This window comes from Trichosurus vulpecula, chromosome 1 (genome assembly GCF_011100635.1).
Source record: "Trichosurus vulpecula isolate mTriVul1 chromosome 1, mTriVul1.pri, whole genome shotgun sequence".
In the NCBI taxonomy this organism is placed as follows: Eukaryota; Metazoa; Chordata; class Mammalia; order Diprotodontia; family Phalangeridae; genus Trichosurus; species Trichosurus vulpecula.
The window spans coordinates 137,929,651-138,073,829 of NC_050573.1; the positions used below are offsets into that span (position 1 = coordinate 137,929,651).

Genomic DNA, 144,179 nt, shown 5'->3' on the forward strand with positions numbered 1-144,179 from the left:
TCAAACTTAAGAAGATAGTAGAATGGATCAGAAACCAGAATCCAATAATACATTGTTTACAAATAACATATTTGAAACAAAAGGATGCCTACAGAATTAAAATAAGGGGCTGTAGCAAAATCTGTTATGCTTCAGCTGGGAAAAAAAGGCAAGGGATAGCAATCATGATCTCAGACCAAAAAAAAAATAGACCTAGAAAAAATTGACCAAGGTAAAGATAGAGAAACTACATTTTGCAGAAAGGTACAGTAAATAAAGAGTTAATGTAAATACTAAACATGTACCAAATGGCATAGCATCCATATTCTTAAAGGAAAAGTTAAATGAGTTTAGGGGAAAAAATAAAATCATAATAGTGGTGTACCTCAATTTAACTTTCTTAGACTTAGATAAATTTAACTAAAAAGGAAGCAAAAAAGAAATTAGGGACCTGGATAGAATTTTAGAAAAGTTAGATATGACAGGCCTCTGAAGATTACTTATTGAATGAGAAAACTCCAAATGGATACATCATTTAGACATGAAGAGTAACACCATAAATTAATTAGAGGAAGTTTTCCTTTCACCTCATCTGTATATTTGTATAGACTTCTCAAGCATATCAATTTTGTGAAATTAATTTTATCCATTTGTCCTTTACCTTTCCCCACTCAAGTATGTACCTATCCCCCTCCCTTTCCATTCTTTTTTTAAAAATCGTCAAAACATAAAACCACTCCCTGGACCTATTTTGAAGGGTACATGTACCATCTCCTTCTACTAGAATGAAAACAATTTTATCCTTGTTTATATGTTTACCTTTTTGTGCTTCTCTTGATTCCTGGGTTTCTATGCCAAATTTTCGATTCAGTTCTGGTCTTTTCATTGTAAAATTTTGGAAGTTCTCTTCTTGATTGATACTCCATTTTCCCCCTACAGGATTATACTCAGTTTTCCTAGGTATGTTTTCTTGGTTGTAAACCAATATCTTTTGCATTCTGGACAACCTACTCCAAGCCAGGGATAGGGAATTTGTGGCCTTCTAGGTCCTCAAGTTTGTCCCTTTGACTCAATCCAAACTTCACAGAACAAATCCCCTTAATAAAAGGATTTGTTCCGTAAATCTTGGACTGTCAAAAGGCTGCATCCGAGGACCTAGAAGGCCTCATGTGGTGTTGAGGCTGCAGGTTCCCCATCCCTGCTCCAAGCTCTCTGCTCCTTCGTAGTAGTGTCTGTTAAACTATTTATGATCCTGACTGTGGTTCTTTAATACTTGAATTCTTTCTTTCTGACTACTTGCAATATTTGTTCTTTGACCTGGAAGACAGAGATTTTGGCTACAGTATTCCTGGAGATTTTCATTTTGGGGTTCTTTCAGGATATTTTAAGGTGAATTTTTTTCTATTTCCATTTTGCCCTCTGATCCTGAGAGATCTGGGCAGTTTCCTTTTATTTCTTGAAATATGATGTCCAGGATCTGTATTTCTTTTGGTCATCCTTTTCAAGTACTCCAAAAGTTCTTAAATGATATTTCCTTGATCTGTTTTTAGGGTCAGTTATTTTTTACTATGAAATACCTTACATTTTCTTCCAATTTTTCCAACCTTTTGACATAATTTTACTAGTCCTTCTTGTCCCATGAAGTCATTAGCTTTCAGTTGGTCAATCCTGATTTTCAGGAAGATTTTTTTCTTCTTGATTCAGGTTTTGTACATCTTCTTTTAAGTTGTCAATTTTCCTTCAAAAATTTCTTCCATGACTGTCACCTTTCCCCATTTTTTTCTCCAGTGCTCTCACTTAGTTTTTAAAATAATTTTGAATCTTTATTTAAAAAAGAAAAATCCTTGTTTCATTTCTTCTAGGAATTCTAATTGGACTTGTGACCAAGCTATGTTTTGATTTGAGGCTTTACCTGTAATTTAGTCACTCTCTTCTTTTAGGTTTTTATCTTGGACCTTCCTGCCACCGTAATGGCTCTTTACGGTGGGATTCTGTTTTGGTTTGCTCATTCTTCCAGCCTACCTCTTGATATTAGACTTACAGTAAGGTTGGGCTCTGTATGCTTCTGCAGGGAAAGTTTAGGCTGAGCTTTTGCCCTTTTGCCTATCTTTTTGTATTATTCCAGGATATCAGAAACAGTTCAAGCTGGGCAGCTAAAAGATACCAAGGCTCTGAAAGTGGTCTGATCTAAGGCAGTCTGATCACTAGTCTCCTGATGTGAGCTCTGCAAGTTACAGACCTGGGTTAGAGCTTGAACAACAGTGCTGTGGAACTGTTCCTGGTTATAAACTTCCATGAGAATGCTGCTGGACTCAGCCATCATCAGCTGGCAAAGCTCTGCAGTTTTAAAGTGATTAAAGTGAAGGCTCCTTATTGGTCTGGGTTTCCTGTCCTGTTTTTCCCTCTGCAGACTTCAGACTTGACTGGAGACTAACTTAGACCCTGTTCTGTTGCTGGTGTTATAAGCTACACAGCTGCTATTACTTCTAAATTCAGTATATAGACTAACCCATGACACCTCCTCTCTCTAGACCACCACACTAAGGCACAGGTGCCTCATTCAGTCATCCCTGCATCTGTGACTTGGAAACAGGTAGTGAGAAGCAGAGCAGTGGGTTGGCACCTGTTTCTGAACCCCAAACCCTGCATGAGGTCTCAGTGCTGCAGTAAGGTTCTGGGACCTCATCTTGCTTTTTTCCCCAGTCTCTGGGATTTGGACTCCAGTTGGCTTGTTCCTAGCCTGATCATTTCCAATGTTTATGGACTTCTCTGTAAATCTCCGTATGCCAATCCAGGCTGGAAAAAATGATTCACTGTGATTTTTTTTTTCTTGGATTTCCTGATCAGAACTTGATCAGGTACATTTTCCAGATCTTTGTGAAGGAGCTGTATTGGAAGAGCTGGGCAAAACCTTTGTTTTCCTGTCATTTCATCTTTCACTTGTCACCTTGACTCTGCAAATATCTCCCTTAACAAATCTAGGCTTATATGTAAATATATAGTTGTAAACTTGAATTAAAATTAACAACTAATCACATCTTCCTGAAATTGTGACTCCCAAACTAAATTTTTGACTTCTAAAAACAGTTTAGGGCTAAGCAAACTTTTTTTTTTTCTGTAAAGGGCTGAATAGTAATTATTTTACGATTTGCAGGTCAAGAGACAAAATCAAGAATATTATATAGTTACTTATATAGCAAGAGAAAAAAATACATTTCCACAAATGTTTTATTGGTTGAGAATACAATAATAATAATAATAATAATAATAATACAATTTTCTGTAATACAGGTCTACTGATGAGAACAGAATAGTTTTCTGGGAAGTTCAAAGTTAGTGTTTTCTATCACCAAAATCACTCACAAATATTCATGCTAATGCTGATCTGTAATGGGATTTGTATACTTCATCTTTGAAAATGCTGTTTCATAGATAGGCTCTACCAAATACTGATACCAGTCTATGACATCTAATTTTAATTGAGCATATTCAATCATTTGGAAAGTATTTGAAAGCTAGGTAGAAGCTCCTCAATGGCATAGTTAAATGGGTTTTGAAATAAGAAAAACTTGCACAGATGCCTAAAAAACAATGCTGGAACTCTAGTTTGAGCTCAGAAAATATATCCCCTGTAAATCTGTGTGGGAAATAAGAGATATTGCTTGTTTTAACTTTTGATAGCACAGGAAATATATTAAAGCAGTTTTACATTATTTGTGATTCACAGTTGTTATTGACTTTATCACAGTATGTTTTGCATATGATACTGTTTTGTCTTGTAATTTGAGGTTGAATTCACTATGAAACATTATCAAATCTGCAGCAAAAGCTAATTTCCAAAGTCATTTAGTGTTCGATAATAGTGGTTGAAGGCAATTCTCATTTAGAAAAAAAATCAATCTTAGCCCCAAGGTCCAAAAAATCATACTAAAAACTTTTTACTCTTCTTTTATTTTGATATCCTGGCTTTGCACTGGTAATAAAAAATGATAAAATGCTGCAGTACAATGATATATGTAGCACTAGAAATGCTGCTGTTAGAGCTGTCACTGCAACCTGCAGTCCACTGAGCAAATGTGAAGTGATGAGAATGCCACCAATCATTTGTCACAACTGCCTGACTGCCATTGTGGTGCAAAAGCAGCCACAGACAATACATAAATAAAAATAGCTGTGTTACAATAAAATTTTGCTTATGGACACTGAAATTCAAATTTCATATAATGTTAATGTGTCAAAATATTCTTCTTTTGATGTTTTACAAAGACTTAAGAAAGTAAAAACCATTATTACCTCATGGTCTGTAACAAAACAGGCAGAGGGCCAGATCTGGCCTTGGGCCAGTTTGCCTATTCCCGCTGGAGATCATTTGTGGCATCATTATAGGCCAGAGATAACATTATGATTAATGAAAAACATACAAAAATAAACAATAAATTATTCAGTTTGCTCCCTCTATGCTTCTCCTCACCTGGCCCGACTGCAGGGATAGGACAGCAATTTTGTTCCATCAGCTACATCCACTGGTCCTCTTCTCTCAGCTGCCTAACACCCTAAGAGGATACAATCCTGAGGCTGAACTCCCAGTGATTAGTAAGTTTCCTGAATTTATTGAGCAACGATTAATTAACAAACTCCTACCCCATTCCAGTCACTCTGAAACCATTTATGCTAACCCCATTCTTTATTTTTTTAATGGTTTTTCAATTAGTAAAAATCTGCCTTCTCATCCTCCCACCTCATCACCTCTCCCACCACCCCCAATTGAGGATGAAAGAAAACCAAACCTATTACAAATGTTATCACCAAGCAAAACAAAATTTTGCATCGAGCTTGTCCAAAAAATTTACCTTATTCTGCATTCTGAGTATTTCACCTATCAGGAAGGAGATGACATCAGTCCTCTGGAATCTTAGCTGGGTCATTATGGTGATCAGAGTCTCTAATTCTTTCAAAGTGGTTTGTCTCTACCATAATGTCATTGCATAAACTGTTGCCCTAGTTCTGTTCACTTCACTCCCAATCAGTTCATATAAGTATTCCCAGGTTATTCTTAATTTTTAATCATTTCTTACAGAACAATAATGCTGTTTTCATCATTTCTTATAGAAAAATTGTATTGCATCACACTTATACGTCATCATTTGTTCAGCCATTCTCCAATGGATGGGCACCTTTTCAGATTCTCATTCTTTTTACTTGGGGAGGGGGATATAACGTTGGAGGTTGTTTTGCTTAAGAAAAATTTCTCCCTTACTCCACCTGCCCCACTCTCCCTTCTCCCACCTCTTTCCCTCACTTCCCTATTCAGTGAAATGTATTTCTGTACTGAACTGTGTGTCAATCATTCTCCCCACCCCCTTCCCTCCTTGTTTGTATAGATGTTTACTTGCACACATTGATTACATGGGATAATTTTCTCTAACTTTCCTTTCCCTTCTCTGTAGCATATTCCTCTTCCTCTCTTTCAATTCTTAAGATCATCAGGATGTAATAATATCACTCCCAGATCTCCCATGACCCCTACTGAAGAGTTAATAGAGGACTGTATTTGATACAAGCAATTATACTTTAGTCTCTTAAAATTGTTTATTCATGTTTATTGTTTATGTTTCTCTTAACTCCTGTGTTTGCGCTTTAAAGTTTCTACTCAGTTCTGGTTTTTTCATCAGGAATGGTTTTAAGTCCTCTATTTAATGAAAGTTCATTTCCCCCTATAGAATAATAGTTTTGTTACCTGTTTTCTCAGGTGTAAATTTGTATCTTTGGAACATTAAATTCCAAGCTCTCTGTTCCTTCATCCTGGTGAAGGCTAAATCATGTGACCCAGACTGTGGCTCCTCAGTACCTGAATTCTTTCTTTTCTGGCATTTGATCTACAAGATACAGATTTCACTACAATTTGTAGGAGTTTTCATTGAGGGCGTCTTTTAAAGGGTGAACACTAGATCCTTTCTCTTTCCACTTTGCCCTCTGGTCCTGAGAAATCTGGGCATTTTTTTTTAATGATTTCTTAAAGGATTATGTAGACTCTGGGTCATGGTGGTTGGGCAGACCAATGACTTAACTTTTTTTCTTAGATCTATATTACACATCAGTTGTTTTTGCTATGAAATACCTTACATTTTCATCATTTTTATTTGTCTTTTGACTTACTTTTAATATTTCTTCTTGTTTCATGAAGCCATTAGCTTCTATTTGGTCCATTCAGGTATTTTGTTGCTTGAGTCAGGTTTTGTACCTCTTGTGATATGCTTCTTAATTTCCTTCCCAAATCTTTTTTCCATGGTTCTAATTTCTTTTCCATTTTTTCTTCTATTACTTATTTCATCTATAAAATGTTTTAAAACTCTTGTTTCATCTCTTCCAGCAATTCTCATTGAATCTGTGCCTAAGCTATGTATTTTCTTCTGGTTTTTTTTTTTCTGTCTGTGTAGATATTTGGGAGTCATTCTCTTCTATGTTTGGGTCTTAAGCATCCCTATAATCATGAGTGTTTTATGATGATTTTTTTTGTTTGTTTTCAGGCTACCTCCTACTTCCTGACTTCGGACTTCACTTGATGTTAGGGGGCAAGTTTTGTGCACTTCTGGAGGGAAGTTCTGGGCTGGTCCCATTGCTGTTTCCTTGAGTTTTTTATTTTAGGAACTTGGGGACGGCTCAGGCTGGGGGATCTGCAAGTTTTCAGTAATCCAAAAGCAGTCTTACACACTGGAAAGTCAGACCTATTGGTCTGAACTCCGCAAGTTCCTGACCTAGGTTTGGGTCTGAGCAATAGTGGATTGCTGCTAGATTCACCTGTTATCAGCCAGCTGAGAAACTGCTTATTCAATGACAGAAATGCAGAGTCCTTTTTGGTCTGGGATTCCTACTCTAGTCATTGCTCTCCATGTTTCAGAATTTGCTTCTTTCTTAGTACACTGCCTAGGGTCTGTGGCCATTCAGAATGCTACCCATGAGTGCATATCTGCCTGGGTCTGTGACCCAGAACTAGCCCATCAAGCTGCCAAATGGCAGCCATCCTTATTGTAATTGTTTTACTCCTTCCCCACTGGTATGAGTCTGAGACCTCTTGCCCTAGTGTACAGCTTCTCCCTGAGTGCCAGTGTGCTCTCCTAGGCATGCTCCTGGCCAAACCTGGTCTCCCTATGCAGACCTAGGTAATATCAATTGGGCCCTCACTGCAGAAAGGCAATCTTTCAACATCCTCCTAATCTGACTCACTGTCCCACTCATTAGTTTTCCCAAAGCTTTAATATTCCTCTTTAAACCTCCTATATCTCCCCCTCTATCTAAACTGAAAACCTGACTTCACATTTCATTGAAAAAAATTGTGGCAGATGACTTCTGCCATGATCTCAACTTTAACCTCTCACGTAAGGAATGAGGTGGTATAATTGTCAAGACAAACCTCTCAGAAGGACAAAGGGAGAGATAGAATAGGGTAAATTATCTCACAATAGGCAAGAAAAAGCTGTTACAATGGAGGGGAAGAGGGGGGGGGTGAAAGGGAATGAATCAACCTTACTCACATCATATTCGGCTTAAGGAGGGAATAACATACATACTCAATTGGGTATCGTACCTTACAGGAAAGTAGTGGGGAAGGGGATGGAGTAGGGGGATAACAAAAGAGAGGGAAGATTTGGGGAGGAGGTAGTCAGAAGCAAACACTTTTGAAAAGTAACAGGGTCAAAGGAGAAAACAGAATAAATGGGGGGGGCCAGATAGGATGGAGGGAAATAAAGTCTTTCACAATATGAGTATTACGGAAATGTTTTGCATAACTACACATGTATAACCAATATTGCCTCTCAATGAGGGTAGGTGGAGAGAGAACAAGGGAGAGAATATGGAACTCAAAGTTTTACAAACAAGTGTTAAAAATCGTTTTTACATGCAACTGGGTAAAAAGATATACAGGCAATGGGTATAGAAATCTATCTTACCCTACAAGAAAGTAAGAGGGACGGGCAGGGGGTGCAAACTGGGGGAAGGGATAATCAGAATGCATGCCATCTTGGGGTGAGAGGTAGAGGAGAGATGGGGAGAAAATTTGGAACTCAAAAATCTTGCGGAAATGAATGTTGAAAACTAAAAATAAATAAATTAATGAGTTTGGAAAAGGAAAAAAAAAAGACAAACCCCTTTACATATACAAATGATACTATTCTATTGCATCTTCTCCCAGCAAATTGCCTCCTCTATCATCCCCACCCCCCCCCACCCCTCACTCTTTAGTCTTCATCTATTGGCTGTTTTCCTACTGCCTACATGTCTCCCTTTCATCTCTAAAAAAACCCTTTACTTGATTCATGCATTCCCACTGTCATCTCCTATTTCTTCTCCCTTTTGTAGCTAAATTCCTTGAGAAGGCCATCTACAATAAACACTTCCATTTATCTCTTACTCACTTCTTAACTTCACAATTTCACTCAAGACACATCAATCTCCTGACTCCAGACATTTTCATGGCTATCTCCCACGTATGGAATATTCTACACCTCCTCATCTCCGCCACCTTGCTTCCCTCAAGCCTCAGCTAAAACCCCACTTTCTACAAGAAGCCTTTCCTGATGCCTCTTAATTCTAGTCCCTTTCTTGTGTTCATTTCCCATTTATCCTGTAGTTTGTACATAGTTGTTTGAATACTGTCTCCCCCATTGGACTGTGAGCTGAGTGTTTTTTGCCTTTTTTTTTTAACCTCCAATACGTTAGTACAGTGCCTGGCACAGAGTAGGCACTTAGTAAATGATTATTGACTGACTTCAATAAACTACAACTCAAATTTTTATACATGTATTTTAGTTTTATTTGCTATACATCACTATGACCTTATTGTAATTGAAATCCATTACAGGATTATTTAGTCTTAACTCCACAAAGACAATAATACTGCTGTGGAAGACCAAAGGAGAAAAATGTGATATTTATTTACAGTTCCTTATATTGTAAACATTTAATCTATATACTGTTACTAACTTCTAATAAGAATTAAGAGATTTACATAGACAATTAAGGAAATGATGTCCTCTATTTCCATTCATATTCAGCAATAGCATATTATAACAGAGCATCTGCTCTTATTAATTACCCTAGCAGTAAGTTTTCTTCAGCTAAGTATTTAACTTTCAAAAGAACTAAATATACTGAAGTGCTATACAACTACATCTACTTAAGCCCATACAGCTGGCTTTTATTCCATTTTAAGAATAATTTAAAGTGCTATAAGCAACCTGTCAATCAACACTTTCTATAAGAACAAAACTACCTTTAAACATTAATTTACAAGAAAATATACAATGTTCATCTGGAATAGCTGAAGTTTCAGCACAAAGTCACTGTCACACGTATAACAGCAGTTTGTGTTTGTTTGTTTTTGCATAACATAGAATAGAAGCTTTGAAATGAACTGTTCTGATGAGTTATTATTGCCACAATGGTTTATTACTGATTTTCCTACAAAAGAGGACAAGAACTACTGGTATATTCTAGCCTGCCATTTTTTTTTTTCTTGAGGTCACGACAGTAAATTTGCATATTCCACGAATCTACTGAGTTACAATATTGTCTACTATAGTACATGACCCATTTTATTAGCGCTGGTGCTAACTGAATTTACAACATATATCCACTCAATTTTTTAAAAGTCACATTTTTTTCTTTTTTGGACAAGAATAAACTATATTTGTGGATCTGAAGTGCAACAAGGCTAAAACAACAAAACCATGAAATAGTATATCTGACATTTTATGCATGTGTTTCGTAGTCTTTGTACTTCTGATAATGCCCTGCTAAGATACAAATAAGTTAATACTATATTTTCTTGCTTAATATATTAAACCAAATAGAATCATTAAGTTCTCGTACTCCTTTGCAGTTTTGCAAATCTTTTAACAGACTCCAACAGTGCTGTTTCCCCAAACCTGCAAGTGTAATATGGTCTAATATAATCAGCATTCGTCCTTCATTTCACTTTTTCGAAAATGGAACTGAGAATGCCTTACAAATAAATGATGCTGTTATACTCAAGTGAACTCAAAACTAGACAGTATCCTTTAATTTGGCATATAGTTTTTTATGTGTTGGTTCTACAATGCAAGTTGGTCACTCTCAACCTCAGCAGTACTGTAGTCTACCATTACTTATAATCTCAATCTATGCCCCACACGTTATTCCTTTAAAGGAATCATATAATTTTGATTTTAAAAATTAACTAGGTGGAAGTTCAACATAGCAGCACTAACATCAAAGAGATTGTGATGATACCAATTTTTAGATGTGAGTGGCCACTCCTTTGTTAAACTGCAGTCAAACTGCAAGTTACTTATACTACATGGCACTAGGTAAGTATTACACTTTAAGAACTCAGGGGTAGGAATATGATTTTAAAAAACCATCCAAAATTATACCTAAATAAAGTGACACAGACTCATCTAAAATAGTTAGTGACATGCTACATTATATTGCTTCATGAACTTTCCAAACTATGCTTGTCCATGTCAGGTTTGGGGCATTATCCTGGTAAGAACAGTAGTTATTCAAAAGCCCATATTTCAATGTCCTGAATAAAGAAATCTTCTTTTTTAGAAAGTGTATGGTTCCCAAATGTTTTACAGGAATGACTTCTACCGTGGTAGAGATCCCCATCAAGCCAAAGCGCAAATTCTCCCCTGCAAAAAAAAAAAATAATAATAATTAGAAGCATTCTAAAAATAGTTAAAAACGAAGTTACACACTTGAACTGTCAACAATTTCCAAAATCTTCATTGGCTATTTTCAGTTTATTGTCATCCCTACTTCCATTATTCTATACCTTCTTGCTGTTTCTGTATCATGAGGCATTATATCTTTAAGAGTCTGATATGTGTACGAGTGCTGTGACAGATGGTGGGAACAGATACAAAAGGATATGGTCCCTGCCCTGACAGAACGTACATATAACATACATTATAACATACAACATATGTGTATTAGTACAATTTGATGTAGGTCCTGAAAGACTGGTATTTCCAAAGGTGGAGATATGGGATGGAGGTGGGGAATGAGAAAAGCATTGAAGGCAGAGGAAATGGCATTAAAAAAAAGCCCAGTGGTTGGAAGCATTGGGCACGTACAAGATCAAGCAGCTAAGTTTGGCTAAACTCTAGCTGCTAGGGAGTACACTATGAGGATACAATAGTATGGAGGCATGAGATAGTGAAAGGTCTTAAAATGCCAAACTAAAGAGTTTGTATTTTATTTGGTAGGAAAAAGGGAACCTACTAAAGGGTTTTAAGCAAAGAAATTATCTATGATGAATGAAGATTAATTTGCAAGTAGTATTAAGGACAGACCGCAGTATAAAGAGAGTAGCGAGGAAAACTAGTTAGGGACCTATTGTAACAATCTTGTATAGTATCATTATGCAAAACAAACCAAAACTACTAATCACCATATCATTTCAAAGTTGCTATGCCAAGAAATATCTATAAAAAATGTAAGTAGATAACAAAGGATGGACATTTTTGTGACACCTTTTTCCCCCCACTTTTTATCCACTGACTTTTTTTTAGTCTGATTTAGTTTCATCTAGTTGGTCTACAATCAACATTTAGTCAATCTTCATTAAATGCTTACTATGTGCCAGGCGCTGTGCTAAACACTGGAGATACAAAGGAAGGTAAAAACCAGCCTCTGCCCTTAAAGAACACACATTCTAATGGAGGAGATAACATGTAAATACATGAAGTACAGGAAGGTAATATGAAATGGAAGATATTTGGATTTAGGAACTGAATGTGTTAATCAGAATAATGGATTTATTCAGATACAATGAACATATGTATATTTAACACAATAAAGGTGTTCTATGTTACATGTCATGCCATTATTACACATTCTGACAGAAGAACGAAATCATGTGAAACAACTACATACAGAAGTAGTCTATTATATAACCCAATTAGCCTCTGAGGTAGATGCAGCTAGGTGGTATTGTGTTCAGTGTTGGACCTAGAGTCAGGAAGATTTGAGTTCTAATCTAGACCTTTTCACTCATTAGCTGTGGGACCATGGGCAAATTAGTTCACCTGTGTGCCTCAGTTTCTTCATTTGTAAAATGGAGATAATACCTTCCCAGGATTGTTGTGAGGATCAAAAGAAATATTATTTATATAGCACTCTGCAAATTTTAAAGCACTATATAAATGCTTATCATCATCATCACGTTTTGTCCCACATTTGTGTTAAGATCTTCCACTGCATTAAAGAATATGAACTGGGTTCATTTAATGATAAAGATGGAATTTACTTGTAGATTTGGAAGGCCCAAATCATCTAAGGTAAGAAAATGTGAGTATATCTCAAAAGACCTAGGTCAAAAAGATTCATATAGATTAAAATTCAAGAGCATGTAGTTTTCTGACACATCTGGCAAAAGCAACTGCTTTTATTTTGGCACCTGAGTTTTGAGGGAATGGCATTATCATCTCAAGCCCTTTAGCAGAAGGTTTAGCTTGAGAAGGCTCTTCATACATGGATCTGATTAGAAGTTTCTTGGTCAAAAATAGCTATAGGATAGGGAATGCTGAGATGGCAACTAAGTAAAAAAAAAAAAAGTCCTCCAAAGTAAGTAAACTATAATAACAATGTGTCCATGTTGAAGCCTGACATAGAGGTAATCCAGGACAGAAAGGGTCTTAAAAAGAGTTCTTACACCATTATATGGAAAATCTCTTTCATTTGATAGTACAGGTAGCCCCAAATTTATGAGGTTCATCTTGTTCCAAAAACTGCTTTTTTAGGAAAAGGAGTGTTTAGAAAATGGTTATGTTAAATAGACTGGTCAGGGTATACGGCAGCCTACAAAAATCTATTTAACCCATAATGTGCTCTTCTGCAGTACTGCAGTGACCCTACAGCTCCTACAAAGTATTAAAGGATTTAAATACAGGCATTGTGATGTATGTCTCTCAACAAAAGATTGGTCTAAAATTGGTCCAAATTGAATCAGATCATCACTAAATTTTTGACTACTAGCGAAAGAATTTTTAGAGTCCAGAAATTTAAATCTACATGGGTAGGAATAGTGCTACTGAATGGAGCTGAAGGAAGTCATAACTGTACATGCCAACTGGCTCCCTCACAAATTTATGTTATTTAATCTTAACTGGACCCTCACTGAAGCTAGGCAATCCATTTAATTTTTCCCTAATTTATTCTCTATACCATAAGCAACAGTGGCCTTTCCAAGCTTTCTTTTCTCTCATTAAAGCCTCTGAAAGAACCCTTTTTCCCAAACTTCTTACCTGAGGACCTTACCTCATGTTTTACTGAAAAAATGGAGGCTATTCACCATAAATTCTCTCTTCTTCCCTTCATCATCCCCACACTATCTCTTCCGTTATCTAGTCATTGAAGAAGTAGTAGCCCTTTCTCCTAATCAAAGCCAACCTCCCTACATGTATTCTTGATCTCATCATCTCCCACCTTCTCCAGGAGAATGTCTCTACTATCATTCCTCACTCCCTTCTAATCTTTAATTTCTCCCTAGCTTTTCTCCTGATGCCTATAAATATGCTCAAGACTCTCTCATCCTTAAAAAATGCCCACTATAATCCTATCTCTCACCTTCCTTTCTGAGCCAAACTCCTTGAAAAAACACTATCACATAATTTCTACAATATTGCTTTCACTTATTCTCTTCTGAGGGGAAAAAAGAGCTGCTTTATATTTCTACGGAAAGCTGAAAGTATGTGTGTTTAGAGGGGGGAAGGGAGGAAAGGGAGGAAGAAATGGGAATGGAACGGCCTAGAATCTATTTTTCAGTCTTTCTTAATATTGGTTTATAAGTGAAACAGGATTCATACCATAATGTTCAAAAATCGAGTGTAAAAGATAAAATATCTAGGTTATTTTCATACAGGCAACAACTTAAGAGCCTGGGAAAAGATTCCCTATTCCCTTCTTCTAAAGGGCCAGTGAGGGAACAAAGTCAGGGAGGACACACTGAGCAGATACTGGAGCACTGGCCAAAGAAGAAAGAAAAGAGAAAGCTAAGATGATAATCAGGTTAAGGTAGGGAGGTGGGGGGAGGGGAGCAGTAGGAAAGAAAGCTGCATTTAAATTCAGGAAAATTGAATAGATGGCAGGAAAAAAAGAGAAAATGCTGAAAATGAAACTCGGGAATAATGAAAATCAGCTCATTAACGGGCTCCTACAATGATTAAATCAACATCATTTGGCCCTTGAATGCCACTGAAATGTTCACTTTATATGTGAAGAAAATCAAGATTTCAAGTAATTTGCGGAAAATTTCAAGAAAAGTAAGCTTCTGTGTTCTAAAATTTGTTGGTCAAGCCCTTAGAGATAATATAAAAACAACTCTTTGTCTACAAAATAAGTTTCAACCTTAATGAAATATATTTGAAATTGCAGTGAGAACTGCATTATACATATACACATATCAAGATACTGAACTGTTTAAACAAATTACGTAGTATAGAAGCACCTTTATTTTGTACGCATTTTTATTTTAATAGGCCAAACTGTCTCACCCTCCAAGGTCTTTGGACAAAAACAATAAAATTCTGATCCACAAGCTCAATCTAGTTGCCTAAGCATAATGCTCAGTTCTATACTTTGTTCATTCATCCATGAGTGTACCTCTATTGGTACATCACAGAAATTAATCTTAACAGGTTCAAATCTTCTAGCTAAGTATAATTTTAAATTTGAAAAAAAAACCTTATTTTTAAAAAAGCTGAAATAAAAATCTATAAATTTTATAAAAAATTCCTAAAGTGACAACAATTTGGTAACCTATAGGTGAACTTTTTTTTAAAGGACTTTTATGGTAAATACTTCCAAGTAACTTACCCTCCTCCACCAAAAGCTAGGGCATCCATATCTCCTTTGATAAAAAACATATTATCTCCAGTCCATTTAAAGACCTAACAGAAAGAAAATCATGAGTTTAAGGTAAACTTTATTTTCTGGAATCAAGAATGTATAAGCAAATGCAGAATGGATGAAAATAATAATGGAATTTATGCAGTTACCTAGAATTTTTTAAAAATTCAAACTCTGATACTAATTATCGGACAAATTATAGTTATTGAACTTGGCTAAGAAGAGGTGTGGGGTTAGAAACAGAGGAGGGACAAGTGGTTTTATCTTTCTGAACCTCCCAGAAAGTAATTCTCTCTCTCCATCTGAATGAGGTCATTCATTCAATAACTATTCCTTAAATGCATTACAGTTGCCAAGCACTATGAACAGAGAACAGCCCAGACTTCAGTATCTCTCATATTTTGATTTGTGTTATGTACAATTTAACAACTCTAGACTCTTCTAGGCAGGAAGTATTATCTTTTTTCTAGGAAAGCATTTAGTACAAGGCATTGAACAAATTATGAAGAAGCCATTGATCTGGTACACTTTTATAGTTTGAACCATAACTGTGTTTATGGTGTACATACAATAAAATCAATTAATAATCATTTATTAAGCACCTACTATGTGCCAGATACTAGGGATACAAAAAGAGAAGTGAGATAGTCCCTGCCTTCTATCTCTTGGTTCTCTTCTAGTTTGACCACTAGTTCTCTGTCACTTTTGCTGGATTTTCATTCATAACCATGATCATTCCCCAAAGTTGTCCTGGGTCATTTTGTCTTTTCTTTATCTCACTAACATGAGATGATTTAATTAGCTCCCATTGGTTCAATTATCATTTTTATACAGATGATTCTTAATATATAGATACACATACACACACACACACACATATATATATACGTATGTATGTATGTATGTATATATAGTGCTAGTTTGAGCTCTATGTCCATATCACCAATTGCCTAATAAACATTTTGAAATGGATGTTCACAGGCACCTCAAACTCAACATTTCCAAAACAGAACTTTATTATCTATTCTCCCAAACTTTTCAATCACTGTTAAAGGCACCATCATTCTTATGACTTCAGGTCTCAACCTCACCCCATTATGTAAAAAGATATATTTAGAGTATTAAGAATATCACTATCATCATTAAAATACTAACTTATGTTCCTTGAGGCTTTTCAACTAGTTATTTTCAATTAATTTGGAAAAAATAGAATCTGGGGAGATTATTCTAAATAAGTAGTAGTTATATTGTACAATTATCCCTAAAAAAAGTTTTAAAACACGAAAAGTATATACTGCCATAAACTCACTACACAGGGACACTTTGATACTATTTAGTATTTAATTCAACGTAAACTGTTAGCTTTGAATAAGGTTATCCTTTAATCTACAAATAGTAAAAATACTATAATCACCTAACAAATAAAAATTCTGTTGTCAGTTCAAGACATAATAAATTAATATTTTGCCATGAAATAAAGTTTGTAATAGTATTTAATAAACAAAATTTTAACACGTGTCTTTACCTCAAATTCTGGAGAAAAAGTAAAAACAAAGGTCTCTCCAGTACCATAAAAGCCATCACTCACTTTAAATGGTTCCGATGCCAATGCACCAAAAACCTATAAAGAAAAAGCCAAAGCTAAATTAGCATGGACCTATATACATGTCAAGTAAACTTATAAATTGTAAAATAATTTATATTTCTCAGCTCTTCTTTATGACACCTCATCACAGCAAACATGGTCAGAATGTAAGAAACTACACATACATTTTAGTAGAGGGAAAAGAATGTCCCATGTTAAAAAAATTAGAATAATAATAACAAACATTTATGTACCAGGCACTGCACTAAATGCTTCACAAATATTAGTAAATTTGATCCTCACAACAACCCTGGGAGACAGGTATGGTTATTATCCTCATTTTACAGATGAGGAAACTGAGACTAACAGGTTAAGTGACCTGCCTACGGTCACATAGCTAAAATATTTCTGAGGTTATATCTGAACTGAAATCTTCCTGACTCTAGGCCTGGCATTCTACCTACTTGTCTCCTATTAATAAAAATAAAATATAAGGAATAAAAACTAGTTATCTAAATGTAAATAATAAAAACTAATTATTCAATTCTGGCCCTAAAATTCTAAGCTTAACCATAAAAATTATTAAATGAAATGTGACATCAGTATGCATAATCAATATATATTAACAAAATATATGTGTCTGGATACCTTCAAATATAACCACGAAGAACACAGAAATTGTGTTGTGTTATGTGTATTCTTTCTATGGGGCCTAATGCCACAGATATTCAAATCTCAAAACTACAACAAAAGGAAAAAAAGAATGCCACCACTTCAATAAAGAAATGCTTGACACTTTACTGGACAATAAATCTATCTGGGGCAAAAACACCTGAAGGAATCTAAGAATGTAATTATTATCATTAGATATACAAAACACAATTACTATTTTATTGAGTTATAAATTATCATGGTATTTCACACTAACTGAAGACATAGGAAATAGAATAATAAAGAGTATTTAGGTATCCTTATAGTATAACCTTAAAATTTGTGTGCTAAAAGCATCAGGAAAAAATCTCCTAACCATTAATTCCAAAACCTCAATTTGTACATTTAAGTGCAAGAAAATTTCTATAAGGTTTTACTTATTCTGACAAGTAAAACAGAACTGTGGAACTAGAATAGGTAAAGTTTATCGAAATGAAGCAAATCATAGTAAAATAAAACTAAGTTAGATAAGGGGATTTGCATCTGGGTGAAGCATCTGTTCCCCTCACAAGGATTTTTTGCATGCATTTTTTCCTACCAAATACTTGGATAGTCAAGGAACTAAATATCAGGTCAATTATTCATCTGTTTATGACCTTTTTCTCTTGTTTAGAAAAAAAAATAGCTATGGCTTTAGTCACCTCTGCAATTTCTTTTAAAAGATTATTGTAATAAGTTTGATTTTTTTAAAAAATTACTTTAAATGATTTTTTGACTATCTTTGCCTTTTCCCTTTCATTATATAATGCAACCAAACTTAAGTAGTTCATTTTAATTCATACATATACCTAACATATATACCTAAATCTGATGCCCTGAAATAAATGTTCATGTATAAATTTGTTATACTGATGTATATTAAGTCTTTTTAAATAATAACAACAACAATGATTTACATAGCACCCATATGCCAGGCATAGTACTAAATGCTTTACAATTTTAATCACGTTTGATCTTCACAACAATTACGGGAGACAGATGCTATTACTATCCACTATCATCTTTTTCATACCTGGCCATCACTGTCTTTAATCACCATCAGCACTGGTGTGTCCAAACCTAACATTGTTCGATATAGAGTCTTCAAACTTGTACCATGTTTCCCAGTACCATAGACAAGAGTCCAAGGATAGCCAATGGTGCGTGGTGGAAGGTGTTTAGTGAGCTATGGAAAACAAAGTATGAGCATTATTTAAATAGCTACCACCTTTTGTTATGGTCCTGCTACATATGCCACATGGAAACCATCACCACCAGCAGACTGTCTCCATTATCCCCACTTTCTCACTTATTTTCAATCTCTCCCTGACTAGTGGCTCCTTCCATACTGCCTACTAACAGCAGGAAACAGTATGTCTCCCCCAACCTAAAAAATACCCTCACTTTCCTTCCATCTCTGCTATCATTCTATATCTCTTTACACTTTCTGGCTAAACTCCTTGAGAAGGTAATCTATAATAGGTTCCTCCCACTCTCTTTATTCTACAATCTGGCCACCAATCTTATTCATTTGAAGCTGCTCTCTCTAAAGTTACCAATGATCTCTTAATTGCTAAATCCAATAGTCTATATTCAATCTTCATCCTTATTGACTCTCTGAAGCCTTCAACACTGCCAATCACTTCTTTCTCCTTTACAGCCTTTTTTTCCCCTAGGTTTTCAGGACTACTCTCTCCTGAAATTCTTACAAATCTGACTGCTCCTTCTTCCCTGGATCATCGCTGAGGTCACGCCCACTAACTGTGGATGTCCCACAGAACTCTGTCCTAGGCCCTCTTCTCTTTTCCTTAGTACTTCACTTGGTAAGTTCATCAACTCCCAAGGAATTAAAATATGCTGTCGACACTCAATTTTACTTAACCAGTCCTAACCTCTCTCCTGACTCCCAACTCCAACTGCTACTCAGACATCTCAACCTGGATTGTCCTGTAGACTTAAATTTAACATGTCCAAAACTTGAACTCATCATCTTTTCCCCAAAACCTATCCCTTTCCAAACCTTCCTGTCAACATCAAGGGCACCACCATCTTCGCAGTCCCCCACATTCACAATCTAGATGTCATTCACGCCCTCCATACCCAATCTGTTTCCACAGCCTGATGATTTCGCCTTTCCAACATCTTTCCAATAATCCCCTTTCTCTCCTGTGATATGACCACCACCCTAGTGCAGGTGCTCATCTCCTCACAGTTAAGAGAACTGTGGGAATTGTGTGAATCAAACTGATTCCATTTTGAGATTTAAGTTTCATTTTCCTGTAAATTCTACGTCATCATAGGAATTGAGTGACATTCTGTTTCATGTCCAGGTAAGTCCACCTGTTTATTCTCCCCACCCAACTCCAGAAACTCAGGCTCATCCCCCTTCCAACTTAGAAAGTCCCTAATCTTTCCTCCAATGAGAAATCAAATTACCTAATCTTGTGCTCTGATTTATATCTTGTTGTTTGTTTTTAATGCATAAAAATCTGACTCCTGCTATATTCAGGTTCCAGAGCCAAGCAGAATTGCTTAATAAATCAATATTCTCAGAAGCTTGAACCTTTGTTTCCTTAATTTTTTCAGATTTTTACCCACCACACACCTAAACTATTGCAATAGCCTGCTGGCTGGTCTACCTGGCACAAGTCTCTCCCTATTGCAGTCCATCCTCCTCCATTCAACTGCTAAACTGATTTCCTTAAAACACAGGTTGTTCCCTTCCTACTCTCGCCAACCCCCAATCAATAAACTCCAGTGGCTCCCCATCACCTCCATGATCAAATACAAAATCCTCTGATATTCAAGTTCCCTTCTTAACATGTCCCCCCTTCCACTTTTCCAGTCTTCTTACACCTTCCCCCTAAATACTCTTTAATCCGGTGACACTGATCTCCTTGCTTTTCCATGATTAAGACATTCCATCTCCTGGTTGCAGGCACTTCCTCTTGTTGTCTGCCAAGCCTGGAATGTTCTCCTGCCTCACACCTCCACCTGCTGACTTCTCTGGCTTCTTCTAATAACCATGTAAAATCCTATCCTCTACAGGAAGCTTTTCCCAACCCCTCTGAATTCTAGTGCCTTGTGTCCTTTAATTATTTCCTGTATATAGTTTTGTACATTTGTGTTTGCTTGTTTCTTCTTCCATTAGAATGTAAGTTCCTCAAGGGAAAAGACTGTCTTTTGCCTCTCTCTTTATCCTCAACATTTAACAAAACGCCTGGTACATAGCAGGCACTTAATAAATAATTGCTGACTGACCAAAGTGAATGAGAAGCATCATGAAGTTATGGAAAGAGCACTGAACTAGTAAGAAAAGCTCAATTCTCATCCTAATTCCCCACTTGGACTAATCTGAGTCTGTTTCCTTATTTGTAAAATGAGATGAAATTTCTAAGTTATAAAGTGCTATAGTGAAGCAAAGTAATGAACATAGGGACTACACAGAAAATAGGTTAAGAAGCAAAATACTTCCTGATTAATATATTTATAAGAACACTGAAACACTTGGCCAAAAATGTCACGTTTCTCATAATCGATCATGAGTGATCCTGTAAGTGGGGTAGCTTTGTATATATCATACAAGTCATAAAATATGTATTCTTTTATCATCAGTGTGACACTTCTATAAATGCCAGAGGTACAGGTTTACTATTTTTTATTATTAGGGTTATTCTAATGTCTAAGGCTCTAATCACCTACTTAAATTTCCATGTTGCCTCGGGGAACATCCTATCAATCCCTTTCGGAAGGCTTCTCCATCGCTGATTGAATTATGCAAACTTCTCCCTACAGCTTAAGAAACATGATTTCTCTCTTTCCTATTTAACAAGAAAAGAGGTAAGCTTCTAGAGAAGAAGACATTAAGGTAGAATTTCAAAGCCCTTTGTGAAATAATACATTCTATGTGGATATATTCTCTGTGAATATATTCAACCTCACGATGACTTGGGGATGATAATAAGTGCCAGGGGAAAAAAAAAAGACTGTCTTATATGGGATATATAGGAAATAAGAGAAAGATGAAAGGAATGAGAGAATAGACAATTTAAAAGAAGCAAGAAATAGTAAAATACATAGCATTATTGAGCACAGGGCCAGGAACGTATCAGCTCGTTGGCTGAAATACTGTTTTACTTCAATTGCTCTCAACCAAAGGCAATGATCCTAAGACTTGGTTATCTTAGATTTCAACTCTTCTAGACATTTCTGTTAAAAGAACATCAAACTGCCCTAAGATTGAAGTGATTGGCCTAGGAGAACTGCATGCTGGGGTCCTGGGTATGGAGTCAATGATTTTGGAGAAATCCAAGAAAGCAGGAGAAGGGGACTGCAGAGAAGTAGAAACAAGAATGTCTTGATTTTGAAAAAAGGGTCCTTTAACCATCAGGCTCCTGATCTTGACTTTATTTATTTAGGTTCACGGCAAAATTCTAGAATATACCGATTAAGGGATAAATTGTGAGCATTTAGAAAAGCAAGTGGTAGTGACCAAGAGCCAGCATGTCTTCATCAAAAACAGCAGACTAGGCAGTTTTCTATTTCTCACGATAACCAGATTGGTCAATACAGAAAACACTTAAGATATCAGCAACATCCTTACACAGTTTCTCATCCTACCATGGGAGCTGAATCACAGTAGCTAGGTGGATTTGTAATTGGATCTAGAAGTAGTAATGCACTGATGTCAACCTGGAAAAGGTCTCTAGTAAAGCATCTAACAGATTTGCTTTTGGCCTCTATATTTTTATATATATATACATACATATATATATACACACACACACATATATATGAATAAAAAAAAACTCTGATAAAGGCATACTTGACATGCTTATCAATTCTGAAGATGAAACAAAAACTAAGAGGTATAGCTAACAAGGTGGATGACAAAGTCAGGTTCCAAAAAAATCTCTACAGCCTGGAATAGTTGCCTAAATCTAATAGGATGAAATTTAATAGATATAGTTGTAAATTGTCCTATCTAGACTTGGACTCAAAAAATAATTAATGAAAAAATCTCCTGGGATTTTAGAGTGTACTGAAAACCAAAACTGAGTCAATAAGATAATATGGAAGTAAAAAAGCTAAAATAATCTCAGTATTAAAAGAGAAATAGTGACCAGAAAAAGAAATTTTATTGCAATAAACTGTTTATGGGTACACATATTGGAAAAGCATCAACAAACCTAAAGATGGAACAATAGGATTGCTGAAGGAACCAGGGGATGTCTAATTTGGAGAAGATTAGACGTCAGGTATTGCTTTGAAATATATGAATGGGTGTAAAATGGCAGAGAATTAAGACTTACTCTGTTTGATCCCAGAACGCACAATGAGTGGAACTGCAGAGGCTGATTTCAACTCAATATGAGGAAAAACTTCCTAAAAATTAGACCTATACAAAAGTGGAAGAGGCTACTTTGGGAAGTAGTGGGTTACCTATCAATGAAAGTCAAGCAGAAGCTCATCTGTAGTAATATTGCTGCCTACAGTGTGCATTTAGACTTAATGATGGCTGACAACCTTGCTAACTCTGGGATTATTTGACATTACTAAAACTGTAACTCACTCTTGTGTGTGAGTATGAATGTGTGTGTGTGTGTGTGTGTGTAGACACAAATGATCCAGTTCACCATTCCCTGAATTATTTGTAGTAGTAATAACAAATTGCTTTAACTTTCGGGTCAACTAAAGAAAAGCAGTATCATGGACATATATTCTCAGATCAAGAATGAAAAAATTAAGTTCAGCGGTCTATAGTTTAGCTAATAGCATTTTAGGCTAATTTCTTACCTTTTCAATTTGATCTGGTAGTAACAATTCACTTGGATCACTGAGATTTGGTCTAAATGCTTCAGACTCCAGGTCTGCTTTCATAGGAGTAGCTTGCTTTGAATTTACATCTTCCCTTGTGGTAATCTAAAAAGTAAATAGCAAAAGCATATTAACATAAAATAATAACATGTTCTTAAAAGACTTTTCAGGCTTCTGGAAAAAAAAATCTTCAAATTTTTATACTCTAGAAAATTCACTGATGCTTTAGGATCTTATGTGACAAAACTATTTAAACCTAGCCACATTACTAAAAACAGTGGACTACTCAACCTAATTTTAAATATTACTTATACCATTCTTCAACATGGGAGATTTTAAAAAATCATTTAGGCAAATTGTTTATATATTCCTAATCCTCCAAGAAATAAAGGTAGGCTAGGTACTTTAAAGTAATGAATTTTAACAACAGTTAATATTGTGGTGCTTCTACACAGAGTGGAGAATGTTTACTGACTTAAGTGAAAAGAAACCTTTATTCAGGATAAACATTACCTTAACTATGTGGGTGTTTCAATTCAAAGCTATATAAGTATGTAGCTTTCATTTTTATCTCACCTTTATTTTCAGCATAAATGTTTACAAAGTATATAAATCTCTTTCCTTTAAAAGTTAAAATATACTAAAAGATATGTCAGAAAAAATCGGTTTTAACTGAATTTTAAAATTTTAATTTGACCACAATATGTTTAACTTTTTGAAAACTCTTCTATACTTACTATTTAAATTAAATGGAAACTAAATTAAAAAGAAACTAAACCAGTTTTTAAAATGCAATAAGGACTTTTTTTCCTGAAAATATCTTACATATATTCTTTAAAAATGTATTTCAAAAGATATTTCATATAGTTTAATCCTTGCTTAAGGTCCAAGAGGACTTTACCAATGAAACATCATTACTTTAGAGTATCAAAACGCACTAACATTAGAAACTAAAGTACACTGTTAAAAAGCTGCTTGAGCATACTCTTGTTGACAATAATTTGGGAAATATACAGCATCCTATTTGGAGCAGATGACTAAAATGTAGCAACGCTCGGCGACTATAATTGTAAAAAAAAAATGCTGTTCAACAAAACTACATTGGGATTAAAGTTGCTAAATTATGTTGTTAATTAAATACCCAATATTTACATTTTAAAATGACTTTATAACCAATAAATTTTCCAAAACTGTACTGTTTCCTTAGTGAGAAACAATAACATTATGCCTTTCACACCATCATCTTAACACTTCACCCTAATTTTGATGATGTGATTTTAAAAACTAACACAAAACAACCAAAATCCCAAAAGAGCATTATAAGCATTAAGAGAAAAAGGAAAAAAAATCAGCACAGGTAGCAAAGCCAGGAAAGCATTCTTCTATATAAAAAGGAAAAGATACTATTTGTAAGATAAAAAAGTGAATATTAGAAGTTTCATCATGTCACTTCCTAGTTCTTAGAATCACAAAGACCATTTCATATAGTTTCAAATCATTTTTCTAATTCTGGTGCATTTATCTAATAAAACTCTAAAATGTACCTACTGTCAACCAGGTGTATACCTCAAGAAATTTGCCAAAGACAATGAGAAGAGGGGTCCAGGAACACTTAATATCTTCCCCTTTGGATTTCTGGGAATTAGACTGATATTATTTTATTGAGTAAACTGAAAAACAATAAATTTAAAAGGCAAATTGTATAAACTTGGTTGCTGTAGAGCATAAGCCTTAAATGAAAATTTTCTAATTGTTTTGCAAAGAACCACATCTTTCAATTTTTTCCCAGTCTCATTCCCAAAAGTCCAAAAGTATGATGCCAGTATTAAACTACAACTAAAAAAAAAATCAACAAGTCTTCATCACTCTGAGAGTAATGAAAACATTTCTTGACTGACAGAAAATTCCTCTGACATCATGTTTAAATATTTTCAAAGTGAAAAGATGATGGAAAAAGTAATTCCACATCTCTTCAATACAATATTGTATTGTTGAACAAAAAAAAAAAAAGGAATTTTCTGCTTTATTTATTTTAGTGCTATAGCCAAAACAAATCCACCAAATATGGGACTTGTCCTGATGAAGGACACTAAAAACAGAGAGTGTTTCAGTCTCTGAAAAATGGGTTTAAACTACTGAAGGGGGCACCTGGAGACGTCTGCAGAGTGTGCGCAGTTCTTCAGTATTTAGAGCATCGATCCTGCGGTGATACTCAGCCACTGACACTACCTGAATATGGAGACAGGAAGACAATAATTCCACTGACAATTGAAGAAAAGAGGTGCCAGAAAAAATGGAGAAATCATAATGGGGAGAAAGAGAAAGCTTTGCAATATAAACAAAAACGTTAGTACTATCAATAATAAGTATTAATATATTTTCTAAACTGGGGCTCCATGAGCACATAGGATAGTTAAACTCATGGTGAAAATATATATAAAATTCAGGATTTCCCCCATCTACATACTAAAAGCCCCAAAGACCTACAGGAGAATAGAATGAAACTATACATAATTAGGTATAAGGCCTATACCTAATTAATACAAATTAAATATAATGAAGATTTATTGTATGGACTATCTCATATACAGACTGCATTCAATAAATGGTATTTCAGCATTTTAAAAAATGGAAACACTAAACAACACATCACAGGTTTTGATGTTGACATTTTTAGGACCAAATATACAAATAAAATGTATTTTAAATTCTTCCTTTGAAACCAATGCATCTCATACTCTGCATTCACTATGACAACAGGTAAAATAATTTCTTTCACAGCAAGATGCCAAATATACACATAATCATACAAAAGATACTGGAGGAAAAAAGAGATAGCAAAAAAAGAGCCATATGAAAAGTTAATTTTAAGCCCAAACTGAGAATGAAGATAAAGAAAAAAATTTAAGCACCAGAACGAAGAACTAAATTTCAGAGACAATAATCTAACAAACAGTCTATTCCTTAAAGAGGGGAATGGCTTTTTTCAGATTAAGTTGGGATAACAATAGGCACTGATATTCCTAAACTGTCACCCCAAATAAAACAAAAATATGTGAAAATAATTCCTTCAAATTAGCACAAAGAGCTACATAGGTTTCAGAAAGGAATATCCTAGGGATGGCCATAACAAGGTCGTAGCATTCAGCCTTCCTTTTCACTTTTCACTATACATGCCTGGATTGTTTTCCTTACTTATACTTTTTTGGTGTATGTTGTCCCAGTATCAATCAAGGTTGTCGACATGCCAGACACTGTGCTCAGTGCCTGGGATACAAAAAAAGAAGGAAAGAAAACAGTCCTTGCTCTTAAGAAGTGTACAGTTTAATGGAGGAGACAACATATAAACAACTATCTACAAATAAGCTAAATATAGGATAAACTGGGGGACAGACTCGGAGAGGAGTAATGGGAAAGGCTTCTTCCATTAAGTGGGGCTTTTTAATTGAGATATGAGAGAGGCCAGAGAACCCAGAAGGCAGAGATGAGGCAGAAAATCATTCCAGGTATGGAAAACAAACAGTGAAAATGCTGGAGTCAGGAAATAGGAGTACTGTGCGTGAGGAACAGCAAATGGATCAGTGGCATGAGATCAAAGAGTGTGTGGAGGGGAATAAGGTTTACATTTGGGGCTAATATTTTTTCATATTTATTAACTTAATCTAAACTATGATCACAGCTGTCACTAGTGACTGAGCAAACCTCCATCCCAAGTCCAAAACATTCACTCATTATAATCTTATCTTCTCTACTGGACTAAACTCCTTGGCAGTGCTCTGATTGTCCTCTTAGTACACAGTACTAATTAGTACTTAACACTTCTTAAATCTGAACCTACATAAATTATACTATTAAAAAGGTATAAAGGTAAGAAATACTAGTACAAACCTATATACCTTTCTAAAACAGGAATGATTTGTTATCAGTTTGGGAGTTAGGCTTCTTTAATTGATCATTTAAAAAATATTATCAAACACCAAGCACTGACCTATGGGTTAGGAAGATAAATGCAAAGAAAATAAATACAAATACAAGTTGATTAAATATAAAGTAGTTAGGGATTGGGGAGGAGGGGAAGAAGAGGTGGTGCAGGGCTCAGAAAAGGTTACATGTATTAGCATGGTGGTGGTGAAGAGGTGGTGCATTACAGGTAAGGGGAGACAGCAGAGACTGGAGATGGAATGCTGTGTGTGAAGAAAAGAGAAAATGCCTATTTGGATGGATTAGATAGTATGAGAGGTGAATAATGTCCTAAGTGCTGGAAAGAATGGCTGTGTCAGTTAAGAAGGGATTTAAAAGCTAAACAAAGGAATGTATACTTTATCCTTGGGCAATAGGGAGCTACTAGAATTGAGTAGAGCAGTACCCTAGTCAGATCTGAACTTAAAAGAAAATTACTTTGGCAGCAGTGTGAGTTATTGAGACGAGTGGTGAGAAATTTGAGGAATTAGAAGGTATTAAAATGTTTCAAGCAAGAAGTGGTAAGAAACTCAACTAACGTAAGTGCGTGACTAGAGAAAAGGGATTGGACAGAAGAGACCAAAAAGTAGCAATCCAACAGGTAAGAGGAGAAACAAAGAGAAAGAGAGTCACAAAATCCCTGAGAAGAGAGAATACCAGAAAGAAAAGGCAGTCTTTTAGTGCCTTTAAGCCACAGATTAGAATTTGGGATTTTCAGAGAAATTATCAGAAAAGGCCAAAGGCTTATAAAATTTCCTAACGCAGTGCTTGTTCTCTTTGGTCTATTCCTTTAAAAAAAAATTTTGTTTTACTTTTTAAAAACTGACTAGGTTTCCCTACTCATCTAGGATGGAAGTATAGGGGCTATTCAGAGGCCTGGTCTGCAACTGATCCAAACCTGGTCCAGTTGGCCCTTCCTTAGTAAGCAGTCTGGTGGCATACCATATTGCTGCTGAACTTAGTGCAGACATCAGACTGGCTTTAGCCCTACTATATAGCTCAGATGATCCACCCAACTCAGCTTCCTTAGCAGCGGAGATTACAAATCCATGCCAGTTTTTAGTCTACTCTCGAATGACATTTTATCTATTATGCACCCTGATGGCAGGGACTATTTCAGGGAGAGGTAAGACTTTTAAGTTTTAAGTACCTGACAGTTCTGCTCTGAACAAAGCTGGCAGGAGAAATTATAGTGGGCAGGACTAGCACCCAGTGATCTGTGTAATGGGTCTCTGAGAAACAATGGCAGATGAGAAGGTAGATCAACACTACGATTTATCAATTTAATTCATCTTTCTCCTCCATAAGGATAAATAGGAGAACTGACTATACCAAACCTGATGGACTCTTATTAAAATCCTACCACTCCTCAACTTCAAAGTGCTATAGAAATACGAGTTATTATTAGTACCATTTGTACAATCCATACAGACAAGCACAGTGTTTTGCATGGGGAAAGGAGCTAATGACTGCTGAATAAATAAATATAGAAGCAAAGGAAACAAATCCCATACCACAAAAACACCAACTCAATGAAAATAGAACCTTCAACTGGAAACTGTTTATATGACATGTGCAATAATTAAGATAATAAAGCAATATCAAGAAAGTATTTTTTTAAAATCCTGTTTAGAATCAGTCCTACATAGATTTCATTCAGTTTTCTCTTAAATACCTTCTATGTTAATAGTACTATGAAAATGAGTAACATGTTTATGATACCTTTTAGTTTACAAGACGTTTATAAAAACTATAAGATCCCAAATCAAAGCAAGACTGAACTATTTGCTAAAAAAGTATAACAATGCCAATAAAGTAAAAGTGTTTTTAACAAAGGCTAAAACTAGAAAAGAACTTTTTCCAACCATTCAGATTTATTAGCTTTAACTATTCTAAGTACTTATTTCAGCTCTATTAGTATATAATTTCTGATGATGGACTTTTGAATAAAACCAAAACCAAAAAAGACATATTCCCCATGTTATTAAAATTCTATCACAAAATAATTATTTAAAATTTTTCTGGTTTGAATATTTATAAAAGACTTTTAAAAAAACTGCACAACTACAAGATTTTGGAACAATTTCTTGTTACTAAGAATTCTAACTTTACATATTCTACTCATAATTTCTCTAAACATTAGCTAAATATATGAATTATACTGTAGTCCATTAGTCTAATGATAATCCTGGGCTATGATGATATATAAAGTAATTATCTTTAAAAGATGCTATGATTCCAAAATATGAATAATCAGATTTATGCATTCTTTTAAAAAATAAAATTCTTAACATTTTAAAGAGGGTAACTGAAAATTTTTGAAAAGGTTTTTAAAGTGCCACTAAAATCAATCAAAGCAAAAATTCAGATATAGTTTTTTTTTCCTATTTGTAGACTGGCTCAACAATTATGTTTACAAAATAAAAATTTTTGGCTGTGAATCATTACATTTTGGTACATATAACAAAGTAACAAGATTATTTGATAGCACATTTTAAGTTATGAAATTTAACAATTTCTAAACATTATGCTCAAACTTTCTGAAAACGTGCCTCATTCTGTACCATATTTCCCCAAGAAAGCAAGCTAGTATAAAAATCAAAATGCTTGACTGAAATTTACCAGACTGTATTTATGATTAATTGATTGGTGTCTTCTTCCCTTCTTTCCATACCAGAGGCGAGACATTTCCCTTTAAAGGCAAACTAAGTTAAATTACATGGCAGCTGTTTTTAAAAGCATTCTCTCTATCCAAGAAAAATCCCCAACAGAAGAACACCACTACAGTGACAAAATAGTCTGCTACACACAAAGGCTTGACTGACAAGACAAAGAGCTAATCAGTAAGTCATATCCCAGCCAAGCTAGTCCTGAGTGGTGATTGTAGAACTAGGGGAGGGAGGTAATGACCATACTTAAGTTTGGTTGCACAGTAACATATGTTAAAAGAAAGGGCTAAAAAGTTTAAAGAGACAGAGCATTTATTTCCAAATGGAGTATATGATAAACTTTCTAAAGGTATCCATTTAGGACTTTCAACATTCTTAAAAGAATTTTAAAGAAAACCTGAAAAGTATACACAAAGAAATGTTATATTTCACATGTTATTTTTAAGCATACCAGTAAATCTGTTATATTTACATTTGAAATAGGAAACCACACACATTTTGTTTGTTTTACAGACCATACAGTTCTCCCCATGAGGAACTCCCTTAACTGATGCAAATCAGCACCTGCTCTGCAATTTTTAGTCTTAAATAGTTGCCTGGAACATTGGGAGGTTATGCAATTATCCCAGTTCATACAGTATGTGTCAGACACAGAACATGAAGTGATTCATAGACAGCTCTCCCTATTCATCATGCCAGGTTATTTCTCTCTCATATTAAGATATTAAAATGCCTTAAAAACCTACTCTATACCAACTTACACATAAATTCAGTTTCACAATTCCTAAGAATGTGAAGTTTTTTTTTTTGCCAACTTGGCCCTCTCGAAATATTTTTATTTTTCAAAAGGCATTTTCTAATCTTATTTAGATCACATGAAGTGCACACAGAAATGAGAAAGCTCTGACACTATTCTACTTACTCATAATCCAGCTGCAGAAAATGTTAGGCTTTTACCAAATCTTATGGCTAATCAAGTAGGCCTCAGAGTCAATATTTTCCAGCAGAGAAAGCAAAATATTTGTTTTGAGTTTCCTAAGGGTTATTACAAACAATTTATGAACTGTCATGGCACTGTGAATAAAACTTACCATTGATCAAAATAAACCAGACCTATGAAAAACTATCGATGCCAGGCATTAAAAATTTTCCAAAGAGTACCCCTCCTTAATATTTTGATATAGAATTTATAATTTTTAACAATATTTAATATTGATTCAGATCAAACTGAACATAATATAATAAAGCTAGCCAAGAGAGAAAAACAGGGCAAAATAAAATAAAGAGAATCCCTAATAATACATAGTTACTTTTCTCATAATCTAACTATATCAAGGTTATTTTTCTCATGTTCCTTGAATTAGAAAAGCTCAGGAACAAAACCTATTAAGTAAAAAAAAACAAAAAAACCTAAAAGCAAAATGAGTAAATATGATTAAGATTTTATTATAGGATAGTCATATAAACAAAGTTTTAAGCTACACCCAAAAACTCTAATCAGTAAAAGCAACTAGCCAAAGATCCCCCTTACCCTGCCCTGGCTTGTAACTTATTTTTTTTTTAATTTTAGATATTTACTTTAACTAATTCCCAATTACATATAAACAATTCATATTCATTTAAAAAATTTTAGTTCTCTTTCCTCTACCCTCTCCTCAAGAAGGCAAGCAATATGCTATTGATTGCACTTGATTATACACATGAAGTCATGCAAAACATATTTCCATATTAGCCATGTTACAAAAGAAAATATAGACACAAAAACCACAAGAAAAATAAAGTAAAAAAAAGTATGCTTCTCTCTCTGGAGACGGATTAGCATTTTTCATCACAAGTTCTCTGGAATTGTCTTAGTCAAGGTTTTAAATCAACAGGAAACATATAAAGATCCACAGCCCTAGTGAATCTATTCAAAGGTATGAAGCATATATATTTAAGCTTTAAACTCCAATTTGATTTGCAGTGAACCTGAATTTGTTAAAATCAACTTTCTTTCATAATTTTGCAAAAAGTAAACTACATAAGAAACAAACTACCATTTTATTATATCTATGTGTCAGGTACTAATGTTACAAAGAAAAAAATGCCAAACAGTACTGGCATCTGAGCTGGGAGCGGCTGCTGTAATTCTAATCTGAAACAAAGAGCAAGAAATAAGAAAAAGATGAGGAAAAAAAGAGTAGTGTCAAAAAAATATAGAAATGACAAAGTATACAGGAGGAATGGGTGGTCCACTGTATTAAATACTGCAGAGAGATCAAGATGAATGAAGATTAAGCCACAGCCTTTACACTGGTATCTCTGGAGAGCAGTTTCCAGTTGAATAAAGTCAGAAGCCACACAACAAAGGATTGGAAAGACTAAGAAAAAGTGGAAGCGACTGAGTAAAGATAGTTTTTTTAAGGAGCACAGAGGAGAAAGGGAGAATATAAGGTGATAGCTAGCAGTTGTCTAAGTGGGTGTGTTTCAAGGATTCACAACATTTTGAGGGTAGCAGGGAAGGCAACAGAAGATAGGGAAAGATCAAAGACTATAAAGATGAAATGATTGAGTGGAAAATCTGCTGGAGAAGACTGGAAAGGTTAGAACCAAAGATACAGGTCAACCAGTCAGCCTTAGTGAGGAAAAGGAGTATCTCACCATCAGACCAGAAGAGAGGATGAAGTAGTGGTGTTGTGAGAGGAGGAAAAGAAACTCAGGGTGAAGAGCCTTGATATTCTTGGCAAAGAATCAGGTAAGGTCCTGAGATGATAAAGCATAGGAAAAGGGTGCTTTAGCAAGTCTGAAGAGAGAAAAATTTTAGAACAACTGTGGTGAATAGGATAGTTAGTTACGGAGGAGAACAAGGATTAGTTTAAGTATTTAAGTGCCTACTATGTGCCAGGCACTGTGCATAGTGGTTTAGAAATATTATTTCATTTAAACTAGGATGTAGGTACTATTATTATTCACATTTTATACTTAGGAAACTGCTGCAGAAGTTAAGTGACTTGTCCGGGGTTACAGGCCTACTAAGTATCTGAGGCCACATTTGAACTCAGGTCTTCAATATGAAACAAGATGAATTTTTCCTTGTTTATATTTAGGTATACTAATTTACATGATAATTTATAGCAACACAAACCAAAACAAAAACAATGCTCAGAAAAGAAATTAAAAATGCAAGTAAAACAATATATATTATTTTAAGGTACAAACTAGTGATATTGGATTATATATTTGTATTTGAGAGTGGGAACAGGAACACAGGGAAGACAGCCCAAAAGAAAGATCATTATAAAAGATTAAACAGGAAGGACTAATTAATAATTTTAACTACATGAATCAGAATCAAGAGAAGTTTAGAAATATATGTGGTAATAGAAGAAATATTCCTATCAATTTTTAAGGGCTAGGTTAAAGAGTAATATCCAATACATAACAAAATCCAGGGAAGTTAACATTATTATTTATAAGCAACTAATTGCCCAATGAATCATATTTTCTTTTTCTTTTAAAATCTCTCAATTACACATAAAAACTTTTTAAACATTTGTCTTCTAAAATTTTGAGTTCCAATTTCTCTCCTTCCCTCCCTCCCTTCCTCCCTCCTTATACATGTACAATCATGCAAAACATTTCCATATTAGTCAAGTTGCAAAAGAAAGCAAAAAACAAGAATAATAAAGAAAGTAAAAAACAAATTATGCCTCAATTTGTATTCAGACTCAATCAGTTCTTTCTCTGGAGGTAGAGAGTATTTTTTATCACAATTCCTTCAGAATTGTTTTGGATCACTATTGCTGATAATAGCTACATCACACACAGTTGATCACTGTACAAAATTGCTGCTGCTATGAACAATGTTCTCCTGGTTCTGCTCATTTCACTTTGCGTTAGTTCATCTAAGTTTTCCTGAAAGCATCCTGCCAGTCACTTCTTATATCACAACAGTTTTCCACCACAATTATATATCACAATGTTCAGCTACTCCTCAACTGGATATTTCAATTTCAAATTGTTTGCCACCACAAAGAGATGCTAAAAATATTTTTGTAAATATAGGTCCTTTTCTTTTTCCTTTGAACTCTTTAGGATACAGACCTAGTAGTGGTATTGCTGGTTAAAGGGCATAGTTCCAAAATGCTCCCCAGAATGATTGGATCAGTTCACAACTCCACCAACAATACATAGTATCCCAATTTTTCCACATCCCTTCAAACATTTTTCTGTCATATTAGCCAATTTGACAGATAGGAGCCGGTACCTCAGAGTTCTTTCAATGTGCACTTCTCTAATCAATAGTGATTGAGAGCATTTTTTCATATGACTATAGCTTTCTTTATCTGAAAACTGTCATGTGCTTTGACCATTTATCAATTAGAGAATTTGACTCAGTTCTCAATATATTTGAGAAATGAGGCCTTTATCAGAGAAACTTATTGTAATTTTTTTTTACCCAGTTTTCTGCTTTCCTTCTAATCTTGGGTACATTGGTATTATTTCTTCAAGAAGTTTTTAACTTAATGCAATCAAAATTATCCATTTTATATGCTTTAATGTTCTCTCCTATTTAGTCATAAATTCTTTCCTTATTCATAGATCTAACAGGTGAACATTATAAGCTCCCCTAATTTGTTTATACCACCATTTACATCTAAATCATGTATTCATTTTGACCTTATTTGGTATACAGTATGAGATGTTGGTCTATATCAAGTTCCTGTCAAACAGCTTGCCTATTTTCCCAGCAATTTTTGTCAAGTACTAAATTCTTGTCCCAAAAGCTTGACTCTTTGGGTTAATCAAAAACTAGATTATTGGGGGGCAGCTAGGTGGCACAGTGAGTAGAGCACCGGCCCTGGAGTCGACACATTTACTAGCTGTGTGACCTTGGGCAAGTCACTGAACCCCAAATGACCTTCCTTCTCCCCTCCAAAAAAGTTTTTTTTAAAAAAACTATTTTACTTTGCTCATTTATTACTGTATATTATATAGTGAATCTATTCCACTCATCCACCACACTATTTCTTAGCCAGTACCAGATTGTTTTGATGATTATCACTTTATAATACATTTTGAGATCTGGTACTGCTGGGCCACCTTCCTTCACATTTTTTTTCATTGATTCCCGATATTCTTAACCTTTTGTTCATCCAGATGGATTCTGTTATTGTTCTTTTCTAGGTCTACAAAACAATTTTTCGATAGTTTGATTGGTATGGGAGTGAAGAAGTAAATTAAGTTAGGTAGAATTGTCATACTTATTATACTGGCTTGGCCAACTAATATTTCTTCAACTGTTTAGACTTGACTTTATTTGTGTGAAAAGTCTTTTGTAACTGTGTTCATGTAGGTTTGTTCTGGCAGGTAGATGGCCAAGTATTTTATACTGTTAGCAGTTATTTTAAATGGAATTTTTCTATCTCTTCCTGCTGGACTTTGTTGGTAATATATAGAAATACTAATGATTTTTGTAGGTTTATTTTACATTCTGTAATTTTGCTGAAGTTAACTGTTTCAACTAGTTTTTTAGTTGATTCTCTAAGTATATTATCCTGTCTACAAAAGACAGTTTTGTTTATTCACTGACTACTGTAACAATTTATTTTTCTTGTCTTCCTGTAATGGCTAGCATTTCTGGGATAATAACTGAATAATAATGTTGATAATGGCCATCCTTCCATTTCTACTTTACCCTCTGGTTCTAGGATATCAGGGTAGTTTTCTTTTATAATTTCTTGAAATATGACGTCTAGGCTGGGTTTTTTTTTTGATTATAGCTTTCAGGTAATCCAATGATTCTTAAATTTTCTCTTCCTGATCTGTTTTTCAGGTCAGTTGTGTTTTGTTTTGTTTTGTTTTTCCAGTAAGAAAATTCACATTTTCCTCTTTTTTTCCATTCTTTTGACTTTTATTGTTTCTTGAGGTCTTGTGGAGTCATTAGCTTCCACTTGTCGAATTCTAATTTTTAAGTTATTATTTTTCTTGGTCAGCTTTTATACCTCTTTTTTCCATTTGGCCATTTCTACCTTTTAAGGAGCTCTTTTCTTCAGTGGATTTTTATATATCTTTTTCCAGTTAGCCAATTTTGTTTTGTAAGTAATTATTTCCTCTAGTACTTATTTTAATCTTTTACCAAACTGTTGACTCTCTTTCCATAATTTTTTTTTTTGTTTCACTTTCATTTCTTTTCCCAATTTTTCCTCTGCCTCTCTTATTTGAGTTTGAAAATTCTTTTTGAACTCTTCTAGGAATTCTTGTTGGGCTCGTATCCAATTTACATTTTCTTCCCCTTTTGAGGCTCTGCTTGTAGCTGTTTTGATATCATTTTCTTTGGAGCTTATGTCTTGATCTTCCCTGTCACGACAGTAACTTTTTATGGTCAGGTTCTTTTTGTGTGTTTCCTCATTTCCCTAGCCTTTTTTTTTTAACTTTTAACTTTGTGTTAAAGTAGGACTCTGCACCTGAAGTGGAGGGGGCACTGTCTCAGGCATAAGGTTTTTTGTGCTATTTTCAGAGTTAATTCTGCGAGTCTGTATATTTCTGGTCCTTCCAAGGTAGCATTATCTAAGAAATGTGTTTACTGCTTTCCTGAATTGTGCTCTGGTCTTTACCCAGGAAGGGACCTTGTTCTCCTGCAGCCACAAGCACTAGTGTTCCTTTCTGTGTTGGACCAAGGCTTCTACACCCTTGTGAGAAACCACAGACTCTCTTCTCCACTCTGGAACTGTGACCAGGCCTACTGTTCCTGTTCACCTCTAAGTTCTAGTGCTAGGCCCTGGAACTATAACCCAGACATGCGTATGGGCAACCCAGAACCAGGAAAGGGTCACAGAATCACAAAATCTCAATTGTTAGAAACCTCAGAGAACAATGAAGCTACCCCATTCCTGAACAGGAATCCTATCCACAACACATATGACAAGTGGCTCTAGATACCACCTGAAGCCCTCCATGACGTATAATCTACCACCTTCTGAGGTCGTCCATTCTACTACTGAACAGTTCTTATTGTTAGGAAGTTTTCCCTCATAATAAGCCAGAATATATCCCTTTGCAAATTCTATCCTCACCCCCTCACTTTCAGGACCAAGAAAAACTAGTCTAATCCCTCTTCCATATACAGACACTTCAGACACTTGCATACAGCTATTGGGTCTTTGTCCATTCCCCCAGACCCTCCAATCTTCTTCACGCTAAGGAGATAAAAAAACTGAGGCTTGCGAGTTTAACTGACTTGCCTAACATCACACAGGTAGAAAGTGGCAGGGTATCGGGTGTTCAGGAGGCCTAGCACCTGGTGTGAAGGCTTGCAGGGCCCTTTTCAGTGCTGCTCATCCACCTTTGGTGTCCACCTGATTCACGCAACCAGTATGCACAGCAGCTACATCATCTCAGCAAACAGGCTAAACCTGGTTGAGGGTAAGCAATAGGCCTCAAACTCATCAGTGAGTTAGGCAAATATCTTTCCCAACCATGTGAAGACTTTCCCCGGCAAAATGGGAGGATGAGAACAATCTGTTCCAAAAGCCATAAAGACAGGTGAAACAAGCACGACAGCATGCTTAGAGCTTGGCTGGACATTAAACACACCAAGGTCATCCACTGCATCCAGGGCCATTGCCAGTTGTCTTGACTTTTGTCCTGACACTGGACTCTGATGACTCAAGAAGAAAGAGTGAGGCTGATGACTTTGTGCAATTCTGTCTCACTTAAATCCAATTCACATTCAAGTCCAGACATCACCCCATCAAGTCATTAGTGCTCTTCAAAAACAAAGGACAAATAACAAGTGGCAGCCATGACTAAGGTCAATAGGGCAAGGAAGTATACATTTCAGTTAGATTTTTATCGCAAATGCTTAAAATAATGATGATTTTATCACTTGAAGGAGAAGTAAACTTCAATTAATCTAAAAAAAAAATCATTCTAGGAATACAATTCCATTCCCCTGTCAGGCCAGAGAAGTATACTGATCATAGCTTTAAGTTGATCAGGAAGCCGTCTGAAATGGACACACCGGAATCCTTTGGATCAGAGAAAATTTGGAAGAAAAAAGCTCCACACAGGTTTTACATCCATCTTAAAAATGACAACGTTCATTATTGACATGTAACTATTGTAAACATTTTTCTCTCAAAGTACTTAGAGTCTACTGGGAGAGGCAGACGTAAGCTAAACAGAAAATACACAATATACATTATAGAGTTACAAAACAAAATGCACTATGGGAGGTCCAAGGGTGAAGGGTATTACTGACTGGCAGATCAAGGCAGATTTAGTGAAGGAAGTACTATCTGATTTGGGTTCTAAAGGAGGAGGATTTCGACAGTCAAAGAAAAGAATGAGGTCACACCAGGTACAGAGGAGAGTGCAGTGTGTGTTCTGGATAAAGGCTGTCCATTTTGGCCTGAAGGTTGCATGTGTGGATAGGAACAAAAGAAAGCTGAAAAGTGGAGCATAGTGAAGGCCTGGGAGGCCAGTAAGAGGAAGTTGAACTTTACCCAGGAGGCAACAGGGAATTGTTGGGAGATTTCTGAGCAAGGGAGTTACATGACCAGATGGATGAACAATGCAAAAGGTGAGGCTAAAGAGCGAAGGCTCTTACAATCCAGTAAGTGGGAAAGTAGGAATAGTGAAGCAGCTAGGGATCAAAGTGACAGTTTGATGGTGGAAGACAGGGCTTGTTAACAGCCCAGACATTAAATATAAGAGAGGCAGAAAAGTCCAAAAGAAACCAACAGACATGATGTGGAGAGAAAGGCATAATGGTACAGTGGAAAAAACATGGTTCATGGTCATTAACAAGAACAAGGCATTCTTTATGACTTTATGATTCTAGAATTGCTACCACTTCTTGTCATTTTGGTATAAAGTCAAATAGTACTCTTGCTATAGCATGGAAATTCAACAAAATATTTATTATATTTAGCTGACTTTAGTTTACTCTTGCTAGTGGCAGAGAATACAAGGAGACAAAACTGGAGGGTGCTACACAACTTCTCCCCTCCAAACATGTAATTGTTCTGAAAGTGAAACAAAATACCAAATGATCTCAAAAGCTTGAGGCCTAAATATTGACAAATGCACTGAAAATGAATCATAATTCTAAATCATCTGAAATCTCTCTGCCACTCACTTCCTCTACATGTACATTCAAAACAACATCTTTGTCCCTTCTCCACTCAAACACATGCCTTCTTTACATTCATATTTCTGCATGAACAAAACAAAAAAAAACTGCATCGAAATGAATATAATTAATCAGAAAGCTAAGCTCCATGACACCCAAAGACAATCAGTTCCATTTTTGGTGGAAAAGAACCTTTAAAAAAATTTTAACTAATTACAAATACGATGAACATTTATGATGTAGTTTCTTACTTGATATTTATGGTGCATATAATAAACAGAATGGAATTAAATATTCTCATAATTAGTGATTTCAAATGAAGGAACAAGTATAAATACATATGCATATACAGTGATTAGACTAAGTATGTAAAATACAAATAATGCCAACACACACAAATACAGGCACTAACATACATGAGAGAGATAAATGGTTTTTGACCACACATTTATTATCACATTTTAGTATCTGCTGTATATTTTCTAATGCAGCAAGCAATGAGACATTAGTCCAGGCAACAAAACAATTAAAAACTGTCATCCAATAAAAGTAAAAAGGTTTCTATTAGTCCAAAAAGAGTCAATAATAATAAATTTACATTTTCAAATTAGTAATGCTTATTCTTAAGATTAACTGTGTATAATAAATTTCCTTAATGATCAGGAACATAGGAATCTCATTTCTCACAGGTGGGTCAGGTGTTTAGTATATGTGATGTTGCTTAATGATGTTAGCTTGCATACAGTCAATATTCTTCAACCAACAAAATCTTTACTCCATATAAACTACTTTGTAAACAAATTTTTTGATGTTGTAGCAAAAATTTTGCCTGTTTCTTTCTTCCATATTAGCATTTTAAGTTTAGCTGACTTAAAAGAAAGGTTGATAAACTGAATGGCTGTTATATATTAGCCATTCTCTCTATATCCTTAACACCTAACATACTGCTAGAGTAAGTACTTAATAAAGGCTTGCTGAGTGAGTGACTAGAATCCATCATTACTAGAAATCTAGTTCATTAAAAGAGATAAAATGACAATTGGTACAAAAAAGTGGTTGATATTATTCTCATTTTCTTCCCTGAAATGTGGAATATCCTCAAATTCAGGAGGCAATTTAAGTGCTACACTGTTGTCCAATTATAGTTTAGAGAAAAGGAAGAATAAGGGGGAAAAAACTAAACCAAAACAAAGTGTATTAAATTAATTTACTCATTAAGCATCTACACAATAGTAAATAATAACTTTTTAAAAGATAAAATTATCTGCTAAATTCATTTGGACTTCCTTGTTTCATAACCATGGAAAGTAAAACAATTAAAGTATCTTGAAATTTTTCCTTACCTCCCACTCTCTGGCTGCAGCTTCAGAATCATCAGTAGTTTCAGGTTCTTCAATTTTCTTTACCACTATAAATCCTGGTTCTCTAGTAAATTCACCAGTATCTTCTGCATATGTTTCTGGACTCCACTGAATGAAGAATGCATATAAGTGATCTGTCCTATTAAATTAAGCACAATAGATACTGGTGTCATTAGAATTACTCACATCAACCTCTACTAAAGTCTAAAGTGAAATTCTCTCAAAAGACAAAATCTGACATGAAAATACTCTAGGTGCAGAATACACACTGAAATACAGTCTGCAGCAGCAGCTAGGCAGCTCTGGAGTTAGGAGGACCAGAGTTCAACTCTGACCTCAGATAATTAATAGATGTGTGATTCTGGGCAAGTCACTTAACCTCAACTGCCCAGAGAAACCTCCCAAATACTGCCTGCATAGATGAAAGTTAAAAATAATTGAAACAAAGCTTTACATGTTTTAAGGTGCTGTTTAAAGAGTGCTAGATAATGTCAGAAGACTTTAGGTTCAAGTCACACCTCTGTCACTTACCTTAGCATGTCACTTCACCTTTTTAGGCTTCAGTTTCTTCATATGTTAAAATAAAAAAGGGGGCAAAGACAACTTGAAATAACTATCCAATGTCCCTTCCAACATTCTACAATGTAAGGCACTGAAATAAATCTAACTCTCAGACACTGAATTAACTGCCAACAGCATGTGAAGTTCCCTCTACAGAATTTCCTGACAGTTTGGCCCCAGAATTGCAAGTATCAAGCAGAGTACGATACCGATAAAGTTTTGTGCTTGCCTCTGTACAAGCTGCTCACTTCCTCATTCTAGGGGTGCAGGTGAGGAAGTATGACCTATACAGAAGGATACTCTCATATGATTCATTAAGGCAATCTTTATGCCTAACCTATCATACAATCAAGGAAGTATATGAGTTAACTTGCCAAAGTAAATGTCCTAAAATGACAAATGCTGGAGCAGATATGGGAAGACAAGTACATCAATGCACTATTGGTGGAACTGTGAACTGGTCCAGCCCTGTGAAAAGCAATTTGGAAGTACGCCCAAAAAAGCATTTAAGCTGTGCATGCCCTTTGACCCAGAGATTGTACCATTAGGTTGATATCCCAAAGAGATTAAAGAAAAAGGACCCTCAAATGTACAGAAAATAGTTATAGCAACTCTTTTTAGGATGGCAAGGAATTGGAAATTGAGGAGAAAACCATCAATTGCGGAATGGCTGAACAAGGTATGGTATATGAAAGCGATGGAAGATTCTTACACTTTAAAAAATGATGAAGGGGATGGTTTCAGAAACCCAGGAAGACCTGAATAAACTGATACAAAGTGAAGTGAACAGAACCACTAGAAAAATTTATATGGTAACAGTACTATTGTAAAGAAAAACAATTGTGAAAAACTTTGGAACCCTGATCAACACAAAGACCAACCACAATTCCAAAGGATTCATAGCAAAACATACTATTGACATCCAAATAGAGAGGGGAAGGATTTGGAGTACAGATGAAGACTTATGTTTGTTTGCTTTGGGTATATGGTGGGTAGACATGGCCAATACAGAAATGTTTTTAAATTTCCTATATATGTTTGAAATGGGTTTTATTTTCCCTACTTTCACAATGGAGGGAAGAGAGGAGGTGAAAGGGGGATAGAAAATTCTGACCTTAAAACTAAATTGGAAAATTTTTAAGTCATTGACCTGGGAATTTAAACTCATTTTAACACTGACCACATGAAATAAAGTAAAGAAGATAAATTTCTGCAAAAATTCCTGATTATGAGTTCTTTTTATTTTTTACTACTGTGAATTAGTAAACCTATTAGCATTCAATAAATGAGAGATAACTGAAAATGTTAGTTACAATAACATTACTATTTAGAAAATATACAATTAAATCTTTTAAAGATATATGTTTGCATATGCTATACCTTCTTTGTGGAAAACATAACCTAACACTAGCAGCATGTTAATTTTAAAATTAGTTTCAATAGTGTTTTGATGGGTTGAATAAATGAGATGTGTTGAATCACTTTATGAATTCTTCCTTATAATTAGTAACATCTAAGTTAGAGGTAAAGTCTATGACCAAGAAAATAAGTTTTTTTTCCTCCCTCTGTGAAAAGTCACATGACCTGTTTGAACACAATTCTCCAGCCAACTACTAAACTAAGTTACACAGACAAATGTAATGACTTAAAACCATTATTATGTTCTTTGAAAAAAAAATAAAATTAAAGTTGGCATATTCACCTTTAAAAATCAGTGAGTCTAAAGACATACAATGCATTTTGATTCAGTAATTAATCATCTAATCTATCTACTTTTTTCCTGATTTGTTACTTCTGGGTAAACAGTCTGGCTGAAAAGGTAGAAACCTTTAATAAAAATGAAGTTTAAGGGTTAGCTATTTATTTTAATTATACATGTTATTCGTCATAATTATTTAATATGGTAATATCAATCAACTGACTAGTGTCTGATAATAGTCAACAAATTAGCACAATGTTACAGGTTGTGTTCTCAGTGCAAAACTTTTGCATTTAAATTCTCTTAGTAGCAGCTATTAATATTATCAAAAGGGTAAAATACCAATTCATCACTATTATATTCAATTATCACTTTGTGATGCTAATGATATCCAATTAAGAAAGTCATCAGTTAAATGGGCTAGTTCTAGATGAACATTAGTCAACATTGAAACACTTAAAATGAAAACTCCTAGACTGAAACAAGAAGGGAATTTCAAAATAAGCAAAATTTGAGTGGCTTTTAAATCACTTTTTTAAAGAGAAAGTTTTTTTTTTTTTTTACTTAAAAAGAAAGAAAAATCAACAATATGCATTAATGTTTCCACATACAATAAAGGTCAGAAAAAGTATTACATATGAAACTTTGAATCTAATGCTCAGAGCAAGTTCTATTTATAGAGATGTGTGTGTGTGTGTATGTATATATACACACACAATATATGTGTGTATGTATATACGTATATAAAATTTAGCATAAGCCTCACAGTACTTTTGCTTATTTCTGTTCTCCTCTGAACGTCCTCTTGTTCTCTTCTGTTGTATTTTTAAACTGTTTTACTGATATACTTTTCCTTCTTGTATTTTTAATCACTATCACTAATCTCCACCATCACCCCCCAAAATCACCTCCCCTCCTGAAATGCCCTTCCTTGTAACAAAGAAGTATAATAAAGAAAAACAATTCTAACTAGGCCTTTTGCAGCTTCAGTCTTATGATCTAATGAGCAGAATAGATAAAAGACAATTGAATTTAGGCTTCCAGAGGACAAAAGGATTAAGGAACAACAACAAAAAAAATGAATCCATGTATGAGGAAAAGTACACTGGAAAGTTAAGGAACTACTTTGGAAGGTAAAAGAATCTTATTTGCATTTATATAACACATAGTTTATAATAATCTGCCTTGTAGATATTTATATCAAATCCCTTACAATATCAGACATTCCTTGGAGGCCAGGATAGTGACTGATACAACTTTATTTAATAAAGAGCCAGAATAATGCCTTAAACATAATTAGATACATACTCATATAGTTGTTGAATCATGAACAGAGTTTGAAAAATCCGCTAAGGATTTGGACTCAGAAGGCCTGAGTTCATATCCCATACTTGCTCCTCTATTACCTTACCTGTGTGATCCTGGGCAAGCTACTTAACATTCCTGGGCTTCAGATTCCTCAACTATAAAACAAGGCTTAAAAGACTTAATAGTCCTTGATAATTCTAGATTGGAAATTCAAAGACAAAAAATGAAACAATCCCTACTCTCAATGGCTGTATGTTCTATTGGGAGAGACGATATCTACATATAAAAGCAGAAACAGAATAAACATATACAGAATAAATTCAAAGAAGTTAGGAAGGGAGGGGCAATGAAAAGTATCAAAGAGGTGTTGATTGAGTTGATTAAAGTAAGTTAGAGATCCTATAGAAGTAGGGAAAGAGCACATTCCAGGCAGAAGCAGGGGTAGGGGGTAGATGGAAGATGGAGTGTCACAAGTGAGGAATAGAGAAAAGTCCCTTATGGAAACACCATAACATGTAGGAAGAAGTATAATGTAATAATGGGGCTAGAAAGAAAGGTTAAGTTGTGAAGGCTTTTTAAAAACCAAAAATGGGAGTTTATATTTTAGCTGGATGGTAAACAAGAGCCATTCAAATTTATTTAGTAGAAAAATGAAACGTTCCCATCTATATAAGGAAAATTACTTTGGTAGTTGTGTGGAGGTTAGATCAGAGTGAAAGAGACAGGAAGCATGGGACTAATTAGAAAGCTAGTACACTAGTCCAGACATGAGGTGACAAGGGCCTGGACTAAGGCGGTGTGAGTACAGAAAAAATTGCAAGAGAAAGTATTTAAGTCCTTGCTATATGTCAGGCACTGTGCTCTCAGCACTGGAGATATAGATGAAAGTTTAAAAAAGGCATACCCTACCTTCAAGGAGCTTACATTCTAACAGGGAAAGACAAAATGCAAAGATCCAAAAAGCTACTACAAGCAGGGGTGGTACACAAGACAAGAAGTGGGAGCAAAGGACATCCCTGTGATGTCAAAGTTGCTGCTGTCAACGATGTAGAGAAGTTCAGAGTGAGGTGCAGAAGCAGGAGGAAAGAGAGCAGAGCCTAGGGCCCATATGAAAGAGTAGTCTAGACAAGGGACTTGCCATCAGAAAAGAAGGTTGTGGAGTAGAGGGCCAGAGTGAGAAGGCTACTAGTAAGGCAGTAGAAAAGTCTGCAGGATAAAGAGTAGAGCTGAGAAGCGTAAACAAGATTTAACAAATGATTAGATATGTAGGGTGAGGGAGATGTGAGTAAATCTAAGATGCTGCTGAAGTTATATATCTGGGATCATGGAAGAATGATAGGGCCTTCTACTGAAATAGAAAAGTCCAGTAAGGGGGCAAGAAGGATGGAACGGAGATAATGACTTCAGTTTCACCAAGTTCAGTTTGAGATGTCTCTGCTACATCTAGCTTGAAATGTCCACAGGAATATATATCATATATACATAAAGATGTGTGTATATATATGCATAGAATTTTTGTAATATATAATATACATACATATGTGTCAAAATTAAGAGATATTCTTAACAGATTATTTTTTATTAGTAAGAATCCACCCCTCTTCCAAACTTCCCTATAACCGACGAGGACACCAATATCTCTCTCTAACCACCCAAGTTTACAGTCTCAAAGTCAGCTTTTTCTTCTCACTCTATCACCTACACGTGCAATCAATTGCCTCATCTTGCCTTTATATCTCAAAGCATCTTCCAAAAAGGTCCCCTTCTCTCTACTCACAGCTACTACACAATTTCAGCCCCTTTATCACCTCTTGCTGTACTATTGCAATAGCTTTCTAATTAACTGGTCTCCCTGCTTCAATTCAATAAACATTTATTAAGCAACTACTATGTGCCAGGCACTGTGCTAAGCAATTTTCCTTAAGTGCAAATGTGACCCTGTCACTCCTACTCAATAAGCTGAATAGCTCTCTATTTCCTTTAGGAACAAACAAAAATCCTCTGTTTGGCAATTAAAGCCTTTCACAACCTGTCCCAACCTGTCTCTCTAGCTTTGCCCTTATTCTATGAGATCCAGTTGATATGGCCTTCTTACGCTTGCTCATGCATGGAACTCCTCTGATTTCTGTGCCTCTGTATTAGCCATCCTCCCTACCTAGAATGCACTCCTCTTCAAATCTGACTCTTCGAATATCTAGTTTTCTTTAAGACTCAGCTCAAAGACCACTGTCTACATTAATCTTTTCCTGAGTTTCAGCATATGCCCTTGGGAAAATTGCTTAACTACTCTGGAATGTAATATCTTCATCTGTAAAGTAAGAGTGCTAAACCAGATGATCCTAAGGGGAGTGGTGGTGGTTAACAGAAAGAACAATAGAGCTTAGTTTGAATTTCAGTTCTGCCATTTACTTCCTGTGATATCTTGAACTAGACTTTTCACGACTCCGAATCATTTTCCTCATCTATAAACTGAAAGTGCTGGAACAGATGAGCTCTAAAGTCTCTTTTAGCATTACATCCTACAACCCTTCTTGCTCTAAGAATTTGGGAAGTATTTTTTGGTTTTGTTGACTTTTAAAATAAAGAAACAATTTCATTAAATTATCAATATATTTAATTTTAAACATTATGAAATCAAAAATGTTAAGCACATTGCATTAAGAAGAAATTATAGATTTTATTTCCAGCTTTACTACTCTCACCACCTCCCCTAGCCAAAAACAAACAAACAAACAACCTGTATTTATTCTGTTTATACTTTGTACCTACTTTTGGGGGCATGTGTTGTATCCTACTACAGAATATTACTTGAGGGCAGGGATTGTAATTTATGTCTTTGTACCACTAGCACAGTGCTTGCCACACCATAGGTACTTAATAAATGCTTGTTTATTGACCACAGTATATTTATCACGCCGGGTTCTCAAAGACCTGGCAGGCCCTGAAAAACATGAAAGATTTAAACAACAAAGCCCGTGGCAGCCTATGTTGTTGCCCTAGATCTAGTCTAAGCTCTTCACTATCAATACTTCAAGGATTTAAGGTTCACTGGTAGAGATTACAGCCTTCTAGATTCAATGGTCTTGTGAGTTACTGTCCTGAAAAATTCACCACAGAGCCAACTTGAGTACAAGCTTCTCCAATATAAGATAAGCTGACATTCTGATAAAACACACACACACAAGTGCACACACACATGTATTTAGGTCACATGATTACGAGTTTCTGTTTCAGAAACCTAAAAGATAACCTATTAAGTTGTAGCAGGATGACAATAATCTTTAGGAGAGTGAACATCCTTACTAATGATATCATAGATCCTTAAATTACTTAACCTAGAGATCTAATTTGGTTCTAAAATGCTATGGATGCTCTCTGTCATTACTTTAATAATTGGAGGAATACTGTAAGTCTGTTAGTGAATCTTGCCTTACCTTTCCTGTGGCACAGCAAACCAATATTCATGTTTCTTATCTCTCTGTGCATATTGTTGCATTGTGGCACTTGCTTGAGATACAAATGTTTTTCTCATTGGTTTTCCAACTCTAAGACATAAGAATTTATGCAATCGATGTCTTCTCTTTTCTTTTAAAAAACCTGATCCTATAATTGAGAAATAAACAAGCTTAAGTCCAATTATCTCAAGTAATTTATTAAATTTGGGGAAAGGGGAACAGAATGGTAGTATTTCATTACCAATAGAACTCCCAAGTTTGAAAATTCACAGATACAGGTCACCAAGACCATTGAGATGTCCAAAGACCTACATTTATGTATTCAAAAGGGGTCTGAAGCCCACAGACAAAATGGAAAATGTTCATTCCAACAAACGGATGAGAAACAACCAAGGCAGAGGTATCTTTTCATCCTCTTCCCCACCTGCATGACCTTAAATGAAACTCAGAAAAATACAAGAAAAGGGTATTCAACAAAAACTATCACCTAATGGGTAATGGGACTCTTTGCAGTATGCAAAAGCTCTGTAAGGTATAATTCTAAATTGATTTGGTAATCTCCCTCTACTTTCTAGACTTAAAAATAAGTGCCAGAATATATACATGTTTTGGTTTTACACTCACCAACATGGGTACATGAGTACATGTTTGCGCGTGAATACAACTTTTAAACCAACTTAAAAAAAAAAATTCCACAACAACTTCCTGCTCCAGAAATTTGGGGTACCGATTTTATGGACTAAAAGGACTACAATATCCTCAACTTTCAGGACATTTCGTTTAAAAACTATTTGCACAACCAAAGAATAAATGTTTTATACGCAATTAACTGTCTATTTACTGAACATTTCAGTTAGCCAAGGTTTTATAACAGTAAATACATATTCAATACCAAGCATTTTTATACATATCACAACTTCTCTTCTTTTCCCTTGATATTTTCATATTCAATTTGGTAGCAGAGTGAATAAAATGCTGGATCCTGCTTCATACACTTAGCTGCTATATGACCCTAAGCAAGCTAACTGAAGCTCTAAGCCTCAGTTTTCTCATCTGTAAAACTGGCATAAGAGTAGCACATTAGAGGCAGCTAGGTGGCGCAGCCCTGGAGTCAGGAGGACCTGAGTTCAAATCCAGCCTCAGACACTTGACACACTAGCTGTGTGACCTTGGGCAAGTCACTTAACCCCAACTGCCTTGCCTTCCCCACTCCAAAAAAAAAAAAAGTGGAATAAAACTTATGGTAAAAATAAAATCTTCCTACAAATGTAAAAACAAATACTTTACACATTATTTCATTTGATATTTAAAGTGCCTGTTGGCTTTCAAAGGCAGCCTCAGGAACTTTCTAGCTATATGACCTTGGGCAAGTCACTCTAACCTCTGTTTGCCTATGGATCGCTGCCTAGTTATAGCAGAGAGGCTTGAGTAGCTCAACAAAACTAGCCTGCAGGGCTACCCAAGATGGATAGATCACAGTAGAGAGTTCTGACAAAAGGTACTACACTGACAAAGGAAATGGCAAACCATGCCAGTTATCTTTGCCAAGAAAACCCAATGGACAGAAAGTCCCCAGGGTTATGAAGAGTCAGACACAACTAAAACAACTAAACAAATAAATAGCAATTATTATTATTCTCATTACAGATACAATTAAAGCATAGCTATTTCAACCTGGTAGTTCAATACCCCCCCCCCCCCCCCCCCCCGATAAACACACAAAATTTACGTCATTTACGTTAGACGGTCAATCAAGACTCAGTAAACAGTGAAATTTGTATGTGAGATAGACTTAGGGCTTTTAGAATCTTTGGTTCTGGATAAGCCTGTACAATTTCAGTGCCATTCTGTATGGTTGGAAAAAATACTAGAACTGGCTGTGTAGGAGGGAAATGTAGGTAATTTTAAAAAGAAGAGAAAAGCTACTTGAGCCAGCATAGAGTAGAGATGGAAAATTCTTCCCCGTTAGTGACAAGCATCTGATAACTGCTTGCTATTTAGTCTGGCACTAATGAGTACATTAAGTCACAAGTGAAATATATTATTAATAACATGTGCACAGTACTTTGCAAACCCTAATACGCTATATTAATATCAGCATTTTTGTTGTTTAAACTAAGAAAATGTTTTAGCAAAGACTCTATATTTTGTTTCTAGCTATGTTTCAAAGCAGAAAATGTAGAGTGAAAAAATATGCAGGGGTGACATTTAACCTGATTTTTTTCCTCAAAATGGGACAGAAATAGAAGGAAATACGCAAATTATCCTAAAATCAAACTTCTGAAAAGGCTATGAACCTGAGGAACAGCTTCATTCAAATCCTTCACAGAAGCAAATAACCAAAAGGAAAACTGATAATCTTGTCAACAGGACATGTTCCAGGATCTTTTATCTCCCAATATTTTTTCTACACCTACAGCTATATTTAAAGGGGATTAATATTCACAGTGATGATCTTGAAGCATCAGAAAATATTAAACTGTGTTCTGTAATTTCTTCTTAAGAAGGCAAAGAACAATATGGCAGATTTTAAAAGGCTTTCCATTAAAAAAAAAAAACCTCTAGAAAAGTCTCCAAAGAGTTTAATAGCTTAATGATATACCTGAAGTATTACTGTAGAAAAACAAACTTTTGGCCTAAAAAAAATAACTTTTGGCTTAAAAGCTGGTTTTACAAAGCCACAGACTAACTGAACTCAAGAAATGTGAATTTCAAGGATATTTATAGGTAATACATAAAGTCCTATATTAATAGTCCACTTTAATTTTAAGAAAAAATTAGGAATCTGTTCAACTGGTTTAAATTACCATAGATACAACGAAAATTTCATAAGAAATTAATTTAATAAAATGGAAGTTTTTTGAGGGACTATGATTTTCATAGCTATTGTTTCTATATCCTTAGTTACTTCAAAAATGGATCTCTTTTTTCCTCTTAGTAACCCAAGAAATCCCACCTCTTAGTCAATTTAAAAACAAATATTGATGTTTCTAGATGTAGTCATAATTCAAGGAACCCAGTATGACAATTCATGAATAAATAAATCAAAAGGCAATTGTTAAGTACCTACTAAATACCTGACGTTAAACAAAGTTATAGGGGATACCAATATAAAATTGAACATTCCCTGACCTCAAGAAGCTCACAGTGTAATTGGGGGAGACAGACATACGGAGGTTAAGTGACTAGGGAAGGGAGTTTGGGTCTGCAGAATTACATGGATAGTGAATGGGCCATACGTGGCAATTGCCACGCCCTTTCCAGAAATACTGTTACCATTCATTTGATTGATTGCTATTCCCAAAGCAAGAGGTGAAAATCAAGAGTGGGATCAGGTTGTTTTGGCCTCTCCTAACTTCGAATGGAATTATAATGTAGCATTCTGGAATCCATCTGTAGATCTACAGGCACTCCATATCCAGGTCTGTGTGATCTCAGTGTTTCAATAAATTAAATAGGAAAATTAAAAGCAATTAAATAGGAAAATTAAAAATTACATCTTAATGTGGCAAACCAAAAGCAAAGATATCAAAGTGAATCTAGCAAGGAAAACAGCCATTAATTCCATATTCTACCTCTTACACCCACAAGTCTGTTTACTTCCGATAAACGATCAATCACCAAACACTTATTAAGAACTTAATATATGCCAGGGACTGTGTTAGGCATTGAGGACACAAAAATGAAACATTCCATGCCCCGCCAGGAACTTTCATTCATTGAAAGAGGCATACAGGTTGGTCAGGGATACCCGTACATTGGAAAATCCAGTTCAAGGTTATCCCAGTTCCTAAGAACATAAAACAAATTGGCTTATCTTTAGTTTGGGCCTAAATCTAGTTATTTAAAGGAAGGATTAACTGTGACATCAGGGATGACAGGTCAAAACTAGTACTCCAGGGTCACTCTTGGGTAAACTGGAACTCTATCACATGGACTTCTGTATTTACAGACACATCTGCTTGTCACGAAGCTGTAGCTACAGGTTAACAGAGATGCATCTAGATGAAAAGAACAGAGACATAAAAGGCATGCATTCTAAGATATATTAAAAAAAATCACCCTCAAAGTTGAGCATGTAATTATAGTCAACTCAATCATTCTTATGCCAACTATAGGTCTTTACCCTTTATTTCACTATTTAGGGACGCTACAGCTTGGAGAGTAAGTTTCAGGCTCAAAGAAATATACTTTACATAGAAATAACTCAGTAAGGGTTGGATTTATCAGCGGTTGGTGGGCAGAGATAGAGAACTTTAAAAACCTGAAATGTAAATTAAAGTTTTTCCAATTCTTGTCATGTTTAGATAAAGAACTGGTTTGAAAGGCAAGTAAAAATACTAGTTAAAATTAGATTTAGGATATCTATTTCAATTACCCATGTGATTCCTGCTTAAAATCATTAGATATAATACAAAGTAATTATAATTATTTACTTGATTTCATTCTTTAAACTGATATGCCTTTCTATAATGCATAAAATAAAAGGGAGGTATTTTGTAGGTGATTAAAGTCTAAAAGAGGACAGGCAGGAAGGAGGCTCAGTGTTAACTAGACAGGATCTGAAGTTAGAAATGTTCAAAATAACTTCCTATAGTTTTCCTTCCCTAATTCTTTTTAAAAGAACAAAAAATACAAAAGATTGAATACTGTTTTCATAAGTTTTTAATATCTCCAAAATATACTTTAACATCTTTTAGTTCTAACTTCTTATAACTAAACATAAAAACTTTCTGTACATGGGCTTTAAATAATCTGTACTCATTCTACATGGTAAATATTTTTTTTTGCCTTGAGTGATTATTTGCAAAACTACTTAGCTACTGAATAAAAAGTCAATTAAGTCTTTGTCATCAAAATGCTTGCATTTATTTTAATAAATTTATCAGATAAAAACAACTAGATGGATTAGACCAGATGGCTTCTGAATTCCTTTCAACAATAGAATTCTGTAACATTTTTCATTATGCTTTTAATTTTAGGAGGTTATATGAAGAAGCCACCTATCTTTTTAGAACAGGCACAGGCTAATTCCCACCACAATAAAGTAAGTTTGGGGCAGCTAGGTGGCACAGTGGATAGAGTGCCAAAGGGACCTGAGTTCAATTCCAGCATCAGACACTTACTAGCTGTGGGACCCTGGGCCAATCACTTAACCCTGTTTGCTTCAGTTCCTCATCTTTAAAATGAACTGGAACAGGAAATGGTAAATCGCTCCAGTATCTTTGCCAAGAAAACCTCAAATGGGGTCACAAGGAGTCGAACATAACTGAACAGAAGAAGAACACACTAACTTCGGAGTAGGAAGGTATCTCAGAAGCCATATCATCCAAACTACCTGAACAGGACACCCCCTTCTACAATATGCCTGGTAAGTGGTCATCTACGCTATACTTGGGAAGACTTCCAGTGAAGAAAAACTTAACTACTTCCTCAGATATCCATCTTTTTTGTGACAGTACAATTTGCGGAAGTTTCTCCAGACATGTCTTATCTACCTCTTGGCAAACAATCAAAAGATTGTTTGATCCAAAAAGAGCAAATCTAATACTTTCCACAAGACAGCTTTTTGGATACTTGGAAAATGACAAACATTTCTCTGTCAAGTTTTTCTCTTCTCTAAGCTAAGCATTTTCAAATCTTTCAACTAATCAGGATAACCTTCTTCTATATGATCTCCAGTTTATCAGAATTCAACACAATACTACAGGTGTAGTTTGACCCAAGCAGAATATATAGGTTTCCAAATGAAATCTCTCTTTTCAGATGTACAGAATTTATTCGTACCTTGTTTTCATTGTTTCCATAGTTCTACATAAAGTCAACAGAGTTTGTGCACACAAATTGGAATGATTTATCTTTCGTTTTACACCAAACTTTAACTGTTTTAACACAAAAGATAAGTTATAACTAAGCACCTTTTTTATTGTGTACAAGCCTGCTCTTAGTCCCAGATCAAACTACCTTCTTGAAAGTATGTACAAGTTTTCATGAAGCTAAGAATAATCTTGGTCATCTCAAGAAATGAAGTAGCTGCCAGAAGGAGCACTGTAGCAGCAAATTCTTGGATTGATAATATCAAAGTTTCTTAGATGTACTTGTTGGGGAGAAAGGAAATCCAACTCAATCCTTTAAGATTGTTAAAGCATGCTGTGATAAATATTGGTAGAAAGATTAGCAAATTCAGAATCAGAAGACCCGAGTTCCAGTCAGGATTTTGTAACTGATAAATTTAAGACCTTCAATAACTCAGCTACTTTGGGACTTTGTTTATTCATTTGTATTGTGTGTTGGGGGGGGGGGGCACCCCGGCCTCTTCTAGATTACTTCTTTCTGGTTTTAAAAGTACATGATTTGAAACCTTAACTGGATAATATTTTTTCTTGTCAAATCAAACCTATACTCCTAAGTGCTAAATGATAATATCTATATTGGCTTATTTTTCTTTAAAAAAAATTAAGTGATGCCTTTTGTTTTTACATTACAGTAATTTATACTATTCCTCTTTATACTTTTAATTTTAGGAGGTTATATGAAGAAGCCGCCTGACTGAACCTTCTCTTGTGACAAAGGAAAATAAAAGAGTGGACAACAAATAAGATATTCTGTCCTACTAATCCCTCTGGAATTGGGGCATATTTCACTGACGGTAATAATGTTTCATTGTTTGCTGACCAGAACCTTCAAAGGTTTTTCAGTTACTCAGAGTTGAACTTCCTTTGACAGATCTTTTCATTTAGAATGTTCCACTAATTTATAAGTTTGCAGCAATTTCCCAGGAGATGGGCATCTACCAATTATTTATTATCACAGAGATAACTGCTCTAAATATTTCTGCATATAATGGACATTTGTTTCTATCTAACTTCCTTGGTGAATATGCCTACTGGCTGAGTAAAAGAGTTTGGCCAAGTGATATCTCAGAGGACTGGACCACTTCACAGTTCTGCTACCAGTAATTCAGTGTGTCTGTTTCCCCATAGTTCTTTAACAATGATCCCATTCCTATATTTTGTCATCTTTCCTAGTTTTCATGGAGTTGAAACATCAGAATTACTTTAATTTGCAATATCTTATTATTTGAGCATATTTCCATGTGGTCATTTATGCTTTGCAAGTCTTTTAATTTGTCCATATCCTCTGACCACTTATATATTAAGAATGACTCAGACTTTGGTCAATAATTTTTGAATGGGAAAAAACTTCCCACTCTAACATTTCTTCAAATTCTATTTTATCTTAACCTTTCAGAAACTTTTAAATTTTAGGTTGGAAATCTGTCTGTCTTCTCATTTATTATCTATCACTTGTTCAGTTAAAAATTCTCCACCTAGACACAGTTGTGAAAGGTACCTGATCTTGCTCTCGTACAGTTAAAAAAAACTGCATGACCTTTTATATTCATTTTAAGCTTACTGTCATAGAAGACACTAATCAAAACCAAATGTCTGCCCAAGTGCTTTCTAGTTTTCCCAGGAAGCCTCGTCAAAAGGAGGAGTCCTTCTCTCAGTAATGTATGTTTTTGAATTTAGCAAAAGTGGTCTACTGTTTGTTTTTTGCCTGCTTCTTATTCTACTTATTGCTTATCCATTCTGTTCAATTTATCTGCTTTTCTGTTTTTGATGCCTACTGATTTCTAATATTGTTTGAAGTTTGGTAATGATAGTCCTCATGATTTGTACTTTCCTCCTATTAGTTCCCTAAAATTTTAGATACTTTATTTTTCCATATGAATTTTGTTATTTTGTCTAATTCTGTAAAGCACTCTCACTAGTAATTTAATAAATCTCTAAATTAATTTAGGTAGGATAATTTTTATGATTTTGATAGGACTTAACCATGATCAATGAGAATCTCTCCAATTATTTAAGTATAACTTTATTTTCGCAGTGTTGTATAGCTCTATTTGTTTTGTGTTAGTAGGTTAATTCCCAATTTTTGCATGTTATAATTATTTTGAATGAAATATCCTTTTTGGGGGGTAGATCTATTAGTATAGTTAGTTCTGCGATAACTTAGCATGTGGAAAATCATGTAACTGTTGTTGCTGCTGCTCAGCTGTTTTTCAGTTATACTCAACTTCTGATGACACCTTTCGGGTTTTCTTGGCAAAGACGCTACAACAATTTGCCATTTCCTTCTCCAGCTCATTTTACAGGTGAGGAAACTGAAGCAAAGAGAGTTAAGTGACTTGCCCAGGGTCAGACACCTAGTAAGTGTCTGAGGCTACATTTGAACTCAAGTCTTCCTGACTGGCACTCTATCCAGTGTGCCACCTAACTGCCCAAAATCACATAATAAAAATCACAAAAAGACACAGAACTTATTGAAAATAAGGTTATGGCACAACACTCAAAAACTTCATCAAGTGACACACAAAAAGATAGGAACCTAATAAAAATGACTGCATGCTAAATGGTTAAACAAATAAATAGTACAATAAATAGTGGCAATATCTATGGCTTCGGCAACTCTTGGCCTCAGGCTAGAGGCTATAATGGAAGGGAAAGGGGGGTTCAAGGTGGGGACTGTGCTGTCTGGCCCTACTACAATCATAGCTCCTACTGCAGTAGAAGATATGAAATAAATATCGCACTTTACATTGACAAGGACCTGGATTTTCTTGTGGAAGTAGGTATCAGAGGGGATATAGTTTGTGAGTAATTTGGAGTGGTACAGTTTTCTGCATTCTGTTTCTCAAGGAAGAAATTGTGCAGAAGCAAACCTGAAATTTACAGTATGCTCAAAATGTTCCCTAATATATCAATTGCAATGGAACAAATCTGTGTTTTTAAAACACCTGTCAGAGTGGAACTGACTGTAATACACAGAAATGCTGATGACTTGTGGATTTAATTTGAATATTACCACCTTGCTAAAATGTTGAATCATTTCAAAGAATAAATTTCTTTGCTGATTCTCTGGAAATTTTTAAGTACATCATCCTATAATCTACAAATAGGAATAATTTTGACTCTTTGAAGAATGTTATATGCCTTTTTACTTTCTTATCTCTAATGTGGTTACTAGCTTGTCTAGAACTATGTCAAACAGCAGTAGGGAAAGGAAGTTTGTTTTTTTTTTCTTATAGAGGTGTTGTTTTTAAATAGTATGCCTTCAAGAAGCAGCATGGTATAGGAAAAAGAATACCTGACTTGGAATCGGGGAAGGGAGGATTCAAATACATTAGCTTCATGGCCATGAGCAAGTCACTTGACCTCATAATGCCTTGGTAAAATGCTTTCAGTACCTCAGAGGGTTGTTGGGGAAATCACAAGAGAAAATATACAAACTTTATAGCACTATACAAATTTTAGCTATCATTAACACTGTTATTAGATAATGTTCTCAGAGTTAAGAAGTGTTCAGTCACATTTCAATGGGTTACAAGAAGTCCATTAAGTCATAGGTCACAATTTAAACAATGCATGTTATACTTTAAAATTACCATGGAATCAATGGATTTTATAGATAGAAGACTTAGAGTTTGAGTCCAATAGTGACGTTTTCTCTTTGATAATGAACACTTCATTTGTCAAAAACATGTTTCCCTTTGTAGCTTCTCTAAAATATCTTGATCTTACCTATCATCTATTAAATAATCTTTTCAACTATATAAACTTTGAAAATAACATAATTGACATTTCTTAAAAATAAGCAAGCAGCATTGTAGTTTCAAACCTACATAGTATCTGAGGGGCAATATTATAGAATGTGAAGAGCATTAACTCTGGACCTGGGTTCAAATCCCACCACTAACACTACCTGTGTAAGCTGAGAAAGTCATGTAACCTCTCTGGGCCCCAATTTCCTTAACTGTGAAGTGAGAGGTTGCCCTAGGAGATCCCTTCTACTTCCACATCTTGCCTAAGGAAAGAGCCTCCTTATCAAGAGTTTCTTAACCTCATTTGTACCTCGGACTAACTGCTTTGTTTCCCCAGAAAGCATTTGTGAGAACCTGAAGCATTCAATTAATGGTTTTTCATGCAATCTTTAAAAATTGAGCATAAAAATTTATCAATACAAAAAATGGGATTGTTTCTCTTTTCTTATTATATTTATTTACCATGTTACAATACTGGAATGACACCCTGCAGACTTGGTCAGTTGATTTTTCTTCCTGAATAGGACAAAAAGCCCCTTGGCCTATCCTTTCGTGTTGTATGAACTATTGATTTTTTTTTAAAGAGAAATGGTAGTTATACATTAGGTTTCTCAATTTATTAGAAATAGATATTTTGAGTATTAAACATCTTATAAAATGTGAATGTGAATAAAAACACCTTTTTCCCATTGTTAACTTCTTAATGCATTGATATTATCAATAACATCTTTATTTGTGTTATATGAAATGTCTTCCTACACCACTTTTCTTTAAAATGTGTTCTACGTAGCATTATAAGAACTTAAATTTATAAAGCACTTTAAGATTCACAAACCATTTTAGAGAGGGAATTAAGATCCTCTGAATTAGTACACGTTTCCAAAGTAAGGAAAAATTTGGGAAAGTCAATATGGAACACTGAGATTCACTACTTTATACAGCCTTTTGGCCTCATGACAATAATGTTGATAAAGAAAAACTGGCAATTCTATTGATTACTTATTCCGTTTTTATTTGGTAAATACTCATGAACTACTCTTAATATGAAACATAAGTTTACTGATGTTCTTTTCAAGAATTGTAAGTGGATTTCAATATAGAATAAGGATTATATCCTTCTACTTTTAATTCCTGTAAATAGAGTAAAACCACATTTATTTAGACCTATGAATACAGAAATTACAGTAAGTCAACTACGTTGTGCTATATTTTACTGTAGTAACGTCAATTTTCTTAATGATAAATCATGTGTTAATTACAAATGTACTTACAACCGTAAAATGTTTTAACTAAAGGTCCTGTAGTGCTTTTAATTGGCAACATTTTAATAGTGGTTAGTTCAAATAATAACTATTCTGAAAATAATGAAATGACATTCTAATAATCATACTTCAGTACCTCAAAAAACCAAAACAAAACAAAAAGTCATCTCATTGGGGTAGCAAAGGGAAGAGGGAAGTACTTCCAAATTCATCACCTAGTAAAAATTCTCTCCAAACTTAACTGGGCTTGTTTTTAGACTACAGATATATGAAGTCTCACTAGATCTATAAGTGAATTATAGTAGGACCTATTAGAACTGGTACTCTTCTGGTATAACTTTGATAAACTTTACATTGAAATAACACAGAAAGACTTTAATGGAAGTCTATAATTCATGCTTTACACTAGTTGTAATGGTTTTCCTAATACTAAATTTTACTTAACAAATCTATACAAACATGCTATTGTTAGTGGTTTTGGGGATATTGTGCAATACTTGCAACAACTTCAATGTTCTCCTGGCCAAAATAAATAAATAAAAATTAAAAATGCAAATGTTCTCTTGGTAATGATATATCATGAATCTTCAAAGACCACAACTCTGGAGGAATCAAAGTAGCAGATAACCCAAAGGCAATAGAAGACATACACAGTGGCTGCAGCAATTGAATGGCTGTACCATATTTCCAAAAGCTATCTTTATATGTGATTGGAAGAAGCAGGCTAGCCATGCAATGAGAGGGATTACATGATGGACAGCTTGAGTGTTTCACTGAACCCACAAAATGTGAAAAAAAAGATCTGAGAAATGACAGCAGCCCTTTGTGGAAGTTCTCTCTCTACAGAGAGGCTTGGAAAGAATATAAACAACAACCATTCTGAATGAGTGTGAATGGACGGCAATCTGCATAAACATAAGATATAAATTCATTAATGTACCAAGATAAGGCCTACTAAGACTCCAATCATGTGCCTAAAAGATGGTGATATATGAAGATACGCAATGCAAAGAGAAGACCTGCACCCACAGAGACAGTAAATGAAAATTCTATCTAAGGCTATTCATTCATGTCTGCCTACAATTTTCTTTAGTTTCTGCTCCCCCCGCCCCTTTTATTTTGTTTTTTTATGGCCTCCCTTCTGCCCACTCTGCCCATGCTCTGGCATTTCATACAGGGTTTTCTAAGAGTCTCAGGGCAGTTTTAATCTATTAAAACATAAAACTACACAAATACTCTTGGGATACCCTGGGCAGTTTGAATTTTAAAGATACTTCCTAAGTAGTAAGACTTAATTTTAACCATTGAATCTTTTGGTTCTCCTACTTCAATTTACTGTTTCTCACTGCATATATATTTTCTCTCATGTCATTGAGGCTCAGCAACCACTGCCAGCTGACGTCTTACATGTTATATCTTTGTATTCTGTCTTGCCCCCATTTCCCTACTATCTGGCCAACACAGTTCTATAAGCCCCAAGTCTTTGCCTAGGTATATCATTCTTGGTGTGGAGACAGTAAGCATTTCATAAATGCTTATCCACTTGATAACTAATACTAGATTGAATCCATGCCTTAAGTGGGCAGGATCATTTATATAAACACTAAATATTATCATAGAAACAGTATCTGGACTGGAGATAAGCAACACGTTTCTACTACAGCTACTACTATTTTCAAATCATATGAATTTTTGTGGATGACCAAAGGGGTGGTGTAACCCTCAGACTTTTTTTTTTTTTTTTACTATTCTAGATTGAAAAAACAACTCATCTTTGGAATGAGGTAGACACAGTAAATTTCTCTAAGTCAAATCTACTAAATTTTACCTTACATTTTTATCATGATTTCTTATTAACAAATATAAACCTATGATACAGATGCAAAAATAAGAGCTTTTTAAGACAGATAATAATCAGCAAAATTCAATTCGGCAAGCATTTATTAATTTCCTATTATACGAAAGACACTGAGCTTGGGATACAAAAACAAAAAATTAAGGTATCCCTGACATCAAGACTAAGTTTTACCTCCATCTTCAATAATAATTATGATAATAACAATAGCTAGCATTTATAAGGCACTTTTTAATATTTACAAAGGACTGGATGTGTTGTTTCATTCGATTCTCACAACAACCTTGAGAGACAGGTTATTATTATCCTCTTTTTATAGATGAAGAAAGTAGTCCCAGAGAGGCTAAGTGACGTACCAAGAGCCACACATCTAGTGTTTGAAGGAGCATGTGAACTCAGATCTTTGGAGGACTCTATCCACACTATGCCACTTAACTGTTAACTTCCTTCATTCAAATAATATTTTTATTTTATTTCCCTCCACAATTCCCTCATCCCCTACCTCTTTTACTGTTTCAGAGTCAAACTAACACTGCTATTACTACTAGGAAAGAGTGTGTCAATCCACTCCCTTATACTTAACAAATCAAAATATTCCTCCGTGATCATGACTCTTCAATACAGGTTGTAGTACCCTATTAAAAGGCAAGCTCTTTGAGGACAAGGACTACCGTCACCTTTATATTAGTATCCCCAGTGCATGGCACATGGTAAGTACTTAATAGATACTTTTTCATACTTTTTCATTCACATGAATATATTGGAATAGATAAGAAAGGTGCTAACTATAAAGGGAATCCTCTAATTAGTGTGTTAGAAAAAAAATTTAATTCTAGGTTAGCTGTAACACTTAGGAAATCTGGAAAAAAGGTTTCCATATTAGTCAAATAAACTCCTAACGAAGCCACCATGTAGTTGAAATACTGCATGTGTGCAATTAAAAATATTGTATTTGAAATATTACTTATTAAATAAAACAGAAAAACAATAAAACTGAATAATAGTATTTGATTTATTTTATACGTTAAGTAAAAGAAAGCAGGTTTAGCTGGAGAAAAAGAAAGCAAAAGATAGAGACAATGATATTCTAAGGAAATTTTGGGTCACTCTAAAGAACATCCAACAGGGTGATAATTCTTTTAGATTATTTATCTAATTTTACTTCAAAAATGAATTTTCCTCTTCCTTGTATGTATGTGTGTATATGTGTGTGTGTTATCTGTGTGTGCGTGTGTGTGTATGTGTGTTTGCTCATAACTCAAAAGGAAGAAAGAGAGGGACAGAGATTTTCCTAAGTTGGATAGCACTTGGAAAAATAAAAATTGAAGAGGGTTAAAGATTACCATGTGCATATACGTGTGAAAAGATCATCTGATATAGAATTAAGATATGAACGTGGAAACACAGAGGGAAAGGAGAAAAAACATAACTGTACACGTTCTTCCTAAGGGAGAAAAAAATCGAGGAATTCTCCATGCATGCTACTAGTACCATCATCAGCTTGTCTAATGCCTGGGATAGCTGTGTGTGTTTGTGTGCACTCATGTACACAGGGGCGCATGCACTTGGGGTGGGAAGGTTAAAGGGGAAGAAGGCAGTATGTCATTTGTCATTAACGTCCAAAAGGTCTGTGTTAACGTCTCTGGCACAAGCTAAGTTAGTTTTAAGTAGTCCGTAACACTTACCTTCTATATGTCCATCTGCAGGTGCTATTTTGTGCTTAACTTCTTTTTGTGACACCTGCTGAATATTTTCCCTTTGCTGTTTGGTTTGTTGCATAGTGTGACTTTTCCAGAGTTTACGCAGCTCTTCCACCTCTGTCTCAGAGTCCTGAATTTGTTCTTTTCCTTGTTTCCCTTTGTTCACAGTTTCCTTTTTCTGAGATTCTGTGATTTCCCCAAAGTGCCTGTTTTCTTTCTCACCTTCTGGTCCTTCTACTGAATTTTCAGAAAGTGTAAAATCCATGTTTATGTTCACTTCGACCCCCATGTTATTTTCCTTATGGCATTGTGTTTCTTGTAAAGACTGTTGAGAGATGCTTATAACTGGATCTCCTTCTTTTAAGGCTACTTCTGGATTGTCTAAATTTGTTTTATGACCTAGAATCCCCACATCATGGGCAGGCTGTTCAACATTGCCTTTTAAGTTATCAGGGGTAACAGTAGAATCTGGAATGCCCGTTAAACATCCTCCACCAGCTTGCACAGTTTGGACAGATTCTGATGATGCACCAGAAGATTTATCTTGACGTAGTTCATCTGAAGAAATGAGCTCCTCCCGTATTGGAGAGAGTTCTGATTCTGTGAACACATCTTCAGAGAGAGACTCCTCAGTGCTCCTAGGTGCGGTGCTGGCACTGTCATTCCCTGTATCCCGAATCCTTGAGTCTATGTCATCAGTATTACTTCTTGTCATTTTCTTAAAATAGCAGAGATCCCTTACTGATAATTGATCTACCTCTCTGTCAGCAAACAAAAATAAAAGTTACTATACTTAAAAATACTCTCTATTTAGCTTAGACAAACTTATCAAGGAATCAAAAACAATGAAAGGGTTTTATGATTATATAATACATATCTTGTCGAAATATTTAGCTGTCAACAAATTACAAGTTCCAAAACTTTTATCACTATCTTTTCTACACAAGCCACAGGCATCAGAGTAAGTTAAAAAAAAAAAAAACAACCCTTTTCTCCATGTGTCCAGGAGAAATCATGTGTGCTCTAGGAGGCGATCTGCAAAATTACCCTTATGTGCATATCTTCAAAATAACAACTATAATACAAGTTTTGAATGTTGGTATAACTCTCAGGCAGTGGTCCGTCACTTAATAACAGCTAGAAAATTATTAGATCATGAAATTTGGGCTTGTATTTTAATTCTTCAAAATGTAACAGGATATTGAGACTTATTTATTTAAATGTAATATGAATTAACTGGAATGGCTCAAATATCTTAGAATTTTCATTTTCTCTGCCTTACTTTTGGATATAAGCAACAGAAATGTTACTGAAGTTCATTATAAATTAGATAATATTATCAGTTAAAAGTTAAGCATTTAAGAAATACTATGAACAGATGCATTTACAAAAGCAAATAATCACAACCACCAATTTGTCAATTTTGTGTATTTGGATTTTCATATCCTACTTTGCTTAAAAAGTGATACCTTAGAGAATCACACAACATAATCACCCATAAGTATGTTAATTTTACTCATGTCTAACCAAGCTAAATGATCAATAATAATGGAGAATTTTAAATGTATTTTAAAACTTGATCCAGCAGGCCACAGAAATGAGGACATATACTGGTACTTCATTAGCCCCCAAATTATCCTGAGGCCAATTTGCAAAGAGCACTGTCTTTAGTGCCCCAGTATCATGGATACAATTCCTGAGAGGAAAAACTAAAACACTAATTGATTGTTGCAAATGAATCCAGGATGACCTTTGAGCAAACATTCTGTTACTCAACAGTCAAAATTTTAAAGCTTTATAGAATCCTCAAGTTTTGATTATAAAAATTAATGCAACAGATATTTTTTATGTAAGGGACATGAGAAAATTATTTAGAAGTAAATTGAAAATGAACAAGAAAACACTCCAAATACCACGAAGCAGCCATGTAAATTGGTTTAGAAGAAATACAATAAAATATCACAAATTTTCCATCTCTTTTTTTCTGGGACTTCACGCATTTTGACTATCACTATTTCATAAAGATATTCTCAGAACACCAGTTGCAAGGGACCTCAGAAATAATCCTGTTCAACCACATCTGACAGGAGTCTCTTCTACAATATATTGAGATGAGTGGTCAACCAGCTTCGGCTAGAAGACCTCAAGTGATGGAGAAAATACTACCTCCTGAAACAGCTCATTCCGCTTTTGGATATTTCATGTTTTAAATGGAGTTATGTTTTAGTCACTAGGAAAACTCTAGTAGTACTAGTTGTAATCTAAACCCTTTGGCTATAAGCACTATTTAACCATAATACCAAGATTGAGAGAGCTTCAAATGGATTGTATTAAGGGAAGTTCAGTTCTGATTTAGATGTTTTTAAGAAAAGGAAAATCACCCACTAACTTAGATGAGCATATCCAAAACACTACAGGGCAGTATGAGTGGGTATTGCCTATACTGATCATATGGAATAATCCCTCTGATTTAACTTAATGGTCTTTGAGAATTGCTATGGCAGAAAAAACTTGTCAACCTGTGACCAGTCTTGTAATAAGTATCTTCAAAATCAATAGCCTATCATTGGGTCTATACCTGAAGCCTTTTAGCTTATTAGGCCCTGTTAGGGCTACACAAAGCCTTTGAGAATCCATGGTTCCCTTACCTCCAAGACACAATGAGACATTGGAAACATTAGTGAAATGGAGACCTTAAAAGTTATATGAAAAAAATCCCTCCTGGACTTAAGATTAATTTAAACTGTATAGCAAGTAGGACAGAATCAAACCACAGAGTCACAGAATAAGCAATTTTGAAGAGACCTCAGAGGTCGGTTGGTGGAATTCATACATGATCAAGAAGCTTCTATTAGAATCTATCTGATAATCAGGTCCTCCAGGCTTTGCTTGAAAACCTCCAATGGGGAGGAACCCACTATCTATGTGATAGTCCATTTCACTCTGAGTCCAAATATCACTCTTAGAAACTTCTACCTATCGCTTTTAATTCTCCCTTCAGGACCAAACAAAACAAGACTAAACCCTCTTTCATAATATAATACTTAAAAATTTTTAAGATGACTATCAATCCTGACTCTTCTATAGGCTAAACATCACCAGTTTCTTCAATTAATCCTTCATATGGCCTGATCTCCTGGCCCTTTCCCATCTTGGTAGCCTTTTTCTGGACATTGTCCAGCTTATCAACGTCCTTCCTAAAATGTTGCTCCCAAAACTAACCACAAGACTTTACATTGTGGTCTTTGCAGAGCAGAGTACAGAAGAACCAATGCTTTTTGCTGCTATGTGATCCACAGGTCCTGAACTCTTGACCTCTCAATGAAGCCTGAGACTCCATTCTTGATTATCTTATCACATCAAGAAGGAATTTACAGTCAACTACAACCTTCCAATCTCTTTCAGATGAACTGCTGCCTAACCACACCTCTCTTACCTTATACTTCTGAAGTTGATTTTTTTTACAAGTACAAGATGTTGATTTGTATATATTAAATTTCATTTTCATTGCACTTGGTCTAATGTTCTCACCTATTCACACCTTTTAAAATTCTGATTTTGTCATTCAGTAATCCCCAATTTTGTGCGGTCTGCCAAGTTTATTATGCACAATGGGCCAAGATGAACAACATCAACCATCAGTTACAAAGCACTGTTCTACTTCTAAGATGTCCAACTTGGTATGCCCCTCTCCAACCACAAATTCCTTACTAAAATTTGCTCTTCACACACAGCTGAACTGCCATTCAATTGCTCTACTGATCTGTTCCTGAAAATACTAAACTCCGGTGTCAATAACTTGAATGCTGACTTCCACACCTCCTTGACAGTTCACTCTATCTGCCTGGTTAATATGAAACCCAATATTGTCCTACTTTCTTTGTTCCTGATCTGGAATACAGAACAAATCAAAGCAAGTCAGTGAGCATTTATGAAGTGCCTATTATATGCTAGGCATTATGCTAAGTGCTGGTGATACAAAGAAAGGAAAAAGCATCCTACCCTCAAGGAGCTCACAGTCTAATGTGGAAAATCAATGCTAAAGAAAGGGGAAGGATCACACAGACTTGATCCACTACAAATTCTCCTTCTCCAGCTTCAGTAGAACCTTGCCACTGTTCAGCAATCCCTTTATTCACCTCTTGCTGATTTATTAGTGCATTTCATTACCTCAGTTCATTAGCAAAATAAGGGAACCACTTGTCCTAACAACCTCTCAAATCTGTTGTAAAGATCAAAATGATTATGTGAAAATTTTTTCTAACTTCTCAGGAAATATGATTTTTTCCTATTTCCCCCCCAAAGTACCCAATCCCACATATCCTTTTAATAGATGATTTATTTCCTCCTCCACTGAGAAATTTAAGGCCAACTAAGAAGAATATCAAATAAAGCAATTCTCATCTTGCAGAAAGAGGATACATATGCTCCTCTAAAGCTAGCTTCTTCACTTGTGCCCTAAATCTCATTCTTTTTTGTTTTGTTATTACAGTTATAATTCCATATTCCAATTTGTAAAGGGTATTAGTCCAATCCCCTCATTTTATAGATGAGAGAACTGGTATGCAGAAACCTTTAGTGAACTACCTAGGGTCACACAAGCAATAAATGTGGAGCCTGGATGCATATGTACCCAGTCTCTCCACACCAGATGCAATCTTTTTTCTGCTACACCAAATTCCCTCTAACCTCCTTTTCCAGAATAATCAGGCTTTCTCTCCCCTTCGATTAAACTTTTGGTGGACCCTACCTGGAACTTTGAGCAATTATTTCTAGCCTTCTTTACACTGCCAAATTTCATCTTCAAGTGGTTGACATCACTGGCTCACTCAAACACAAGCACTAAGCACCACCTGTGTAGCACTAGTGATACCAAGACAACAATCAAAGAGGACTTTCTATTCAAGGAACTCATACTGTCTTTTACAGTCTGTTTTATAGGCAAAAAATCTTTTTCCTGAAACAATTCTACTGAAAGTTTAATCAAGAAAATATTGATCTGATTATCAGTTTCTCTGTGGAGGATGCTAGCATATGTCTAGGATGCCACCAGGCCTGAAATAAAGCAGATGGGCACCCAAATGCGGTGAATTCAAGCCCTAAAAAAAGTCAAGGAGAGATCAAGGCTAGCAAAAAGCGAATTACCCAAGTATGGGAGGAGACTGGAGCCTATTTGAGGCCCAGACCTTGGGAGAAATACAACATCAAAGGCGAATGAATAGGAAAATTCAGAATAGGGGAATATAAGGAAAAAAGACTAAAATTACCAATGATCTCAGGAGGAAGAAAACTCAGTTAAAAACCTTAACTGCAAGCAGATATCTCAACAGGGAAGATATTAATAACAAGGAACATGGCCTGGAGATCAGCCAAGTACAGATATCTACAAATATAACAAAAGGAAAATGAAATCAGTACGTGATTAGACAAAGGCCCCTGTAGCTTTCTAAGAGAGCTTGAAACCATAGCAAGATGTTCCCCAATTGTTCAAAGGAGAAATACAAATTATGAAAGCAGAATTTAAGGCTTCCACAAGAGCAATAACTGGTAGAACTATAAAACTGTATTCCATAGTGGCAAATCCCACTAAAAAAAAACATGCAAATGCATAGAGATGAAGAACAATCCGGAAGATTCCATGCAAGCAAAATATACTGATCTCAAAGACAGAATAAACAGAGACAATTTAAGGATTTTAGAATAACACAATAAATCAAAGACCTGAACACCATGATGCAAAAAATAATACAAGAAAATTGCCTAGCACTTCCAAAGACACAAAAGTGTCAATCAAAAGATTGCCTCAAGGGAAAAAGAAAAAAAATCTATGCTGAAAACTTCCAGGCTGACAATAACAAGTTTTAACAAATTGAATATTAACAAATGAGAAATTTACAAGCAATCAGGACAAAAACCTTTCCGATATAAAGGAAAGGAAAGGAAATTCAATTAACACAAGATTATTTTACATTCACCAGAAATCACAGTAAGGAATGAAATAATGTATTCTAAAGAACAAAGGAGTTCACCAAGGTGACATACTCTGCAAATGTGAACCTAATCATCAATGAAAAAGATGATCAACAAAGATATGTGAAGCATTCCTATCAAAGAAAAACAAACCAAAAGAGAACAGACTGTTTGCTTTGCAAACACCTCAGACAATAGAAGCATAAGAAAGTTAAGTACAACAAAAGAAGGCACAAGCAATGAAATAAAATGCCCCAGAAAAAAAAAAAGAAGCATTTATTAAGCATCTGTATGCTAGGCATTAAGTTAAACCCCATGAGATTTTGCCTATAGATGTGGGACTAAATTGCAGAAGAGGAGGGCCCATAAAAAGGAATAAAGAAGAAGAAACAGGAATTCATGATGTAGACTCAGGCAGTGGTAAATAATGAAGGAAAAATAAAGCCTGTAGTCTCCCAGGAAGAAGGCCTAGAGGAGAAAGGTTGTTGTAGCAAAGGGGGTAAAGGGTTTATTTCCTCAGAAAAAATGGGGTGGGGCGGGGAGAGAGACAAAATCTTTAACACAGAAACTGTTTAAAAAAAAAAAGTTAAAAATGGAAACCTTAGAAACTTTAGTTCCATGAAAAATACAAAAAAAAAAAATGAATGAATAAATAGGTACAAGAACCATGAAGCAAAGAATAAGTGTCTAGGACAGGTAGAAATGGAAAAAAAAAATTGAAGAGTACAAGGGAAAGAAATTCTTTTCAAAAAGAGGTGGAAGAAAATGAAAAAGAGGAACATTAATGAACAACCAGGTGAAGGGGAGAGAAGAAAAGAATATTTTACTTCACTATTTAAGTCTGAAAAATAAGACAATTAGATAAGTAGAGGAAAGGAAAAGGAATTACACTAATCAGGGGTGAGAGTCCTGCAGCTTCATGGCCACATGGGGCCTTCTAGGTCCTCAAGTGTGGTCTTTTGACTGAATCCAAAGTTCAGAGAAGTGAAGAACCACAGGTTCCCCACTCCCGCCAGCTAAACTCTAAAACTAGAGAAAGGAGTGATCAACAGGAGGAGGGGGAAAGAGCCTGAGTGAATTAGGGCTGTCTTAAAGTAAATTAAGTAAAAATAAATAAAGATACAAAATATAAAGTAGGCAGCTGGGGTACAACAGTTGGCTTGTAGGTGTGGAGCCAGGAAGACCAGAGTTCAAATATGGCCTCTGACACTTACTAGCTGTGTAATCCTCAGCAAGTCATTTGACCTGTTTGTCTCATTTTGCTCATTTTTAAAAAATAACAACATCTGCCTCACAGGACTGTTGCGAGGATCAAACGAGATATTTATAAAGTTCTTAGCACAGCCCCTGGTACTTAGTATGGAAAATGCTTATCCCTTCCTTCTCCCACCATCTTTTACAAAAAGAGAAAGGACAACAAAAAATAATTTCAGAAAAAAGCAATATTAGAGGCAAAAGAAGGAATATATATAAATATAACTTCTGTAACTTTAATGTGAAAGATTAAACAATCTAATAAAATGGAAAAGGAGCGACAGATTAGATAGCAAAATAAAACTTCATTATCTGTCACTTATAAGAAACACGCCTAAAAAGCAAACACAGAATAAAAATAAAGAGCTGGAAAAAAAACTGTGTATCAGGTGAATCCAAAAAAGGAGTTCTACTCATGATAGCAGATAATGGAAAAACAAACATTCACAACACATAAAGATAAACAAAGAAACTATATTATGCAGAAAGAACCAATGAGAAATAAGCTGACATCAATATTAAATATCTATGTTCCAAATATGTTAGCATATAAATCCATAAAGTAAAAATAAGCTGAATTTCAAGATGTAGGCAGTAATACCATAAGGACAAGAGACTTTTAAATGTTCCTCTCAGTTTTCAACAAATCTAACAGAAAGATAAATGCAAATATTGAATTTTAACTAGTTGCTGAAGAAACTAGAGCTAAAAGGCTTATGATATCTTCTAAATGGGACTATTAGAAGAATAAACATATTTTTTTTAGCCCCAAATGTCATTTTTACAAAAGTTGACTGTGTTTTGGGGCACAAAGATATCAGAAATAAACGTAAAAAGGCAGAAACAGCAAACACATCCTTTACAATCCATAACTTCAGGGAGCACAAAAAAAGACACAGAATCAATTGGACACAACAATGAAATCCTAAATAATGTGCAGGTAAAGAACAAATCATAGAAACAATAATTATGTGAAAAAATTATAATGATGAAACAACATACCAAAATTTCTGGGATGCAGCTAAAGCAGTCCTCAGGGGAAAAATTATATCCCTAAAAACATACATTAACAAAATAAAAAAATTAATGAGTGGAATACGCATTTTTTTAAATTAGAAAGCCAACAAATACACCAAAAATAAGCACAAAAGAAGACATAGAAAATTACAGAAACAAAGTGGAAACCAATGACTTACAGAAATGATAAAATTAAAAGCTGATTCTTTGAAAAGACTAACAAAATTGATTAATCTTTAACAAATCTGAAAATAGGGTAGAAATCCAAATCAAAAGAATTGCAAATGAAATCACAACAAAATGAAAAGAAATAAAAAGAATCATAAGACCCTCCTATATTCACAGTTATACACTAACAAAACTGAGAACACAAAAGAAATACAGTATCTTCAAAATATAAAATATTCAATCTAATAGAAGACCAAATGGAGATCTTAAATAATCCAATCTCAGAAAAGAAAGAGAATTCTCTGTGAAGGAAAGGCCCACTTCCTTCCTCCAAATGAATCCCTCAAAAAAGTCCTGGTCCTGATGTATTTCAAAAAAATTCTCTCAAACCTTTAAAGAACAATTAGTACCAATATTACACAGAATCTTCTCAAAAACTGAAGAAAAAAAAAAAACTCTACCATATTCCTTTTATGAGATAAATACAGTCCTAATACCTAAACCAAAAGGACAAGGTAAAGAAGTATGAGCCAATATCGTAATGACTTATCAATGCATAAATTTTAAATAAAATCCTGTCAGACTATATCAAAATATTCAAGAAATGATTCATCACGACCAAGTTGGATTCATACTAGTGATGCAGGGATGATATAATCAATATAATTAATCAATAAAATACAAAAACAAAGATATCCCAAAATACATCATTAACTCAGTAGATTCAGAAAAAGCCTCTGACAGAGAGCAACAATCATTTATATTAAAACTTAAAAAATATAGGCATTAATTTTCAAGATAAAAGTTTTCCCAATAAATATAGGAGTAATGCAAGTATGCACATTCATCTCACTATTATCTGATGTAGTGCTGGAAATGCCAGCCATAGCACAAAGTCAAGAAAAAATAAGTTAAAGGTGTAAAGATAGGAACGGAAGATAAAACTCTCCCTGTTTGCTGATGACAGGATGGTTTACTTAAAAAATCCTATAGGGAATCAGCAAAGACAAAAACTGAGACATTTAACAATGTCAGCAAAAATCCACACTACAGAATAAACTAAAAAGCAACAGCACTTCTATAACAAAATCCAAGAGGCAATAATAAAAAGGGAAATCTCATTCAAATTGCAAAATGCGTAACATATCTGGGCATCAGTCTATGAAACCATACAATATCTGGATAGAATACAACGTGCTCCTTAAATAGTGTTAAATAACTGAAAGAATATCCAGTGCTCAAGATCAGTCTGTGCCAATACAATAAAAATGACAATACAACCAAACTAATTTTGTTTTAATGCCATAAATGAAATTATCAAAGAGAGTCTTTGCAGAACTTGATAAAATAACAAAATCCATTTGGGAAATCAAAATATCTATAATATCTAGGGAAATAATTCTTATAAGGTAGGGATGGAGGAGAAATATGAAAACTATCATAAAACAACAAAAATCAAAACATTTGATATTGTTTAAAAATAGAGAAGCAGATCAATTAAACAGACTATAAAAGGAACAATCAGAAACAATGTAATTCAATAAATCAGAAAGCATAAATTACTTAGGAAAGAGCTCCTAATTTAATAAAAAGTGAGAACAACCAGAAAGATGGATAGAGGAAATTAAGATTAGACCAAGATCTTTGACCATATTCCATAATACATTCTAAATGTACGCGTGACATCTAAGATCCTTAATGTTAAGGATCTTACCATCAACAAATTAGCAGAGAAGGTGATAATATACTTTTCACAGCTATAAATAGGGGATATATTCTGAGGTAAACAAGGAATAGAGGCAATTACAAAAGACAAAATAGAAAACTTTAAAGATATACAAATGAAAAGCTTTGCACAAACAAAGGTAATGCATGTAGAATAAAATTAAGTAGTTTGAATAGGAAACAAATATTTGTATCAAATACCTCTGATAAGGCCTTGGTATTTAAGATATACACACACACACACACACACACACACACACACACATATATATATGCATATATGTACACAGACAATTAATAGAAATATACAATACTGAAAGCTACTCCCCCATAGACAAGTAGCCAAAGAATGTGAACAAATAGTTCTCAAAGGAACTGCAAACTATTAACAACCACAGGAAAGAATGCTTCAGATCACCAATAAGGGAAATGCAAAGCAAAATAAAACTTGCAAACTGGCAAAGGACAAAAAAACAAGGCAAGTCATTGTTGGGGAAGTTTGGGGAAGACAGATGCACTAGTGTATTGTTGGTAGAGAGCTGTGAATTAGTACAACCATTCTGAAAAGCAACTTGGAATTATGCAAATAAAGTTACTGAAATGTTTACACCCTTTGTCCCAGAGATACTAGACTTCTACCCCAAGTAGGACACTGATAAAAAGACAGTTCTCAAACTCCACTAAACTATTTATAGCAGCATGTCTTACGTTAGCAAAGAACTGGAAACAAAGTTGATGCACATAAATTAGGAAATGGCTAAACAAACTCTGTTATATGAATATAATGGAACATGACCATATTGTAAGAAATAAGGATTATTTTAGACAAGACAGAAAGATTTACGTCTCTCAACTCAAAACATCATAAAATAAGCCAAATATATTAAAATCATAACAACAAAGAGCCAAGGGGGGATAGGAAAGAACTCATGACACAAAAGGCAATGCAGAGAAGCTGGCAATGATTTTTTTTTAAAATGAATTAATTATCATGAAAAAGATTTTGTAAGTAAGTTTGTAGTTTCAGAGATTTAGAAGTCGTGCAGCACCTGTACTCTCTCATAAATCCCAGAAATAATAACAGAATAACTGTAAGAACTCCCAAGACTGATCAGAAAACCAATTAAAGAATTGAAAGACACAATGATGGAAACTGAAGCTCTCAAAGAAAATAAGAGAAATAAGAGATTAAGGTTTTTTTTCCTAAAATAATAATCTTACCAAAACAGATTTCTTTTAAAAGCAGATGTGTAACTCAAGAGTTCAAAGGGAAAATAAAAACCGGCGGAACAAAATTCAGAGATGAGGGACTGGAAGAACCCCCAAAAGTTCTATAAGCCAAAGCAAGTGACCCTGAAAATGTAACATGCAGAGGTAATCTACAAGATCTTTGTGTTTTCCAGAATAAAGTGAAATGAAAAATCTAAATTACTCACTTAAGGAAATCATATATAAAAACTACCCAGAAGTAATGAAAAAAAGAGGACAAAGACCACAGAATCGATACAATTAATAGGACACAGATAGAACAAAATCTCAAGTTTATAATGCTCAAACTTCAGACTTTCAATATTAAACCACAAATATTACAGGCAGCCACTAAAGATCTCTTCACATACTAAGGAAAAGCACCTGGAACAACCCTAGAAAATTCAATTACATAAAACCTGGGGAAAACTGGAATACAATGTTCCTAAAGCAATGGAGATGAGGCTGTACTCCAAAATAATATTATACAAAGGTGAACCTAGTTATCAATGGAAAAACGTGCACTTGCAGCAAAAGAGGAATATAAGCTGTTGCTTCAAAAAGAATAAGAACAAAACAATAGAAACTGAATGCTGAAAAAATTATAATGACCGAGTTTGGCCCCAAAGAAGAGATATAAAACATGCCCCCCTGCTTCTTTGCAAATGAGTTGGTCAAATGTGTATGGCACTGCCTATGATGTCAGGTTTCCTTTTAATATGTTGGTTAGTTTTGTTGAACTTTCTTTTTCTTTCTTTTTACAACTTTTTTTCTTTTTTTTGAGGGGGGAAGGCAAGGCAATTGGCACAGCTAGTAAGTGTGTCAAGTGTCTGAGGCCAAATCTGAACTCAGGTCCTCCTGACTCCAGGGTCTGACTCTACTCTCTGGGCCACCTAGGTGCCCCTCTTTATAATTTTTAAAATGACAAACAGTTATCTGGAAAGTGGTGGGAGGAGAGATTGATTGTGAAACATATGTGATTTAAAACAAAAGGTAACAATTAAAATTTATTTTAATAAAGGAAGTGAAAATGACATCTGCCAAACAAAGCCAACCAATCAGGCAATAAACAGTAAGCTCTTACCATATTCTAGGCGCTATGCTTAGCACTGGGGGTACAAAGAGAGGTGAAAAAATCAAGTGATATTCTCTGCCTTCAAGGCACACGAACAAATGTAGACAAACAATCAATATATAGGATAAAAAGGAAATAATTACAGGAAGAAGGCACTAGAATTAAGATGGGTTTAGAAAAAGATATGATTATAGATGGGCCTTAAAGGAAGCCAGTAGGTAGAGTTGAAGAGGAAGAGAAACAAAGGCATGGGGGATGACTGGAGAAAATTCACAGAACTGAGAGAGAGAACATCTTGTTCTTGGAACATCCAAGAAGCCAATGACCAGATCAGAGAGTATATGGTGGGGAGTAAAGAGTACAAAGACTGGAAAGGTAGAAGATGTTTAACCATAGAGGCAAAAGGAAGCCACTAGAGTTTATTGAGTATCAGGGAGCAACAGAGTTGGACTTGCACTTTAGGAAAACCACTTTGGAGGCCAAATGGAGGGACTAATTAGAATGGAGAAAGACAAAGCTAGCCAAGCCACCGACAGGCTACTGCAATAATAGAGGCATGAGGTGATGACAGTCTACACCAGTGATGTCAGCGTCAGAGGAGAGATGTTGCTAAGGTTAAATCAGCAGGTCATGGCAAGAGATTGGATATTGGTGGGGGGTGGGGGCGGGGGTGGAGGGATGAGAGAATGGTGTCGCCCTCTACAGTAATAGAGAAGGTGAGGGAGGGGAGGGTTTGCAGGAAAAATAGTGAGCTCTGTTTTGGATATACCTGGTTTAAGACGTCTATTAGACATATAATTCAAGATGTCTGAAAGGCAAAGAGAGATGTGAAATTGGAGTTCAGCAGAGGAACTGAGGCATAGAGATAGTAACTAAATCCAACAAAAGAAACTGGGGAGGGGCCAGATAGGTAGGAGGAGAATTAGTAGAGAATGGTATCATCTTGAAAACCTGGAGAGAAGAGAATATCAAGGAAGAGAGGCTGATCAATAGTATCAAAGGCTGCAGAGAGGTCAAGGAGAATGAGGACTGAGAAAACGCAACTGGATTGGCAACTAAGATCATTGGTAACTTTGGAGAAAACAGTCTCAGTGGAATGGGAAGGTCAGAAGTTAAATTGTAAAGGGTTAAGAAAAGAGTGACACAAAATGAAAAAAAAAGGAAAGACACGAAAAGGAGGCACTTAATGTAGACAGCCTTTTTGAGTTTAGCTGCAAATGGCAAAGAGCTATAGCAAGTGGAAATAGAAGGATCAAGTTAGGGTTTTTTTCAGAACGGGGGAAGACACGGGCATGTTTATAAGTAGTAGAAAATGAGCCAGTAGACAAGGAAAGATTTTTTTTTTAAGGTATAGAGTGGGGATAAGAGAGTCTGACTTGTTGGAGGAGATGGATGGAATGGGATTGCTTGAACAAGTAGAGGTTTTGCCTTGGTAAAGGAGTAAGGCCATTTTATTACGTGAGACAGGGGTGAATTAGGAGACCTGTAGCAGAATGCACCTGAGTGATGGGAGATAAGGAAAAAGGAAGAGGGAGCTTATGACGAACAGTCTCAATATTTTTCTGTAAAATATAAGGATCTCAACTGAGAAGATATATTGAGGGGAAGCCATAGGTGGCCTAAGGAGGGATGAAAAGGTTTGGAAGAGCTGCTGTGGAGGGTAGGGTATTAGTGAGTTGATGAGGGAGGTACAGTACGATTGCCTAGCAGCAGTTAAGGCCTAGCTGAGGTTGTGTAACATAAATCTGTAGTGAACCTGGTCAGAGCAGCTGCATAATTTTCTCCAACTTTATTCAGCAGTACACATATAGAAGGGAAAGCAGTAAAAGGTGGGAGTGTTCCAAGGCTGAGTTTTGCCAAGGTATATTCAGTGAAATAAGGAAGGTATTCAAGAGAGGACAGTGTAGAATTGAACTGGTTCATCAAAAAGTCAAGAAGGAAAAAAGAGGAGAGATGGCCTGAGAATTGAGAGGTCGAGGGATTAGCAGTTGCAGTACAGGTGAAGATTAGGGTTTTATAACAGAAGACAGAGGAAAAGGTGAAAAGCCAACAGATTACTCTCTAACAAGGAACTTTCAGAATTCTTGAACATGAAGGTAGGTGATAGCAAAATCAAAGACAGGCAATCTTTGTGTGTGGCAAAGGCGGAGTGGAAGAATAACTTATAGGAGGTGAGCAGATTGAGGAACGGAGAGGTTAAAGAGTTCAGGTAGTTAACTGAAAAGATTACACCTGTTTGCTTCAAAGACAAGACTCAAAACTGCATAGTTCAGTGGAAACAGGGCCAAAAGCAGAGAAAATGCTTGGGAAGGGGTTTTTTTGCTACAATTTTTTATGTAAATTGTATCAAAACTGAAAAAATATTCAGGATCTCAGCTGAGTGTTTTGATGAAAGCAATTTAAACTTTAGTGTTGTTTTCCAGGGTATTTAAATACTCAAAGAGAAGTCTGTTAACCCAAAGATGCAGAATGCTTAAGAAGAAATTTTTGGACAAATATACATTGTCCTAATGGTGGCTATTTACTTTTTCACCTTTTAAAGTAACCACACAACCCTCAAGACTTTTTTTTTAAAGGCACTGCTGAGAGTACAGACATAAATGGAGATTCTAAGAATTCTGGGGTTTTGAATTTTTATGTTGGCTTATTTGGTTTGGTTACTTCTTAATTGGTTTTATTTTGGTTATGCCTATTTAAAGGTCAACCTTATTATCATTCTGAACACTAATTAGCCCCTACTAGTTCTAAACTTAGGCACTGTACCCAGTTACAAAGAAATCCATTTTCTTAAACTTTCTACAAAGCCAAGCTGAATTCAAATTTGACCATGTTTTTCTCTCTTCCTTTCATTTTCTCTAATTTTGAACCTTTCTTTTTTTAAGTTTTCTAATCTTTCATTTCCCTCCAATCTTACTTTCCCCTTTCTTTTTACATTACATCTTTCCCCATTCTCCCAATTTCTCCATTATCTCAGTCAGGCACAGAACTTATATAAACTTACCTTAGTTCATGTTCACACCCTGATATGGTCTACCAGTGAACATAAAAATATTTATCCTGGGTCTAGCCAAATTTTAATCATAAGATATCTTGGCAGTATTACAGAATAAAAGGCTGAGGAAACACTGAATTAGATGTCTTCTGTAGGTAATTTTCAACATTTTCATTTATGATTATATATGCAAAGAATAATTAAAAGTAACCCATGTAATTCTAAAATATTTTATCAATATTCTTCTAAATACTACAAAAAAATACAAGAGCTAAAAATGGAAATAAAGTGCAAAGAACAGTAACAGAAAGCACTTCAAATAACTAAACAGGGTCATTTCTCAGAATGAAATAAAACTACAAAGGCATAGAAATATCAATCTTACATGGGTAAGGATTCCTTTATTTTGCTATCCAGAATTTCTTTGTACATAGCAGCTGACATCACCTCTTCCATTGGACACATGATGCCATACTCCTCACAACCATTCTCTTGGACCAAGGGGTCAGTTTTATGTGGATCGAACATTATATTGTTTGGCGTTACTAGCAGCACACCACTAACTGTACCCTAAGGGGAAAAATAAAGTTAAAGTTCAAATCATCAAATGTTACTTTAGGAATTTTCATTATTAGTCTCTTTATCTCAAATTACTATAGAACATGTAGAAGATATGTTTCTTAATAAGACAAAGTGCTCTTTATCATTGTTAAATGGAAGTCTTTAATTTTTCCTGAAAAATATGTTTTGGGAAATAAAAGAAAGTAAAAATGTTAACTATTTCCAACACCTTAAAATATAAGCTCAGGAAATCAAATGTTTTTTTTCAAATAATTTCTGTGATACCTTAATGAAAAGCAAGATGAGTTCAGGATAAACTAAGAAATTATGTTTAATATTACTAAGGCCCATAGTGATGCCTTTATTTTTAAATCCTCACAGTGCCAAAACATAATGACTTGCATGTAAGGAATGTACAATATAAGTATTTGTTAAATGACTGATTTAGGTTGTGGATCAAGAACACTTTATGGTAATCTCTTAAATAGACATTAATTTTAGTACTGGTACATCAGAAAGCAGCTGAGTATGCATACTTAAACCTCAGCAAAGTTATTTACCTCTGTACTATGTAGCTGCATTTTCTAGGCAGGTATGTAACAAGGTTTGGTACAAATATAGCCTGATATCCCAAAAGAGATTACAGATGTAGTATCTAAGAGGTCAGTATCCTGCCCCTCATCAACAAAATTATTATTGTAAATAGGTGACAAAGGGTACTCATTCTGGTGATCCAGGAAATGAATGACAAAATATGTTTCATCAAAGATTCAGATTAACATCACTAATTTTCCATTCACGTATAAAAAAATGCAACTTTAGTAAAACAATCTAGCTTGAAAATTAATAGCAAACATATTTAAAAGTGATGAATATTTTAAAAGAAAACAAGTTTAAAATACAATTCAATATTTTTGTCATTAATCTTTAATTGTATGACTTCTAGTCCTTTCATTACTTTTGCTAACATCAAAAAATACAAACCATAAGCTGCTGCTCTTTTACTCCTTTGATTTAGTGCCAAATACACACACACACAGCCACTTCACCTGGTTTAACATTTTTAATATAGATTTAAGACAGTAGAGACATTTTTAAAAAATATTCTGAGAAGGAATATTTAGAAAAAGGTTTTTCATTTCAAGAGAAATAATAAAAATTTGCATTTTCAAAATAATTATTTAAAAAAAAAACTTTCTAAAGCACTATCCATGATTGCCTCCCAGAGGAGCTATGATGGCATGGATAATGCAAAATAAAAGATAAATCGCAACTCATTTATACCTGGTCTTTAGAATATTAATTCCTTTTTCCTCTATGTTCTGACTATGTAATTCTACTCTGAATTTTAGACCAAACATGTCTTACAATTCAAACTGCAGACCACCTAAATGGGTAACAGTATGCAAATATATAAATTGTATAACCTGAGATTATTGCCAAAATTTAGTTATATTATCACAGTGCATACCAACTGGGTCATGTTAGGTTGCTAATGAAAGGATGGTTATAAAGTAGATATTTGCTATATAAGTAATTAAATATACTAAATAAAAATTTAAAGTTTTCTCTTCATTAACTTGTATGGGTAAAAATATATTTATATAGTTTGAGTTACATAAAACTGACCCATTGGTGCTAGATTACCCTCTGTATATTTAAATCACTTAGTAGTGTTTGGTTTATATAGTGCCTAGGGTAATTTTGCAGTCAATTCTTTTTCATAAGCTTGCTACATACCAAATGTCGTTACTATATTGAAATTCAGACATGTTTATCATGATGGTATATGTCCACAATGCTTCTCTACTAAATTGTAAGCAAATGGTAAAAACAGATAGAAAAGGATTGTGTTTGTGTAAGCTATTACTCAATAGCACCTTAGTCTCTGGGTACTCAAACATTGTAATATTGATAATAAAGAATAACTTGAAGCTATAAGCTACTTACTACTAAATGACTGTATTGATGCTGTCTTAATGAGTTATAATGTGGTAAAACAGAAATATTCAATAATATTCCCTATCAGAATTTTAATAAAAGTCATTTAATACCTTGCCACTGGTAATGTACTTGCAATTAATTTTAAGAAATTTTTCAGTAAATGCTTCTTCTTCCTCAGAAGTAGAAGATACAACTCTGGTTGAGCGAACACAAGTAAAAGCAGAAGAGGGAGTTGCCTCTTTATGATGGACTCCATCTGTATCCTACAAATGAAAAAAAATGCTGAGGACCACAAAATAAAAATATGCACAACACCTGATCAAATAAAAGTTTAATCAGAAAGACTAAATTTAATAATAGCAGCTAGCATTTAAATAGAACTTTTAAGATTTTCAAAGCACATTATAAATTTGTCTCATTTTATCCTCTTAAACATTCTAGGAGGGAGGTACTATTACTATTCACATTTTACAACTGAGCAAACTGTGGTAGACAGAAGTTAAATGACTTGTTCAGGGACAGGTCTTAACTCTAGGACCAATAGCATACGCACTATCTGCCTACAACAAGGATAAATTTAAAGACATACACACAATGTGGAAATAAAACGCTAGAAAGCAGTTCAGCTGAAAAAAGCCTAGAGTTTACTGTTTCTCAAGTTCAATGAATAAACAGTGTGAATTTTTGAGGGTTTTCTTTTGGGGGGGGGAAGTTCAGACCTACAATTTCATTGGTATAGAGAACTTCTGAGAGGTCAAAAATATCAGATATATGCACATTATACACATATGAACCCAGAAATTTAACTGACAAATAGTCAGTCTGCTCCCAAACCCCCTACAAATGTAGGCTTAAAATTAATTTAATGCATTTTTTAAAAAACATCTTCATAGGATGATATGATGACAAGTTTATGGGAAAAGCTAATTAATTAGCAGAAATCTACTAAGCACTTACTACCTACAAGGCATTAGGTTAGGTTAAATGAATCTTTATAGGTTATAGGACCATGGTTTTCAAATTTTTCAATCAATCAGAAGCATTTATTAAGTAACTACTACAAATACCAAGCAATGGGTACACAAATACAAAAATGAAAGTGTTTCTTCAAGGACTTCACGTTCTATGAGACAACATGCTTAATATAGACTATATACAAAATAAATACAAGTGTAGTCAATACACGTTAATACTATTAAGAAGGATGGGGCTTGAGAAGACCATCAGATTTAGATCTAGAGAATAAGAAATATTTCCTAACTTTGGAAAGTACAAATTCAGCTGACTTGTACAAAGATCTGAGATCTCCTTACTACTCTTTTTCAAAAGAGAGGCATACTTACTGTTGGCTTATCAAATTCAGCTTCTGACGAGGTTGGTGACAAAGGGCTTATAGGGCTAAGAGATGGGGAACTCTCAACACTAGAAACATATTCAGGATCAGGAACATATAAAACCTGCAACAAAAAGTTCACACAAATATTAAGACTGGAATACTAAAATTCTGCTCCTCTACAAGATATCAAGAACATTCACCACTTCTTCTAATCTTCGGCATTAAATAAAACATAATTTGATAGTAGTCAAAACCAAAATTAAGTAAGTCTGAATGACCACAATAAATTCTGAAAAAGGATAGTAGTCTATAAATTAGTTGTGGCAAATAATGATAATTCCACTGAATACTTTATAATTGATAAGTAATTTGGGGTATCAGTGAATGAATAATTCAGAAGAGTATCATTTACACCTATTTTTTTAATGGTCAGTAATATATTTATGTAAATTATGCACAAGTTATCCTTCTCAGGAGTCCTATATTTTACTATCTTCCATGGAATCTTCTCTACAAACACAAATCAATTAACTTGAATTTAAGCAGGTGTGTTTAAAATACTTTGATAAACATATAAAAAGTATTATATGACTTATGTGATCACTATATCATTCTACATAGTAATAATAGTATGTACTTGTTATATGCAAATGAAAATTTTCTTACATCTGAAAAATCAGTTTAATGACTAACCACTAAATCTTGTTTTATATTTTACCTTTTTTAAACATCAAGACATAAAAACAAATATTACCTGTCCAGTAACAACTGCTCGGGAAAACAGCTTATTTAACTGAACCAGTTCATTAGGTGTGGTATCAAATTTCAGGGCGATGCTATTCAAAGAATCCCTCGATTCAACCTGTTTCAAACAGAAATAAGTCCTCTGAATCTAATTAAAAGCAAAATCTGGGAAATGGAGCTCAAAGATGAAATAAGACACCTTACCTTATGCAGGAACTTCAGTTTTACATTTTATTACCACAGTTCTAAAGGAACCCAAGTGAAAGTCAATTCCCTAATAAAGCTTACTTATGTACACATTCTCAGGATCATAGGGATTGTATAAAGCAAATGATAACTATGCTAAAGTCTTAAACACATGAGAACAGTTCCTTTTATGTGCATCAATGAATAAAAAATGACATGGAGTCAGAAAAGCTGGATTTAGCTAATTCAGACAACAATTTACTAGCTCTGTGACTGGACAAGTCGCTTAACCTAATTATCTGTTTCCTCACTTGCAAATATTTAGAATATTAATCTAAGAGAATGGAGAGTATAACTAACCTCTTTGAGACTATGGACTCTTATTGATGCCTTTTATATCTCCATCACTTTGCATAATGCCTTGCAACTAGAAGGCACTTAATGAATGTTCAATTGTTAAGAACAGGATTTGGGGTGGAGAGCGGCTGGAGATGTAGGTGAGGGAAATGGGAGACTAGGGTTACTTGCAGAAGGGCCAACAATGCCGAGCAAAGGAGAAGGAAGAAGTGAAATTAACTCCATTGTATGCAGCCTAGTTAAATAAAATGATGATAGTATCCTGGACAGGAAATCAGAAAGAAATGCTAATGGCAGAAGCAAATGGGAACAGAAGAAGAAAAGGAGTAGGTTTTAAAAATATATTAAGTTCAAAATAATTGTTAAAATGGCAGGACATAAGTGAAAATTTCTAGGAAGCACATGCAAATTTAGTGTTGGAATCACGACTAAAGATGAATATTTGGGTTTCATGTACACAGAGGTGAGGTTTGAAGCCACAGAAGTGATGACAGAGTGAAAAGAAGAGCTAAGAAATCAATCATGGAAAATGCTCACTTTTATTAAGAATTGAGAAAGGAGAGCACAAGGAGAAACTCCAGGACAGTTAAGTGTCAAATAAATTGAAGGAGAGAGTTTTGAAAATGAGGAATAAGGGAGGTAATGACAGTATGAAATCAAAGTGTCAAATGCCGAAGCTGTGTCAAGGAGAACGAAAATATGAGAAAATATTTTAGTTTGGTGACTGGGAATATACATTGGTAACTTCTGAAAATATGGTTTCAGGAGAAAGGAACCTTTACATTAAATCAAAATGTCAAGATGGAAAACAGAACATTAAAGCATTTTCACTGAAAAAGTTCATTACCCTGATTTTAAAATCTGAATCAGTACATCATTTTAAAGGAAAGTCAACATTCTTGATTATCTGGAAAATGTAGTGACTCTTTAAATACCACATTTGAAAATTATCTAGAGACAATATGTTGGACCAGACTATCAGACATGAGCAACCCAAAAAGGAGTAAGAGAGTTGGAAGGTGATAGCAAAACTGATATAAAGAGAGTGCTTTATGGATGACAGAGAATTTTCTCATTCAAACTAACTTTAATTCTTTTCACAAGTATTTATAGCTATCTAAAAATGAGCTATGGGCATTCCTACTCCCATTTTAAAGGTGAGCAAATAGGAGCTCATCAAGGTTAAAGTAACTTCCCACAATCACAAGTAGGAAATGTCCAAATCAGGTTTAAATCCAGGTCTTTATGACACCAAAGAATGATGTTATAATTAAAATTTTACTCTTAAAGCGAAAAAAAGATATGGTTTTGCAAATGCAAAGAATACATGTCTCTATTTTTATTTGCAGCGCAACAATAAAAATGGTGTACTTGCGAGTGAATAAGCAAATATTATTTTAATCTAAAAGTTGCCTTTGTTTTCTCTTGGGGGGGATCATATTTTACAGAACTATTAAATCCTTTCAGGTTTTCATATAAGATTAAAGATATTTTTAAAAAGGTTAAAACTTAATACAAGGAGTTTGTTCATTTCTGATCAAACCAACTCTATCAAGGCCTATTTGATAATTTCCCAGAGGTCATAGAGAAAAACTTAAAAAAAAAAATAAATTTAACATCTTATGTAGTAGGTAACTCTTTCCCAAGCAATCTAGAAACTTTCCTTTAATACTAGATATAAACTGTATATATTTTAAATACTTTGTAAATACTATACAAAGTAAAAACCAACTACATATTTTTCTGCATCTGCTTATTTACATGGATTAATGTTACATACTACCTTCTATACTTACTAAACTATTGTGCTGTACTTATTTGGATTTTTCAATGTCATGCAGTAAGGGGAGAGAACATAGAGGAATTATTTTGTTTATAAAATATCTTAAGGAGAATTTTGATAGTATAACATTTAAACACATCTTAAGACATTTTCTTTAATAAGTTTTTTTTTTTTCAGTTCAAGAAATAGCAATGCTTCCTATGTGCAAGGCATTGTGTTAGGTTCTGAGTATTTGCAAAAAGCAAACAGGACTCTGATCTCAAGGAGTTCATATTTCATTGAGGGCATACAATTACAGCGATGTGCAAATAGATCTGTGATTTCATCCATTTGATGGTTTGCTCCAACACTGCAAATCTCACTATCCATGACTGCCCATCCTATGCAACTCTCTCCCATGTTCTTCCATAAATTCAACACAGAAGGAAAACTCAGCATGCTGGCGGTTTTCCTCAATTTATCCTGAAAGAATACCAGTGGAGCGCTGTAGCCATCCACATGCCATATCTCATTCCGGCCATGTGACATCAGCGTCTTCTTCTTCTTCTCCTTATCATCAACCACTCTACTCTCCCTTAAAATATGGTGGAATTTTTAGGCTAAACACATTTCCTATCATACAATTCTGTGATGATGTCTTTTAATCTTCTTCTTTTGAATTCCTTTATCGTTGTAAGTTGTAACCTGCTTTCACCTGTAATGAGCCTCTCCATTGCCCTGGAATTTAGATCTGCACAGGCAGTTATATTAGATGTTTTGCTGACATGTATCAATACTGGTAAAATGTTAGCATAGATAAAATGGGTTTTTTTTTTCTTGGGAAGCTTGGGTTAGTAAAAGAGCTCTGCAGTTTTCTGAAAGCAATCCAGCCTGTTCTCCTGTTCAACTCTGGGCCCAACTCATTATTCACCCGAATTGTCTGTCCCAGATATACACACACTGTTAAACAAGCTCTACAGGGGGTCCACGCAAATGCATGGTGAATCTGGGTAATATATATTCTCCATTCATTTGGTCTTTCCTATGTGGATGGGATGTTTTCACTATGTATTAATCTAGAAATGTATTCAAAGTGACAGATAAAAAATGATCAATTACAATTTTAAGTGGCTGTATACCAATAAGTTTAAAAGAATGATTCCAATCTAATTTTTAGAACTTTTTTGCTTTAATCCCTGAGGCTTAAAAAGTTAATCATGTAAAATTTAGAAGAGATGTCCTCATGAATGACTTTTAAATACACTCTTTAACATGTTTGCATTCTGTCGTAATGCATTTAAATGAAATAGAAAAGCTTAAATGCAATTGTATTGTACTATGGAGGTTTACATGACTGAGTTAAAACAAATTAATGTAATTTAAGTATGCAATAGTTATAGACAATCACATAAAAGCAGCACATTACACAGGAAATAAATATCTCATGTTAGTATCCCATACTAACCAGAAATGGGAAAAGCTGACTGCAGGAAGATTTGAGGGGCATTTCAATAACGTAACAGTCAGAAAAAAGGTTCCATTTTTTGGATACTGTTGTACAACCTTAGCTTTAAATAAATAAAAATGAGCAAAATATATCAGAAGGTAATTTATGAGGATTACAATTTAAAACATTATTTTAAGTGTCCTTTCTATAGTTATATAGTTCACCATTATCAAAGCTAAAAATTCTCAGGGGAGGAGTAGATTCTAATATAAATTTCAATATAAAACAAGTCAACTTGCTTTAATAATTTTCATGAAAAGAAGCATAGACAACTAAGATTATTGCCACTAACAAATTTGAAATTCATTGATAACACATTTTGTCCAGGACAAAAACAACCTATAATTAAAAAAAATAATAAGGATTTGATTTCTGTTAAAGTGAGTTTTTAGAAGTGATCTACAGATTTAAGAATTCAAAATAATTAACACCTTTAACGTATTTGTATTATATAAAGAGAATCCCCCAAATACTCCAAAGCTAAATCAGCATTTAAACAAATAGGTTAACTCACAGTATATTCAATGGTCCCTTTCGGCTTCTGAAAAGACATCCGTCTTCCATCTTTCTTGTCTAGGGTCTTCTTTTGGCCGGTGTCTGAAAAACATTGGAGAAAAGAGTATGCTAAATTCATTTTCCTCTCAGAATATTGTCACAAACTGCTGAATAAATAACCCCTTGGGAAGACACCTAATTCATCAGTTTGCTTTTTCCTTGGGGTAACTCAGTTCTCAAATACAGCCACCTGTGGAAATCAGAAATTTACTCTCTTTTTTGCTTTAAGAGTTGATCAGTATTAATCACAGAAACAGCTAAGATCAATTAACCACACAAACACCTACCAGAAGAAAAGAAATTAAATCTAAAATTACTGACCTTCTCGTTCAACAATTTTTACGTCAATGTCTATTTAGAGAGTCAATGTTTCTGTTTCTGTACCATGTAGCATATGCTTCAGTGCTTTTTAACAGCAGGCAATTTCTATATTTCTTCAGGTAAGATTTAATTAAAGATATAACTCCCATTATAGGCTCATTTTTAAAGAATTAAATTATTCTCTGGACATAACAAGGCAAAATACCATGTGCAAACTTCATCATGAAAATATATCTTCATTTTGCTTCTGCTAAAACTGTTTTTCAATTGATTACTATCTTGAAATTAGAGCTTAGGATCCCAATGGTTTAGAACCCTCCATAGCTGTTTCAGTATAAACTTCTATAATACTTCATGATGTCTTATTTTATTTTACATTTCAGTACATTCATTTAATGAGTGATTTCATAATTATCAATACATTAGCAATACCTTGTTAAGGTTTGTTCCTCTCATCTTAATTACCACTTTGAAAATAGTAATTAAAATATGCTTCTGAAAAAATAATCAATGTTGTATACTAAAAATAAGCTTATCTTTAAAAAGTATAGTGATATTTTCCCTCAAAAAGATAAAAGAATACTTAAATTTTGGAGGAAAAATAAGATTATAATCTACAAACTCCCAAATTTTAAAATTTAGTAAATATTTGTGTTCATTCCCTTTAGTCCACTTAATCTTATGAACCAAACTGGTATTAATATTTAAGCAATAACTTAATGCATTTAATTTAAACAAATGATTTTAACTTAAAAACTTAATGCATATCTGGGTAACTTTACTTAGCTCAGCTGCTCATCAAATGTGGCACTAATAAAGTTAATATAGGCTTGAAATCCAGGCTAGAAAGCTTTGTATTGATTAAAATACAGTATCGTTCCATATATGCTAATGGTCACAACCTAAGTAAGTACTATGACCTCTACTGACAAGCTTGCCATGAAGGGGAAACTGGAAAAAGGAACTCAGTCCCTCTCAGTAAACTGTCACTACTACTAGAGAAATAATCTTGATTGTGCTCTGCTCTGGTTGCTCAAATTCTATTTTGAATAGAAAACACACTTAAATGAAGCTGGCTGCTGCCATCACATAGCCAGCAGAGGGAGCTGACAATACACTTCAGAAAACAATGCTTTGGATTAATATTTTTTCAACATTGCAAAATACAAGCTAAAATTCCAGATTACTTTAACTGATATTACGTTTTCCTGGAATTATTTTAATAATGAACCTCTGCCAGAATCAAAAAATTTCTTTTGCTTAGACAAACCAAATTCTACACAATTATCGGCTTTCTTGAGCTTCTAAGGTTTGGGTATGTGATGTTGGTATTTAATTTATCACCTTTGAAATCTCCCTATGGATTGAAGGAAGAAGTATGAAAAGTAAGGTAAAAAGTTTCTACCAACTCCAAAAGGCAAAATTCCTATTTCAGTTCCTGAAAGGAACAAAATATCTCTAACTACCTGAAAAATTATTCAAATTGACAATCAAAGAAGTGACAATAAAAACAACTGTTACAATAATGAAGAAAGACAAAAACACTAAATGTTGGCGGTTGTTCAGTCACTTCCATCATATTTGACTCTTTGTGACCCTATTTGGGGTTTTCCTGGCAGACACTACATTGGTTTGCCATTTCCTTCTCTAGTTCATTTTACAGATGAGGAAACTGAGGCAAACAAGGTTAAGTGACTTGCCCAGGGTCACACAGATTTAAACTCAGGAAGATGAAGTGTTCCTGGCTCCAGGGCTAGAGCTCTATCCACTGTGCCACTTAGCTGCAGAGCTGTCTAGAAACAGGCTTACTATATTACATTGCTAGTAGGGTATTTGGGATGGAACTGTCTTTCTGAAAAGCAATATGGCAAAATACAGTTACATATAACCTTCCTTTCATTGCTTTACAATAATTCAGAAATTACAACCCTTCTGACTTCCACTTCCATGAGCAAATTTCAGGTCTTTTTCAAGATAAAGTGCCACATTTATTGTATATCTTCTGATGCAGCAGGAGTTGTGGGAAGAGAAGAGATGGGTCACATTCTAGAATTCCAACCCTATCCCCATACTTCCATCATCCCAGACCTGGCAGCAGTTTAAGTGCTCAGACACTGTCTCTATTTATTTATCAACTAACGAATGGCTCTTTTATAAATTTAAATTAGTTCCTTATATAACTTGTAAATTAAATCTTTATTGAAAATACTTTTTGCCAGTTGTTTCCCTTTTAATTTTAGCTTTAAAATTAGCTATTTTCTGTGATCTCACCCCTTGTTTGATCACAAAATTTTCCTCCATCCATTTTCTTTTCCTTGCTTCTCCAATTTGTCTGTAATGTGCCCTTTTATATCTAGGTTATGTATCCATTTGGAGCTTATCTTGTATGTGCCTGGCACATAGTAAGAGCTTAATAATGACTTGCCTTGCCTTGTGTAAGATGTGAGTTTAGTATAAATATGATTTCTTGCATTCCACTGTCTAATTTTTTCTGCAGTTTTTTTCTTTTTTTATCAAATAGTGAGTCCTTATCCCAGCAGCTGAAGTCTTTGTGTTTATCAAACATCAAGGTACTAGGTTCATTTGCTACAGTACATACTTAATACAGTCCACTGATTGTTTCATTTTTTTAAATAATTTTTTAAAATAATCAAATTGTTTTGAGAATTACTACTTTGTAGTACAGTGTGACATCTGGTACTATTAGCCCCCTTCATTCCCACTTTTCCCCCCATGATTTCCCTTGATATTGTTGACCTTTTATGCCTCCATATGTTTTTTCCCCAAGTTCTATAAAGCAATCCTTTGGCAATGAATAAGTAAATTAAATTATACAGTACTGTCACTTATTTGGCTGACTCCTGTTACTTATGAGGAATTAACATTTTTCTATTTATGGATGTCTTTATTTCTGCAAACAATGTTCTATAAATTTATTTATATCATTTTATATATTGATATTGACTGATGTTGATTCACACATCCTGAATATTTTACACATTCTGTAGTTAATTTACTTCAATTTTTCTACTACTTCCTAGTGGGTTTTATACAAAAATAATTTGTGTTGATTTATTTTCTGCAACTTTGTTAAAATTACTGTTTCAAGTTAATTTTCAGTTGACTCTAGGGTTCTTTAAATACATCATTGTATCATCTTTGTCTAGGTGTCCTCAGCCATAAAATGAGAGAGGCACTATGTATGGTACAGAGAAAAGAATCTGAATCCTAGCTCACCTCTGAGTGATTCTGGAAAAGTCCCTAAACTTTCCTGGGCCCCACTTATCTCATCCGTAAAATGAGGCCATTTACCAGATACTCTCTACAATTCTTTGCTCCTTTCAAGATAAGCTGGAACTCTAAAAACCTACAACTCTCTAAAGTGATGTAGACTAAATAAAACACAATGATATATGCACTGACTACAACTATGTAAAATAATATTTTAAAAGATTTAGTAAATAGCTCTAAAATTTTAAAGATTACATTCAAAAAGAGGAAAACATGAAAAATAAACTTCACTGCACCAAACTGATTGTACTATTAATCAACAAATTGATCACACAAAATCATGGAATCATATCCTTGCTAAATCGTCATCCAACTTTTCTTGTTGAAGTAACTGGTTTCTCTGACACCCTAATTTGTGACGACGTATTATAAAGACAACTACTGTTATTCATGTTTTTAAGGTTTATATGGGTCTTCAAAACAAAACTGGTAATTACCATCAGTCCCTTTTTAAAGAGGAAAAAACAATCACAGAGGTCAAGTGACAGGTCCACAGTCATGAAGCAAGTGACTTCTAAATAAATTAGAGCATATTATCTATCTAGTCCAACTCTTTTATACAGATCAGTCAACAGGAACAGAAAAGTAAGTGACTTGTTCCAGGTGATTCAGGTAGTATTTATTAGGATTTCCTTTAGGGCCTTTGACTCTAAATCAAGTGTTTTTGCATGACACTAAGCTACCTTTCTTGTCCATTATCACTACCCTGTAATTCCTCTGAAAATAATGTGCTAATTATGCCAGTCTCCTGTTCAAAATCTTTAACCATTTTTCACTTTATATAGTCAATGAAATTTACAATAGACATTTAAGGCTCTACAGAATCCAGCCAGTTTTCTCTTCCAACTGTTATTTTGCACTATTCTCTTTAATATGCCAGCTTGCAGGGATCCTCATGTATGGTTTAATGGCCCTTGTTTCTAGTTGAGTTTGACACTACTGTACTAGAGAACCATTACAATCCAAACCAGTTTTAAATCAATGATCCTATGATCCCTTAAATATCCTCTAAAAATGCTCTCTAATTAATTTTACTAGGAATTGGAGTGAAGCACAATAGCTGCTAACCCCCACAACTTTTGGGGGGGAGGTGAGGGGGTGGTAAATTATGTCTTCTTTTTTAAAGCTGCTCTGTATTTGTTGTTTTCAAGTCCTGCCAATTAGTTTCTAGGATTTAAAAAAGTATCTATTATTGATTTTGATTCAGAAATAACATCAACCAGGCTTTTGGGTATCTATAGTAAGTAGTACTTCCCACATACACGGATTCAGCTGGATTTGAAAATTTTCTATCTTAAAGAGAAAATACCTTAGTAGAGAAGTATATTATTGCTCATTCAATCCTTGGTGTGAATTACTTATATTGCATCAATACCTAGCAGCATTGAAGGAAAAGTCCCCAAATGGCATATATGTATAAGATGCTATCTGTATATTTTTCAAGACTTTTCAAAATCTCCATAAAATTTCTGCCATTATGACAATCCTCCTTTTTGGTTTGATGGGATGAGAACCTGGAAAAAGAGTGTTGCTGGCAGTATTTTTCCCTACCCCTGATCTGTTCCAGAGGCAGCTAGGATAGAGTGCCTAGCCTGGTTCAAATCTGGCTTCAGACACGTTATTAGCTGTGGAACCCTGGACAAGTCATCTGTAAAATGAGCTGGAGTAATCAAAAGGAGTCACGAAGAGTTAGACATGCCTGAAACAACTAAACAAAATCTGTTCTAGCTCAAGTACTTTCCTTCCAGAAATTCCCTGTCTATCCCTGCCCCTTATTAATGCACCACCTCCCATAATTGAAGACCTCTGATGTATGCAATGATATTTTGATTGGAGAGGGCAGGAAAGGAGGAGGGAACATTTGGATAAGGCAGATCTGGATGAGATATGGCCCTACGGAATGTCAGGAGAAGCATAAAGGCTCTAGAACTTTGTCACTACTTGATATAACATACTTTTTGCCTCAGTTGTTGGTAACTTTCAAAAAAAAAGACCATTTGCAGCTGCTTTAAATAAAACTTGCAATAAATAAGATTTAAAATTTTATCTCAAAGAGTTCATCATAACTGCTTTTAGAAAGTTGAGACTGAGATTTCATTCACATCTACATGTCAATATATAAATAAGCTCATCTAGTTCATCAGTATGCCAATTAAAACAGTTACCATGATATACCTTCAGGAATACACAGTGGCTTTCTACTAATATATTTATTCTATGATTCAAAGTGGGAAGAATTCTATGGATATTCTATGGATAGCTAAAGAAAGCTGATGCAACTAAGTTTAAGATCTACTGGGGGGTGTTACACATATTCTCTGTAATGCTTAAAAATGTAAACAAATGTGTGGCTCATTAACAGTACATACATTTTTATGAATTAGCTTGGCTTTTTTTTGTGCTTCATTTTTCTCCCTTTTAGTAGAACCAGAAAGAAAAGCAGCAAACCACTAAATAGAAGGCTAACTCAGCAAAGAATCACCAGAACTTGAGTTCAAATACTGCCTCTGAGCCATACCAGCAGAGTGAAAAGGAGCAAATGATTTAACCATGAGTGGCCTCTTTCTTAAGGTACTGAATTAGAGGGAAGCTAAGCTGCCCACCAATATCCTTAAAAATGGAGTAGGCACAACAAGTGTTTTCACATGGATGAAACCACAGGTTTATATAAATCAAAAACACAAGAAAAGTCAAATTACTACAGACCAAACTCTCAGTTGTAGTCATAAAGGACTTAGACATTTCGAAAAGCTAACATAACAAAATGAATCTCATTACTTTATAGTCACGCTATTATATTGAAATAAATAAGAAAAAGTAATTTCTGATAGCTATTCTCAACATCAAGCTTATTTTCATTACCTTAGAATATTTTTAATAATATCATTCCATGGATACTATGTCAAGGTGAATCAAGAAATTCTATTTTCCTAAAAGTCATGGTTGCATTCCACCCAGAAAACCATGGAAATAAGCATGGTAGAGACATGTGTGGCTTACAACATATTACCAACAAAGATTCTTTCATTTCTTTGGGTATATAGGCTAACAAGTGGTATAACTGGATTAAGGGACATGCACCATTTGGTACTTTGCAGGACAAAGTTCCAAACTGCTTTCCAGACTGACTGGACCAACAGTGTATGTGTCATTTTCCCCTTTTTTTCTTATTTCCTGGTCTGACAGGTATGAGGTGGAACCTCAAAGTTGCTTTAATTTGCATTTATCTAATTATTTGGGGCATTTTTTGATGACTGCTGATAGGCTGAATTTCTCTTCCTTTGAAAATTACCTGTTCATATCACTTGACCATTTATATATTGGAGAATATCTCTTAGTCTTTTAATTTCAATCAATTACTTAATATCCTGGACATGAGACCTTTATGAGAAAAACCTGCTGCAGTTACCTTTCTTTTTTAATTTGTACTACATTTGATTTGTTTATACAAAACCCTTCCAATTTTATATTCAGAATTGTTCATTTTATTTTGTGTGAGCCTTACTAGCACATGTTTATTCCTGAACTCTTCCCCTATTCACAAACCTGTATTTCCTCTTTGCTCCTCTAATTTATGATGTGACTTCGTGGAAGATTTACAGGAGAACATGGGCACCATTCAAAGGAGTATGCATAGGTTCCCCAAGAATCCCAATATTCTCTTATCAAAAATTTTTTTTGAGACTGAAAGAAATTCTTTCTTCCACGTAATCAGGGACCAAATTAATGACAAAAGACATTTACTCAAATAGGCAAGTGAAGTTATCACTTTACATCTACCAAAGAACTTCATCTATTTAAAAAACAAGTACAATATGCAACTTCACATAGAACCATAAAAAGGTTCTAGCACAGTTTGACATTTATTTATCTAAGGGACACACATTTAACAATAATAATTCTCAATTTCTAAGACTTCAAAAACAGGTAGGTTAAAGGACTAGATGATTATATATATATATATATATATATATATATATTATCAAAAGGATAAAATACATGTTTTATCAAAGAAAGGGCAAAGAAAGTGAATGACATTATCTGAGAAGATGCCAGTAGCTAAAGAATTGCTAAAGAATTTTTCCCGAACAAAAACTTCGCAATCGCCCCTCTCAACCACCACTAGTTTCATCTTGCCTCACTTCCTTCTTTCCACCAAGCTATCAACCTTAACCTGAAGAAACATGAACTCAGCTCATCTGCAGCAAAGCAGATTAAAAATACATGGAAACACTTAAGTTGTAAGACGGGGGAAAGCTACAAGTCTGTGACCCCATGGAAATTCTCTCTGGAGTTTCTAGGAGTTATAAACTCCTATTAATTTAAAAACAAAACAAAACAAAAACACTTCATGTATAACCTCCTACTTGTACCACCATAATTATTATTAAATAATTAAATTCAACAAACATCATTTGAGTTCTTCTATGGAAAAAGTGAACAGCTGGTTGCAAAGATGGTGTCTTGAGAAAGGCATTTAAATTTGGGTATGGTTTAAAATATAGGAATAGAGACTTTTGACCAAGAACATGCACCCAACAAGGGGTGATAAAGGATGTTTGCAGTATTACAAAAAGCTTTAATGTGAAAAGGAAGAAGAAAGCTCAATCTCTTTCTCCTTCCTTCTGTGTGTGTATATATCGTGTACGTACACACACACACACACACACACACACAGTTAAAGACTATTTAGGGGTCCCCTGAACTTGTCTTTTTGAGTTGTCATATTTTCCAGAAACACTGGGCTCAAAGCATGCAGGAGGCCCTGAATGTGTCCCAGGACAGGGCCCCCCCACCCCTCTAGATGACATAATTTATTGTTTGCATCCCAAACTGGACTCCCTGTGTGTCCTTGGAGGTCAAGACAAATGCCAGTCAGTTGGTGCGAGGCTGAGAAACTTCTCCTACAGCTGGCACCCACGCAGATATGTAGACCATGCTACCTTCATAGTCTACCAGTTTGCCAGGCAAAAGAAGGCAGCTTTTGCCATCACCTTGCTCCTCCCAAGGGTAGGTTTTGTTGTCTTCCTATCTTTAAGGCACTTTTCCCCTTCCCATGCCACGCCCTTTCACGTGGGAGATTTCTGGTACCTCCTCCTTCCTTTGTCCTACTGTTATAAAAATGCAGAATTGTGTATGGATTGGGTTCCACATGCCTGCTCATTTCTCCTGTAATAAACCTTGTTTTCACTTGAGTTTCCTGAAGTTGTGATGGCCTGTTGTCAAATGGTGGCAGTAGTGGGCTATGATGAGAGAAAGTGATACACGCACACACCCACCAACAAAGCTAGATACCATGGAGAGTAGTTACATAGTAAGAACTGCAGTCAAGATCTACAGAAATTCACAGGCAACGAAATGCAAGAAATGTCATCAATAAAAACCATAGCTTCAGATGTCTACACAAAGACATGAAGAATAAGAAAAAAGGTGAAGTCAACCTTTGTGTCTCACATTAAATGGGTAAAAGGAGATATTGTAGAAGGTGAAGGTTCACAAAGCCCATGGAAGAAATCCAAAACATCAAGAAAAAGAAAAGCAGTTTCTGACTGTCTTGGTACAATACAAATCTAAGGGAAATGGTCCCAGCATTGGATGAACAGTCTCAGATGGCAGATGTGGACCTGCAGGGCAATTCTTATTGCATTAATTTAAACAATTTCTAATGAAAGTTCAAGTATCTATACTTCTGGAGTGTTACTATCTATATGAATTATCAAATGATAGAGGACTTTCACATTTCCTACATTAGAATGTAAACTCTTTTAAGGCAAAGATTATCTTTCTGTTTGTATTTACATTCCCAGGCCTCAGTACAGTGCCCTGAACTTATTAAGCACTTAAGTGTTGACTAATTTCATGGGGTGGGATCCCTGATAAAAATGTGGCTCTGGAAGGGTATCTGCCATTTATATTTTAAAAATAGCACAGTCATAAAGAGGAGAGACAGTGATGCATATTAATAACATATACTGAGGCAAAGAATGCAGGAATTAGGGGAAAGCATTAAGATGAAGATCAATGAACAGAAACAAATAACATGTCATCTAAATATCCTATAGATCATTTGGACAGAAAGAAGAAACAGAAAGTGTTTGGGAAGAAAGCTAAAAGCTTGTCACAGAGCACTGATGAGTATTAAGAATGATAGGAAACTTCAATTATTCAAACATCGTTGGAACATTCCTTATGCCCAATGCCGAAGAGCTAATAATTTCATAATGTAACTTAAAGACAGTGTCATCCTTCAAAAGGAGGAGGGAAAAGAAAATGCTATTCTGGACCTGATTCTCACCCATAAAGAGTTCCTGCAGTGGAAATAGTGGCAATCTTGTAAAGATATGAATACTCCCCTACTATATTTTGTGATCAAGGAACGGAAAACCTGCTAAGTTAGATTTTGAGAGAGGTTTCCAAGGGTGAGAAGTTATCCGAAGAATAATATTTCATTTGACAAATAGAAACAATTCTGAAGAGGAAAAAAGTTAACTGTTTAATGAGACCAATCAACTAACTAAGATTTTAAAAGATTCAAGCAAAATGAAAGATTACAGGATGAATAAAGAAAGCATGTCAGAGCTCTGTTAAAATCCAAGTAAGAGGAAAATGGGAGCTAAGAACAGAAAGAAATAGGAAGTTATATTGGGGAAGAGGATCAAAATGAAAAGGACAGAAGGGGATGAAGCGGCAGAGCCAAGATGTGGGAGAAAAGGCAGCAACTGCCCTGAACTCTCCCCCCTTGAACACCTTTTTAAAATGTTATAAAAACAACTCCTGGAGCAGCAGACCCACCAAAGGATGGGGTGAAATAATTTTCTAGCCAAAGACAACTTAGAAAGTCGGAAGGAAAGATCTGTCACACCAGGGTGAGAGTGGAACCAAGTCCAGTGCAAGCCTCACCATCACAGCCCTGGCCCCAAGCAAACCAGGAGCAGTCCTTGGGAGTGAATCAATCAACAGCAGCAGTGGCAGTGGCTGCTTCCAGAGCTCTCAGCCCATAGATGGTAAGGGGGTCAGAAGGTTATAAGAGTCTCTTTGCTAGCACTGGAGCAGGACTCTCCAGGTCACAGTCCTAAGTGGTAGTCCCAGAGTGAGGAGTACTAGCACACCGGAGCTTGTAGTTGCAGTGGAGTGGGGACCCTCATCACAGTTCCAGGGCAGTAAAGAGTGCTTGTGGTCACTCACAGAGCAGAGCACAGGCCAGGAGAGGAGTAAACACCTCTTCTTTGATCATACCATCTTGGAAAAACTGAAAACTTATAGGTCCTCAGAAGTATCTCTAAAAACAGCTGCACCAAACTCCTAAAGGTTAGGATATAGCACCCTCTTACCCCAGAAGGAGAGCCCTACTTTAACAAGCAGTTAAAAGTCAAGTAATAGGCTGGGAAAATGAGCAAATAAAAAAATGCTGACCATAGAAAGTTATGATGGTGACAAGGAAGATCAAAACACACTCAGAGTAAGAAAAACCTACATCCAAAGCCTCCAAGAAAAATATGAATTGGTCTCAGGCTATGGAAGAGCTCAAAAAGGAATTGGAAGTCAAGTGAGAGAAGCAGAGGAAAAATTGGGAAAAGAAATGAGAGTAATGCAAGAAAATCATGAAAAACAAGTCAACCACTTGGTAAAGGAGACACAAAAAAATACCGAAGAAAATAACACTTTAAAAACAGACTAGACCAAATGATAAAAGAGGTACAACAAGCCAATGAAGAGAATTGCCTTAAAAAGCAGAATTGGTCAAGTGGAAAAAAAGGTACACAAATTCACTGAAGAAAAAAAACTCTTTAAAAAGTAGAATCAGCCAAAGGAAAAGGAGGAACAAAAGCTCACTGAAGAAAATAATTTCTTAAAAATTGGAATTGATCAAATAGAAGCTAATGACTTTATGAAAAATCAAGAAACAATAAAACAAAGTGAAAAGAATGAAAATATAGAAGACTGTGAAATATGCCACTGGAAAAACAAGTGACCTGGAAAATAGATCCAGGAGATATAATTAATAAATTACTGGACTACCTGAGAGTCATAATCAAAAAAAAAAAAAAAAAAAAAAAAGAACCAAGACATTGTCTTTCAAGAAATTTTCAAAGAAAACTGCCCAGATTTTCTAGAACCAGAGGATAAAACAGAAATTGAAAGAATCCACCTATCACCTCTTGGAAGAGATCCCAAAATGAAAACTCTCAGGAATATTACAGCCAAATTCAAGAGCTCCCAGCTCAAGGAGAAAACATGGCAAGCAGCCAGAAAGAATCAATTCAAGTATTGTGGAGCCACAGTCAGGATAAAGCAAGATTTAGCAGCTCCTACATTAAAGGATTGGAGTGATTGAAATGATATTCTAGAGGGTAAAGGAGTTAGGATTACAATCAAGAATCACCTACTGGCAAAAGAGAGCATAATCCTTCAGGGTCTAAAAAAGTGGACATTCAATGAAAGATAGGGCTTTCAAGTATTCTTGATGAAAAGAAAGCCAAACCAAAAAAAAAAAAAATCTGACTTTCAAATACAAGACTCAAATGAAGCATAAAAAGGTAAACAGGAAAGGGAAAAATCATAAAGGACTTCATAAAGTTCAAATTGTTTACATTTCTTCATGGGAAGATGATACTTGTAATTCATAAGAACTTTTTCATTATTAGGGCAGGTAGAAGGAGAACAGAGACAGGACACAGGTGTGAGTTTAATATGAAGGGATGATATCTAAAAAATAGAACTAAGGGATGAGAAAGAAGAATATAGTGGGAGAAAGGGAAAGGAAGAGGTAGAATGGGATAAGCTATCTCACATAAAAAAAGGCAAGAAAAAGCTTTTACAGTGTATGAGAAGAGTGGGGAGGTGAGGGAGAGTTTGTGAACTTTATTCTCATCAGAATTGGCTCAAAGAGAGAATAACATACACACTCAATTGGGTATAGAAATCTATCTTACCCTACAGGAAAGTAGAAGGGGAAGGAGATAAGAGGAGAGGGTGATAAAAGGGAGGATGGATTGGGGGAGGAGGTAGTCAGAAGAAAAACACTATTGAGGAGGAACAGGGAGAAAGAAGAGAGGATAAAATAAATGGGGAGGAGGGAATAGAAAGGAGAGAAATATAGTTAGCAACAGTAACTGTGAAAAAACTTTTGAAGCAAGTTTCTCTGATAAAGACCTCATTTCTCAAACATATAGAGAACTGAGTCAAATTTACAAAAATAAGAGTCATTCTCCAACCGACAAATGATCAAAAGGTATGAACAGTTTTCAGAGGAAGTAATCAAAGCTATCTATAGCCATGTGAAAAAAAAAATGCTCTAAGTCACTATCGATTGGAGAAATGCAAATTAAAACAATTCTGAGGTACTATCTCATTCCTATTAGATTGGCAAATAGGATAGAAAAAAGAAAATGGCAAATGCTGGAGGTGACGTGGGAAAAATGAGACATTAAAGCACTTCTGGCTGAATTATGAAATGATCCAGACATTCTGTAGAGCAATTTGGAACTGTGCCCTAAGGGCTATAAAAACATGCCTACCCTTTGACCTAGCAATATCATTACTAGGTCTGTATCCCAAAAAAGATAAGAAACAAAAAGGAAAAGGACCTATACGTACAAAAATATTTATAGTACCTCTTTTCTGGTGGCAAAGAATTAGAAATTGGGGGGATGCCTATCAATTGGGGAATGGCTGAACAAGTTGTGTTATGTGACTATGATGCAATATTATTGTACTATAAGAAATGATGAGCAGGACACTCTCAGAAAAACCTGGAAAGACTTGCATGGGCTGATGCAAAGTAAAATGCACTGTGTACAAAGGTACAGCAATATTGTAAGATGGTCAGCTGTGAATAACTTAGCTATTTTCAGCAATACAATGATCTAAGACAATTCTGAAAGACTTAAGATGAAAAATGCTATCCATTCCCAGAGAAAGAACTGATAGTGTCTGAATAAAAATTGAAGCATACCTTTTTTACTTTATTTTTCTTGATGGGTTTTTTTTGGGGGGGGCTATGCTTTCTTTTATATGACTAATATAGAAATGTTTTGCATGACTACACATGTACAAAACCTATACTGAATTGCTTGCTTTCTCAATGGGATAGGAAGGAATGGAGAGAATTTGGAACTGAAAAGTTTCAAAAATGAATGTTTAAAATTGTTTTTACATGTAAATAGGGGAAAATAAAATACTAAATAAATTTTAAAAAATGAACAGGACTGTAAAAATTGCTTGGGCCTGTGGAAACAAAAGACAGAAAAACAGAACTTTTCAACTTTCATTCTGCTCATTTTTTCTAACAAAGCAAATAATGTTTCAACTAAGAAAAACAGAACAAAAGGATATTGGGAAATGAAAACCGAAGGGTTTTGGTAGACTATAAGTTAAATAGGAGTCAACTATTTGGTATGGAAGTCAAGAAATCTAATGCAATCTTTAAGCTGTGTTAAGAAGGTCTAGAGACCTATAGAAATTGAGACTTTAAAACATAATGGATAGAATGTTGGGCTTGCAGTCAAGAAGACTTAGACTCAAATTCTACCATTTGTTAGCTGTGTTGACCCAGGGCTAGTTATTCCCTAGGAAACTTGCCTAGTAAGTCAAAGATTTAGCTTTGCTTTGCAGCAGTGAAGAGAGTTCCCTATATACTTCCATTACTGGCATAAGTAAATACAGCTAATAAAGAACACAGTAGCCCTTAATGAATTCAATTCACCAGACAACGATGTGTGGATTTAACTGCCTGGTAACTGTCAGTGATTTTGAAAGACCAAGGCAAATTGTCACTGAATTGCATAAGTTCAAGGTCATTCAGATAGGATGTGGTAGAAAGCCAGGATTCAAACCCATGGTCTTCTAATTCCAAATCCTACACACTTCCCATCTACCATACTACTGAATCAAATTACTTAAGTTCTTTCAACCACTCCATTACAGAAAAATGAGAACTCATTTTTCTGCAAGTGCAAGGCCTATGATTGTAATAATTATAAATGTGACAAGATGTTTTGGCTTCTGCTTTGTTAAAAGCTTTTAACAAGTTTAAAAGTAGGCTAGTAATGTTAAAGAACAGAAACAAGGTCAAAGGAAAAGTAGATAACTGATCTGGAAATAAATCTCCATTCTCTTCTCCTAAAGGGAAGGAAGGCCACCACACCAACACATTAGAACAACTTAGGCATAAGGAGATAAGGAAAAGGAAATAGGGTAAGAATTAGCATCTAAAATTAAAACTGCCAATAAAGATGAATATTAATCATTATTCCCTTCTATTTCCCATTTCTATGCATTATAATGCAGCATGATTACAGCCAACAGAAAGCTAGCCTCAGACAAGAAGACCTGGATTTCTGCCATTTAACACATCCTAGCTGAATGACACACATACACAGCTCTGAGAGCACACAATGTCTTGCTACTCTAGGAAATTGTCCAAGACTATGTAAATTGTAGCAGGTGCTTTGCTGGGAGGTGAAGTTCCTCACTGGGAAACTCATCTAGACAACACCTTCCCACCCCACCCCCAAAATCCACGAACATTTTTTAGACAGTGAGAACCTATTAATCGAACACAGTATTAAGATAATGCAAAGTATATGAGTAGAAGCATTCATCTTGGAGAACTCAAAAACTGTATCATCTGATGTTATCATACGGATTGAATGAGCACAGAAAGAGGGAAAAGAGAGATTTAAAGAAAAAGAGAATAACTGCTTTAAGCATTTTATGTAGGGAACAAATATAAGTTGTCAAATACAGAGGAATCTCAATATTTCAATCTACTCAAGCCAAGATTTCCTATGTTTGGGGCAGCTAGGTGGCGCAGTGAGTAGAACACTGGCCCTGGAGTCAGGAAGACCCGAGTTCAAATCCAGCCTCAGACACGATGCACTAGCTGTGTGACCTTGGGCAAGTCACTTAACCCCAATTGCCCTGTCTTCCCCCCTGCAAAAAAAAAAAGTCTCAAAAAAAAAAAAAGATTTATGTTTGTACCCAATTATTTCGAAAGTGGTTAACATAGCATTCACTTAAAGTTAAAGCATCCAAAAGCGGCAATGATTACAAAATATATGTTGCAACAGAGCAGAGATGCCAACAGAACTATGTAATAAAGCAAAATCTATCACCTGTCACCCCATTTTTCTAGAATCTCTTTATTTGGTAATCACAAATAATAACAATAACATTCAAGGTTTAAAGCAAGGCACTTCACCTGTTATCTCATTTAATTCTTACAACAATCCAGAGCTATTAACCTATTCTGAAGATAAGGAAACTGGGACAGAGGTCATGTGACCTGAACATCAGGTACCTTTTCACAATTGGGTCTAGTGAAATAATTCTTAACCAAACAAGGCACAGGAGATCAGAAATGGGAAAACAGACAATTTTGACTACATATAAAGAGCCTACATAACCCAAAAGGAATGAAGACAGAATCAATCAATAAACATTTGTTAACTGCCTACTAAGTGTCAAGCACTGGGGATACAACAAGAGGCCAGACAGTCTACAAGGAGTTTACAATCAAAAAGGGAAAACAATGTGCAAACAAATATAAACAAAGAAATCCATACATAAGATAAAAAGGAAATAACTAACAAAGAGAAGGCACTAGAATTAAGTGAGGTAGAAGAAGGCTTCCAGTAGAAGGTAGAATTTACTTGACTTAGTGATAATGAGAGACTTCAATTATCCAGACATCTAATTAATCTGTTTGCCTCAGTTTTTTTTAACCATAAAATAGAGATAATAGCTCCTACCTCTCAGGGTTGCTATGTGATAATATTTTTAAAAAGTGCTTGTCAGTGGCTGACAAAGTGGGCACTATATAAATGCTTATTTCCTTCCCTTCCCTTTCTGAAACTGGGTAAGTCAAAAGCCAAGTGGCTAATGACTTCTTGAGCAGCTTTAATAATTCCATCCTTCTGAAACTAACAAACAAGCAAACAAACCGGGTCTTCGATCCTGGATCTGATTCTTACTAATAGGAAAAACTAGTTGCTGGGGTAGAAATGATGGAGCCTTCAAGGGAGTAAAGTTGACCATAGCCTGGCAATCATGCTAAGCTTTGGGGAGTGAAGATTTAAAAGGAAACGTGGGATCCTACTAAAATTTACTGGTAAATTCAGTCCAGAAAGGACAGGAGACTCTCAAGAATGAATTCTGAAGGCAAAAACGTAAACAATTTCAAGCAGGAGGAAGAGGCTGAGGGAGCCCCCTAGAATTCTCCTAGAATCTTCCTCCTTGGTCTGGACTTCCCCTGAGGCCAGAAGCCTTTCCTCATCACTAGGCCCAAATCTCTCCCTAGCCTAGCCCTCAATCCTATAGCTACTTCCCACCCTAGATGCTATCAAAATATCCATGACCAAATCTTTTACCCTTAAACTAGCCTAGCTCTGTCAGTAACCTCCAGATTGTCTCTGGCAAGTTCCCACTCTCAATCCTATTACTGGAGTCTGACTTCGTCTGGTCACCCCAATCACATCCTTAGACTCCTCCTCAAGACACTCACCAAACCCCTCCTCCCATCACCCCAGAACCAGCCCTCGATCACTCCCACAGTCTTTGCTTACATGAAGGAGCTCAGCTCAGATTCACTGTGGCCCGCTGGGCTTTGGTGTCACAAACGCTCAGGCTCTCTAAGAGTCCACCCATTATGGCGAATCTTTAATAAATGTTGTTTTTCTTTGGCTAAGAAGGTTTGAGTTGAATTCATTCGGCAGGATCTGGCGTGTCAGTACTCTGGGGTCTTGAGCACCCCTAACCTCATCAGATATACAAGGAACTTTTAAATTTTAAAAAGACAATAGGGCAGGGAAGAGAAAATGGACATATGAGCACAACAGAAGCAGACAGTCCTTTGGAGGAAAGACAAAAACAAAAAACCCTAGTTTAACTTATATACTGAGGATCAGGGGTATCAAAGAAAGGATAGGGCTTCAATTTAATTTTCAGATAAGGAAACTGAGGTCCAATGAATTTTAGTGATAAGTAGTGTCAAAGCTGAGATTCAAACCTAGGTGCTCTGATTCAAAATCCAGCAACATATCTACAGCAACAGTCAGTCAACAAACACTTATTATGCTTCTCCTAAGTGCTGGGGATACGAAAAGAGGCCAAAGACAGTTCCCGCCTGCGAGGAATTCACACTCTAATGGAAGAGACAACAAGCAAATATAGACAAAGATACTACACACAAGAAAAATTAGAGAAGGCACTAGAATTGAGAGGGGGTTGGGAGAGGCTTCCTGTAGAAAATGGGATTTTGGTTGGTACTGCCAACAAGTAGAGATGAGACAGGAGAGCATTCCATGGAGCACAGCCAGAGAAAATGACCAGAGCCAAGAGAAGAAGCGTGACTGGACTGGAGCATTGATTTGAGGCAGTAAGGTGTAAGAAGACTGGAAAGATGGAAGGAGGCTAGGTTATGAGCGGTTCGAACATCAAATAGAGGATTTTGCATTTGATCTTGGAAGTGGAAGTCAAAGGAGATGGATATAAAACATGTTGTGAGTGTACTGCTATACAGAGGCAGCTAGGTGGTACAGCAGACAGAATGCTGGACTTGAAGACAGGAAGTCCTAAACCCAAATGCTGCCTCAGATACTTACTAGCTGTGTGACTCTGGGTAAGGCATTGAACATCTTTTGCCCTCAGTTTTTCCATCTGTAAAACAAAGATAATAGTAGCACCCACCTCACAGAGCTGTTGTGAGCATCGAATGAGATGTGAGATGTAAAGTACTTTACAAACCTTAAAGCACTATATGAATGTTAGCTATTATTATTATATCTCCTAGTAAGTGATTAGTTATAAGTGGTGAGGGAAAAACAGACCTAAGGATGATTTTAAGGCTGCGAACTTGAGCGACTAGGACAACAGTCCCCTTAACAGAGGTAGCACAGAACGCTGGGCCTGAAGTTAAGAAGACCTGAGTTCAAATGTAGCCTCAGATACTTACTAGCTATGTGACTCTGGCTGGGCAAGTCATTATACCTCTATCTGGCTTAGTTTCTACTTCTGTAAAATGGGGATAATAAATAGCACCTACCTTCAGAGTTGTTATAAGGATAATATAAGATAGTATTTATAAAATCAATTAGCACAGTGCCTGGCACATAGTAGGCAATGTATAAATGCTTATCCCTTTCCTTTTCTGCCATCCCCTCCCTTCCCTCTCTCCTTCCCTCCACATAATCATTTCTGTTTAGATACATTGAGTTTGAGAAGCCAAAAAGAACCTTTATGGAGAGACAACCAGCAGGCAGATGATAAAGCATGACTGGATCTAGAGTAATTAGGGCTGGATATAATATTCAAGTTATTTGTCTATAGATGACAATGAAATACATTAGAAAAGACAGTGTAGAGAGAGGGAAAGGGTCCAGGGCCGGGACAACCATGTTTATTGGGCGGAAGCTACATGATGACTGATCAAAGGAGAAAAAAATGATAAGCAACTAGTAAGAGAACTCAGAGAGCAACCTGACTGAAAGAAACAAAGGTCTAAGAGAGTATCTAAGAGGAGGAGGTGGTCAACACCGCCAAATAAGGAGGTCAAAAAGAACAGAGATTATGAAAAGGACACTGGATTTTGATATAAAGAAATCATTCCTGTCTTCGAAGAGAGTAGATTCAACAGTGTGGTGAGGTCAGAGGCCAGACTACTGCAAGAAGTAATAGAACTGAAGAAAATGGAGGCCATGAGAACGATACTGACAGAGACAACTATTTCTTCAAGTTTGATTATGAATAGAAGAGATTTTAAGTGACAGCTTGGAAGTATGGCACTATCGAGTGAAGATGTTCAACAAGGATACAGGAGACTTGCAGATACTTGTAGGCAATGGGGAAGGAGCCTGTAAATAAAGAGAGACTGAAAACCACTCCACCACATTACCTAAGTGTTTGCATAGGGAAGCCAAAGTTACTACAACATGAAAATGTAAACTAATAAACTACTTACAAAACTAGGCCCTGTTCAAATACTTAATATTAGCATCTAGCCAAACCCATTCTGTTGTCTGTTCATCTCTTCTTTGTCAGATGTTCTAAATATAACTGCTGTTTTCAGACTTTATATTATTTAAAAACATTTCTATGATCTTCTAAATAACCATGAATTAAAGAATAATGCTACTGATACAGCATTTTACAGTATCAAATGAAAACATTACTTGACCTGAAGTTCATCATTTTTAAATGGCAGAGAAATCAACATTTTGTGTCCCCTTCCCATAGGAAAAAACTCTATATACCATCCAGAATAAAATGCAAATATTTAAATCAAGGCTAAAGCATTCTGAGGCAAAATTAATATGAAGAAGTGATTTCTTAGAATTAATGGATCCTCATCAACCACACAGGCCTTAAAGAATGGTCCTTATCCAAGAGAAAGCTAAAATTACATATGGATATTAGAAACAGAGAATTGGAATTGAACGCATGGAAAGATCGGGCGATTAACTATGTTTCCTGGTGGGAAAAGCAAATGGTGACAAAAAAAAATTAAAGGCTTTACTTACATATAAGAGTAAAGATCCAAAGGCTCCAAAAACCAAAACTAAATGTTTGCTCCTGATAATAAAAAAGTCACAACATAAAGCATGAATAACTAAAAATGAAAAATCTTTTGGCACTGATTTAAGTTTTTTGTACTGAAAGTTAAAAAACACTGGGAAGTTGAAAATTTTAAATTCCAGATTATTCCGATTTTATACAATTTATACCATACCACAGTACTTATCATTAATAATCTGGTAGTTATAATAATTAACAACTAAAGACAAGACCACCAACAAGGATAATAGCACAGGTACAGTGGATAGAGTAGACTTGGGCTTAGGGAGACACTCAGATCTTGCCTCAGATGGTTGCCTATCTGTGTGACCTAGAACAAATCACTTAACATTTCTCAGTCTCAGCTTCTTCACCTAGAAAATGAGAATAATAGAACCTATCACAGAGGGTGGTTGTGAGTACCAAAAGTGATATCATATATAAAACAATTTGCAAACTTTAAAGTATTATATTAACTATTATTCAAAAGGGAACTATTTGAATACTCAAGACTTAAGTCTAGTGAAAACTCATGGAGCTCTCAAAGAGTTTTGCAACAATGATCCTTTTTATGATTCTTGGCAAATTTGAAATGTGAAGTAAAGGAAATATTACAGCAAAAAAAAAAACTCTCAATATTTGATTCACTGTTCTTAGTGTATAGTTGCAATTAAAATCTATTTTATAAAATAAATTTTTAATTGAATAACTATTTCTTTTTTAAAAGATGAAATCCCAGGCATTATTCTAAGGAAGGGAGGGAAGATTAGATTAACTACCAAAAGGGCACTGCACAAATTCCCAAATTCACTCTCTCTGAACCTCTTCTATCTGTACTGTCTACCTATAAAAGTTAAAAAACACAGATGAGATAGATAGACAGACATAAAGATTGAGCTGAATTAACTCATTAACCATTCAACTCTCCTAACACCTATATAATAAACATTCTTCACCTACTTGGATTTTTCTATGTGGATTGTTACATTAATTGGCACAGAATCCTCTTATTTGTACTCTTTGAAAAATATACTACATAATAGTGGCAAATGCCTTTGGAGAACATAAGTCTATTGTTATTAATCAATGTTTCATTTTGCTTAATAGAGTCAAATTCTTTTCTTGAAACAAACAAGATCTTATATTCTCCTTTCAGTCGACTGTGACTAAAGTTATGACCGTTATAGAAACAAATCTGAAAAAGCCTGATTATTCTCTTCTTGCATTTTCAGGAAGCCAGGCATTGTTCTAAACACTGGAGATACAAAAAGAAACAAGGGACAGTTTCTACACTTAAGGAGCTAACCATCTCATGGTGGAGATAAGCAAATAAATACATACAAACATGTTATACACAGGATAAATAAGAAATAATTTGAAAGAGAAGGCATTACAATTAAGAGGGCTGGAAAAGGCTTGTTGTATAAGACAGGATTTTAGCTGGGACTTAAAGTCAGGGAAGCCATAAGCAAAGATCAGGAGGGAGAGCATACACCTAGGATGACAGACAGCCAGAAAAAATGCCAGGGGTGGAACCAATATCACTGGATCAAAGGGTGTGTATTGGGGGATCGGGTGTGAGATTTAAAAAGGTAGGAGGGAGCTAGGTTATGAAGGGCTTTGATGCCAAACAAACCATTCTGTATTAGCTTCTAGATCCTATAAGGAGCCCCTGGAGTTTAATGAGTGGGAGTATGACATGGTCACACTGGAGCTTTAGGAAAATTGCTGTGGTGGCTAAATGGGAGTATGGACTGGAGTGTGGAGAGGCTTGAGGCAGCCAGACAGCCTCCACTTTGTACCTCGCCCTGCCCCCCATGCCTTTGGCCCAAAGCAGGCCATTGCAGTAATCAAGGTGTGAGGTGATAAGGGCCTGCACTAGAGTGGTAGCAGTGTCAGAGGAGAGAAGAGGAAATATGTGAGGCTATCCTTAGTGAGCAAATGAGCTAATGGGAATATTCTCAAAGATTTTACTGATATTAAAAAAAAGGCATAAAGACTGACAGTTGCTTTTTGGAGTAAATAATAACCATACTCTTTCGTATTCTTTTCTTATTTTACCCTCCTGGAACCACTCATGTATTATCTACGCAACATAAAAATATCAAAATATGAAACAAAATAAACATAATTAAGGTTCATGAAAGAAGTGGGAATTTGAATAGAACAGCAATTCATAGGCAAAGATAATAAAGAAGACCATTCCAGACATAGGGATATGATAGCATGAACAAAAGCATGGACGTGAGAAACTGCAGTCATGTTCAATGGACAGAATGTGCCAGATTGGGTTATCTTATGGTGGAATATTGTATTTTGATGACTGGCACCCCAAATGGGAAATGGGTGAAGGAACAGACATTGACAAGATAATAACCATTTACTAAGAAAGCTTAACCAACGTAAATCAACTGCATAAAAGGGATCATAGTTTCAGAGCTAAAAGATACAATGGAGACAATCTAGTTCAACCTCCTCATTTCTGATATAAGGAAATACCCTGCTAAATTAAATTACTTCCCTAAAATCATACAAGTTACAATTAGCAGCACTGGCATTCAAATAAATTCAAACTCTTAATTGTACCACTCCCTCTAATACACCAAAACCAAAAGAACATAGAAACTGCTTCAGTCAGCTAATGCTTGGTCTCCTTGCCAAGCAGATTGATATGGCAGCCAAAGGCAACACTGGCAAAGAATACTCACTGATTTATAAAATCTAACAGAGGAGGATACTGGAAGATTATGAGTATTACTGGCTCATAAAATAGAAGCAGTGAAGAGAAGAACAAGTTTAAAGAAAACTTGGCAAGAGACCCAATTAGTAAAGCCATTCCCAGCACATTCAAAGATGAACCATTAGTACAAACAGAATAAAAATGGAAAAGATCGGCAAAGAATTTTTTTGTAACAGAAATGTTTAATGAGCAAGGATAAAAATCTAGAAGCATCACAATACAACACTTGTACACTATAAAGACATAGTCCCAGATACGGTGCATGAAAAAGTAAAACTGGCACTAGAAGAGACAGGAAAAGCAGTAAGATTAGACCAATTATTGTCCAGGAAGGCTCAATGCTGGTGGCAATGAAATTCTGAAGGTGCTAAAGGACTAACTCTCAAGGTATCTGAAAGAGTGGAAGACATTAAAGGCTTGGAAAAATTCTCAGAGCTTGTTAACCAAAGAAAAAGAGAGCTCAAGCAAACCATGTGTCTATTTTTTCCTCTCTATAAAATTTTCATGCAGAGTTAACTTACACACATTGGTGGTATTCTTGTTAAAGGTATAACAAAGGAACCTACATGCTTTCTCAGACAAAATTTTACAGCATATCAAATCTTTATTCACACAGTTAATTTACAAGTGTTGAAAATACATTGCATACTGTTTACTATGAAAAAAGTATTTGATTCAATAGATAAAAATACTGCCTTAAAGGTTCTCCTCCAACAACTTTCTTTGAAAGATTTAACAGAAATATAACTTTGTTCTATAGTTGTTTTTTTCTATTATCATCAAGTGAGTCAGGAAACAGAGATATGTATGCTCACCAAATGACAACTACCATGAAGGATCCACAGTCTAAATCAAAAAAGGGATTCCTGACAGATGTTGAGTTCTTCCAGGTGCTCCTGTTTCCCGATAACTGTTCTAATTGCATCTAACTATGAGACACTGTAGGATCTCCTAAGTAAATCTCATAATTATTTAATAAAACTCATAATTATTTAAAAGACTTCATGCAAACAATTTCCACAGGAAAAAATAAATCTATTCTCTGGACTAGACCAAGTAGACATTGAAAATGAGCAGTGAATAGGAGAGAAGCAGACTGAGCTGTCCTTGGGAAATTTCTTAAGTTCTCTTAATGACTCCATGGGTCTTCCTGAAACAAAGGCCCATCTTTAACAATATTAATAATCTTTTTGTCAGTGAGTCAGTGAACAAGCACAGATTAAGCAACTGCTAGGTGATATTAACGCTCATATAATTATATCCAGCCCTAATTTTTCTCCTGAGCTCATCTTGTGCCATCATCTACCTCTTGGACATTACAAACTCAGCACGTCCAAAACAAAGCTCCAAAACCCTCTCCTCTTCCCAAACTTCCCCAATATTGACAAAAGCACCATACACAGTCATAGTCACCCAGGCTCCCAACCTCAATGTCTTCATCAATTTATATCACACACACCACATACCCAATTTGTTAAGTTTTGTCATTTCTCCATTCAATCTCTTGGATATGTGTGTATATACATAACATAAATACACACACATATCCTTCTCTCTACTCACAACTGCACCACTGTGGTGCAGGCCCTGTTCAGCTCACACTTGGACTACTGTAACAGCCTTCTTGTTGGTCTCCCTGCCTCAAGAATTTCCCCACTCTAGTCTATTCTCTACTCAGGTGTTGAAGTGATCTTTCTAAAGTGCAGATCTAGTCATGTCACCCTCCCCTACTCAATAAACCCCAGTGGCTCTCTATTATGACCACAAACAAATATGAAATCATCTGATTGGCTTTTGAAGTCCTTTACAACCTGGCCCCTTCCTACCTTTACAGTCTTCTTATATTTCACACCCTTCTACACACTCCATGATACTCCATTCACCTTCTGGATGCAACTTATCTATCCATCTCCTGACCCTATGCCTTTTCACCAGCTGTCCCTGATGGCTGAGATTTTTCTTCCTTTGCCTCCTGTCTTCACTAGCTTCCTTCAAGACTAAGCTTAAATCTCACAATCTGCAGAAGGCCTATCCCCAGCTGTTCTCCCCTCTTCCTCCCCCGCCTCAACCAGGGCTAGAGCTTTCCTTCTGAGAGTTATGTCTCATTTACACTGTACATATCTTTTACGCACAATTACAATATAAGCTACTTGAGGGCAATGACTGTGTTTTGGCCTTCCTCTGTACCTAAATAGAATGCTTACTCAGCACAGGACATGGCATAGCAAGCGCTTAAAAAATCCTTCTTAAAATGACTGACTTGCCTAGCAAGTCTTCCAAGAACTAAAATTAGGGACGACAGAAAAGTTGATAAAGAGGCATATTACTGGTAATGCAACACTTTACATAAACCATTCAAGGGCTCTGATGGTATCTAAACTATGTCAAGAGAATGAGAAAGGAACCAAGTATGTATGGCAGATTTATTGGAGGATATGGAAAAGTCATACCAGATGCTTTATGATCTGCATTCATGTAGAGTATCCAAATAAATGACATCACAGATCCACTGGGGTATAAATATGTCATTATCTAGTTGTACTACTTATTTATACATGTATGTAAGTAGAAGAGAGGCTTCAGATTTCAGGGTCATATGGCCTAAAATGCCAGAATCTACCAGGCATATTAGCTTAAATTATTGGCCATATTAAAATCCAGAATTCCATTCCATCCAATAACTTTTCTTTAAAATGTCTTTATAATGTTCAAGGTACAAGAGCAAGTTTAACAATAATTAGAAATTCCACAGGAATCATCATCTAATGGTTGTGAATTAATTCAAACTATTAATACCTGACACTTAAAAATTTTATTTAAAGGCAGTTTATTTATTTAAAGGTAGCTGAGCCAACCAGCAAATGATTAACAGAGTAGAATTTTTTGCATAATTGGACTACAGAGGAGAAAACAAAAGAAATAAATACTAAACTTAATTTTATTTATGGATTTTCTCCAGTTTCCTCAAAAGCATGAATGTTATCATACTAAAATATAAAAATATGAAACAGAGCCATTGTGATGAGAGAACTGTGACAATAAAGTCCCCCTAGTTGTCACTAACAAATGGTAAAGGAGTTGAAAATTCTAGCCATTTCAAGGCAGTAAGACTCATTTAAGCCTATATCATTTATACAATCAGGGACGCTGTATCATACAGAAGTTAACCTTTTTTATGACATGAGCCCATTTGCTGGGCTTATGAAATATATACACCCCTCCTCAGAATCACAACTTTAAATCCATAAAATACAATAAATACATAGAACTGTGAAAGAAATAAATTATACTAAAACGTAACTATCAAAATTATGCACACACATGTTCAAGGACCCCAGGTCATGAACCCTTGTTGTACATAACGTCCCAACTTTTAAAAGGTTAATCATGCCTAATTATTTTAAGACACAAACTGAATAAATTCCTTCAGTGGCAAATGTCACATTAAAAAATCTGGACTAAAAAGTCATATGTTGCAGAATGTGGAGAGGAGAGGAGAGAAAAGAAAGGACAGGAGAGGAGATCAGAGGTAAGAAAGTGTAACTGGCACAAGTTTACTTTCATTTCAAGGGCCTCAGAAGTTTCTTTTCCCAGTATCCTTGTACTGGGCTTGGTAAATAAAGCCTTTAAAGTGGGGACAGGAGGACTACTGAGCAAAAAGAATTAGCAGGCAGGAAGTTTGATCCTAATTAGAGTGGTTTTTTTTTTTTTTTAATAGCCTTTTTTATGTCAAAAATGCCTTTGACAGTCTGGTGAAGTCTAAGGACCACTTTTCAGAATAACATTTCGAAATGCAGAAAATATATACAAGTACAAAGAAAACCAATTATACTAAATACCATTATGTACATATATACATAGATATGTATGTATGTATATATGTATAAACACAAATACTTATTAAACAAGGTCATGTACTGCAGGTTAAGAACTCCGACCGCTCAACACCTTCGTGCACAGGCCTTGGGTAGGCTCTCCCCCATAAACTTGGCCTTCAACAGGTTCCTTTTATTCCTCAACACCGGACGGCCAGCCAGACCCTAGGCGTGCTGACCAATAATCTTGCACACACAGACACACGCATACGCCCCACACGTGGCCGGGATTGCTGCACACGCAGGCACTTACACACGCATACCCCTGGAGGTGAGGATTCCTGCGCACAGGGAGCCATTCAAGCTGGTGGCCAGGACTGCCGCACACCCACAGGTGTGCACACACGCGCGGCCGGCAGCATTCTTGCGCGCGCGCGCGCACACACACACACACACACACACACACACACACACCCCACACCCCCCCCTACCTAGTGGCCAGAATTCCCACACATTCACAAATGCTCACACACGCTCGACGGCCAGGATACTTACACACTTACACACAATCCCTGCACAAACACCCACGGGCTCCTGTCCCCGTCGCTCCACGCCCTCACACCCCAGCCCGGGCCTGGCCAGCTCCACGCCCCCCCGCCCCACGTCGCCTCTCACCGAGTCCTGGCAGGAAAGACGAAGCCCCTAAAGAGCCGTCCGGGAGCTCCGGGTCTGCCGACTCCGGGGTCTCTTGCCTCAGGTAGTCCTCGAAGCGCACCTGCCGGCTCCCCCCGGTGACGCTGCTGCCGAGCCCCCACAGGCGGTTGGCGGTGCCCCGCAGCAGACGGCTGCCCTTGCCCGTGAACGTGCTCAGGTACTCCATGGCGGCGCCCCGGCTCGGGGGGGCGCCGCCGTCGCGGGGCAGGCCGGGCCACCAACGGTCTGGGCCCAGGGGGTGGGAGGAGGCCGAGGCCGGGAAGCGCCGCGCCCCCGCGCCCCGCTGACAGGGGGCCCCGGGCACTGCTGTCCCGAGCGGCAGCAGCGGCGGCGGCGGCGGCGCAGGAAACTCGGCCGCGGAGGGGGCGGAAGCGGCAGAAGTTGTCGAAAAAGTTTTTTAATTGTTGTTATTACCCGCCCAGTTCCAGGCGCCGGAGAGGCCTGGGCTTCTCTTTTAAAGGGCCCGCGTCCCGACCCGAAAGTTCCGGTGGTGGGAACGGGGAAGAGAATGCCGCGAGCCAATCCGATCCCCCGCACCTTCACTCGCCGCCTCCCCCCACCCCCCACGCCCCGTCTCAGTGGAGCTTCCCGGACGGCCTGGGTCTGCCCTCGGGCCCCTCCCTCCCCTGAGTCGGAGCCGAGGACCCCGGCTGAGCGGGGCGGTGGCGGGGCCGTGCCCCCACCTGAGACCCCGGCCCGGCGCGGGGTGGGAGGCGCTGGGTCCGGCTGAGTTTTCGGGAAAGGACGGCAGGCACGGCGGCGCGGATGCGGTTAAATGAGGCTTTTCTTTCTCGGTTCTTACAGCCTGCCAGTCCTAACTCTGGCGAACTGAAATAAAGCTCAGAAAGCAAGGGCAGCCCAAAAACTAGCTCAGTAAGAGCTCTCTGCCTTTCTCAGGTCAGCCAGCATACAACTTGTCACTCCTTCTAAAACAAAGCAGTTGTTACAGTTCGCAATAGTATGTTTGGATTCATAGGAAAGGTTTTTTATTTTCTTAACTAACATCCTGCAAAATCCAATTTCGTTAAAGTTTTAAGAATCCCCCTAGTGGCTACGGAGCAGCCCCTTCAGTCAGAAATGTAACAGATTTGTCTCCATACTTTTTTTTTTAGAGGTTTTCTGGCCTTTCCTCACCACTAATGTGGGTGTTTGAATTTTTATTTTATTTTTTGCTTAAAGGAATTGGCAAAAGTCTCTGTATTTTTTTTAAAAGGGAAAGTGCCACCCCCCCAACCCCCCTCACCCTCAGCAGATTACAAGGGGAAAAAAGTGTTGAAATTTTAGAAAAGATTTTTAAAGCTACATCGTCGTTAAAGCTCTCCTGGGGTGACCCTGAGCTCCCGAAGGCCATGCCAGCCAAAAGCAAATTCTGGCAAGTTCTACCAGTCTGGAAGAGCTAAGAATTATGGCCCGGTGAAAACCATCTGAGATCAGTGTCTGAAAACTCGAGAGATGCTCATCATCATACTGACCGCAAGAGGATGGATTTTTCCACCCCAGCTGCTGAGAATGTAGAGCAGGGGTTCTTATTTTTGCTTTTGCTCTTTTGTCTAGACCCCTGTGGCAAGCCTAGGGACACCTTCCTTCTCTAGGCAAGTCAAAGTCAAGTATCTGTTAAGGGCCTACTCTTTGCCAGAATACACTGTGTTAAGTTCTGTGTATACAAAGAAAGGATAAAACAGACCCTGACATCAAGGAGCTTACAATCTACTGGAAGACACCCCAAGCAAAGGACTGTGCAACAACATATATATATACAGGATAAATTGGAGGTGATCTCAAAATAAGTAATGTTTGCAAATATATAAAACACAGAGTATTACAAAGGAAACCAATTGTACACATTTAATTAAATAAATCGAAATTATGTTCAATTATACTGAATATAGTTATCAAACTATTAACAACAGGAAAAAAGGTCACAGACCCGTGGTGTGGAGGTACTGAGATCTAAGCTGTGAGGAAATCACATCATGGAAGTTCTGGAGTTGTTGATGTCACAGAAGTCCAAGAGACTTGATTGGACATAGGGGCTTAGATGTGGAACTGGTGGAAGGGACCTCAGAAGCCAACGGGAGGAAGGAGGCAAGCATTTATTAAGTGCCTACAGCCAAGGACAAATATTATCTTACTTGATCCACACAACCACCCTAGGAAGTAGGTACAATTACTATCCCCATTTAACAGCTGAAGAAACTGAGGGAGACTGAGGTTGTGTCTAAGGCTGGATTTGAAGTCAGGTCCTGACTCTGGGCCCAGGGCTTTAGTCATCTGAACCACAGAGAGTCTGTGACTTGCAGTTGCTTATGTTAACTACAAGAATAAATATTGTAGGCAATCCAGTCAAGAAAATCCTTAAAAATTTTTGAATCCTTATCCCAATTTTTTCATATAGTACTTCCATTCATCTCTCTAACATTTCATCTCATCAGTTTTTTTTTTCTCCCAATCATCAATCACTCTCTTCCATCACTTTCATCCTCAGTTATTATTGTATTGGTTGGCTTCTTCACCTTTGCTTTCTAAGTAAAGGCTAAGCAACATTACTTTCTTGATTTACGGCATCTAAACCCTCCTTACATGGGCTTACTAAGCTGTATTCGATAAACTTAAATTTCTGAAGTGAAATTTTGAATAAACCGAGGTGAAATTCTTGTTCCTAAAATTATTTTATTTTGGTTTTTTTTTTTGCCTCAGCAAAAGGCCTTATTAATGTATTATTTTCCAATCAGTTAGGTTTTTCAGCCTCTCTTGGTATGTACAATGTGAACAGAATTCCATGAAAAAAAATGGCATTTATCAAAAATACTTGTGTGGAATGTACTTCAAAAGTGTTGCGCCCCCCCCCAAAAAAAAAAAACAAAAAAGAGCTACCTGGTCAAAGATTTTCTTTGTAGGCAAGTGTTCTTCAAAACCTCTTCAGGCTTTTCTTGGGGATCTCTCTCCCTCTCCCTCTCCCCCTCTCCCTTTCTCCCTTTCCCTCCCTCCCTCCTTCCCTCTCTCTCTCTCTGTCTCTCCCTCCCTCTCTCTCTGTCTCTCTCTCTCTCTCCCTCCCCCGTCTCCCTCTCCCTCTCTCTCTCTCTCTCTCTCTCTCTCTCTCTCTCTCTATATATATATATATATATATATATATATATATATACATATATGTATGTATGTATGTATATACACATATATATGAAAGACCAAGAATGTTGCTGGGATGGTGAGGATTATGAATTTTCCCACCTGGGCTTAATCTTTGTCTCTTTGCCTTCCAATAAGATTAGTAATCTACTTGGGAGAGGTATGGAGTTTGGAGTTGGAACACCTGCTACTGAGTTGCTTGATAGTTATTAGATGAATGACCATTATATGAAATGATGACCATCAAGTCTAGCCTATACTTCAGAGAATAAAAGCAGGAGGCATAAAATGGATCACGGATTCTCTCTAAGCACAAAATTGCAGTATGTGCCAGGTTTACTGGGGGGAAATGTTTTATTCTAATTTCTTTTACTATGTCTTTAATTATCTTTGCTTTGAATCAGTAAAAATATTTGTATGATTGTTAACAGTAACAGTGTTGCTAGTGGCTCTTGACCTATAGTTTTAGTGGATTTGGATCTCTGGGATACCTTAAACTGGTAAACTGTTTCTGAGGAACCCACCCTGCAAGGTGAGGTGCTATATGTATAATTGCAAAAAAAAAAAAAAAAAAGCAAAACTGGAAGCAACCTAAATGATTGATTATGGGGAATGGATAAATTGTGATAAAAAAAATTAAATACCATAATGCAATTAAGATAAGAATTATGGGGAAAAAGAGAAATCATGAATTGCTCACTGGACATCTCATTAGCAAGCTCATTTACCAGACTAGAAATCATGCCCTCGGGGATTCCTGAATCTCTCATACTATTTTCCCTCTCCGCCACGACTATCGGTTACTGCAGTGCCCCGTGACATGTAAAACTGTCTCCAGGCATGCTCTTCCTCCAGTATTCCCTCTCAGCAGCTGCCTTGCCACTGGACTTGTGTCCCTTAGGCCCAACCCTCCTTCCTGTTTTTGAATCATGACCAAATCTTATCTGTTAGAGCTACAAGGAAGGGTGTGTCAGTCCATTTCATGATGGTTCCACTCTCCACCCCTACATCTTTCCTAGCCAAGAATATGCATCCCAGACCATCAAACACCTGTATGCTTTGTCACCATGCCCAAGGCAAGGACAACAGTATTTGCTCTTATGCTTGAGCCCCCAATTCTTAGCACAGTGCTAGGCACATACTTAGTACTTAAGAAAAGCTTTTTCATTTATTTGTTCATTTAAATAACAGAAAGTGAAAAAAGGCAGAACCAAAAGAACAGGGAACATAATAATTATGACTGTAAAGATGAAAATTTTTTGTGTAACAAAGGGTTGGTGAATGGGTAAAGCATATCATTCTCATTCAATTTTCAAATGTAAATGCGTAGTTAATAAGTAACCTTATAGTTGGTTGTAGTGATGATCAATATTTAAGTTTTTAGAAAAATTTAATAAAAAAAAACTTAAGCATGACAATCGGGGCTTATGGAAATAGGCTTACTTTCCTCTTCTTAGCCCCCAAATGTATCCAACATTTTTATTTTCCAAGGAATATCCCTTACCCCCAAACATCCCCAGATCCAGTGTTGATAGGTTCTGTCTGTATATTTCAAAATCCTATATTTGCTTTTCAACTTGTTGCACTTGATTCAAGTTACACATTTACAGCCACCTCAATCTTTTTATTAAGAAAAGTAGAAAAGTACAAGCTAGAGCCCACAGTCCATAGGATTATGACAATAATCAACTATTATTTACTGTAGGACCCATTATCTACCTAAGTAGTCACTTCTGTGTAACCAATTTGTGTAAGGAGTGAGTTTCCACAAATCAATGAAATAAATGGTTCAGGCTAAACAGCAATAACAAAAATTAGTAAAGCAGCAATATTTTTAAATGTATAATGTCCCTACCCTTCCCCCTCTGTTACATTCCACCTCCACCCCTGAAGTTTTGTAGTATTTGTGTGCATACTTTTTTTCCTTCTGTTGTGCAAACATTACTGACAGGGCACTGTTTTGAGGCCAATTTCTCTAGCCTTTTCCACTGACTATCACAGACACTCTCAGAGTCAATTCTATTAATTTAAGGACATGTTAGTAATGAACACTAAATCTAGAACAACTTAACAAGAAAGAGGTTAATACAAATAATTTCTTTTCCTACTCACATATTCGGCCAGTACATAAATTAGGACCTTGCTCAACAGCAGATGAAAAACCAAACACACTCCACTGAGCTACAGGAATCCTTTGGGTTTCATGATTTTAATGACCTGTTAATTAGGCTCCCTGTTCCAGTCCCTTCCCTCTCCAATCCATCCTTCACACTACAGCCAAGATTATTTGTCAAAAGGCTTGAGTGTGGCCCTTCCTGGCTCAAACACTTCTAATGGCACCTTTTTCCTCTAAGGTGAAGTACAAACTCTTCAGCCTGGTATTTAAAGCCTTTCAGAATCCAGCTCCAAACCACCTTTGCAGCCATTTTTCACATTCTTCCCCATTTATACCCTCTACCCTCCAGCACAACGGCATTGCTGGGTATTGCTATATGATTTTGCTATACTCTCTTGCTTCTATGCATTTTTACGGGATGTCCCCCCATGACTCAAATGAAATCAGCCATCTCTAATTAATGAAGTATATTCTTCCTTGAAAGACCAGCTCAGGGCTTTGAAGTTTTCTCAGTTAAAATTGAATTCTCTTCAAATTTTCCTAAATGGCTTTGTCTGGATTTTTCTTTTGCTCTTTTCAGATTCTACCTAGAACTATATGCTCTGACTTGTGAGTGACATATCTCTCCTAGAACACTGTAACTTCTTTGAGGGCAGGACCTGTATTGTTCATCTTTGTACCCAGTATAGTGCATTGCACAAACAAGTACTTAACTAAAAGGTTGGTTTTGCTAATGGAACAAGGGGATGGTGATTGTGCAGAGCATATCAGCAGGCTCAGCTGATGCAAGTTCCCCATGTAAGAAAGGCTAGAAAGACTGTGTTATAATGACTGGTATGTAATGGGAGTCCTTTGGAGAGATCCTGGAGAACACGTGGTAGATATCAGTAAATGGTTCTGGTCTGTTAACAATGTGGTAAGAAAAGGCTTTTTGATTGGCTGCAGAAGTGGAACTGGGTAGGGATGCCTTTATAAAAAGGAATTACTGACCAAGAATCCTGGCCATTTTCTCTTTGGTGGTTCAGTCTTGGTTTGACTCCATGGGTGGAATCTGGTAAAATATAATACTGTAAGGAGAGAGAGAGTCCTTGGAACCTTCCCACTGAGGCTAACATGTGACCCTGTAAAATTGGCCTTGATCCTGGGTCTCTGTATTTGTTCGTTTCTGTTTTAGGTGAAGGGATTGGAAACTATGACCTTGGAAGTTTCAAAATGACAACAGAAAGAACCTTAAGGAGCCAACAAAGTTGCAGGCAACCTAGAGTCCCAGTATCAAGATTCTGCAGCCAGTAATTCCCTAAGGAGCAAGGAGTGAACCTTTGAAATAACCTTGACTTATTCAAAATCATTGTTGCATTTGGATGTGAACTTGGTGAAACCAATGCTATGTTGTAATGGCAAGCAAAGTGGGCCTTTTTGCTATTTTTTTCTTTTGGAGTCCTTCTTAGTACTAAGGCAATCAAGTGCCTTTGCTGGAGTCTTTGATTGAATCAAGAGTCTTTGATGACCTGCTTAAGTCATAAGAAAGCCTAAGTCACATGAGTTTGAGTCACATGGCTGTGACGCCCTCTGACCCTAAAGAAGTATGTATATATACTTGGAGGTTAGCATTTTGTTTCGGGGCTCGCTCACCGGAAGAGTGTTCTTGTGATTTGACCAGAAAAGACTCTGGGTAGCTGTTAAGGAGCCCTGCCCCCCACCCTGGCTTTGAAAACCCAGATGTTGATACTTCTCTCTCTGGTAACTATGTATGTATTGCTGTGGACAGACAGAAGCCCTGTCTGCTGATTTGTGTTATTTGCTCTGTTTATATAATTTCTGTTTGTGTCTTCTCTGAAGTTCAGGGTGTTGACTTTTTCCCCTGAACTAAGTGAACGATATATGTATGTTTAATTAAAGTGAGATTATAAACCCCCTAAAGTTGTTTTCCTTAGAAAAGCAGATCAAACAACCTGTGCTAGCAGTCCTCCTGTGTGCTGGTGTTTTTGATCTTACACCTCCACAGCAGCTGCAAGCAGCATTGTTGTTACATATGTAGAAACTGTGCTAAGTATAAACATACTTACCCCAGAGACTGAGGTGGTATACTGGAAAGTGTGCTATCAGGGTGAGTGAGGGGAGAATGGGGTACATCTATAATTTTGTTACTGCCATATCTTTGAACTAAATATTCCTTTGTAAAATCTAATTTATGTTTATGTTTATGTGGCTAAGTGAAACTGAGGCACCTAACAGGGTAGAGCCTGTTCAGGGCTCAAGCTAATAGCATTAAAGCATTAAAGAAGAAATACTTGAAGAAATGCTTGAAGAAATACCCTCCAAACTCCCTCAGGGGTACCCCTAGAACTTTGAGGGACAGATGTAAATGGCCTTGGTCTCAGTGAGATCAGAGCATATGTGTTACATTTGTTTCCAATATTACTATTTTTTGAATAACTTCAATTCAAAAAGTTGATTCCTAACGCAAGGGACTATATTCTAGATAACAAGGACACAAAGATCTAATTTAGGACTTGCTCTCAAGGAGTTTACATTCTAATGGCAGGAAGTACATGAATACAAATAACTATGATATATGGAAGTGTAGGATAAGTGAAAAGGAAAGGCCAGGGCAAAGGACTATGAGAATTTTAATGGAAGAGATCACTTTCAAGGAAGGCTTAAAGGATAAGATACCATTTGTGACAAATTTTATCCTGAAGGGACAAAGGGACTTGAGATTTTATTGGGGGATGGGATGGAGTTCATTCTAGGCATAGAAATGGGAAGGAGCAAGACAAGAGTAGGGGGGAAATGGTAGTCCTATTTGGCCAGAACATTGAGTACAGCAAACGGAACTGTAGGAGATAAGGCGGACATGCAGGTTAGATCTTGCTTCAAGACCTTGAATATAAGGTTAAGAGTTTCTGTTTTGTTTGGTAAAATGGAAGCCACTGAATGTCTTTAAGTAGAAAAATGAAAAGACCAGGACAAAGTTTTATGAAGATGACTTAGATAGCTATGTGGAAAAAAGACTGAAGAAGGTATAAGCTGGAGGTAGGAAGGCTAATTTGGAAGCTATTAAAATCCTTTAAACAAGAAGAGATGAGGGCCAGGAACTAAGACAGTAGTAGTAAAAGCAATCTGAAGAGACCAGATGGTAAAATCTTGTGAAGATCAAATTAATAAGACTTGGAAAACTGGTAGTAATCTAAACCTTATACCTTAAAGATTTTCTAGTTATCTGTTCTATATTGAACATTAACTAAGACTCTGGGCTAGTGCTGAGAATTTATACATATATATATACATACATAAATTTTCATATATATGTCATAATATGTATTAAGCAATCAGTAAATTCATGGTCATTTTTTTTTACCTTTCTAAAAAGATGACTTTTAAGTGGTTTACCTATTAATAACTGCTCCCTGGCTTTCTTCCTAGCTTGCCAAATCCTTAAACAGTAGCTACCACATTGTATTCATTACTTGCAGAAAATTCCTTTTAGAGGACCTTTAAATATAAAATAAATGGATCTTTAAAAATAAAATGAAATTCAAACTGTAAGTACAAATATCACATATCAGGGAACCCAAAAAGTTGAGTGAAAGTAACATTTAGCTAAAGAGAAATCTGAAAAAGATTTCATTGGAAGTGAAATGGGAAGAGAGAAAGGTTAGATCGGTTCTTCAAATATAAGGTAACAGCATAAGTACATCTGATCTTAATCATATGCAGATTCAGTTTATGCAACAGAATGTGAACTCTGAACAAGAAAGCTACTAGTTAGTAGTCGTATGACTTATACTCTGATTTAAAACTTCAAAACCACAGTTACACTGACAAAATTGGAGAAGAATAAGTGACTCAATTCTGAAAGGACTGGTTTATGTTGTTGAGTTGTTTATCAGTTGTGTCTGACCCTTTGTAACCCCATTTGGGGTTTTCCTGGCAAAGATGCTGGAGTGGTTTGCCATTTCCTTCTCCAACTCATTTTACAAATGAGGAAACTGAGGCAAACAGGGGTAAGTGACTTGTCCAAGGTCATTTGAACTTAGGTCTAGCTTACTCCAGACCCAACACTCTTATCCACTGTGCCACCTAGCTGCCCTCACTCATTGATGACAACTCATATGGAAGGGAATCAGAAAAGCTAAATCAGGGCATTACTATACTAGCCATCTGCAAGTGGTTCATGATATAGAAATGCTAGTGTTTGAATTATTGAACTCTGCATTTCTTTTAATAGGTACAATTAGTGATGTGAATTTGCTTATTTTGTTAATATCCACACTGTTGTTTTTATACATTGACATTGAGCAAATGAGTCCAGTAGGTGTGGGATCTATGACTGCATAATTTCATTGCCGCATCTGCTACATCTGTAGGTGGGTTGCCATTGTGATGCTCACTTGGGACATTATAATAGGGTCAGTAGAAAGAGCACTGGATTTGAGAGGTAGAGTACTAATGGGCCCAACTCTCTGCCCTTCTCTTTTTACTATCTGCATGACCTTAAGCAAGCAGCCACAACTCTCAGTTTCCTCATCGAGTAAAAGAATTGGAGGAAGGAATTATATAATTTTCCACTTCTTCTTCTCCTCCCCATACTTCTGCCAACAGTTGACTGGGATTCCTGTCTGTGAGAACAGCCCAGCTGACAGCAGGGCCCCGTCCTCCACTCCAAGAAGAGGTTTTACTGTCAGCATTCCTTCCTGTCCCAAGGCCCTTCCTTTGATGCTCCTCTCCTCCTGACTTCCCTTCAATCTTGGGACTCCCTTCCACTACTTTAGGTTGCCAGGAAAGTGAAGAGTAACTCCTTCCCCAAAGAAGACTTTCAAACATAACTTCATCCCTCTATTAATCTATAAATGTCTCCCAAAAGGAGTATCCTCTCTTGCTCCAAAAATAATATGTATAATCATCAAGGCAAAGAAAGACCAAATCACAAGGATCTATGCTAAATGGCTTTTTAGAATGATGAAGATTTGATAGTATCACAATGAAATTGTGATTACTTCTTTGCAAGTGCCAGCCTTAGACATAATACTTACAGCTACCTGCAAGTAACTAAATTATTTCATCAATTTATTTAAGGAATATTTATCTAATGCCTTGCAAATCTGAGGGTACAAAGATAAGAAAATACTAAATTTGGAAAATCATGTAAGTACATTAAGCTCCTACAAGGACCAGCAACAAAATAAACGAGCAATCAAGAATTTCATTGTGAAAATGACCACTCGCCATTAGTTACATCACAGCATTCTAGTTAAAATGTTCATCCCAATAATTCACAGCAGAGGATTACAAAATTATTTTCAGTGTTTGCTCAATGCAATGGACACTAATTTATACTGTTTACAAAAAAAAGTTTGAAGGAATCTAAATCTGCTATTAGTTATTAAGTACGGTGAGTCATTAAGTACAAGCTTATCTAAAGCAGCTGATAGTTTCTTGCCTTTCAATATCCATATTCTAGAATAGCATTCTTAGAATGTACAATGAATACAGCCCAATAGCCTAGGGCTCCCACCTAGGGAGTGTTGCTATAAAGGTGTCAGATTCTGAAACTAGAAAATGGACTTTCTCCCAGCGTGTACCAATCTGGTGATATCTTTTTTAACTTAAATTTGGAGACGCTGGGAAAGAAGATGCCGTGGAATCATCCACCAAGCAGAAGAAGGAGTGGTAGGCAGGGTTGGGCAGTCCATCTTTGGACTCTGCTCTCCTGTCCCAATCCCTCTGAGACTTTTGTGGGCAATTGTTGCTAAAAAAAAAATAGTGATTGGAACTGAAAGGGTTCTCACTCCTAATTCCACCCTACCTCCTGCCAGGTTGCAAGAATAGATGGGGCTACATGTGGCCAAAAAAACCAAAACAACAGTGCTTATTTATACGCTTTACCTTTTAATTGGATTTGTTCTCCCCCTCCCCCCAACATACATCACTCTGCATGTCTTCTATATAGTTATAAACAGGAAAAAGTCACGTAGCAGCCAAATCTTTATCAAGCATGATTAATGGCAGTAGGTGGAGACATGAAAGCATTCTTGACCCGTTTAAAGATATGGCCTACCTTATTCCTGATTTGGCAAAGCAGTGAAAGTCAGTGCAGTGAAGAGAGCAGACATTTAGATTTTTTTCCAAAACTAAAAGGGACATACCATAATCATATCTCTAGGCAAATGCAAATGTCACATTAACGGGAAAGCAAATATCATTGTATGTGAGAGAAAAAGAGGGAGGGAGAGAGGGAATGGGGGAGGGGAGAGAGAGAGAGAGAGAGAGAGAGAGAGAGAGAGAGAGAGAGAGAGAACTAGATATACACAAACTCTTGGTTCAAAAACAAGTCAGAGCCTGCACAGTTTCCCATGGGGCACATCTATGAATTAGAAAAGACCCTCTATAGGTTACATGAATAGATCTCATGTATAGTTATATGAACACCATTCTTATACTTATATGTAATTCAGGTGACTTGTAAGTAGGAAAAAAAGACAACTTCATCAGAAAGGAAAACAACAACAAAAAAGAACACTCCTTCCATTCCTTTTACCATCCTTGCCTTGTAACTGCCCAAGAGATGAATAAAGTGCTATGCAAACATGTCTGTTCAGTATGAATATCTTGTCAGTCTTTTTAGCATGGCTCTTACCATGCTACCTGAACAAATGAAGATTTAGCATACACTAAAGACCAGGAGGCCTGTGAAATACTGAGGTACTAAGCCACTACTAGCAATGCTATCTTCTTGGAGAATATAAGTTCAATGAGGGCAGGGGCTGCTGTCTTTATGTGGGCCTAACACAGTAACCTGAATGTTGGAAGTGTTTAACAAATTTTTGCTGAAATTGTTGAATTTGAATGAAAAATGGATGTATAGTTATTCTTAGTGGGTCAAACTGAAGTCCAGTGGAATAGTAGCTCTCTCCATTGCTGCTTCTAACCTTCTAAGAACGAAACTGTCAGCGCAGCAAATCAAGAATTTACCAAATGCTGTTTTATTAGAAGAATTAGACTTTAAATAGATATCCAGATAAGTGAAATTTTTAGCCATAACTACATCTTACCTCTTTACTAGTTTTATAATGAGTATTTAAGAGGGTAGTTACCCCATCTGCCCAGGTCATTTGTGGTTTAGCTGTTTTCAGTCATGTCTGACTTTTTATGACCCCATTTGGGGCTTTCTTGGCAAAAAACTGGAGTACTTTTGCCATTTCCTTCTCCAGGTCCTTTTATAGATGAGGAAAGTGAGGCAAACAAGGTTAAGTGACTTGCCCAGGATCACATAGCTACTAAGTGTCCGAGGCTGTATTTGAAGTCAGGTCTTTTTTTTTTTAATTTATTTTTTATTTTTAGTTTACAACACTCAGTTCTACAAGTTTTTGAGTTCCTAATTTTCTCCCTCTTCCTCTCCTCCCCCCTCCCCCAAGATAGCATGTAATCCAATATAGGTTCTACATATACTTTCACATTAAATTTACATAATAGTCAATTTGTAAAGAAGAATCATAACCAATGGAATGAATCATGAGAAAGAAGAAACAAAACCAAAAAAGAAGGGGGGAATAAAAGAGAGCAAATAGTTTGCCTCTATCTTCATTCAGACTCCTTAGTTCTTTCTCTAGATGTGGACAGCTTTTCCCATCATGAGTCTTTTGGAGCTGTCTTAGAACCTTGCTTTGCTGAGAAGAGCCAATATTCTCCTGTGAACTTAGGTCTTTCTGACTCCAGGTTCAGAGCTCTATCCATTGTACCATCTAGCTGCCCTGAGGCCAGTATTTATTAGTTAACTTTTGTTTTAAAAGTGGTGTAAAAAGAGTTATGTAAGGTCTTTTTCCTATTCTTGATCTGATTCTGTCCTTGATCTTTATTTTAAAGAAAAATGGTAACAGAAGACAGATTAGGACAGATTTTCCTCACTCTTTGACATGATTTTTGGTCTTCAGTTATGCATTTTCATTTCCATTAGAAAAGAATAAATAGACCCAATTAAGACACCTCAGTCTCTGGAGTGTGCTTTGCACCAATTTCATTTTGGTACATTTAACACAAAGAAATTGGGGTGGAAAGAAAGGTGTGATAAAGATCCATATGGCAGAATGAGAGTTTCCTTGCCTACAAAATGGTTTCCTGCCAGCAGAATAGTACTTATTATTTAACTAGCATATTTTTACATTGTGAATGTCATTAACAAGTCAGCTTGAATTTGATGACTGCTAAAGCTTCAATTCCCCACTAAACACCTACTCAGACGTTTCATTGTAATATAGAGGTGACCTGGGGTTCTCAAAGGTCATGCCAGTAGAGTCCAGGGTACAATAGGTCCTACTAAGTAAGGTGAAAATCACAAAACCTCAGTCAGAAGGCGTCTCTGAGGTTGTTTAGTCCAAGTCATACCTGATCTAGAATGTCCTCTTATGACATCCTCAATAAACACAGAGTCCTTGCTTGAAGGCCTCCAGGGACAGGGAATTCAGTACTTTCAAAGGCAGGCTCTTCAATTTTAGGGTAACTCATATTTTTAGGAAAATTTGTTTTTATTAAGCTTAAAACTGCCTATCTTTAGCGGTCATTCATTGCTCTTAGTTTTGTCCTGTGGGCATAAGTAGAACAAATCTTTTCCCTCTTCTCCGTGACAACCCTTTAAATAAATACTTCGTGCTTCGAGGATGTGGTCTGCAATGGACTCTCTCTCTCTCTCTTTCTCTCTCTCCATATATGTGTGTGTGTATGTGTGTGTATATATATATATATATATATGTGTGTGTGTGTGTGTGTGTGTGTGTGTATGTGTGTGTGTGTGTGTATATATATATATATATGTATGTATGTATATGGATATATTTATTTATTTATGCAAGGACCAGCTTAGCTAATTTTAAAGAAGATCATATTTAGAGGGATGATCATCAAATGATTAAAAAAAATTAGCCACAGCAACTCATGAAGGCTTAGTCAACACTTATTTGTTCCTACTATGTGCTAGGCATTGAGCTAAGTGCTGGGGCGATGAAGAAAGGCAAAAGATAGTCTCTAATCTCAAGGAGCTCCTAATCTAATTAGGGAGACAGCATGACACTGACCAAGTACAAAAACATAAATTACTTAGATTAACAGAATAGGAAATAGAATATCTAAATAAACCTATTTTAGAACAAGAAATTTAACAGGCTATAAATGAACTTCCTAAGACAAAAGCATCAGGATCAGATGGATTTACAAGTGAATTCTACCAGACATTTAAAGATAAACTAATTTTAATATTAAACAAATTATGTGCAATAATAGGAAAAAAGTACTACCAAACTCTTTTTATTTTACACCAGGAAGAGCAAAAACAGAGAAAAAAACTATAGACCACTAATATATAAATATAAACCACTAATATATATGGATGCAAAAATCCTAAATAAAACATGGTAGGAGATTACAATAATATATCACAAAAATTATATACATTGTGGCCAGGTGTGATTTATATCAACAATGCAGGGATGGTTTAACATAAGGAAAACTACTAACATAATTGAATACATCAATAACATAAAAGTAACAAAAATCATATCAACAGATGCCGAAAAAGCTTTTGACAAAATACAACATTCATTCTTATTAAAAATACTTGAAAGCATCGGTGTGAATGGATTTTTCCTTAAAATAATAAGAAGCACCTACATAAAACCATCAGCAAGCTTTTTTTGTTATGTATATAAGCTAGAAGCCTTGTGAATAAGATCAAGAGTGAAACAAAGATGTCCATTGTCACCAATATTATTCAAAATTGCATTTAAAAATGCTAGCAATAGCAAAAAAGAGAAGAAAAAGAAATTGAAAGAATAAGAATGGGAAATGAGGTAATAAAACCATCTCCTTTGCAAATAATATGATCATATGCTTATAAAAATATTAGAGATTCAACTAAAAAGCTAGTTGAAACAATAATTTTAGCAAAGTAGCAGGATATAAAATAAGCCCATATAAATGTTACCAACAAAACCCTACAAGAAGAGATAGTAAAAGATACCCCATTTAAAATAACCATAGACAGCATAAAATACCTGGGAGTATACCTGCCAAAATAAATCCAGGAACTACATGAACATAATTATAAAATCTTTTTATACAAATGAAGTTAGATTTAAATAATTGGAAAAATATTAATTTTTCATGGGTGGGCAGAGCCAATATAATAAAAATGACAATTCTGCCTAAGCTAATCTATTCAATGTTATCCCAATTAAATTTCCCTAAAATTATTTTATTGAGCTAGAAAAAATAATAATTCATTTGGAAGAAATGGTCAAGAATATCAAAGGAATTGATGAAAAAATGTAAACGAAGGAGGTTAGTTACCAGATCTTAAATTATAAGGCAGTAATTATCAAAACTATCTGGTACTGGCTAAGAAATAGAAAAGTGGATCAGTGGAACAAGAGTAGACATATAATTCACAGTACTAAATGTTTGACAAATATAAAGATTTAAGCTTTGGGGTCAAGAATTTGGTAAAAAAAAATTGTTGGGAAAACTGGAAAACATTATGGCAGAAATGAGGTATGGGGTAATATTTTATTCTATTTACCAAGAGAAGGTGAAAATGGACATATGACCCAGATAAAAAGGGAGATATCATAAGTAAATTAGAAGAACATGGAACATATTACCTATCAGACTTATTGGGAGGAGAAGAATTTATAAATACACAAGAGTAGAGAGCAGTATGAGATATAAAATGAATAATTTTGATTTCATTAAATCAAAAAGGTTTTGTACAAATAAAACAAAAGTAGTTAAGATTAGAAGGAAAGCAGACAATTGGGAAAATTTGTAGACACTTTCTCAGATAAAAGTCTCATATATCATATACAGAAAGAACTTTGTCAAATTTATAAGAAAACAAGTCATTCCCCAATTGATAAATGGTCAAAGGCTATGAACAGCAAGTTTTTGGATGAAGAAATCAAAGAGATATACATCATAACACACACACACACACACACACACACACACACACACACACACACACGAGTCCTATGGAAAAATGCTCTAAGTCATTATTGATTAGAGAAATGCAAATTAAGACAACTTTGAAATATCATTTCATACCTATCAGATTGGCTAAAATGATAGAAGGGGAAGTGACAAATGTTGGAGCAGATGTAGAAATATTGAGACACTAATACACTGTAGGTGGAACTGTGAACCGATCCACCCATTTTGGAGAGCAATCTGGAATTATGCCCAAAGAGTTATAAAACTCTGTATATACCCTTTGACCCAGCAATACCACCATTAGGTCTGCTTCCCAAGATGATCAGGGAAAAGGGAAAAGAGCCCGTATGTACTAAAATATTTATAGCAGCTCTCTTTTTGGCAGGAAAGAATTGGAAATCGAGACGATGCCCATCAATTGGGGAATGACTAAATAAGTTGTGGTATATGATTGTGATGGAATACTACTGTGCAGTAAGAAATGATGAGCGGGCGGATTTTAGAAAAAAAAAAAACCATGGAATAATGAAGAGTGAAATGAGCAGAATGAGCAAAACCAAAAGAATGTTATATACAGTAACAGTTATATACAGTATTGGCAATATTGTTTGAAGAGTAACTGTGAACAACTAAGCTATTCTGAGTATTATAAATATTCAAATCAACTACAAAGGACCTATGAAGGAAGATGCTCTCAACCTCCAGAGAAATAACCGATAAATCGAAGCATGCATAGTATGGTTTTACATATATAAATATGTATATGTTAAGTATGTATATATGTATGTGTGTATATATATATACATACACAGATATATATATATACATATATATGTATATATATTTATGTGTATCAAATGGTAGCTTTCTCTAGGGTAGAGTAAGGAGGGAGGGAGGGAGGGAGAGAGAGAGAAAGGGAGAGAGAGAATTTGAAACTTAAAATGTAACCAAAAAACTGAATTAAAAAAAGAAACTGACCAAGTTTGAAAAACAAACACGATTGTTTTCAAATCATGTAGAAACAAGTTAAATACAGGACAAACTGGAGATAATCCAATAATATTTGTAAAAAGTCCACAGACTCCAGGTGAAGAACCCCTGCAATGAAGACATCATGATCTTCACTGGTGAAATGAACCCACTCCACCTCAAAAAAACACTTATCTTTAAAGTATAGAATAATAAGGTGAAGCAAAGGCAGCTGTGTCTCTATGGAAAGAATACTGGCCTAGCAAGTATGGAAAACTAGATTTAAGTTCTAGCTCACTTATTTAGCTGTGTGACCATCAGTAACATGAACTCTAAATTTCTTCTTCTCTAAAATGGGGAAATTCTTTGTACTACCTACTTTACAGGACTGTTTTGGGGAGAACTGTGTAACATTTAAAGAGCTATATAATTGTGAGCTGGTATTGTTACCATCCTGCTATTTTCCCCCAAAGACATTAGATATCATTCAGATCAATAAGCCTGCATGTTGACGTTCCCCTGTAAACTTGGATTTTTCTATTTTACATGTTGCTGTTGAGCTGACTGTTTCCTAATTTGATCTGATGTCTTTGAAAGATTTGCTAACATTATCACAGATTTAGAGCCAGTAGTGCCTCAGAAGTCATCTAGTCTATACTCATTCTACTGAAGAGGAAACTGGGACCCAGAGAGGCTAAACAACTTTGATTCTAGGTCCTCCAACTTCAAATCCATTGCTATTTACAGTGTTCCCACTGCTTGCAAATCTAAGGAAAAAACCAACTATGAGCCATTAGCCCATTTCATACAGAGATTTAGAAATTTCTACAGCAACTTAATTGAACCTATAAAATGTGGAACTTTGATTTTAGAATCTTGGTTAATTTCATTCATATATAATGATTATAATTTCTGTTACTTTAAAAATTGATTTTTAGGAAAATAATGTTCACATAATGCCATGAAAGAAATAAAAGCTTGAGTTTCTACCCCATATAAATCTTCTTACAAATAAGGTGCTGCCTAAAGCATCGGACTATGATGATAATGACAGCATAGATCACCAAGTTGGCATGGGAGTAATGGAGAAATTCAGTGAATATAAGTGGAAGTCTGTTCCAAAACCAGAACAGATGACAAATTCTTGACTTCCCTTGCAGATAATTTCAATATTTAGGAGTCAGATATTTGGGACCTGGTTCTAAATACTGTATTTTCCCATGTATAAGATGCACCCTTTTCCAAAAAATTTGGGGTCTAAAAACTGGGTGCATCTTATACAGTGATTGTAGATTTTTTTACTTGCATTTCCTGCTTTTTCGTCCTTGTCTTTGCGCTCACTGTTTCACATTTGTTATTGGTATATTAGGTTACGTTTTGCCACATTCTGCCTAGAAATGGCTCAGAAAAGATTTTCATACAGTGATGAATTCAAGTTAAAAGTGATCCAGTTTGCAAAAGTGAATGGAAAGCATGCTGCTGAACGTAAGTTTGGTCCTCCTCCAACTGAGAAAACAATCCGAGACTGGCTGCGGGGAGAAGAAACTCTACTGAAAATGCCAGGGCAGAAGAAGGCCATGAGAGGCAAGTCAGCAAAATGGCCTGATTTAGAGAGGGAACTGAAGATATGGATTGAAGAGCAAAGGGCAATTGGAATTCGTGTGTCCACAAAGATGGTTCAGCATGAGGCAAGAAGAATTGCTGATGAAAAAGAAGTTACTGATTTCAAAGGAGGACACAATTGGTGCTTCAGGTTCATGAAATGGAATGGACTAAGCATGCGTACACGCACCAGACTTGCCCAAAAGATGCCTTAAAGCTATGAGCGTATGAATAAACTTGAATTCAATAACTTTATATAATACATTTTTTTTCAAATTTCGGGCCCCAAAATTAAGGTGCATCTTATACATGGGGAAATACGGTAAGTAGGTATGTTAATGGACAATGACAGGGAGACTGGTTAAGTAAAATCTCTTAAAGCAGGTGGGTTTTAAAGTAAGTGTGTAGAAGAAATGAAGAATCAGATCTTCCATTTAAACAACCAAGGAAAATTAAGTTATGAAGATTGCCTTGTACTTGGCACAGAAAGACAGAAAAACCTTACATAAATATGGGGAGCTTTTTGTAAGACTTGGTAAATATGTTTTACTTACTCCACTCATTGCACCGCCCTGTCTGAGGCTGTACTTCAAAAGGTTATGTGGGTATAAATATCAGGAGGAAGATTTGAACTCTTGGGGGAAAAGCTATGAGTCTACGTCCTACTTTGTTGTTAATGGGAGACTCACTTTTCTTCTCTGTTAGATAACGTAGCACGACCTACATCAGAGTTGAGACAAAAAGCACTTTGTAAATCTTAAAGCAGCTCTCACCATTTTAAGACACACTAGTTCATCAACCTTTCTAGACTGACTCTATCCTTTTATAAGAAATTAAACAGAAGAGGTTCCCTATGTCTTTTTTTTTTACAAGAGAAAAAACCCTAGACATTGAAGCTATACTAGGTCTCCATATACACGTCCTTGTATTAATTACAACACTACATGATGGCATTATGGACAGGAAGTTAGACTGGAGTCAGCAAAACTTGGGTTCAAGTCCCACCTGGCACACGTATGGCTATGTGACCTTGGGCAAATCGATTTAGCCCCTAGGGGCAGCTAGGTGATGCTGTGGAGACAGAGTGCTGGGCCTAGAAGTTGGAAAGATCTGAGTTCAAATTCGGCCTCAAACATTCACTAGCTTTGTGACCCTAGGTAAGTCACTTAACCTCTGTCTGTCTTAGTGTTCTCAACTATAAAATGAAGATAGCACTTACGTCCCAGGGTTCTTGTAAGGATTAAGTGAGAATATAAAGCACTTAGCACAGTGCTTGGCACATAGTTGGTACTTAATCTTGTTTCCTTCCTTCCTCCTTCTGAATAGATCTGGACAACTTTCTGGGACCATGACAGTCTGCATTAGGAGAGTTTCCCTCCCTTCTTGCCCCTCCCACTCAGGTCTCTATACCAAGGAACTTGCAGGTGCAGATAAATAATAACAGATAACATTTGTATAGTGTTTTTTAAGGTTAGAAAAGAGCTTTGTGTACATTAACTCATTTGATCCTAAAAATAACTCTGAAATGGGCACTATTTTCTCTATTTTACAGATGAGAACTGAGGCTCAAACAGCTGCTGTTAAAACAGTTGCTCACATTTACATAATACTTTGCAGCACTTTCCTCATAACAAACACTTAAAGCCGGCTGTGCAAGTATATTTACTCTATTTTACAAATAAGATGGCCAGAGGTCAGAAAGGTTGGGATTTGTCAAACAGTTGCTAAGTGTTCAAAAGCAGGAGTTTTAGCTGTTCCTCTATGAGATCTACAAAAGTCATGGCATCGTCCAAAAACTGAAAATCTTAGAGATAAATAATCCAACTTCTCTTGTCTTTACAGATGGGAAAAATGATGCCCAGGAGATTACGGACTTGTACAGTGTCACAAAACCATTTTGGCAGTACCACAGTTATGACACAGGTTTCCTAACTTCTTATCCAGAAAATACGGTAAATAATTTCTGTTCTCTTTCTGACCTCTGGTAGTTTACAATCTAAGACAAATAATACTGACATGAACAGATGCTCAGTATAGACAATTGTACACTGCTGAACATTTTACTTATTTTTGTCGAATTCAAAATTATATAAATTATTAAAAAGCTTTGAGATGCAGCCTAAACATTCAAGTCCACAGTAACACTATTTCTAGGTCCCATATCATTGTGGGACTACAACATAATTACCTTATGCCCTGAGAAAAATTTTATAGCTATATAGAGATACATATGCATGTGTATATATATATATATATGTGTATATATATGTATTATATATATATATTTACATACATATATATGTAAGTTATTTGACAGCAGTGTTTCTTTTCTGGTCTTTGGATCCCCCGGGCCTAGAAAAATACTTGGCACATAGTACGTGCTTTAAAAAAATGTTTACTGGAAGGGCAATGTTATGCGATGATCATCTATGAATAACTTAGTTCTTCTCAGTAATACAACAATCCAAGACAATTCCAAAGGCCTCATGATGGAAAATGTTTTTGACAATCAAAGAAAGAACTGATGGAGTCTGAATGCAGATTAAAGCATACTATTTTATTTCTTTATCTCTTTTGTGGTTTTTTTCCTTTTGTTCTGTTTCTTCTTTCACAACATGACTAATATGGAAACACGTTTTACAAGACTGCACATATATAACATATTTAAAATTCTTACCTTATTAGGGAAAGGAGAAGGAAGAGGGAAGGGAGAAGGAAGGGAAGGAGGGAGAGAATCTGGAACTCAGTTTTTAAAAGAAATGAATATTAAAAATTCTTTACACAAAATTGGAAAAAACAAAATACTATAAAAATGTTTACTAAAATTGCCCTCCCTGCCAAGGTCACTTCTCCCCACCCTTATCTCGACTGGTCCATACCTATGAATATTCCTTTACTATATGAGTATCAGATTTCTTGTGTCCTAAATCTGCTCCAAGCTTTGGAAAAGAACTTGTGGAACTCAGCCAAATACCTAATTAATACCCCAAAAGCTAAAAATGAATAAATGTCTTAACATAATAAATCATATTAACATTATAAATAAGAAAGACCACATAATTGTATCAAATAGTGAAAAGGCTATGTTAACATTATATATTACATTAACATATTAACTCTATGAATAACAAAAACCACAAATTTATATCAAATACTGACAAAATCCAATACTCATTTCTGTTAAAAAAAAACACTTGCAAGGATAGAAATAAATGAACTTTTCCTTAAATCAGACAATAATATCTATCTAAAACTAAGAGCAAATGTTATAGGTAATGAAGAAAAGTTAGAAGATTTCCCAGTAAGATCAGGAATGAAGAAAAAATGCCCATTACCACCACTTCTATTTAACATAGTGTTAGAAATGTTAGTATTGTCTAGCAATAAGATATAAAAGAAACATGAAAGAAATACGCCTAGGCAAATAGAAAAAAAAGATCACTTTTTGCAGATGATATGATGATTTACTTGGAAAACCTTAAGTAAGCAACTAAAAATGAACTAAAAAAATAACTTCAGCAAAGTTGCAGGGCATTAAAAATAATCCATATACATCATCAGCATTCCTGTAAATTACCAACCAAACTCAGAAGGAAGAGATAAGAGAAATTCCATTCAAAATTATTACAGAATACATAACATATCTGGGAGCCTACCTAACAAGACATACCCAGGAACTATATGAATTCAACTTCAAAATACTTTACAGAAATACAGATAAACCTAAATTACTGGAGAAATATTAACTGGTCTTGGGTAGGCCTAGCTAATATAACCAAAAATAACAATAATACCTAAATTAACTGACTTTTTTTATAGTGCTGTACCAATCAAATTACCAATAGATGATTTGGTAGAGCTATAAAACTTAATAATTAAATTATATGGATGGACAGAAGGTTAAGAATCTCAAAAGAAGTACTGAAAAAGAAAGAGAAAAGGAGGCCTCGCCTTATCAGATCTCAAACTATCCTGTGAAGCAGCTATCATCAGAATGATTGGGTACTGGATTAAAAAATAGGCCCATCAGTGGAAAAGATTAAGGAACGCAATACAGATAGCAAACAAATACAACATAGTGTTCCGTAAATCCAAAAGCTCCTGGGATAAGGACTGTGTGTGTGTGTGTGTGTGTAATCAGTGTCTTTACCAAGGTATAGCTGAATTCCAAAAAGACTGCCATAGATCTGAAAAGCTAAGTCTATCTTTTCAAAGTGTCAGTTTATTTTTTTTACTTAATTCCAGTTATTCCAATAATGCCATTCTGTGTGACCATATTGGGCAAAAATCACCACACATCTCTGTTTCTTTATCTATAAAATGAAGGGGTTCTACCAGATGGTCTCTAAGTTCTCTTCCAGTTCTAATTAGATCTGCAATCCTATTAGGTTCCTTCTGATTTTGGCCTTTAGTCAATACTTTTCAAGCTATGAAAGTAATGACCCTCTGAAAATAACACAATAAAATACCAAAAGAAGTTATATACCATCTGATCATGGATGGCTTGTCACATATTGCCCAGAGCTTAATTTTTACCTGCTGACCTTCCTGACTCATGAGCCAATGGCATGGTCTTCAAACATAACATCGTTCCCTCCTTATATAGCAAATTCAAGAATAGGATCCCTTATGTAAATGCCATCCCATACACTGGGTAGTTAGCCCCAAGCATTTAAATGTCTATCCCACAGTTTCTTATATTTTTCTATGAGATGCAAATACTATGATAACATAGTCACAACTAAAATTATTGAAAGCAATAATACTGTTATTATGTTGTAACAACATTATTATTATTGTACATTTATTAAAGATAGTCATGTAAATGCTTTTAAAAAAGTTTTTGACTAGCACAAATTCCACTCAACCCATAAAACTTAAAATGGACTTGATTTGTTTGCCAATTTTATCTCCTTACCATTTCTATTTCAGTCAATCAACAAAAGATCAGTAAGTATTTATTTAGTACCCACTATGTGCCAGGCACTGTGATAGGTACTGCAGCTAGAATACAAAAGTAAAAGTATCCCTGCTCTCAAGATGCTTTCTACTGCCCTCTATATCACTGGGGTAAGAGAAAACAAATCTTTAGCCGATACTCTTAGACTTCCCTCAAAAATAGACATCCATAAACATTGGGCAAAAGTGTAACTCGTTAAGTTAACTGTTTTATGTATTTTAGACCCTGAGCACACGAACCAGTCTTTACTTAAGATTACAACTCACCTATATTATGGGTTACTCTGGAATTTATTTATTTGCATAGGGAGAGTTGCAAGCCATGGCTTCATAGATGTTCAGTAATGTATGTGTATGTGTGTGTGTAACATCCTTTTTTCATAAAGTGGCCTACTATTTGAAATGTACTGCACTTGTTCTTGAATACGCTAGTACTCTTTTAAACTGTTTACTTGATTTTCTATTATTGGCATAGGGCTGCTTCAGCCATTCTGAAATGACAAAGTGCTCAGCTTAAATGGATATTTTTTGTCAGAATATGAAGGCCCATAGAAAAATGAAAGGGAATATCTAGCTACCGTATCCATTCAGCTTTTAGAAATTCATCGCAGTAGATCTATCTTGAACTTTGATTAACCCCTGAAATAAAAAATACTCTTTACATATAAACATATAATCCACACATATGTTTTTGTTGTTCAATCATGTCTGACTCTTTGTGACCCTGTGAACCATACTGTCCATGGGGTTTTGTTGGCAAAGATACTGGAGTAGTTTGCTATTTCCCTTCTCCAGTTGAGGAGAACAGAGGTTAAGTGACTTGCCCAGGGTCACATAAGTAGTATTTGGCTGAGGCCAGATTTGAACTCAGGTCTTCCTGACTCCAGGGCCAATGCTCTATCCACTGAGCTATCTAGTTGCTTCTTATGTGGGTCGGGGGAAGGGAGAACGAGGGGAGAGGAGAAGAGAGAGAGACAGAGCGAGCAAGAGAGAGAGCGAGAGTAAGAGAGAGAGCGAGAGTGAGAGAGAGAGAGAGAGGCTAAAAATAAAGAACAAAAAGGTTAAATTTTTGGTATCAGCATATTGGAGTGATGGGGCTACTTGTGAATTCTTTTATGTTTGAAATTTGCTGCCTAAGACTCTGTGACAATTTTTAAGCTTCAGAAATTTTAAAGGAAAAATTTAAAAGAAATATAGAATACAGAATTTCTGAGGTGGAAGGGACTTCAGTGGTCCCTGAGTTCAACTGATAGCTGAAAAAGATTCCCTCTCAGACATAACTGAAGTGCGGTCATCTAGCCTTTGTTTGGAGACCTCCAGTGGAGGGTAGGGGAGGAGGAAGGACTCAAAGACCTACTACTCCCTCATGTAACCCCTTCCACACTTGGAGGCTGGAAGTTTTTTCTGACTAAGTCTAAATTTGCCTCTTTGCAACTTCTACGCATTGCTACAAGTTGTCTCTCTGGAGACAAACAGGAGTCTAATCCATCTTGCAGGTAAAAGATCTTCAAATACTTGTAGAAAGCGACACATTTCCTAAACTTCTCTTTTGCAAGCTAAACATACCCAAATACTTCAACTCAGCCCTCATGCGGCATGAACTCAAGACCTTTCCCTGTCTTGGTTACCTTCCTCTGAATAGTCTCCACGTTATTAATGTTCTTCCTAAAGTATAGCACGGAGTAGTGAATACTCCATATGTGGCTGATGACAGGTGGGCTATCCCTCCTGAAAACTATGCCCCTCTTAATACCATATAATATGAAATCAGATTTGATAGCTTCCCAAGACTTGTGTGGCCAGCTTGGCACCAAAGAGGAGCATCCCATTATGCAGGCTTCATGTGACAGATTATTTTAAAAGAAAAACTGTGATCTAGTCTTTGAAATTCTACTCTGAGGCTTTGATCGAGTGGTGCTAAGGGTAGAACATGATCTCAAACAGTCATTAGGAAACTAGAGAAGTAGAAGAGAGTTGAGAGAAGAACCACAGGATAGGCAAAAGGGTTGAAAAATCATCCAGGAAAATTAAAATGAACTAGGATTATTTATGAAGATTTAAGGGTGCATTTGGTCACTCAACCAATTACCTGATTCCACTTAAAGTAGATGACAAGGTACTACACCCTGTTGTCAGATAAGAACAAGCAATCACAGGCATGGACAAGGCCTAAACACATCTACTGAATCAAGCAATCAAACAATAAAGGGCTTTAAACTGGGGGACGGAGAGGGAGTTATACCAACAACTCTTACTAAACCACCTTTGTAAGTACGGCTTTCTAAAAAGCTAATTATATCTACATGACTAATCGATATGATTGGAGAGGGAGAAGCAGACCAGAAAATACAACCCTAACCCTTCAGGGCTACCACTGGATCCTGAGGGAAGATGTAGCATTTGCCCCCTGGAATGCTAGTGCCTGTGTAGATTTGGGACAGTATCTCCAGGGCACGTGCTTCATTTAACTCAAAGGAAAGACTGAGTACCTTAAATGAATCTCTCTTAAGGTATAAGAATGAATTTCTATAGAAGACAAATTCTTATAAAAGACAATAATAAACCCTCATTTCTATGAGGATCGTCCAAAAGGAAATGTGTATATACTGTACCATATTATATAAGGGCAGCTAGATGACATCAGGCCTGAAGTAAGGAAGACTCATCCCCCTGAATTCAAATCTGACCTCAGACGTTTACTAGCTGTGTGACCCTGGGCAAGTCACTTAACCCTGCTGACCTCAGTTTTCTCATCTGTAAAATGAGCCGGAGAAGGAAATGGCAAATCATTCCAGCATCTTGTCAAAGAACCACCCCCTCCCCCCCATAAAAGGGGTCATGAAGAGTCAGGCACAACTGAAAAGACTAAATGACAACATATTATATAAGATTCATATTAACTACATCTGTTATCATCTAGACTTGTTTTCAGCATAAGAAAAGCCACGGGATCCTTTTTGTGAAATATGAATTTTTAAAAAGATCCTAAATTTAGAGCTGAGAGGCATCTTGGGCATGGTCTAGAATAGAGGTGTCAAACATGGCCTACAGGCGCAGCCTGAACCAGATTAAAATGTGATTGGGAAATACTTAACAAAATAATTTAAAACATAATACAACATATTGTTATTTAGTTGTTTCAGTCATATACAACTTTTTGTGACTCCATTTGGGGTATTCTTAGCAAATAAACTGGAATAGGTTGTCATTTCCTTCTCCAGCTCATCTCATTTTGCAGATGAAGAAACCGAAGTAAATAGGGTTAAGTGAAAGTGTCTAAGGACAGATCTGAACTCAAAACAGATTTGAACTGCTGACTTTAGGCCTGACCATCTATCTACTGTGCCCTTATAATATAACATAATGTTAATGTTTTTCATATTTTATTTTATTTTTGGAGGAGGGGAGGCAGGGCAATTAGGGTTTAGTGTCTTGCCCAAGGTCATACAGCTAATAAGTGTGTCTGAAGGCTGAATTTGAACTCAGGTCCTCCTGACTCCAGGGCTGGTGCTCTACTCACTGTGCCACCTAGCTGCCCCATGTTAATGAGATTTTTTTAAGTCAATATATGGCCTATAGAGATCTCTATGTATAGTTCAGTGTACATAAAGTAAATTTCTTCCCATTTTGATTTGATTTGGACACCACTGATCTAGAACAACACCTTCATTGTTCATAGAGGAAAAGAAAACCACAGAAGTTAAGTATCTTACCCAAAGTCACACAGGTGTGTAAGTGGCAGAGGCAAAATTTGAATCCAGACCCTTTGCCTTTAAATCCAGCCTTCTTTCCACTGAACCATACTAGTCCGGGATATATACAATGAATATATATATGTGTGTGTGTGTGTGTGTGTGTGTGTATGTATATGTATATGTATATACACACATATATAAACATATATATATATTCATGCAATGAATATATCTGTATACACACATCTATACATATATGTATATCTATAAATATATATCTATACAAACAGATATAGTTCTTTTTCAAGGACAGAGCTTATACAAATGAACTTTAAAGAATATTTTTTGAACTTAGGATTCAATAAATATTTCTTCTATTATTTGTGTTAGACTTGTGTTAAGTGGAAATCAGCGCCCCCAAATGTGAAATTCACACAAAAGAGATCTTCAAAGTTTTTTTTAAGATGAAATCTCTTCTATCCTTGTGATTCTATTCCTCATCCCACTTTTTATTAGATGTCTAGTTAAGTGGTTGCTTGCTGAAATTTCCAGACTCTTGTCCATCAAAATTACAGCTTTTAAAAGAGAGCCATTAACTTCCTTCTCCTTAGACCCTGTGTTCATGAGAGCAATTTAAGACTTTTTGCTGTTTTACAATCAATAGAAAACCCTTTCAGCTACTAGAGGCTTATCATATGGCAAAGCATTCCCCCAGAACATAAATACTGGTAATGCACTACCCGCACATTGAAATCATACCATCATTTGTTTCTAATAGAGGAACAACTTTTTCACAAGCTCTTGAAACAACTTCTGGACCATGTTAAGTTGCAGACCTTATGGTAATGTGTTCTGTACTTGCTGGATCTTTCATATAATGACCTCAGTGTACTTCTCTAAAACTAATTAATAAAGTTTCCCCACAGCCCAAGAAGTATGCTGCATACTGTTTTCAGATGGATGAAGTAAAGCCTGAGAAATTGAGTGCCTCATGTTTATAGAGTGAGTCAGTGGGAGGACAAGAAATTGAAGCCAGAAATCTACTCTGTTCTATTAGAGCACATGTATATACATACATACACAATGGAATATATGTATATACATGAATGTGTGTATCTAGGCATGCAGGTATATGTACATCTACATACACACATCCCATGATGTAGCTCGGTATCCTGACTTATTTTAGTGAAGATTTTGGAGGGAATCTGTTATCTTTCAGATGCAGTTATTCAGTGGTGGGATTCAAATAAATGAACAACCAGTTCTCCATGGAAGCGAGTTGAGGCACTGCTGCCGCCACTGATGTGGCAGGCGCAGGCCCCACCCCCACTAACAACTGGTTATCCAACTCAACCTAAAATTAGGTATCAATTCTGTTGAACTGGCACGAACCCGCTGAATCCCACCACTGAAGTTATTGTAGAAAGCAAATGACTAGCGTAACTGTGTTCTATGTGGAAGGAGGAAGAAAGAAATCTTGTCTCTGTTTCCTAATCCTCGGGGAGCTGAGTGACCTCTATATGTTTTCCTCCATAGTTTTGTATCTGGGTACATGGTCACTCCCCCCCTCCAACCCTCCTGAATGCTCACTGATAGACTACAATGCCTAGATTTGGGAATAGAGTTGAATTTCTTTTGTTGACCATCTAGTGTTCTTTTCTTCTTCCCTTCCCTCCCTGCCTCTGAAGCTGTTAAATTTGTTTTAAAAGAATAATAGCTAATATTTAAATAGGACTCTAAGATCACAAAAAACCAACTTCAAATTTTTTTATAAAATGTTCTTTTTTATTGTGAACTTCATAAATTTTCTAACAAAAAACAAAAAAGATGATTATATATGAAAGCAACGAACTTCTGTTAATTTTAATTCAGTTAATTAATCAACTAAGTAACTGATTCAATTGAATCTAATGAGGTAGTAACAAAATCACCCAGTTTGTGTCCTTTGGTTTTAAGTAGTTTTTTTTTTCCTTGTAACCTATGTCCCTTCCCACAAGAGGGCTCCAGATCTGGACTCATGTACTCTGGGTTGAGTCCTATGGGGGTTTGATATCTAAAAGAGGAGGAATTCAATTTTTTTTTCCACACTCTATAGCTTATCACTTCTCTCCCCGGATTATGCTGGGGAAATCTCTTAAATAAAAATTAAATATAGCTCCTATCTATGGCCTCCCTTACAGAGTCCCTTCTAGAAAGTTACTCAGTGTATCAAGTATCGGAAACCTTTGTACTTCCTCCACCACAAAAGAAGTGCTCAAAACCCAAAAGACTCTTAAGCATTCATTAATAAACACTTAAAACATGAAAAACTTTGTGGGACTGCTGAACAGGAATTTCAGGTTCACTTTTGACCTGCAATGTCTGTGCAACACACAAATTAAGATCTCCTGGCAAACCAGGGCATGGCTTGGGCTTTAGCCTTTTGACTATGCAATTCTTTTGTTGGTAATGTATTTTCTCTGAGAACTGACATTGTCACAGGAAATTCCTCTCATTAAAACACCAGCACCAAATCATAGAATCCCAACCTCTCAAACTCATGAGGTAGCCACTGTGGCCAGAACCACCCATCTCAGTATCATTATTCATTGATTTGTGCTTAGGGAAAGAGAAGTGAAGCAGAACAGGCAGCCAGAAATTTGAGGTCCAGACCCAGGCTTACCCTAGGCAAGCTCTCATTCTTACTGCCATGCACATATAGACATAGAAGTTCCCTGGGGAGAGGGAAGAGAAATCTTTCCATCCCCCTGCTGGAAACCCAAGAGAGATCTGGCTTTGGCTGTGTCTCGGAGGCTACCTCAAAAGAGAGTAAAAGTCATCTCTACTTGCTCCTTATGGCCCCAAGAATGGTTAGCACTTCCTGACTCAAGTCACCAGTCCTCTTTAGTATAGTCCTCTGTCACAGGGACAAGCAAGAACCAACAAGGAACCTCTGCTCATACATGTCCTTCAATGACAACCAGAGCACATTTCTTTCCCCAGGAAGACAAAGCATGCATGCTTAGCTCCATGGAAAGTACTCAAATTCAAAACCACCTACATAGGTTTTATCGGTGCTTTCCTTTAAAAAAAAAAATCTGTCACTACCCACTTATTCACTTCTCTCCTCCACCTCCCACCCTCCATTTAACAAAAAAAGTAAAATAAAACAATGAGCACATGGCCACGTCTGAAAACATGCTTCATAGTATACCTCTAGTCTGTCATTTCTTTGTAAAGAGGTAAGGATTCATCGTCAGTGTTCTGAAGTCATTACTAGCCTCTGCTTTCTTACATATCTTTACCTTTGCAATCACATATTACCCACACCATTTTTATAGATGATGAAATCGAGTTTCAGAGAAGCAGCTAGTAAGAGGCAAAGCTGAGACGTGAACCCAGATC

The 144,179-nt window shown here is 35.8% G+C and overlaps 1 protein-coding gene across 4 annotated transcripts; it reads right to left on the reverse strand.

Annotated features, from left to right (window-relative positions):
* Positions 1–8,892: 8,892 nt before the first annotated feature.
* Positions 8,893–113,922, reverse strand: OXR1 (oxidation resistance 1). 4 transcript variants are annotated; one of them, XM_036754948.1, is made up of 15 exons: positions 113,307–113,811; positions 85,873–85,955; positions 81,557–81,664; positions 80,810–80,923; positions 79,577–79,729; positions 77,347–77,531; positions 61,498–62,273; positions 47,071–47,239; positions 40,051–40,207; positions 25,112–25,192; positions 22,943–23,068; positions 18,180–18,332; positions 16,397–16,492; positions 14,839–14,912; positions 8,893–10,652 (listed from the first exon to the last, which is right to left on the reverse strand). In XM_036754948.1, exons 1-15 carry the CDS (start codon positions 113,509–113,511, stop codon positions 10,517–10,519), a joined length of 2,616 nt encoding a protein of 871 aa, XP_036610843.1. In that variant the 5' UTR covers positions 113,512–113,811; the 3' UTR covers positions 8,893–10,516. The 4 variants fall into 4 exon arrangements, with proteins under 4 accessions (XP_036610843.1, XP_036610853.1, XP_036610863.1 ...); XM_036754958.1 differs by lacking the exon at positions 25,112–25,192 and having other exon boundaries at positions 113,307–113,922; XM_036754968.1 differs by lacking the exons at positions 40,051–40,207; positions 47,071–47,239; positions 61,498–62,273; ... (4 more) ...; positions 85,873–85,955; positions 113,307–113,811 and adding an exon at positions 29,546–29,745.
* Positions 113,923–144,179: the final 30,257 nt, after the last annotated feature.

Coding starts and splice junctions, on each gene's coding strand:
- OXR1 (XM_036754948.1), bottom strand. CDS start 113,511: ATGGAGTACCTGAGCACGTTCACGGGCAAGGGCAGCCGTCTGCTGCGG. Junction 79,730..80,809: donor CTGAATTTGATAAGCCAACA/GTAAGTATGCCT, acceptor TTTCATTTGTAG/GATACAGATGGAGTCCATCA. Junction 10,653..14,838: donor CTAGCTTTTGGTGGAGGAGG/GTAAGTTACTTG, acceptor TTTTTTTTGCAG/GGGAGAATTTGCGCTTTGGC.